The sequence below is a fragment of the Camellia sinensis genome, chromosome 5 (genome assembly GCF_055761805.1).
Source record: "Camellia sinensis isolate YWXY chromosome 5, ASM5576180v1, whole genome shotgun sequence".
Taxonomy (NCBI): Eukaryota; Viridiplantae; Streptophyta; class Magnoliopsida; order Ericales; family Theaceae; genus Camellia; species Camellia sinensis.
In genome coordinates, this window is record NC_138965.1 from 83,997,184 (window position 1) to 84,141,362 (window position 144,179).

The 144,179-nt window shown below is 37.9% G+C and overlaps 3 protein-coding genes, 1 long non-coding RNA gene and 1 pseudogene across 21 annotated transcripts; 1 reads left to right on the forward strand and 4 right to left on the reverse strand.

Moving 5' to 3' along the window:
- Window positions 1-15,809: 15,809 nt before the first annotated feature.
- LOC145791500 (protein FAR-RED IMPAIRED RESPONSE 1-like) lies at window positions 15,810-17,549 on the reverse strand. Its single transcript, XM_082871855.1, has 3 exons — window positions 17,469-17,549; window positions 17,095-17,172; window positions 15,810-16,682 (listed from the first exon to the last, which is right to left on the reverse strand). Exons 1-3 carry the CDS (start codon window positions 17,547-17,549, stop codon window positions 15,810-15,812), a joined length of 1,032 nt encoding a protein of 343 aa, XP_082727981.1.
- A 31,166-nt stretch (window positions 17,550-48,715) lies between these two features.
- Window positions 48,716-87,653, forward strand: CNX2 (cofactor of nitrate reductase and xanthine dehydrogenase 2). 5 transcript variants are annotated; one of them, XR_003629504.2, is made up of 8 exons: window positions 48,774-48,967; window positions 51,733-52,353; window positions 52,510-52,677; window positions 52,767-52,958; window positions 56,092-56,195; window positions 56,461-56,570; window positions 86,972-87,250; window positions 87,508-87,653. XR_003629504.2 is itself a non-coding variant. In XM_028203429.2 (7 exons), exons 1-6 carry the CDS (start codon window positions 48,908-48,910, stop codon window positions 56,542-56,544), a joined length of 1,194 nt encoding a protein of 397 aa, XP_028059230.2. In that variant the 5' UTR covers window positions 48,716-48,907; the 3' UTR covers window positions 56,545-56,570; window positions 87,508-87,653. The 5 variants fall into 5 exon arrangements, 2 of the variants coding, with proteins under 2 accessions (XP_028059230.2, XP_082725315.1); XR_003629503.2 differs by having other exon boundaries at window positions 56,092-56,160; XM_028203429.2 differs by lacking the exon at window positions 86,972-87,250 and having other exon boundaries at window positions 48,716-48,967; window positions 56,092-56,160.
- Window positions 87,654-88,975: 1,322 nt separating this feature from the next.
- LOC114262968 (uncharacterized) lies at window positions 88,976-98,051 on the reverse strand. The gene is made up of 5 exons (XR_003629502.2): window positions 97,521-98,051; window positions 96,622-96,664; window positions 96,382-96,458; window positions 89,605-89,647; window positions 88,976-89,198 (listed from the first exon to the last, which is right to left on the reverse strand). It is a non-coding gene; the product is annotated as an uncharacterized LOC114262968 (long non-coding RNA).
- Window positions 98,052-99,457: 1,406 nt separating this feature from the next.
- LOC114262974 (VQ motif-containing protein 25 pseudogene) lies at window positions 99,458-99,883 on the reverse strand (annotated as a pseudogene).
- Window positions 99,884-106,477: 6,594 nt separating this feature from the next.
- On the reverse strand, window positions 106,478-113,905 carry LOC114305248 (uncharacterized). Of its 14 annotated transcripts, none has more exons than XM_082869178.1 (14): window positions 113,373-113,905; window positions 111,184-111,356; window positions 110,963-111,091; window positions 110,213-110,877; window positions 109,937-110,057; window positions 109,742-109,847; window positions 109,538-109,613; window positions 109,407-109,440; window positions 109,022-109,072; window positions 108,679-108,808; window positions 108,311-108,511; window positions 107,729-107,896; window positions 106,848-107,041; window positions 106,478-106,750 (listed from the first exon to the last, which is right to left on the reverse strand). In XM_082869178.1, the coding sequence occupies exons 11-13, from the start codon at window positions 108,476-108,478 to the stop codon at window positions 106,937-106,939; spliced, it is 441 nt and encodes a 146-aa protein (XP_082725304.1). In that variant the 5' UTR covers window positions 108,479-108,511; window positions 108,679-108,808; window positions 109,022-109,072; window positions 109,407-109,440; window positions 109,538-109,613; window positions 109,742-109,847; window positions 109,937-110,057; window positions 110,213-110,877; window positions 110,963-111,091; window positions 111,184-111,356; window positions 113,373-113,905; the 3' UTR covers window positions 106,478-106,750; window positions 106,848-106,936. The 14 variants fall into 12 exon arrangements, with proteins under 14 accessions (XP_082725314.1, XP_082725304.1, XP_082725312.1 ...); XM_082869188.1 differs by having other exon boundaries at window positions 109,554-109,613; XM_082869179.1 differs by having other exon boundaries at window positions 109,554-109,613; window positions 109,742-110,057.
- Window positions 113,906-144,179: the final 30,274 nt, after the last annotated feature.

Genomic DNA, 144,179 nt, shown 5'->3' on the forward strand with positions numbered 1-144,179 from the left:
GGGTGGGTTCTGTAGGTACTCTTTGATCTGCTCAAAAGCTGCTTGACATCGGCCGTCCCATTGGAATTTCTTTCCTTTCTTCAGGAGACCAAAAAGTGGTTCACAAGTCAAGGTTAATTTAGAAATAAACCGTCTTATGAATTGCACTTTACCCAAAAAGCCTCGCACCTCCTTTTCAGTCCTTGGTGGTGGCATTTCTAAGATGGCCTTGATTTTAGAAGGGTCGACCTCGATGCCCCTTTGTGCGATCAGAAACCCTAGCATCTTCCCTGCTGTAACACCAAACGTGCATTTCTGGGGATTCAGTCGCAGCCGAAACTCTTTGATCCGTTGAAAGAATTTTTGTAAGGCGGTGTAGTGGCCCTCTCTGTCTTTGGACTTGACAATCATGTCGTCCACATACACCTCGACCTCCTTATGGATCATATCATGCAATATTGTAGTCGCTGCCCGTTGATACGTAGCTCCAGCATTTTTCAACCCGAATGGCATCACTCGATAACAATATGTCCCCCACGGGGTAGTGAACGCAGTCTTCTCCCGGTCTTCGGGTGCCATCACTATCTGATTATAGCCTGAGAAACCATCCATAAACGAAAGCAAGGCATGTCCTGCCGTGAAATCCACCAATTCGTCGATGTGCGGCAAGGGGAAGTCGTCCTTCGGACTGGCCCTGTTCAAATCTCTGAAGTCTACACAGACCCGAATTCTGCCGTCCTTCTTTGGCACCGGAACTATGTTGGCCAACCAAGTTGGATATTCAGATACCAGCAGGAACCCTGCGTCAATTTGCTTGGTGACCTCTTCCTTAATCTTGAGGGCCCAGTCCGGGCGAATCCTTCTGAGTTTCTGTTTGACAGGGCGGGCCTCTGGATCAAGAGGGATCCGGTGCTGTACAATCTCAGGATCGATTCCAGGCATGTCTTCATAGGACCACGCGAAAACATCTTTGAAATCTTTTAATAAAGCGACTAAGCGCTCGCGCTCCTCTGAAGACAACGTGGACCCGATCTGGACCAGCCGCGGGTCCTTCTCAGTACCAACATTCACAGTAGTGATTTCATCCATTAAAGGTTTAACAAATCTCTCCTGCTCTTGATCAATTAATCGTTGCAAAACTGGGGGAATTTCTTCCTCGCTGTTTTCATCAAAATTTTGAAAATCCTGATTTAAGCAATAAATCAAAGGCACAGAAAAATACTCGGAAACCACATCCACATCATTCTCATTAAATACTTCCAAGCCGTCAGATTCCTCTGTTACAACAGACTCAAAATAAAATGAAAAAGACGACCTAGACAGGACTGTGGTATCCGGGTTATCACCCCCAGGAATACCGGACTCAGACTCAGTCGAGCTGGAATCTGATTCCGACGCAGAAGATTCGGTAGAATCAGATTCCGGCTCACTACCTGACCCGGAACTGCTAGATAAAAAGCCTTCTTCATATTGCCAGATGAGAGAAGGTGCGATAGATGCATCCAAGATCGGCGCTGGAAAGCCCGCAGCTATTTCATCTCCAATCACAGAAACCGAAGAGTTATCCACCAAGCACTCTTGGCCGATCGGAGGATCTGATAGTAGACTCGCCAGTGCTACCCCCATTTCAAGCTCTGTGCTCTCAGGATCCACTGCTTCACATTGCTCAACCTCAGTTGGTGGGTCTGTCTGCGCTTCGGCAACGTCATCCCCAGATAATTGTATGTCGAAGAAGATTTCAAAACCAGGCACGCGCTCCCCCCTCGCGTTTAGCCATGGCTCCGGGAAGCCGTAGAATGGAAAATCTTCCCCCTCCCGGACGAAACGTCCGTTTAGGGTACCCCAGATGGGCCTGTGCATTAAATCAAATGGCTTCCCGGCCTTCTTTGCCCTGGCCCTTCCGGCCATTTCTTTTCCTTTCCTTACCCAATCCTCTTTGGTGGGCAGATAACCCAGTCCAAAGGCGTGGGGGTTGTGTGGCACTTCGGCCAATACTGAGACGCCCTTCCGGCCGCTTCTCCCTAATCCCATCCCGGGGATATGTTTTAGCTTGTTCATGAGGTATATAGATTGTGCACTAACATACATGCCCTCATTCACAGCCATGACATTCTGAACCACTTGAGCCTCGGCTAAAGTGAACCCCGACAAAAACACATCCTCCGTGCCGTGCTCAATCTCCAAGACAGGTGTAGACACTTCCGGCGGCGGATGGATTGATGAATTCCCGAAAACGATCGCTACCCCTTTCCCGTGAGGGTAATTTAGTATCTGATGTAGAGTGGAAGAGACTGCCTTGACCTGGTGCAACCACGGTCGCCCCAAAAGTAGGTTAAAGGTTGCGGGAACGTCCAAGATATGAAATTCAATGCTGTGTTGTCCTGGACCAACCTTGGTTTGAATTTTAACAGTCCCCATCACTTCTCTGCTGGTATTGTCATATGCTCTGATCACCTGGGTGGTTGGGACGAAGTCCACGGGTTTTAACCCGATTGCATATGCCGTTCTGGTCGGGCAGACATTGATTGCAGACCCGGTATCAACAAGTACCACCGGTATCCACTTATCTCTACATTCCACAGAGATATAGAGAGGTTTGTTATGACCTGTGCCCTCAGGCGGTAGCTCCTTGTCCGAAAAGGTTAATGCCGGGGAACCTCCTCCTGGAAAAACCAGCCCAACCAGCTGTTCAGGCGTGGTGTCTATGGAGAGTTTGGACTTGTCCATAGCAGATAGGACAGCTTCTCTGTGCACTCGTGATGCCATTAGCAGTCCCCAGATGGAGATGTCTGCCTGTATTTTCTTCAACTGTTTCAGCACAGCTTCATCTTCAATCTGCTTCTCCTTCTGTCTTTCTGCTTCTCTATCCTTCCCGGATGCCTCGGGTTGGTCAAGGTGTGGGGGCTTGAAGTACCGCCCACTTCTTGTCATATGGTCAACCTCATCGAGGTACCAAGTATCATCCGGCTGGTTATTCCCCCAGTCTTCATCGGTGTGGGCAAGACACAAATCGTCATCTTCCCACCACATTCCACTGGCAGCCAACAGACATCTGTCCGGCTCCGGTCTACTCGCACTCTCAGTGCTCTCTATCCATATGCTCGCAGCATTGTCTGTTTTTGTGCACACAGCACTTTCGGTCCCCTCAGGGCCCTTTGCCTTTCTGGCTCTCTCAGTAGCCTCAAATTTTTCTTGTTCTAACTGCGTCAGTACAGTTGTTTGCTCAACAGTTCCCATATCAATAATGCCCATGTCCCGAGCGGAATTCTCAACACCGGCGCTCTCCGGCGGTACAACTTGATTTTCGGCCGTTCCGGCCACAACTGATATTTCCGCCCCTGCCGGGCTCTGTTCTGGTTGGGTTTCCCCCACTGCATCCGGTTGATCTTCGAGCCATCCCGTGGCCTCCTCTGATTCCTCATAATCATACCAATTAATCGATGCATCCTCCAGTTCCTGGTCCTCGAGAAATTGCGAGTTAGCAAAGTCCTCCTCTACGGCTGTCAGCTCATCTGCCCATAGCCCAGATCCATCCCCCCGGATCATGCATAGTTCTCCTGTCTCTGGCAATTCTACACTTAGCCCAATTCGGCTCGTTGATAGGATGTACTTGCTTGGATCATAGGCTCTCTCAGCAAAACTCTGCCCAGTCCCAGATTCAACAAACTCAGTCTCTCCCAAAATCTGCCTTGCCCTGTCTTCGACGGTCACCACCATCGGTTCTGGTTGGGTTTTGGAGACGTCTACCATGCACAAGAAGTCAGTGCAATCGGGGAGGAACACCTCCGGCTTGGGTAAGTGGGTGGGCGTGATATAGATGCTAGGATCGTAAGATGCGACCCCAGTCTGGATAAAGTTAATTCTTTTGGGAGGAGGAGCTTGGTTATGTGGTGGGAGAGGGTTGGTTGTGACGTTGGGTTTATCAGGAGGCGCGATCACCTGTTTGTCAATAAGATCTTGAATCTCATGACGCAATCTGTAACAACGGTCGGTGTCATGACCGTGTTGTTGGTGATATGCGCAGTACCTTGACGGGTCGTATGAGGGGGGGGAGTGGATTTGGTAAGGGCTTCGGCTCCAGGGGTTTTAAATGATTCTTTCTGATCAGTATTCCCAGAACCTTGGTCAGAGGCATATATAGTGGAGTAAAGGTTCTTTGGCCTCGTGGTTGGAAACGGCTGTTTTGTGAGTTGCTTCCGGACGCGCCGGAGAATGGTGTGGCAGTCGTGGGCCTTGGAGGGGGAGGGGGAGTGGTGGTGACCATACTAACTTCCGAGGCTCTCGTATTTGCAGCGCCACTCGGGCCCGCATTGTTGTTGCGATTGAAGGTCCTCCTCGGTTGTTCTCTGTCCTGGTCAAACAGTCCTTGCCTCATAGCATCTTCTATTTGCACCCCCATATCATGTAAATCTGCGAAAGTAGGGAAGGGGACCACAATCATTCTTTGCATCAACTTCGGGTGGAGATTGCGCACAATCATTCGAATTTGATCTCTGTCAGTAGGCCTTAAAGTCATCGTTGACGCCTTTGCCCTCCATCGGATCACAAAGTCCGAGAAAGATTCCTTAGGCTCTTGCCTTGTCGTTTCAAGATCACGGGTTGTGATCTCGATTTGAGTGTTGTATGAATATTGTGTGACAAAGGCCTCAGCCATCTCATCCCAATTCTTCTTCACTTCATCTGATAATCTTGCGTACCAATGGGAGGCCACACCCGACAGGGTTCGGCCGAATAGTGAGAGCTTCTGTTGTCGTGTTAGGCCCATCGGCCGCAAGACATCTGCAAACAGTCGGATATGGACCATGGGGTCACCGGTCCCGTCAAAACGGTCGATTTGTGGCATTTTGAACCTATCAGGGAGCGTTACGGCCTCCTCGGTATATCCATCTCCGATATCCGGCATAGCCTTGGCCCCTTGGGATTTCTTGAAGAGCTTTTCCAGTTTGCTCAATTTCAGAGCTGTTTGATCAACCTCGACCTCGGATGGAGAGTCCGGGTGATTGGATATATGAACCTTGGACAGTTGTGGTGGAATCGGGGGCGGAGCTGGCCCCGTTGGAAGACTTGTGTCCTCTTGCAGATTTTGGATAGTCGGTACAGTAGTCTGGGTGTTTGGAGGGACGTCCTGGATAACAGGAGCCTTTTCAGGTAATGGGGCTCCTGTCGGAGGAGGGATTTGGTGCGAAGCAGATGCTGTACTTTGTTGTTGCAGTCGGGTGATAAGCTCAGCCTGTTGGGTCATAATCTCAGCTTGTTGCTTAGCAAGCTCATCCCGGCGGACAGCATCCTGCTGCATAGCCCGCATAGTTTCCTGCATTTGGCGCATCATTTCCTCAACTCCTGTCGGTGCCGTCATACTGTTTCGATTTGTCTGAACTACTGGCAGATCTGACTCAATGGGGATCTCAATCCAACTGTCCACTAATGGGGGATACCACTGTTCTGGTGCTCTCTGCTCAGATATACTGCGCTTTCTCTGCTTCCTTCTTGTAACAGGGGGTAGAGAACGGAACACTGGCTGTCCGTCGATTAGATCCTCAGATCGGTGGAGTCGACGACCTCGTGTCCAAGGTGCTTGGGGAATGCCTGTTGGGTCGGAAGCAATCGTGCTAAAACTGACCTAGCAGAAGATAAATAAAGCGAAAAGGAAATAAATAAACAGATAAACGGACAGCATAACAGCTTAAAATAAAATGCAAGACACACAGTCGGGCATAATCAACACACAGTCAATAAGCTAAAATACACACTGTCCTCAAACACTGATTATCATCCCTGTATCACTGTTCCCTAAAACAGAATCTGATATCCGCAGATAACTAATCCTCAAATACTGGCTGATGCCTGCAGGCTTGATACCCGTAATACCAAACTGATGCCCGCAGGCCTGATGTCGACAATACTGAACTGATGCCCGCAGGCCTGATACTGTCAATACTGAACCGTAGCCCGCAGGCTTGATACTCAAACTCATATACTGATCTGATGCCCGCAGGCCTGATACTGACAATTCTGAACTGAAGCCCGCAGGCCTGATGCCCAAACTCATATACTAATACATGCATTCCTGTAGAGACGCACTCTAAAGCACATAACAGATAAGTGAGAGCCAAAACACCCCTATGTTGGGGTAGGGTTTCCCTGTCCTATTTTGTCGGGAGCTAGGGTTTCACTACGCACGCAGTGGTTTCAAACAACCTATAAACGGGTAAGCAACCTGTCCTAATTTGGAATAGTCACTATGGATCCGAATATGCACTAGGCCGAATGGTCAAAGAGGGTGCCCCGGTAAAACCGGGGTTTGTGTTCCCATACTGGCAGAGCCCACAACCGGTCAGCCTTATGGTCATGCCTTGACAAGACAAGCCTCCGGCAAACCGTTCAGGAATAGCAGATGGCAAACACGGTGTCCTAGGCGCACCAATGCAAATGCAATGCAAAGAAACACACAAGTGTAGTCAAAAACAGATATCATGGGTTCGAGTCAAGTTCTCTAAGTCCCCAGCAGAGTCGCCAGAAACTGTAACAAGCCCACGGGGGGGGGGGGGACCTCGCTACAGCTCGGACTCGACTTTTCGTAGTCACGGTTCTAAGTCTGAACCAAAGAGTCCAAATCCGGCAAATCGTTTTGAGAAAACAGATTTTTGAAAGAAGTGCCAAACATGGACTGCTTTGCCAGATACAGAGTCGCCACCTAAATATTTTATTTTGGGAAATTTAGGAAACCCTGACTCGGTGCCAAAAGGCCACGTGTCCGTCATCACCAAAGTTGCCTCGGCTCGGGAACTTGGGTACGATTGGGGAAGGTCACTTCGTGAGCACCCCCGCTCGCCCGGTCATAGACCAGCCTCTACTAACCATGATATCAATTTTTGAAAACATTGCGAGTTCTTATTTCGGTTATTAGCCTAGGTTACTATGTGATGCGCACAGCATACAAATATAGACCGGGTCGCCTGAATTGGAACGAAACATTTCATGTTTGTTTTTGAAAATGGTTTGCTACCCGCAGATAGGCTTGAAATATTTGATGATTTATTCCAATTTAAGTAACCCACCCTTCACCCACAGGCATTCAGGCAGTTATATCACATAAGCACATAGCCTCATGGTAAGCATGCTATTCATGGCAACACTCACACGCATGCAAGGATGCTAAAGCATAAAACTCACCGAGTACTCCGAGCCAAAATAGAAACTATATTAGAAATCATGCATGATCCTAAGTATACAGAAATGCCTAATGTAACACATGCAAAAATGCAACTATAGTAGGCTCGGCTGTTCTAAGATGGTATATGAAATGCTACAACTAACATGTATTCAATTTGGAATTGAAAGTACGATGCAGTTAGTATGGTGCGCCGAGCCCGGTGCATGCAATACAGATGAATGATGCAAACATGCTGTCATACCGTATGCTAATTTAAATATGCCCTAATCTAACCATCATAAGCGGATAAATAAAAGGGAGAAAGACGTGGGGTTGGAAGACATACAACACACACACGCACACTTATTACAGTTGTGCCCTCACTCGGAGGGTCCGAATAAATATACAGTCCAAATATTACAGTCCCGAATAAAAGAATATTACAGTCCGAAATATTACAAAATCCTAATTAATTAAAGAATTAACTAAGAAAGCAAATAAAACTGGCGTGCAAGCCAAGGACTGCCTTGCTTCTGATGGATGATGCATGTCCGGGTTGTCTTGCGCGGAAATCCACCGGAATGCCCCAATTAGCCTCTGTTTACACCTGTTCTTGAAATGCGTACTAAGCCCCCAAAAGGTCGCTGATTCCTGATTTTGCTGCAACAGAGAGCAGGAAAGGGGCATAGCAATGTATTTGCACAGATATATGCATGTCTCGATCCTCGTGCCACCAATTACGCATGCCGAGGCATGATGGCCGAGGAGTCGAAATGCACAACTCAATATAGGATGAATGCACATGAAACTACGGCTAAAACCTAACTCCATCATGGATAATCCGGAGTGTCGGTGACTGGGGAATTGAGACACATTCCGTCACTCGAAGTATGAAATGTACCTCGTTTCCCGTGCCCGGGCTAACTCCTATTCCGGACATGATGCAATATGCATGAAATGCAACTAAGATGCAATCCTAACATACACAATGCTATGAAAATGAGATGCCTCGAAATGCGTGCACGCGGGCACGCAAACCAAGGCGATAATGTGTGTCTCGAAATACGTGCACGCGGGTACGCAAATCGAGGCGATGATATGTGTCTCGAAATACATGCACGCGGGCACGCAAACCGAGGCGATGATATGTGTCTCGAAATACGTGCACGTGGGCACGCAAACCGAGGCGATGATATGTGTCTCGAAATACGTGCACGCGGGCTAGCAAACCGAGGCAATGATATGTGTCTCGAAATACGTACACGCGGGCACACAAACCGAGGCGATGATATGTGTCTCGAAATACGTACACACGGGCACGCAAACCGAGGCGATGATAAAATGCGATGAAATGATATGGAAATGACAAATGGGCTTATACCAACATGAGTGAGCCTCAGCCACACTCACATCGGATGCCGGCGGATAAAAACGGAGTGTCTCGAAATGCGTGCACACGGGCACGCAAACCGAGGCAATGATAAAATGCGATGAAATGATATGGAAATGACAAATGGGCTTATACCAACATGAGTGAGCCTCAGCCACACTCACATCGGATGCCGGCGGATAAAAACGAAGTGCCTCGAAATGCGTGCACACGGGCACCCAAACCGAGGCAATGATAAAATGCGATGAAATGATATGGAAATGACAAATGGGCTTATACCAACATGAGTGAGCCTCAGCCACACTCACATCGGATGCCGGCGGATAAAAACGGAGTGCCTCGAAATGCGTGCACACGGGCACGCAAACCGAGGCAATGATAAAATGTGATGAAATATGGCAAAAATGGTATGCAAGCATACTAATGGAATTTCAGCACTAGAATATGAGGGAAAACAGTCCCGAAATGAGGCGAAATGACATGAAATGCAAGGAAATGTCCCGAAATGCAACATTAGGCGCCCGAAATGGCCTATAGCCATGCCAAACATGCACAATATGGACATGCAATGCAAAGACAGAAGCTAGACAGTCCCAAAAGATGCACTTTTACAGTTATAAACAAGGCCAAACAGTAAGCATAGGTAAGGGAAAAATAGCATACAAGAATAGGGGCCAAAAGAGGGGTAATGAAGCAAGTGGTATAAGCTAAATCCAAACTGAAAAATTTCCTTCTACAACACTGAAGATGGACCAAAAATATGGACATTTACAGTATATGGCAGCCTCAAAATCAGTATACAAACATGCTAAAAATATGATGCAAAATGAGGCTCAAAAGGTGCTAAAACATGAAGTATACAAAATAATCACCAAACAGAAAATAAGTGTGAATGAATCATGAAGTATAGGTCAAAATAAGACCACTTTCAGTTCGGACCAAGGTCCAAAAACAGAAGCAAAGAGGGCTATCAATTTATACAAAAATGAGGCCAAATAAGGGGTATAACTACAAGTGACACATGGAAACACCAAACAATGTTGAGCCCTTCTCCAATGTTGAAGAGGGGATCAAAATAAGCCTTATATCAGTTTACAACATGCTCGAAAATAAATTTCTCATGGGTCAAAAGTAGCATGCAAAAACATGACATACAAGGGGGTCAATGAAGCAAGTGTAATATGGAGGGCTCAAATAGGGTTGAGCCCTTAATGAGAAGTGAAGATGAGCTCAAAATATGGCCCTTTTCAGTTAGGGCCGGAGCTTGAAACCAAAAAGAAATGGGGCTTAGAAATAGATCAAGGAAAAGGGTCAAAAGGTTAAAAGAGTAACTTACCCTTGAAGATTCAAGCTTTTGTTGCTTCTTGGATGGATTTGCAGCTTCTTTTGCCTTCTAGAAACCTTCCTTGCTGCTGGAGGTGAGGTAGTGGTGGTAGAACTTGGTGGTGTAGAAGGAATGAAGGTTAGGGACTTAGGGTTTTTTGAAGAATTGAGAGGGAAGAAGATGGAGTTGGCTATGGAGCTTTGAAGGAGAGTTTTTCTAACCCCTATGAAGAAGGCCACCAGCTGGTTATAAAGATCAAAAATGGGGTGTAAAGGTGGGGGAGAAGGAGGGCAAAACTCCCCCACAAAATATCCCCCGGATACAGAAAATATCTGGGGGATATTGCCCCACAGCTGGAAAGGGTACAGTGCAAGGAAGCAGGCCGGCCTCATACTTTTGCTGGAGGTGGCCGGCCGGCCACACCCCCTAGCCGGCCGGCTAGGGGTCAAAAGGGTCAAGGAGCTTTTCTGGCCGGCCAGATATTGGAGAGGTACCCCTATGTGTGTACAACACAACCATGTGGTTAAAAGTCCAAGAAAGTGGGTCCAAGGGGTTCAACATTGGCTCGGAAAGAGTGGTTCAAAAGGGTCAAGTTGAATGACTGGCCGGCCATGAACTTTTAGTGGCCTCCCAGATGTGTAGATCACAGATATGTGGTTCAAAGTTCGAGAAAAAAGGTCCAAGGGGTTCAACATTAGCCCGGAAGAAAGGGGTCAAAAGGGTCAGGTGACCTTAATGGCCGGCCACCAACTTTTAGTGGCCTCCCAGATGTGTAGATCACAGATATGTGGTTGAAAGTTGGCAACGCTACCCCTAGGGTGTTCAACATTAGCCCGGAAGTCGGAAAAACGGGCGCCGGGAGGCCCCGGAGGAGAGATAACTGGTTGCTGCAACAATTGCTAGCCTCCCGCCCTTCAGTGACCTTCCCTGTGATAAAACAGAGGTACCTGCCAAAAATGAACGAAAACCGTTGCAAAACGAATGTTCCGGGGCCAAAACACGCAGTTCGGGGTCCCGAAAATGGGTTGTTAAGCACCGAAAATGGTATTCGACCTCGAAGTGGGTTTCTCAGCCCCCAGTGTCCCTCAAAAGGGATGAAATAAGATGTATGCCAAAAATCAAAGCAACAGGAGATGGTTAAGCGGTCCCGAACCGAGGCACACGGCCTGACGGCTCCGAAAACCGGGAACCGGACTCCGAAATGGGCAAAATGGCCTACGGTCACCAAATGTAGCCTACGGACATTGAGAGATGGTCTACGGGACCTCTCCCTCCCCTCAGGAAAAGAAACAAAGAAAACCGAGTCTGGTTCGCAAACCGAGACAAGGCACAGAAAAGGGTTCGGAAGTCCGGAGGCAGGGCTCACGACCGCGACTCTGAAACTTCTAAACGAGCACATTATGCAACATCACCAAGCGCTCAATTGGTGACGTCTGAGTCTTAAGGTCAGTCAAAAATGGGGTGTCTACAGCTATGATGGAAACTTCTTGAGATTGCCTAATAGCATCTAGGAGACGTAATGTTGTACTTTCTCAAAAAGCGGCTAAGAGACCTCGATGCACTCGTAAGACTAAGGATCAAGGTAGTGGAGTTAATGAACAGGACATGAATGACATAGGTGCTGCTCTAGCAAAAATGGTTGAGGTTGAAAACGATGGGGGCAGCCAATTGAATGTCAGTGACGTGGGTGATGAATTGGGTGATGAACCAATAAATATGGGTGATGATTCGAGTGATGAACCAACAGACATAAGTGATGATCCGGGTGATGAACCAACAAGCATGGGTGACTATGAAGACCAACCAGTAGATACAACTAAAAAAGTTAATGAAGATCTTATCAGACCTTTTCCTGGAGGGCCAGATGATCCTTTAATTTTGAAGAGTTTTCATTGTCATGTAGAAGCAAAAATTTGGCATAATGATGTAACTCATTGTCTTACATTAACTTCATGTTTTAAATTTTGTTTCAACTTTACTAATTCCTTGTTTTTTTTTTAAAAAAAAAAAAATTCTATGTTGCAGGAACGTGGAATACTTAAATGCTTAAATCCTGTTTTTAAAGTTGCTGAATGGTCATTCAACTTTGAAGAAAATGAACAATTCAAATTTCATGGTTTAATTATGGATTCGGGGTTGATTTCTTTACTGAGTTGCTCATATAAATTTGTAAACAAAGTTGTAGTTTCGACCTTTGTGGAAAGATGATAGTTAGAGACAAACAGGTTTCATCTACCATTTTGGTGAGATGTCACCAACCTTAGATGATGTTAGTGTAATTCTAGGGATTCAGTGATTGGTAAATCTGTCTCTTGCAAGAAGTTATCAAACGTTGACACTGCAAATCTGCTAGTTGAGGCTTTGAGAGTAACAGTAGATGAGACAAATGTAGTGTTGAAGGTAGCACAGGGCCAGTCTGTCAAGGTAGAATGGTTGAGACAATGGTTTGGGTCAGTGTTTGATGTGGACAATGATAATATCATTGAGTGTACAACTAGGGCATATTTGTTATATTTGTTAGGTTGTACCTTGTTTGCAGACAAGACTGGCACACGTGTTCCAGTAGTGTATTTGTCTTTTCTTATGGATTTGCGATCGGTTGCTTCTTATGCTTGGGGTGCAGCCGGATTGGCTTTTTTATACTGGCAATTGGGTACTTTCACAAGGTATGCCGCGAAACAGATAGAGGGATACATTACATTGCTAGAAGCTTGGATTTGCAAGCATTTTGTTGGTGCTAGACCGCCACCCCAATTTGGAATAAAATGAAGATCAGCCTCGTGTCTTTTGTTGGATTTCTCATACCTAATCTAGTTCATCAACGTCTATTTTACAAAGGTTGTGAGAGGACCTCGACCGATTAGAGGCCCATGACGTAAGTGTTAATCCTAACTCTGTGTATATACATATTACTTGCTATTATTCAACCTAATTCATAACTTACATATAAATTTTTGACTGTTATAGGTTGTTTGGGATCCATACCATGATAAGCACATTGAGCATCCTTTTTTTGATATTGCTTACTATAGTAGATGCTTAAAATGCATGCACATTGTTGAACCATACCATCTGGATGGGGTGCTGAGATAGTTTGGCAGGGTGCAAAGTATTCCCTCACCTCTGTTTGCTCCAATTTGAGCCTCTAGGGGATCCACTGCAAAATAGTACAGCATTGCCTATAAATACTTGGATGCGATTTGGGAGAGTCGGGAAAATTACTTATAGTCTGAGACGACGAGTAGTGTTCCAGTTTTGCATCCATGGGATTGTGTGCCAGGTTACTTGGATGGTTTACTTCCATTTCACACGTGCAAGTTCAAAACCCAACACATCATTCTAAGTATAACCCACGCACTGAAACATCAGCTGATTATCGTCAACTTCAATCCGTATGTCAACTTTTAACCTTTTCATTTTCATATATATTTTGTTTAAGGCAATTGTTAAGTTTTATTTTCTTATTTGCATCGCATTGATAGTGCCTTGAGCATTTCACATTCAATAATCGAAATCGAATACAGTGAAGCAGCTCCTACACGAGATATGTTACACAATGCTATGAAGAAGATGACACAAGTCTTTGAGGGCCAACAGTCCACTAAAGAACATACACCATCAGAGAACTTGGTATACACTCGTCACATGAAACGTGGAGAAACGTCTTAGACTTTAGTATTTGTTGGTTTCAAATGTTTTAAATGTGTTTTTTGAAATCTTAGTCTCAAACATATGTTAGACTTTATTATATGGCCCAATCACAAGTGTAACAAAGGCCAAGTAACACTTTAGTATATGTTAGTTTGTTTGAGAAATTTTTGGCATGCATTTTGATGGTAGTTTGTATATGAGACAAGTATGAGCCAGGCTTGTATATGACTTTACCATACCTTTTTGGGCACTCAATGAATTAGTTTGATGGTTTATCAATGATATTGAAGTCAATGAATTTGTTTGGAATTGGTTTGATGGTTTGAATTGGTTTGATAGTTTGTTTGTTTGAAATATTGTTTTGTTTATTGCTTTATGTTCATCATTGAATAAACAAATCTTGACTAATGAACAAACAGGAATTTTATGTTCATCATTGACTAACCGACAAATCCTCCCTGTTCAGTACTGTAAAACCGAATCAAAATGACTCATCCAACACTATAATGCCGAACAGATAGTCTTCGTTTAGCACTGTAATGCTGAACATATATGGTTTTTTTTTTTTTAGTACTATAGTGCCGAACATAAATGCTTGTTGGCCCAATCACAATTGCTGGCCTAATCATTTTAGTACTGTAAAACCTAATAAAAATAATTCGTTCAACACTGTATGTCCAAACAAATATTCTTTGTTTAGAATTGTTTTGTCGAACTTTAGTGATCTTGTCAGAACTGTATATCTGAACAAAATTTTTTCACCACTATGTAACTTGAATCCATTCCAATTCACTTTTTTCATAAACTTTAATTCAATATAACACAGAAAATAACATCCATTTCAATTTACTGTTTACCATTCCAATTCATTATAACAAAGAAAATAACATGACTAAAATCCATTCAAAATATATAACTTAAATCCATTCTAATTCTATCTTTTCCATTCTAATTTAGTATAACAAAAAAAAAAATAACATACCTGAAATTCATTCTAATTCTATTTCCTATCTCACTCGTGTGACATTAGTCCTCGTCTTGGTCTATTTTTTTGATTGTGGCTACGTCTAGACTGATGAGTGATTTGAAATGTTGTACTTTGGAACTGTATGCAACCTCCCACCCTACTACACAAGGGTTATGGTACTTCCGCTAGTTAGTTGTTATGGGTGGAATAGGATGACCAAGCTCCAAAATGAGCTACAATATATATATATGTATATATATATTAGAATGTACAAAAATGTTGTCGTTATTAAGAAATGTTGCCGTTAGAATGTACAAGAATGTACAAAAATATTAGAAACCAATACATTAACAAAATGGTTGCTGTTGACAAAGCCAATACATATCTCCTTGCGAGAGGCAACAAACATCAGTATTGACCTAAGAGGGAGGAATGTCAAACATTGTTGCATATGGACCAAAATGACTTGGTGGTAGAAACAAGATATAAGATGACCCATGTCCAGCATCGTCATCCACCCGTCCAACCCAGGGTTTGGTTCAAAATATGCCAAGATATTGGTAAGGTCATTGATTCTCTCTTATGATCCAAATAATTTCTTGTAGTGGTCATTATGTGTATGCAACTGCTGTAACATCAAAACAGTAAATCTTTTAAGTAAATCTTTTCTCACTTGTAACCATCCTTCTTCTCTCCAAAACACATCAAAGCAGTAATAGCTCGGAACCCACAATTGCTATCTACTGCAACATCCTTAACGTATTTAATATATTATCTCAATTTTGAAAGGAATACCTAAAAAGCAATTTGGATTCAATGATCGAAGCCAGTGAACTTATCACAGCCCAATGCCAATGTTAGACAATAAAGTAGACAACATGACACAATTACATACCTCACTGGTGAACCACGTATCTTTTCTGTCTTCTTTGTTTTCACCTTTTTAGTTGTTACACTCGCCTTGGCAATGACTCCGGGTGAATAACTATCTTATGCTGATTCAACTAGTTCAAACACAGTTGGCTCAATTAAAAATGTACAATCAAGATGCTCATTTGGACTCTGCCAATATGATCTCTAATGCAGTAATTGAGACATTACCACGAAGCTCCTTAAATTGCGCAGGTTTGAAATCATGTTGCACAACTATCTTACTTTTCTTGAATGATGATTTTATTTCACTATGTTGTAACTCAAGTAAATTGTGTATCCTTGTCCAATTCGACTCAAAATTTCCTTGACTTGATCCAAGATATCTTTTAAGTTTTTCATATGAACTCTCAACCTTATACATGAAAATGAACTATTATAAAAAACTAAACATAATAAATTTAAATGTTCGTATTTACTTATTTGTTGTAGAATTTCCAAAGTGCATAAATGTGTTAGTCCAAGCAACCACAAATTTCGACTTGTATGTATCCAACCAAGATGAGGTAATATAATGAAGTGCATCTTGATAAGTACTGAACTCACTAAGTAACAAAGATAGTTGTTGCATGTATACTTCTTCAGACGATGACATAACCAACATATTCCAACTCATTATAAACATTTCCCATTTATCCTTTGTTTCAAACATCTTGTTGCAATTAGTAAGTACATTTTTACCAATATGCCATCTATACAACAAATTTGTAGTTCCAGGAAACACTGTACATATGGCATTCATAAGGGCCAATTCTCTATCTGTGACAATAACAGAAGGAAGAGTATTTTCATCCATGACACTACGCATAATACCAAGTGCCCATGCATAGTTATCCTCTTTCTCATACTGGAGGTGTGCAAATGCAACTGAAAAGGTCATGTTTGTTGATGTCACACCTACAAGCTCCAGCAGGGGCAACCAATATTGATTGGTCTTATAAGTACAATCCATCAACAATATTTTTGGAAATGCACGTAACAAATTCAAACTAGTAGAATGTGCAAAGAACAAATCAGTTACTATCTCAGTATCTGCACAGCTTCTATGCCACTCAATGTATTTGTTCACCACTAACTGACCTAATAGTTGTTGCATTTGAGATCTCCCAACTTTCTCAGCAACTTTATACCTATGATGTGCATTGTAAATTGTCTTCATTATGGAAGCATTTGCATCATCACGTTGTTTCAATGTATCCAATATCTCATTTGGTCGTACCATACTCTTCGACATGTCTACCAACAATGAGGTTTCCTTATGTGACAACCTTCCAGCATAAGAATGACCCTGACCCTCAAGATATTCTACAGGATAATTATGCACACCACAAACAACCATCAAGATTCAATTATCATTTGTGGCTAATTTTTTTCCCTTTAATAAAAAAAGGCATTCACATTTTTTAGTACCAGTCAGTCTTTCTTTTTTTTTGTCTTAGACTTGCTATTTTTTTGAGTGTCCCTATAAGATCCACTACTCTCACAAGCTAGGCTAAGTCTTGGCTTCCTACCACGAATACCACCCCTATCTAATTTCTGCACGACAATAACGAATCCATTTCTTCTTCCAACTTGACGTGCCCATCTAATTAACTCATCTCGACTTTTGAATATTTGAAATAAATAAATTAAACTAACCAATTATTGCACATAAAAAGGACAAAGAAGGTACATTATTTGTAAAACAATCAAAGACTCACCTCATGAGTGACAAATTCATTGTTATAATCCATTACAAATTTTAAATCAACCTTACTGCCTCTAGTCGAAGCATCACCCTAAAAACACATGTGAATGTAATTTCAAAATTGAAAAAACCATGTTCGGCTGAACAGTCCTAAAACTAATGGTTTTGTTCAGTTCAACAGTGTTGAAAATAAAGATTATATTCGGTTTAATAATACTGACTCTCTGCATTAATGTTTGGAACCCACGTATTGAACTAAAGGATTATGTTCAGTACTGTATTACCGAACATAATCCTAACAGTTGACAAACCAGTACTGAACAGCTCGAACAAAAGAAGAACGACTGAAAACGATTGAGAATGTTAATGAAAGATAGATAAACTTACCAATGGAACACCAGTCTCATTAGAATTGTTGTCCTTGTCCTCTATTGCTCTACACGGTGAAATAAGTAATGAAGTATACATTATACTTCAAGCAAAACTTTCTGGTTCAATAGGGTTGATGATGGTGATGAAGATGACACATTTAGGGTTTAAGATGATTATGAAAAATAATAGAATTAGAGTTTATGTTGGTTAGTTATGAAGAGTAATAGGTTTAGGGTTTACAAACATGGAATACATATAGTTGGAGTTAGAGGTGGACGTGGACGAGGACGTGGACGTAAAGGTGGGCGTGGGTGTCCAATATTATAGAGCATAAGTTCTTATTTGATAGGTGGGTGTTCCATTAAATAATGTCTTTTAATGTCATTTTACTTTAGGGTATAATTGTAATAAAAAAAAATTATAAATTGGGGGGTCCAAAAAATTTTGGTAGGTGCTAATAGCAACACTTTAAATAAGAGATAGTTTAGGTACTGCTACAGTAGATGGCTCTTTTTTTTCCTTCCCATTTTACCCTTTTGTTTTTTGTCCTGTTATATATATATATATATATATTTGGTTAGGTTAAAAAATAATACTTTAGTTCCATTCTAATTTGATTTCATCATCAATTTGTGTCATACCTACCAATCTACATTTAGGTATAATCATTGCATGCAGATAATTTCAATGTATATAAAATCAAAAAGTCATTGAGGTGCTTTAGTCCCCATCGTGTAGTGTGAAAAAAGTGGTATTGCAGTGGAAAATTTGTGTAATGCCCCTAAATTATTATGATAACTCACCTTATAGTATTTTAGGAATAAAAGAAACTTATACAAAATTAACCCTTCTTTAATTCTGTTTTCTCATATAAAAGATGACGTATGCATGTATACATTTATAAATCCTAAATCCTGAATCATAACACATGACATGATGGTATAATGTGAAACAAAAGGAAGCACGTGTGACTTTATGTCTAATGGCTACATCTTTCCAAATCAATGCTTGGGTACAATAAAAGTGAGTTAAACTCAATACATAGAAAGCCCAAGGCTTGTACAAAAAGTAATTACACAAAAGAAATAAAAAGAAACTCTCTACTCTAAGTCTTCCTAAGTTACGTCCTTGGTGGAGGCATATCATCAGCACCTGAAAATTATTTTCTACATAGGGTGAGTTAAAACCCAGTAGACACTTTAACACAATATATGTTACGTAACAAAGTCATATGGTGATGCTTATGCATGTCTTTACTAAAATATTTAACTTCCTTCTTCTCAAATAATGCCATATTATGATCAGTTCATATAATAATATTTTTAAAACAAAAAACAGGGTAGTAGATACACAACACTGGGAATCTCTAGGTATGTGTCTACCAATAGGCTATACAAGCACTACCAATGACACGCCCTAAAAATAATACAATAATCCATCCACCAAGCATTATATGTTAACATCAATAATAAAGTTATCTTCCATTAATTCAATATGATGTACAAAAGGGAAGCATATGCATCATACATTCATAAAGCCTAAACCTGAATCTATAGCATATGTTTCCAAGTAAAAGGGAGGAAGAAAGATAAACAGATAAACATGCCCTACGGGCTTACGATTTCCAAGACGATGCTTGGTTACAACAAAAAGAGTCAGAGGCTCAATACAAATAAAGCCCTAGGCTTGTGCAAAAGGCAAATAAATACAAATAAACGAAAGTGAGCTCTCAACTCCACAATCCTCCCAAGCTAAGTCCTTGACGGAGGCATATCACTAGCACCTGAAAATATTTTTCCCTAGTAGGTGAGCCATAGCCCAACAGGAATAATCTAATACGGTATAAGAAGTTTAACAACGGTATAAGTGCAATGTGCTTTTACAATACCGAAAGTAAAATGATCACATTTTATATAGTCATAGAACACCAAGTTACATTTCATTTCATTTCCCTTCAATCCATCCCTATACATGAGTCGGTTTCATTATTTTTCCAATAACCCAAACTGAGGTTACAATTTAATGGTTTCCAAATCATATAATACATACACATAAACACTTCAAACTTCCATGTCATGGATATTTCATCCGCGAGCAGCTGTCAAACGGGACTCATGTAAATATAGGCTATACAAGCGCTACAATTCCTATTCTACAGATATTTCGTCCCTAGGTTAGGCACTCATGTATAATTTCAGGACTTTCACCCAGGATACTCCGGCCAACTTAATTATAATGGAGTCCATCCCCTTTCTCCTCCCAAACAATCATTCATACATATGCAATGTATATAAACACATAATCACACATGGAGTACATCCCTTTTCGCCTCCCAAATAATCATACATATACAATGTATATAAACATAGTCATATTCAATGACAATCAACAAAAGGTTAATTTCAAGTCATCTAGTCCACATGCAATTTCTATAATAATCATAGCTATCCTCCACCAATAGCCCCAAACAAATATTTCTAAGCAGTTATACAAACTTCACAATAGATAAACTATCCATATGTCCATTGATAAGAAACGACAATTTTCCAACTCCACCATTAACATACACATCTAACCAAATTCACCTTTATTGAACCAATTCCATGATTTATACAAAATAACCATTTGAAACATTTTAGGGTAACACCCCATTTCCTCCCAAATACAACCCGTTTGCCGAAATCAACAAGTTTGATACAACACAACCTCATATCCATACCCATAAACATTTCAACACCTTTACTTTGAAAACCCCTCTTTTGATTTTAAACCAAAACCCTAGGTTTGTCTAAAATCACCCAAATCCCAACCTTCATTTGCAGTATCATCAAATACCCAAGTTAAAAATCATACAAGAGTATAGAAAGTCCCTACCTCAAGCTTAGAAGAGGGAGAAGGAAGAAAAGCCCAAAAGTCGATGGAGGAGAAACGACGTTTTGCTCCGATCAAAATGAAGCCCTCGACAAGCTCTACAATTAGTCTCAAAGGAACAAGGTGAGGAGAGGTCTCCAAGTGAGTAGATCTAAGGATTTTTGAGTGAAAAAAGTGCTTTTTGAGAGAAAGAGAGAGTTTCACGGTTTAGAGGGAGAAACGAGAAGAAAAAGTAAAGAAAATATCAAGTGGTGGACTTATTTATAGTACTAGGTCAAAATAAAAATAAACTCCAAAGTCAACCCAAAAGATCTGGTCCAAAACCCCAAAAAGTAGGGCCCAAATTAACTAAAAAATCTGGAAAAAGTTCACAGGTGTTGACACCTTTAGCAGAGGTGTCGACCCTTATGAAGAAAAGCTGGAACACTTATGTTTGACAGCATGCTAGGTGCTGACCCTTCCTAGACTGGTGTCGACCCTTGAGGCTAACAACAAAAGGAAGGTGTTGACACCACCAAGACTGGTGTCGACCCCAGAACAAGATTTTTAGTTTCTCAAACAACTTTTCAACATAAACAAGCGTGAACGAGCAATTCCCAAAAAGTTTAAATCAATTTATACTCCTCAAAAACCAAGATACAACAACTTAAAGATTCCCAAAATAAAATAAAAGATTCAAATACACTTCCCAAAGTTTTGAAGGACACAAGTGCTACAACCAAAGCCATTTTACCAGTACTATCCGGAAGGAACAACATCTAACCGTGCCGATTTCTAGACTTTCACCATGGACACACAGGCCAAAATAATAAAACCACAACCACACTCCCTAACTAGATTCACTAAGGTATTCACTAATTTTTCTCAAAAAAACAATACATTTTCAAAATATGTATATACAACAATCTTCAATGCAATGTGTATGAGTAAATAGGTTTCAATTAACCTATTCCTGATGAAATTTCTACAACAATCAAAACTATCCTCCACCGATAGTCCAAAATAAATATTTCTAAACAAAAGATAAATTTTCCAACAACATGCAAAATCTCATAATTTCAATGTAGGAGTGATATTACATACTCAACTTCGTCCTCATCATCATGTATATATTCTCATTCTCATTTCAAATTCCAACCACTTTCCTTGTTCTTATTTTCCAAAATTCAATAATTTTCCAACCAAAGATTAATTCTTTTCAATAATGCATTTTAAGAAGAGATTTCAAAAATTTCGACACAAATTAACATTGTAACCATCTCCCAAACATTTCCCATGAATCATTTCGAAAACCCCTCTTTTATATTACTAAAAACAACCCAAATCAAAACCCTAGATTCAAACCCATAACCCCTAAATCACTAGACCTTTTTAAAGAACAAATAACTAAGTTAAGAATCATACAAAAGGTTAAAGAAATCCCTACCTCAAGTTTAGAAGAAGAGGAGAGTAAGAGTTCAAGTTTGACGGAGACGAAAACAAAATCTTCTCCGATTAAAACGAACCCCTCTACGAGCTCTACCCTTTTCTCTAAGGGACTATGGTGGAGAAATCAATGGATCTGGATATATGGAGGTGTTTAGATAAGAACTTGTAACGCTCGAAAATTTATACACCTTTATATAGCCAATTTTTATTAAATATTCACCAGTTTCCATCAAATAAATCCATCTCTCGTAAGATAATACTTTAAAAAAAATATTATCTCTCATTAAGTAAATCTTGTTCTCATTGAACTATATTAAACTATTACATCTTATGTTCACAATACAAGTTATAATTCACAAAATTAAAGAAATCAAAAGTAAAGATGCCCTAATGGTGTACAAGTTTCAAGGCAAACCCCTTGGTTACACAAAAGGGTGGGCATTTAGTCCTAACACACATTAGCTCTGGAGCTTCAACAAATAGCATCCAATGAGCCCACATGCTCCATTCAAAATCTTCACCGCATTGTCACTTGAGCGGAGTCACGCCATCAATACCTGAAATGTTGTTAGTTTGGGATGAGCTAATGCCTAGTAAGAAATACTATTAACAAGATATATAAATAATCAAGATGCTTATGATCATGCCATGCACTTGTTAGGAAAAAAAATCCATATTTTCTCTTTTAAAAATCAAAAATGTTCAATGCACAATTTCCATTCAAAGTCTCATTTACAATCATGGGGTGGTGAATACGCTATGATGTCCCAAACAAGAGTCGCAAAACCATACATACATGTATAGATTTATATATAGAAAATATTCCCATATTTGTCGACTCTAAAAATGGCAGGGTGATGGGCACTCAAAACCTTCCTCTTCTACATTTACTGACTCCTAAAATGGCGGGCTCGTGGACACCCAAAATCATGTTTTTCCACATTTTTCTAGCAATAAGCTCAAGACAGGACAATTGGGCACCTTGATTCTCTACACAGGTACCAAATACAACCCACAACCCATTACCACCCGACTGAACTACCTAGACTCATATGCTATTTACCCCTTTTGACATTTTCCAAACATCTACAAGATTGTAAAATCACATGAGAAAATTATAACGCACATGGTGCATGAGTTTTCAAATCCAATTTCCCAAAGGTTTGTTCAATTTACAACAACATTTAATAGTATCAACAATAAAGGGCTTCTAACCCCACTACTTTTCACAATTTTAATATTCATCTATTTTAATACATATATCCAAGAAAATTCAATAATCTCATATCTTAACACCATTTCCATAATCAATCACCAAATTTCAAGATTTATGAGTCAATTTGGCCAAACCCATTATTAAATCAAATTTAAAAACTAGGGTTTTTGGAAAAATTGGGGTTTTCCCCTTCTTTACATATAAAGAGTCAATATTCACCATTTCTAACAATAATCAAGAAGAATATGCATAAACTTTTTTCAAAACATGGAGTAAAACCCATTTTTATTCATAAACCCACTTTATATCACAAAATCTTTTCATACATTACTATAACTAAGAAAATATCACACACACACCCACACACACACACACACACACACACACACACACACATATATATATATATATATATCTCAAATCATAAACATATCAAGTTAAAAGTACCTCTATGTCAAGAATGGAGACAAGAAGATGAATATCCAAAGAGAACTTCAAAGGTAAAATGATTCAATCAATAGATATATTGGTTTTCGCTTCCTCTTTTCTTATCTTGCAAAATCTAGGATGAATCTTTGATAAAAGTAGAAGATATCAAGGTTAGAATGCTAGGGTTTTGGCTATGGAGGAGAAGGAGAGAAGAGAGAGAAAAAGTGACAAGATTTGGCCAAAAATAGGGATTTTAAAGTGCTAACTTCGAAAGAAAGCTCCCAAAATCTCTGTAACTCGCACCGACCACTCGAGCGGTAAAAAGTTTGCTTGAGCGGACTTGCTTCCAATACATATACTCAAATTTCAAATGGGCATAACTCCCTCTTCCGGACTCCGTTTTGGGTTGTTTCTGTGTCTAAATCGAAGCCCCAAAAATAAGCTTTCCAATGGTTCTAGTCTTACATCTAGATTCAAAGTGTGAAAAATGAAAAAGGTGAAAGAGTGAAGACTGCTCATAGGACAATTATTTGAATCAATATTTTTGGTTCAATCATATTTTACCATTATGATGTCACCTCAATCAATATTCTAAAATGAATCAAAGAGGCTCCAAGTACAATAATAAGAGTGTCAAAAGCAATCCCACTAGTTGAAGGAATACGAAGTATAACAGAACTAGAGAGAAAGAGTGAAGAAATTAGGGTTTGAAGTGTTTTAGAGAGAGAGAGAGATGAAAAAGTGAGCCAAAAAGGTAATTAAAAATTACTTTTTCCTGATCTGATGTACGCATAAACTGATTGAGCGACCAAACCATCGCTCGAGTGCACAATGACCCACTCCCAAATATTTTACAAACTACAAAAGACCACTTGAGTGACGGAAGGACTGCTCGAGCAACGATCACCCTACTTCCAAAAGTTTTGCAAACCTGCAAAAATACTAGGGGATCACAAAGAACAATCGAGCGACCAAAGCACCGCTCAAGTGAACAAGAAAGGAAAGTGACAATAACTCTTTTGAAAAACTAACTCCCTACCTGTTTCAACACAACCAGCAACTCCAAACAACCAAACTCAACTAACAATAAGATGAAAAGGGTATAAACAACAATCAAAGATATGGAATTCTAGATCTAAGAACATGAAAATGGTCGGGTTTGAACCGGAACCGTCATAATTTGCATTTGGAGTTCAAGAAGTTTGGTGTTGCAATGGAAAACTTTAGAGTTCAAGAAGTTTCATAAGAGTTCAATCAATGTTGTGACAATTTGTTTCAGGTGACCGCTCAAGCAGTGGAAAGACTGCTCGAGCAGAGATGAGATGCTCCTAACAGTTTGTTTTACAGGCCAAGGGACCGCTCAAGCGAACAAGTGGTCGCTCGAGCAAAGATGAGGGGTTCCCAGTATCTTCTTTTGCAGGCAGAAATACTGAGAGACCTCATTCACCGCTCGAGCGATTTACGTGATTTCAACAACTTAAAAAGTCACATTTTAGATCATTTCTTCACTTTTTTATTTTCTCTCTTCTTGTCTCTCTCTAGCTCCGAAAACCCTAGCCTTTTCTCTCTAGAAATCTTCCATTTCTACTTAGATTTACAAACCCATTGCTTACAAAAGTTGAAGTTTGGGTTAGGGCCAAGCTTTCCACCAATTGGATTGGGATTTCGCAAAGAGGTTGTTGATTATCTAGCTTTTAGTCTTAAAACTTGAGATAGGATTACTTTTAATCTTGTATCTTTTTATTTTGAGGATGTTTATGTAGTGCTATTATGACATTGATGCTATAATTTAATGGTTGAGTTTACAAAATTGGATTTTGCTTCAAAAATGAAAATTTCTCTACATTTTCTTAAGATTTCTATTAATGGCTTTGGATTTTGAAGATTTTAGTTAGGAAATAACATTTAGCATGATTTAGGGGTAAAAGCCCCAAATATATGAAAACCCTAGTTGTAAAATTTGGGAAAAATATGAAATTGATTTTTAATTCTTTAAAATTGATGAATATATTATGATATTTTGAATATGTATTGATAGAGACTTGTGAAATTGGAACCTCTTGAGATTTTTCTTGGATTATGAATATTGTTTCTCATTACTCTGTTAAATTACTTGAGTGGTGTACATTACCCTTTACTTAAAGAATTTATGAATACTTGGAAATCTTGGAAAGGTTGTTTAAGAAGGTGTTAAATAGCATGTGAGTTTGGGTAGGGAGTCACTTTTTGGAAAGAGTTATGTGTTGTTGGTACCCGGGCGGGGGAAAGTTTAGGTGCCCAATTGCCCTGTCTTGAGCATATTGCTGGACAAATGTGAGAAAGTGTTTTTGGGTGTCCACTAATCCTGTCATATTGTAGTTGATAAAAGTGGAAAAACAGATGATTTGGGGTGTCCATTCCCTGCCATATTAATAGCTAACAAATGTGGGGATATTTTGCGTATAAACCTAGGTATATGTCGATATTGGGACTCTCTTTAGGTACTTCATGGCGTATTTACCTTGGAATTGTGTAATTTGTTGAAATTGTGAATTCATATTTTCTCTTTTAGAATAATAATATGAGTGGAATTATGTGACAACCCTGTCACATACTATGTCATTAATTCTTTAATTCTACATGTGCTTATGTGCTAGGTGTGAATTTGAATGTTATTTATGTGATTGATGTGGCTTTTGACTTCACATTTGTTGATCGTAGAAATATCTGTTATGATTTCTGTTAAAATATGAAAATTAAAGGCCTTAATGGCAACAAAAACCGAAAGTGGTTAGTTTAATGTGACCGACATGATTTTTAAAGCCTATTAGAAAGTTTGATTAAAATTTGATTCAGTTTAAATTAATTAGATTAAATCAATTAGAATTAAGTGTAATTAGTTAAATTTAAACCTTAATTAATCTCCTAATCTAATCCATATGTATATATATGGTATAATTAGGAGTTTGGACTCCCTTAATTGTATTTGAACTCAAAATCTGAGGAGAGAGCTCTAGAGAAAGAGGGACTCAAGTTCTAGAGAGAGAAGAGGCTAGAAGACTTGGAATTTGACAAGGAAATTGGAGAATTGGGTAGAACAACTCAAGTTCTTGCTAGAATTGGTGTTCTTGAAGATTATAGTTAAGTGTTTATACCTTAATTCATGAGTTTAAACCATCAAATATGTGAATTCAAGAAGATTATGTGTTTAAATGTAAGAATTGAGCTAGAGATAATGAATTTAGAGGCAATTCATACATGCATGCATAGTTTTGTTGAGTTTCACCATTTGTGAGCATCTTTTTGTCATCCTTGTTGAATTTGGAAGATGAATTGTACATGCATGCATGAATTACATGGTTTTGAAAGTGAATTGCATGGTTTTGAAGCTTTGGAATAGAATTTGGAATTAAAATCAACATGAATGAAGATTTAGGTTTCATTTTGAAGAATTCTTGAAGTTTTGAGCTTTGATTTTTTCAAATTAGCTTTGTACTCATGTTTTTGGAAGAGTTTTAAGTGTTTAAGAAGTTGTTTACAAGCATGCAAGGGTTTGTTTTTGAAAATACAAGTTTTGAAGTTCAATTATGTTATAGAATTTCCAGAATTCTGTCTCACTGCTCAAGCGAACAATCTGTTACTCGAGCTCACATTTCATGCATCCAATATTTTTGCAGATAATTGCAGTTAGCTCAAGCAACCAAGCCACCGCTCGAGTGACCACCTTTTATTTTGCACCTTGGCTCAAGCGAACATCGAGCCTAGATTTGAACCATCCAGTACTTTTACAAACCAAGTGGTTCGCTCGAGATCACGTATGCATCCTCATTCCCTTCTGGGCATTCTTAGGCATAAAATGAACTTCCTAAAAGAATTAAAGAGTTAGAAAGAAGCCTAACAGAATTGAATAAGTTAAAGAACAATCTGGTTAAGCAATGTGATTCAATGTGTATGTGTTTATGAATTATGTAGGACTATCTGCGAGGACGTGTCAGCAACCGAATCACTATGACTAATATCTTAGTAAAAATATTTTCTTACTTACTCTATTTGCTAAATGTCCTAATGTGGTAAGCTTTTCCAAAACTATGATTTTGCAAAGTGTGAGTGAGTTTCTATCTATCTAATCAATATAATATATGTAAATGTGATTGATGTGACATGAATGTGTATGATGGACCAAGGTTGTTCTGTATATTTGAACTGGACCCAAGGTCATTCTGAACATCTAATAAGTCTGATTATTTATTATGAGTTGATCGAATAGTCGTTATACAACAATAAATGATTGGACTCAAGGTCGTTCTATTATGACATGACCAATTTTGTTCTGTACATCAGTTATACGTTAGACCCGAGGTCGTTTTGTTATCTGTTGGACCTAAGGTTGTTCCGTTATAAATTATTTATGATATAGAAATGTATATGTCATTTAATAGAACTCATTCACATAACCCCTTTACTATGATGTTATTCACTGGGCGTTAGCTCACACCGTCTATATATATGTATGTAGGTGAGTAACGGGATGTCCAGCCTTAACCTTAGTGAACCTGTGAAGGATACCGAGTTTTGTGATATCTGTCATGAGTGCCTCATGAGCGAGGCTTTTGTTTCTTTTGTCTTTTGAATTTCTATTTCCTTTTGTTGGTCATGCTCGACCACTTTTGTATATAAGTTTGGTGTTTGTATGTTAATGACATATGCATGATTTGGGACATATATTATCTTTTTTTGTTTGTATGGTGTGAGTTATTAATATATATATATATATATATATATAAAAGAAGTTTTTGTTCATGCCATTTATGCACAAGCTTATTGGACAAAATTTTATATTTTTGCTTCCGTTTCTGGTCCCATATAATTAAATATGATTTGATTTCTATCTGAACCTGTAAGTAATCTCATGATTACTAGCCAGTTATGATCCAAACTTCTAAGGGTGGGTTCGGGTCATGACAAATTAAATATGTTTTGGGTTATGATGATGCCATATGGATCTTTGAATAATTAGATACTCTGTTAAAAGTATTTCTACGAGGCATCTAGCTCATTCCTATCTAACAAATTTCAGGAATTGGTGATGTGCAACCACCTCAGTGACAAGGAAGGGAAAAGCTTTCTTTTGTTAATGGAGTATGATAGCTCTTGGATATAATGTGTGGAAGCTTCGAGCGTATATGTTTTGGGACCGTGAGTCTATTTTGTTATACAAGGCTATGCCTTGTTAAATTGTAAGCCATTGAGGCATTTATTATATATATATATATATATATATTGTTTATCCTCTGACTATTTGAACTTTGGAATGGTTTATGTATTTAATAGATAAACACATAACTTGTAATTTGAAACCTTAGAAGTTTGATCCCATACCCACATACTCACATAAACACATAATCATGTTAAGCAATTAACATCTTTCTTAGCATGGCAGACTCACTATAGCGTTAGCCATTTCCCACGAGCTCAAGATAGTCAAACCTGGTTAGCTCTGATACCAATTTGTAACGACCCCAAATAATTTAATTTGAATCATTACTTAATACATGGTTAAACCAAAATCTTATCATGATCATAACGACATTATCTAAAAAATTCCTCTTGGATCCACTGCACTCATTGAAGTTCTTTTGGAAAGGCACCTAATCAATGCTTTTTCCACTTGGAAGTCTTTGAGCACCATGGGACATATTGATATATTAGAAGAGTGGTTCGTATGTGCTCTATGTGACAAGGTGCTTATATAGTTTGCCTAATGTGATTTAAATGTATATGGTCTCATGCTAGTATGTGTGGGATAGGTAAGACTAAGTATAGAAATGCGAATCACAAATTTAATTTTATCTTTACTTCTTATAGAATGTCAAGACATGGAAGAGGCCATGGTAGACCTTGTTGGGATGGTCGGAATAATCCGACTTAGGCAGAGATCCCTCCTTAAGAAGGAGTGGGTCAAAACGACGTGGCCGCTCCACAGGCCCAGGATCCAATAAGGCTTTGGCCCGATAGATGGCAAGGGCTCTTAGAGAGCCCATGGACATATTGAGAGTTGAACAAGTTGGTAGAACCGTAGAAGGAGAGACTAGAACTACTTTTCTGAAGAAGGAATTCTTTCATTCAAACCCAGCTGAGTTTAGTAACGGGCCCAACCCTATGAAAGCAGATGATTGTTGTTAAATCTTTTGAGATCTTGGACATTTGTGAGAGTGAGCTTCAGGTGGCATTGGCAGCCTATGAACTAAAAGGAGAGGCTAGACTGTAACGCCCCAATTTCCATGCCCAAATGGTAATACAATAGTTATGGCTCTTCAAAGTAAAACTGATAATAAATCCTCATACTTGCATTACATGATGAAAATAGTCTTCATGCGATAATACAATTAATCTAACAACAATTAATTAAACCATAAATACCCTAAAGGGTTTACACGTTTTCAAGGCTTGAGCCTGGTTACACAAAATGGTTATTCAAACCCACACATATAAAGCCCATGGCTTGCAATTAGAATCACAGCAAATGAGCACGTTAGGCTCTCTACACACACTCTCACACCTTCAGTTAGGCGGAATCACATATTTTCCTACACAAAAATCCCGTAGGGTGAGCACAAAGCCCAGTAAAGAATTCATAACAAAGTATATACATTTTACACAAGTCTCAAGAGATGGAATGCTTATGCCATGCCATGCCCTTTTGAAAGTAAAACACAACTTCATCTTTTGAAAACCAACATGTTCAATGATGTCATGCCATTTCAACTGCTCAACATTTATCCAATTTTATTCGAGGGGCGGTAAATACAACTCTGGTAATCCCTAGGTCAATGTCTACAAGTAGACTATACAAGTATTGCCAATTTGTCATTTTTACTAGTATCAACTGGAGGGCTCGACACCCATACTTTGTCATTTTTACAAGTAACAACTAGAAGGCTCGATACCTATCATTTGTCATTTTTACTAGTAACAACTGGAAGGCTCGACACCTATCATTTACATTACCTGTTAAGACTTACCACCGTATTTACCCCAAAACCATTTCATGAAAACTCATTTCTTAACATTCTTTTCTCAATGCAAGTTTTCAAATTAACTTTCAAAGTTCAATGTAATCAAATGAATTTGATATGCCAATGCAACAATAATCAATACATTACAACAATTCTTCCATTTCCAATTCTTCCACACAATACTACCATTGTGATCAAAATTACCATTTCTCTTTTCAATGCAATTTCACAAGATGAATAAATACTTTTATTTCAATTCATCCAAGGAATAACATTGTTCCCACATTTCAAACATTTCCAATAACCTAGTCATTTCAAGACTAAATTAACATTTTAAATAAAAATTTTCAAAATAAACAACAATTCTCATAATCCACAAAATTAATAATTTATACAAATATAAATAAGATATTTTCTAAACATCATTTATTTTGGCACACAAAAATAAATATAACAATATTACTCATGGATTTTCAATCTCTTTTAAAATTCCCAATTTTTAGGTTTTCTCACCAAACTACACAGCTCAAATCTTTTGAAAGAAAACTCTCGAAAATCATCTTTTCTTCAATCAACAAAGATCAAAACCCATAAGATTATTTTAAAAGAACAAGAGACAAAACCCACTTTCAAAATCGTTCAACTTCTTAAATCAAAATAAATTTTCAGAAGCTATCAAAGGATGATTTCGAAAATCATCTAGATCTTGCAAAAATATATATAACTCAAACAAAATCCCTACCTCAAGTTTGAAGAAGAAATAAGTTGAAAACCCCAAAATTAACGTCGATGAAACTCAATCTCCACTGCACACGACGTAACTCTCGCCTAGATAACCAACTTTGATAAAGAACTTTGATCTAAATCCCAATGGATTTGGAGAAATCAAAGATCTAGTGAGGTTTTCGGTAGGAAATGTAGAGAGAAAGGAGAGGAAATGTTTTTTAGAGAGAGAGAGATATACAAAAAGTGACATTCAATCAGCCCAAAGAGAGAAGAAAAGGAAAAATTCCGCATCTACCTAACTTCTCGCACCTCCAGCCGCACCTGCCTTTTTAGCATTGTGCTTCAGCCCCTTGCCTTGTTTTCCGCACGTGCGGTCTCATCCTCTGCACGTGCAGCCTGAAATTCTCTCAGTTCAACTCCCGACACTAGACAAGCAACTTCAAATGCGTTTTGCATTTTTGTTTTAAGGGGCGCTGCCCCTCAACCCCGCCAAGGGGTGCTGCTTCCTGGACCACCGCGAGCTAGCCAGGCAGCTCGACCCCCGATCGGCCCAGTCGAAGTGGCAAACACATGAAAGAAGGATTGAAACCGGGATCACTACATGGACAATGGTGAAAGTATGCTAAGAACTAAATTAAGCATACTTGGGAGGCATTTACACACGCTTTTTAGGAGAAATTCCTCCCTCTCACTGCTAGGGAGTGGTTGAGGACGCAGTTTGAGGAGTTATTGCAGCTCAACACACCTGTGGCTGAGTTTGAAGCCGCTTTCACCAGTCTTTCCCGTTTTGCACCTAAACTTGTGCGACGGAAGAGCGCCGATGGTTAGAATTTGAGAAGAGATTGAGGCCAAAAATCTTAATAAAAGTGGTGGGTAACATGATTTGCGATTATGATCAGTTAGTGGAGGCTGCAGTACATGTGGAAATCATGGTAGAGGCAGATGAGGCAAGGCAGAAGTTGAAAAAAATGAGATACTTAGAATCCTAAGGTGATTCAGGATCCTTTAAGAAGTCTAGGGTTCATCATCATTTCAGTCACCACTGCAGCAAACCAAGTCTTCGGGTTCTATAATGGATGGAAGTTTAGGAAACACGGGTCAAATCCGTGGTGAGTGTTACCGATGTGGCCAGCTGGATCATAAAGCTTTAGAGTGTCGATAAAAGGGTGGGCCATAGTCTCAGTTTGCTCGTTCTCAAGGCCAACCTCATAATAGAGGTCAAGCTCTATCATGTTATCAGTGTGGTCAGCCAGGGTATTTGAAAAAGTTTTGTCCACAAAGAGCAGGGTCAGCCGGTGTGCCAGGATCTTGCCAGTCATAAGGTTTTCAGACGGGTCAGGGGCAGAAATAACCTCATCAACCAGCCTAGTCGGGTTAGGCATCCAGGGCAGTACACAGGGCCACATCTACATAATCTGTGTAGCAGGCTTATGTTCTGAGAGACAATCTGGGAGAACAAAGGCCACAGGGGAGGGTGTATGCTGTCACCACATTAGAGTAGTCTTTAGGACCATCCGTTATAAAAGGTACATATCTTATTTTCAATACTTGGGCCCGTGTGTTGATAGATACTGGAGCATCTCATTCATTCATAGCATTTGCATTTACATCCATGTTCGGTTTAGAAAGTGAGCAACTAGAGTCTCCGCTTGTGGTAGAGTCACTCGTTGGAGGGTAAGACTGTCTTGAATCGGGGATGTCGCGGGTGTGTAATTGAGGTCACTGATCGTAGACTTTCTTTCAGCTCTGTGTTGGTAGATATGTATAGATTTGATGTCATCTTCAGCATGGATTAGTTGTCCTCATACTGTGCCATCATAAACTGTTACCGTAGAAGAGTTACTGTGTGTACGTCAGGTGGTGATTGTTTCTCTTTCCTGGGGTTTAAAACTAACAAATTATTACCGCTATTGTATAACCCACATGGTCAAGGTGAACCTAGCTCTCTCGTGGCAACCTTCTTAGATGATGGGAGTGGTAAGGTTCGAGATGTGTTTCCTAGAGTGGTTTGCGAATACTTAGATGTCTTTCTTGAAGATCTCACCGAATTACTGCCTCACCAGGAGGTTGAGTTTTCCATAGACTTAGTATCAGGCATGACAGCTATCTCCATCTCTCCATATAGATTCACACTAGCTGAGTTGGTTGTCCTGAAGGAACAATTACAAGAGTTGCTAGATAAGGGTCTCATACGCCCTACCACTTCACTGTGGGGAGCTCTGTCTCTTTTTGCTAAAAACAAAGATGGCTCGTTGAGATTGTGTATAGATTATTGCAAGCTGAATCGAGTTACAGTTAAGAATAAGTATCCTTTGCCTAGAATAGGTGACCTTTTTGACCAACTCAAATGTTCACTTTGTTTTTTGAAGATAGATTTGAGGTCAGGTTACCATCAGCACGAGTCAGGGATGAGGATATTCTTAAGATGACCTTTCATACTAGATATGGTCATTATGAGTTCCTAGTCATGCCTCTTGGGCTGACCAATGCACCTGCTACATTTATGGACTTGATAAACAGAATCTTTTGAGAGTTTTTCGACATTTGTAGTTGTCTTTGTAAATGACATTCTTATCTAGTCGACTTTCGTGGAGTAGCATGAGGGGCACTTCCGCATTGTCCTTCAACTTCTTAGAGAACATCGTTTGTAAGCAAAGTTTGAAAAATGTGAGTTCTGGCTCTCAAAAGTGATGTTTTGGGGCCATGTAGTTTCTAGGGACAGGGTTACAATGGATTCTTAAAAAATTGAAGTTATACAGAATTAGGATCAACCTAAAAATGCCTTTGAAATCCATAATTTCCTGGGTTTAGCTGGTTACTACTGCTGCTTTGTAAGGAATTTTTAGATTGACTAGATTGACTCGTAAGGGAGTAAAATTCGTTTGGAGTGAAACTTGTGAGAAATCCTTTCGGGAACTAAAGCTTAGGTTGACTACTACACCTATTCTCATTATACCGGAACGTGGCTTGGGGTATACGGTGTATTGTGATGCCTCTAAGGAAGGGTTGGGGTGTGTTTTGATGCAAAAGGGCAGGGTACTAGCATATGGTTCTCGACAACTAAAGACTCATGAGAGAAATAACCCGACGCATGACCTAGAGCTTGCCACTGTCATATTTGCTTTGAAACTTTGGAGACATTATTTATATGGTGAGAATTTGAAGTATTCTCCGATCATAAAAGTCTTAAGTACCTATTTCTCAAAAAGATTTGAACTTGCATCAACGGAGATGGATGAAGTTTATGGAAGATAACGACTTTGAATTACACTATCATCCCAGAAAGACCAACTTAGTGGCTGATGCCTTGAGCAGAAAATCCATAAGTGCCATGGCTAGTCTCGTAGTGAGGGAATAAAAGATGATGAAGGATATTAGTGAGTTTGATTTGCAACTTCACGAGTCTTTTGAGCAGTCTACTTTGTTCACCACTGTCGCATAACTTACACTTGTTACACAAGTAGTGGAAGTATAACAGGGTGACTTGAAAGTGGAGACTATTCCAGAGAGAATCTCAAAGGGAAAAGAAGAGAAATGTCTAAATGTTTATGTCAATGCGGGTGTCCGTTATTTTGACCGGTTGTTTATGCCTGAGCCTATTAGAGATGAAGTTCTTTGGAAATTCCACCACTCTTGCCTTGCGATGCATCCGGAAGACACAAAAATGTACTATGACCTTAGCCGTCAATTTTGGTAGAGGGGTATGAAGAAGGATGTAGCCTCATTTGTGTCTAAGTGCCTAACCTATCAGCAAGTCAAGACCGAATATCAAAAATTCGCGGGATTATTGCAACCTCTACCAACTGTCGAGTGCAAATGGGAACAAGTCAACACGGACTTCGTTACGGGTCTTCATAGAATGCAAAGGGATAATGATGCGATATGGGTGATTATGGATCAGCTCACTAAGTTAGCCCAATTTCTTGCCATGAGTGTGGGGGATTCTGTTGAATATTTAGCCAAACTTTACATTCGTGAAATTATTTGACTTTATGGAGTTCCGTGAGCATAGTTTTGAATAGAAATCCTTGCTTCACTACCAGATTGTGGCAAAGTCTTTAGGGTGCCTTGGGTAGTCAACTGAATTTTAGTACCTGTACTACCTACCATTCTGAAACTGATGGACAATCCAAGCGTACCATACAAATTCTAGAAAACATGTTAAGAGTGTGTGTGTTAGACTCAAAGGATCTTGGAAGAAATACTTACCTTTAGTTGAGTTTGCTTACAACAATAGTTACTAGGTTAGCATTGAGATGGCACCTTTCGAAGCTCTTTATGGGCGTCCTTGCAGATCACCAATTTGTTAGACTGAGGTAGGGGATTCACCTATGCTTGGGCCCAAGTTGGTTCATAAGACCACCAAGAAGGTAGCTCCTATTCAGAAAAGATTAGTCATGGCTTAAAGTAGTCAGAAAAGTTATGCCGATCGAAGGCGAAGACCGTTGTCCTTTGAAGTAGGATACCCTGTATTTTTAAAGATCTCACCTAGGAAGGGATTGATGAGGTTTGGTAGAAGCGGAAAATTATCTCCTCAATTTATTGGCCCTTTTGACATAGAGTGGATACGAGAAGTTGCATATCGTCTTCCCTTACCACCATAACTCTCCAGAGTGCATAATGTGTTCCATGTGTCAATGCTTTGGTTGAGCGACGACTGGGGGTTTCACCAGTTGAAGTGTTTTGAGAAAAGAGTGAAGAATGAAATTTCCTATTGATTGTGATTTGGTTTTGTCGGAATTAAAATTTATTGTTGGGAATATGCCGAAGAGTAAAAGAGGACTAGTTGTGTAGAGATGTATCAAGCCATATGATATGTATAACCCTTATACATTTTGAATATATATATATATATATAAATAATAATAAAAAATAATTTTTTTAAATATATTTCTTCTATTAATGCTCGGTTTGAATCTAAACCCCTTTTTATAAAATTTTTACACAAAAGAAGAGATTCTTATAGTAAGGAATATTTTTGAAAGTGTTATTGACTCTTAAATATTTCAAAAAAAAAAAAAAAAAAAACTCAATCATGAAATATGTGGGCTTTAGTTGACAGCCAGATTGTAAGTGCCTTAGAGTGGTTTGGCGAGTGCGGAGTTGTAAAGCTTGTGTGGAACTTGCCTTGAGTTAGTGGAACACCAAGGGTTGGAGTAAAGTATTAGGAGCTCATTGTTTTGCGTGTGAATTTTGCCTTGTGTAGGTGATCATTGTGTTAACGACTATAATGGAACAGAATTTCAAGATGGTGAATCTTCTTGTACTTTTGTTGTGTTAGTAGTACGGTAGCTATTTATATTAATTGTTATTATAGAAATGTTGCATATATGTTTGTTATGACATCATGGTAAGAGTAATGGGTGTTGTTGGGTGACGACAGAGGTTCACTAATTGTTATGTTGAGCATAATTTGGAAAATGAATTTTCCAAGTGTTATGGCCTTGGATGACTTTGTTAAGTGGAAATGTTGTGAATATAATCTAAATTGTACTGAGGAATTTCACTAAATAGTTTTGTGCAACTTAATTGTGGATGATAATGTTGTCTGATTAACACTTTTATTTTCAGGAAATGTTTACAAAATTTTTGAGTTTTGCCTATCTTTGAGAAATGCTTTATATACGAGAAAATGATTTTCAAAGAATTGAGAAAATATGGAAATTTTCTTTTAACAAAGCTGCATTGTTTAGCCTGGTACCTTTCATGGGTGGGTTGTGTAGTAACTTTATTTGGATTACTAGTCATGGGCTTGTATGTTTGGTTTTGCGAGATGATTGGCATTGTTAGGGGACTTGTCATACCGGAGTGTAGTCTTTTGACCTTGTTTTGTTGTAAGTCCTTTTTCTTTGTGAGAGTTGATTGAGAATTCTATTGTGAGGGTTTTCCACCGTGTTCAAGTGCTGAGCACTCGATGGTGTTGTGGGTGTTGTTGGTGGTTGAGGCAGGGTTGACATCTTTGGGGGTACGTGCAATTAGTGGTTATTGATGTTATTCGTTCTCATAGACCTCAACAGGTTTTGTCGGTCAAGGAGGCATTTGTGACCTTTTCTTGAGTTTTTTTGTTCACGTGTTGTTCGGGCCTCGAGATATTAAATCGGGATCTAAGGATTTATCCAAGATATGGATCCAGTTTTAAGCTAGTGGTGACGTTTTTCAGTTGTGATTGAGTTGCCTTTTGTTTTAGCCTTTTCTTAATTTCGGGGATGAAATTTTCTAAGTAGAGGAGATTGTAACGATTCGGGTTGAAACCCAACCCTTATTCCCTTACGTATAATAGAGGTTGTATTAAGAAGGTTTGCTGTTAAAAATTTGACTTGACTTGAAAATTTTTAAGTGTGAAAATTAGGTTTTTCAAAACTTACAATTTTGAAAATAGTTTTTGGCAGTAATTGTTCCTTATATTTTAAATAGTCTAAATTGATTTTAAGGAATTTTTCTATGAAGTATTAACTCCTTTACTTCAACGTCAAACTTAGAAATTTCAGACGAAAAATTATTTTTGTACTAAAATAGAGGGAACCACTTTTGATTTAATTGGATTTTTATTTTTTTTGTATTTTTCTTTGAATCCAAATGGGGGGTATTTTCTTATTTACGTTTTAAAATTAAATGAATGAAATATAAATGTAAGAGGCTAAATGAAAATATTCACTTAAGTGGTTACATATGGAAATAAGGTTGATGTGCTGGGAGTGCCTTTGGAGCTAAGCTGTGTGACAATCTATGTCCAGGATGACCGCTCGAGTGGTCATGTGGTCGCTCGAGCGGAGATGCGAGGCTTCCATTATCTTCACTGTATACCTGCAAAACTTTTGAGAGATTGCATTCACCGCTCGAGCGGTGAAATGTTCACTCAAGCGGTCAAACTTAAAAGTTGACTTATACCTATTTTTCTTTCACTTTTTCATCTCTCTCTCTCTCTCTCTCTCTCTCTCTCTCTCTAACATCCATTTCTGAAACCCTAGTCCTAAAAACACTTGATTCCCTTTATTCCCACTAAGAATCCACCTTAGATCTTTCAAGAGAGTTGAAGAACAAGCCTTGATCAAGATTTCTACCGATTGATTCAAGATTTTGTTGGAACTTCAAGCTGGGTTTTCATCTTTCTGTCATCACTTTTGAGGTAAGAATACTTTTAACTTTGTATATCTATATTTTGATTGAATTATGTGGTAGTTTTCATAATATATGTATGGTATGAGATATATAATTTGATTTAATGAGTATTTATGAAAAAGAGAGGTCTTGCCTCAATAATTTTTGTAATATTTGAATATTCGTCAATAAAACCAACTTTGATTCTATGAAAAAAACCCTAAATTTTACAAAAACCCTAGCTATGGATTTTGGTGTTTAAGAGATAATTGAAAATAAATTGATGTTGTGTGAATGTGTTGAGACATTTTATGATGAGATAAATTTAGGGGTTTGTTGTATAGATGTGTTGTGTGAAGTGCTTGGTACCTGTGCTGGTTAATTGAGGTGTTCACGTGCCCAGTTGTGTAAGGATGACAAATGTGGGAATGTTTTGAGATGTCCACGTGCTTGGTCATGTGAGGACAGACAAATGTGGAAGAGTTGAGGTGCTCATTGGCCATCTGTGTGAGGACGAAAAAATGTGGAATTGGTTAATGCAAGTGCGATTGTTTGGAAAGGTTTCAAATTCTTATATATATATATATATATATGTAGTCTCATGTGGATTTGTTTTGGACAAAAGTCTTGGAGCAATAGATTTTGGGTTACACATGATTATATTAAATGTTTATATATCTTGTTAAACGTATTCTCTACTAGGCATTAGCTCGCTTTGATCATAACAAACATTTCAAGTTGTGATGATATACCTCCACTCAGCTAGGAATTGATTAAGATCTTGATGAAGCACATAAGCCTATTTTGGATGTTTTATGTGATTATAGCACCATGCTTAAGTGTTTGGGATAGAAATTCCATTCATGTGTGTAATCAAGGCCCTATCCTTGAAAGGAGTATGCCCTCTTTGGGCATTTTGTTGTATCTCTTTTAATTCTTGAGCTATAATGTATTAATATTTGAGATTGTTAAGGTTGTAAAATGAAATGTAACATCTAAGAGAAGAATAAACACTGGATTTGTGTAAGGGTTGTATTCTGAGTTATTTTCTATAATCTTTCTTTATATTTTGAAATTGATGATTGATAATGGATTGGTAATTATAAATGGGTTAAAAGAACATGGCGTTACAAATGTGACACGTAGCATAATACAAAGAGGTAGGCTCAGCCAATTAAAAGAAAGCATGTGGCAAGATAATAAAAGCAGATGCTGGGTCATGGAAGGTGCCTATGGTAATTCGAAGCTACAGTTACATTTGAAGTTAGAAGAGCAAAGCTAAAACCGTTTCAAGCAGTTATAAAGAAGTAGTTAAGGCTTTGAAATTCAAATTTAGAGTTGGAGGGAAAAACCTCACGAATTTGGCTATGTGGATGCAAGTCATGGAGTTAAGAGAGCAGTTGCTGGTGAATTCAAAGGGCACCTATAAATAGCCAACTGAAATATGAGCCCCGCAAACAAATCAAACACTTATCAATTACTTGTTTCTCTTTTCTTACTCTACGCTGACATTTTATAGGAATAGCTTTTAACGTATAATTTGTAACTAGTTTCTACCTTTGAAGTTGCCAAGACACTCAAGGTAACAACAAGTGTAATTAAATTATTCAATTAATTAATTACATAATTTTTGTTTCTCTCTCTCTCTCTCTCTCTCTCTCTCACACACACACACACACACACACACATTCTATTTCAAATTATTGTTATACTTGATTCTCTGTGTTCATTAATTGGTTTTCACTTAAACACAAACACTTACGTCCTCTTCATTGAGGCAAAAAGAACCTTTTACAATCGCCCAGTCTTGTTGGCATACACAAATTTACATTTTTGACCTTTAAACTACCAAAATGTCAACATTTACCTGGGGTATTAAAAATGGGTTCTTCAAAAATTGCTAGAAACAATGGATTTTGTCGGAGAAGAGATAAGAGGCTAGAGATTTGCCAATGATTAGATCAAATTCAAGATGACAATGTAAGAGATGATTACTAGGTGAAAAGTAAGGCAAGCATGAAGAGAAAGAAATTTGGTAGAGCATCGCTTCAAAATATCCTCAATCTCACTCCTTAATTCATATATAAATGGTAGATTTATGGATAAGCATTTATATATAAGCACCCAAGATTAGCTTGGAGACCAAGCAATAGATTTGGTGACGCCGCGTGGTTAAGGGACCACATAGGAAATATTCTCTTTCTAACTGCCTAGTTGAGACAAATACAACCTTCAAACCCCTCGTGTCATTCCCCTCCAGCGGTTTCAAGAGTAATGGGAAGTTCAAGAGGTTTACCAATATCTCAATGAAATCTTGCCTTTAACTAGCAATTTCTAGCATCCCAAGATAAGGGCAGTGTTGGTCCAAGAGAACTTCCTTGCCGCAAAGATGCCTCCAAGGGGACTCCCTAAATTTTTGCCACCTCAACTTTGGGTATAGACAAATTTGAATGATGAATAAATTTATCTCTGATTTCTCCATCTTCGATAGAGGGTCCATTTTCAGACTCGCCATATCATGGTTCTGATATGTCAATCTCGAAATGGTTTCAGGTCTACAATTGTTTTGGGACCCTTAATGGAGTGGCTTTTGGATTCATTAAACCTTTTCTATGCTAAGTACTCAGGTCTCTAGGTTCATGGTTCTTAACTTTTCCGAGTCCAAATGTTTGGCTCAAGGAATGGATTTCTCTTGAGGACTTCGACTTTACCGAGGATAATATGCCTTTGGCTAAGTTTAGACTCCTTTTGCCCATTAGGGCTTCATCAAACGAGTTTATTGCCTTTGGCCTTTGTGTAATGTTATTATAAAATGATTATGGGACTTTTAACATCTTCGAGCACTTTGCACTTATCTGAGAATTTTATACTTCTCAAGCTTCTTGGCCATCTTTGACTATTTGGCATGTGGATCAAGGTTTTATCTTGACTTCTTTGTCATTGGCTATTGAAATTATGCTTGCTTGCTTTGCATTTTGTTCCTTCAGAGCTTTCGAGGGAAATTCAATTCATTGATCATTTTGTAGTCTTGACTTTTAGAACTTTCTCGCTTTTGGAGTTTGAACAAGAATTTTGAATATCAAACTTCATCTTTTTACCTCTTACACATAGTTAGTTGTATAGTTAGGTAGTTTCGAAGTGGTGTTTCATGATTTCATTAGGGAGTTAGAGTTGTTAAATGAACCAAGCTACTCGAGTTCAGCTCGTTAAAAACTTGTTTGAGATCACTTGTTACGTAAACAAGCCAAGTTAAAAATTGTTAAGTTTGAAGTTGAGTTTGAATAACTTACTACTTAATTTATTAAACTTATATGCACTATAAAAATCAAATTATTCGAACTCAACTTATGTCCAATTTGTTAAAAACTTGATTGAAAAGTGTTGAATACAATGGTGACACCATCTTACGGGGATGTCATCGACCAATAAAAAGTCACAAAGGAATTAAATAGACAAGTCTTGTCTACTATTAACCTAACATTATTGTGGTTCTTATTACACATTAAGATTACTTATTGAATGATAATACAACTATGTGGTATCACTATTACAATATTTACTCCTACTACTCACTTCGTTTTCAGTTCGATTAATGCTACTGTTTGAGAAAACTCAACCCATATTTTTTTAGGTATTGTGATTGTATAGTGAAGATTAAATTGGTATTATATAGGTAAATTTGAGATACAAATTGATATTTATAAATAAAATTTAATATAAATTGTTTAAAATTATAGTATTACTATTTCAGGCGAACACGAGTCATTACCTCTTCTAATCCCTGGCAAGGCTGTCCGTGGAGTAATTTCATATTTGTCGGGAATTTCAAGTTAACAGTGTGCCTAATCAATAGTAAAGATTAAGAATTATATGACACTAAAATATACATGGAGCAGCGCGGGGTAAAGTTGGGAGGATGGAGACCAGTCTTCAAGAGGAGACATATTGGTAGCAGATCAAACTCAAGGGGTGAAGTCCATAATGTTTTTGTCGACAATTTACCGGACTCAATGCATCCAAAAGGGTTGTACGATATGTTCACGAATTTTGGGGTAGTCATAGATGTTTTCATACCCAGTAAGAAGAGGCATTCAACAGGAACCAAGTTCAATTTTGTTCGGTGTGACTGTTCAGTAGCAGTTGAAATGGCAATCCAAAAAGCCCATGATACCTGGTGTGATGACAGAGTGTTGAAGGTTAAGTGAGCTGATTTTACAAAGAATATAAGCAAAGTCAAGCCAAAAGCTGATTTTCATCATTTACCACTAGTGGAAATAGGAAAAAGGTAGATGAGAGTGGAAGCCCCCAGCGCAAAAGGGATGCCTTATGCAGAAGTTGTGATGGGGGGTAAAGTAACAAGTGGGAAAGTTATCTCAATGAATGCTATAGAGTATGGAAATGGATGGTTGTATGGTAGTGTGATAGTAAAACTTTGGTCATATTATCAATGCTCTGATCTAAAGAAGGAATTGCATAACAGAGGTATGTCTGATGTGCAAGTGAAGGATGGTGGTAAGTGAGTTGCATACTTAGTGTTTTCTTCACTAGAGGTTAGGAACAAAGGCATGAAGAATCTTAAGGATTGGATCCACGAATGGTGTGAATCAATGATGGAATGGAGGAAGGGACTAAAGATTGAGCAAGAAAGATACGTGGGTTTGAATTGTTATGGTTTGCCACCTAATCTTTAGAACTCAGCTAACTTTATCAAGATTGGGGAGATCTGGGGTAAGGTCATGAACATCAATGAGAGCACCCTCAAGATGTCATCCTTGGCATGTGATAAAATCAAGATCCTTACATCACATATGGAGATGATCAACAGTGTAGTAAACCTTGAATATAGAGGTCATATACACTCAATCAGAGTGAGTGAAGAGCTTGGTCCTAACTTGGCCTTTGTCCCAAGCCATAGCAACAAAGAAAGGGATGTTTCTATTAATGGCATCACCGGCAGTGATCAAATTTCAAATTGTCGCAGAAGAAGGGAGAAAAATGTGCATGACGTGATGCAACAAGGGGATCAGGTGGCCTATGAAAAGGATGTATCACACGCTGCAAATGGAAATAACAGATTGGTGGCAGAGTCTGCGGGCGGAGATAATAGTCTCTTTGCTGTGTCTTTAGTAAACGAGACCCGTAGCAGTATGGGACCTAGAGTAGAAGAGGGTCAGTGCACAAGGCTCAAGGGAAGCATACCTAATACCTCAGTTGAGTGTGTTGCTGGTAAAGGTCAAAATGATTAGGACAATATGGGCCAAGGTGGATTGTTGGAAGCAATCAAGAAGAACGAGCAGAGATCAGTAACAGAAAGTTGGAGAGTTGAAGGTGGATTGGGTTTTGATGGGCTTATGAGAAGTTTAAGTGGAAATGGACCTACAAAGCCAAGCATTAATCTAGAAGTAGTTTTTGATTAAGCCCATTTTGATGGTCTGTTGAATGACTTGAATAGGGGCATATCTAAATCAATTAGGCTGGGTCGTAGTTGTAGCAGATTTGCTGAGACCTTGGCCCCATCACATATTCAAGCCCAGGTGGAAAATGGAAAAAGTATGGCTGAGGTCAGTAATGAAGGAGATAGTCAAAGAAACCAGATAATGAACTCGGTAAGATAATAGAAGGCAAGGAGAGCAAAGGAAAAAGTAAGAAAAACCAGAGGAAAATAGTGATGAAAAGGGGGTTTCAAAGAGGGGCATCTTTAGAGCAGTTGCAGCTGCAATTTCTTATTCATTGTCCCATAACAGTAGATCCAGCAATTATGATATGTTATTAAAGGAGGCCCAAGATACTATTCGACTTGGGAAAAATTTGGGCATTGATTTCGAAGGCAAAGATGATGAAGTTACGAAGAAATTAATTGAAATGGAGGAGAATGACATAGAGCAGGCTGCTGTTAGGAGTGATGGGGGTTTAGTTCAGCATCAAGGGCGGCTCAAGAGTGAATAGTAAATGCTTATGAAGATTATTTCTTAGAATATTAGAGGGCTTGGTAGGCTTGAGAAGAGGAGGGGACTCAAAGCAGTTATCAAAGAAAGGAAAGTGGATATGGTGCTGTTGCAAGAAACAAAAAAGGAAAACATTTTAGATTAGTTTGTGAAGTTTATCTGGACCAATGACCTAGTTGATTCTATGAATGTGGATGTTGACGAAAGTGCTGGAGGCCTGTTATGTGTATGGAAGCCTGAAGTTTTTTCTCTAGCTGACTGTTGCTGTAACAGGAGTTTTATCATACTATCAGGTACCTTTTTTAATAGCTTTGACTGTGTGATTGTGAATGTGTATGCACCTAATGATGTGATTGCTAGGAGAAGCTTATGGGTCTCTTTGTTTAATCTTAAGGTTGTTTTTCCCAAACCGTGGTGCATAGAGGGGACTTTAATGAAATCAAATCAATAGATGAAATAAAGGGTTGTCTAACAAGGGATAGGGGAATGACAGATTTCTATAATTTCATAAGTAGTCTTGAACTGATTGACTTATCTATGTTGGGAAGAAAACTTACATGGTGTAATTCAACGGAATACGAGAGATAGAGCAAGCTAGACAGGTTCCTTGTTGGGCCAGAATGGTTGGAATGGTTTAGATACAAACTTTGGGGTCTCCTTAGATCCATCTTAGATCACTGTCCAATTATCCTAATGTAGGATATTAGAAATTGGGGCCCAAAGCCATTTAGATTCATCAATGCTTGGGCATCTCACCCCTCTTTTCTAAATGTAGTGAAGCAAGTGTGGACGGGTACTCAGGTGGAAGGTTGGGCACGGTACAAACTGAAAATTAAGTTGAAGGCACTTAAACAATCTTTAAAGTAGTGGAATTCTGAAGTGTTTGGGAATATGGACTCTAAACTGAAGCAAGTTGAAGAGAACCTACATGCCATAGATCTAATTGCTGAAAGTAGAGACCTGGATGAGGTTAAAGGTAGAAGGAGAAGAGAGGCAAGGGGTGAAGTGTGGAGGCTTAGAAAGATGATGGAAAGAATTTGGCTACAGAAGTCAAGGCTGAACTGGAATCTTAAGGGAGATAAAAATACAAATTTTTTCCACATCATAGCTACAAAAAGACAGAACGCCAATGCAATTGATTACATGTCAGTGAATGGGGAATTAGTAAAGGAACTTGTTGAGGTCAAACAAGCTGTGTATGATCACTTCAGGTTAAGTTTTTCTGAGCAATGGAAGTATAGACCCAAGCTTTTGGGCCCATTTAATGTAATTGCACAGAGCCAGCATCTCAGCTGTTTGGATGTGGAATTTTATGAACATGAAATTTGGGCAATAGTGGCAGACTATGATGGAAATAAGACACCTGGGTCGGATGGGTTTAACATGACTTGCTATAAAAAAGGATGGAAATTTATGAAAAATGATATCATCACTTTTATAATGGAATTTTTGGTTAACAGTAGCTTGGTTAGGGCCTTAAATAGCTCATTTATTACATTGGTTCCAAAAAAAGTCAATCCCATAGGAATTCAAGACTACAGGCCTATCAGTCTTATAAACTCCACTTACAAAATTCTTTCCAAGGTGCTTGCTAATAGATTGAAAGACGTGTTTCCTGTTGTTATAGATAATGCTCAATCTGCATTTCTAGGGGGTAGGAATATCCTAGAAGGTGTATTGATAGCCAATGAGGTGGTGGAATAGTGGAAAAAATCAAGAAGAAAGGGCTTGATATTAAAGTTGGATTTCCAAAAAGCATATGATACAGTCAATTGGAACTATCTCCTCCAAATGCTATCAAATTTTGGGTTTGGTGCTAAGTGGGTGAATTGGATTCGTACCTGTCTCTCCTCAGCAAAAATCTCTTTGTAGGTTAATGGTTCACCCACACCTGAATTTTGCCCTAAAAAAGGGCTTAGGCAAGATGATCCATTATCACCATTCCTATTTAATATGGTGGTAGAGGGTTTAAACCTACTTCTTGCAAGAGCAAAAGGGTTGAGCTTGATCAAAGGTGTAATCATTGGGTCAAATGCCATCAATATCTCCCATCTCCAATTCGCAGATGACACAATTATCTTCTGTGAACTTGAGTGGTCTGAAGTGTTAATTGTGAAGAGAATACTTAGATGCTTTGAGATAATCTCTAGGTTGAAGATCAACTTCCACAAGAGTGGTGTTTATGGAGTAGGGTTATCTGATGAGTGTGTGAAAAATTTTGCTTCTAAGTTGAACTGTACATATCAGAAACTCCCATTGAAGTATCTTGGATTGCGAGCCAACCCATCTAGGAGAGCAACATGGAAGCTTGTGGTGGTCAATTTTAAGAAGAAATTGTTAGGTTGGAAGATGAGGTTGCTGTCTTTTGCTGGAAGAGTAACATTAATCAAATTTGTCATTTCTTCACTACCTGTTTACTATATGTCTCTCTTTAGGCTGCCTAAAAGTGTGGCAAAAGAGTTGGACAAGATACAAACAACCTTTTTGTGGGGTGATTCAGATGTGAGAAGGAAAGTTCATTTAGTAAAATGGAAGGATTTAACCATGGATAAGAAGCAAGGTGGGCTGGGCATAAGAAACTTAAGAATATTGAATAATAGCCTTCTTGCTAAGTGGTGGTGGAGGTTTGGGAAGGAAGACAATTCATTATGAAAACAAGTTATCTACAGCAAGTATAAGTTAGAAGGAGGTAGATGGTTTCCATTTCATATGGAGGCAAATAATATCTCACGAGTATGGAGTGGCATCATTCTTTTTAGTGATTCTAATAGTAGCTTGTTCAATTATTATTTGGAAAATATTGAAATCAAGATTGGTAATGGTGAAAGAATTAGTTTCTGGGTTGATAATTAGATGGGAACCAGGTGCTTGAAGTCCTAATTTCCTAGACTTTACTACTTATCAGAGGATAGAGGCATCACTTTACAATTACAGTTGACTAGGGCTAGTCATCAAAACAATTGGGAACTTAGCTTTAGAAGGCCCTTATTGGCATGGAAGGAAGATGAACTGCAGAGATTAAGGGTTGTCTTAGGTGAGGGCCCTGCATTGAGATTGGAATCAATTAATATGTTATGGTGGAAATTTGATCTTTCAGGTATGTTTAGTGTCAAAAGTGCTGTTAAATGGTGTGAATCTTTGAATAGACCTACTTTGGAAATTCCTGATTTGATTTGGCACAATCCCTTTCCTCCTAAAGCCCAATTATTCTCTTGGTTGGCTTGGAAAGAGAGGATAAAGTCCTCTAACTACTTACATAGAATTGCATCCTTAGTGCAGCAGTTAGCTTTGACTGTGTGTTTTGTTAAGCTGAGATTGAATCACTTAATCATGTTCTGTTGCTATGCCCTTTTGCTTGGAAAGTTTGGTCCAACCTAATTAAGTGGTGGGGTTTGTATTGGGTTTCCCCTAGCTCAGTAGTCATGCTAATGCACTGGTGGTTGGGTTGGAAGTTTAGAAAAAAGGAAAAGTAATTTTGGAGATCAATCCTAATTGCTGGTTTATGGTCCCTCTAGAAATGCAGGAATGATTATCTGTTCAATGGGTTGTAACATACCTGTGAAGATCTCTGTGTGCTTATTAAAGTTAGAGTGGCCCTTTGGCTGAAAACTCACTCAATTGGGCAAGGGTACGCAGTGAACGAGTATGTGTTTAATATTCATCAAGTTAGAAGCTGTTTGTAGTGTGTCCCGTAAGGCCCTGTGGTGGAATTGCTGTTGCTCTGCTTCAGATTCTGTCTCGGCTTACTCTGCTTCAGATTCTGTTGCTTTGGCTCAGGTTGTGTGGAGCTGTTACTGCTTTGGCCCTGTTTCGGGCTCTATTTTTGTTGGTCTGCTCTACTCAACTGTGGACTGCTATGTTTTAAGTTCTTTTTGCTAGTCTACTTTGCTCAGTTGTAGTTTGCTATGCTGTTAGATTTAGGCTGCCATACTGTGTTATTGGTTTTGTGGTGGTTCCTCTGATTCTCTGGTTGGTTGTTCACCAACTTGAGAGTGTTTGCAAATGATAGGATGAATTTTTTGGTACCAATATAATTGGGATGATTTAACTCATCGTGATACTTTTGCACCTTTCCCTTTTTATGGTTGCTTTTGTTTTGTATCTTACACTTTACTCTTTTACCAATAAAATTTCTCTTTTTGTCGACCCAAAAAAAAAAAAAAAATACACTAAAATATAATCTCATTAAATAAACACATAACCACGATATTCAAATAATTTTTGGTCCCTCTGATATAACCGCAACCCCTTATCATCCCTATCCAAGATTCGTTAGCGTTGGTCGCGTTTTTAGTTTTTTTTTTGGATAAATTACATATACCTCCCTTGAGGTTTAGCTAAATTACAGATACCCTTGAGGTTTCAAAAATTACATCCCGCCCCCCGAAGTTTGTATTTTCATAACAATTTGCCCCCCGAAGTTTATATTTCATAACAAATTACCCCCTAATTTCTTATGCAAATATAGCATCATGAGAGTATTTGTAATTTCTCAACCCTCAGGGAGTATCTGTAATTTAGGCAAACTTCGAGGGGATATATGTAATTTCCCCCTTTTTTTTTTAACGACCGTCCTTTGACCTTTTAAATTGAAACTGTTACGATTCTCTATGTGACACTGAAAAAGGACAAAGCCAAATAAAAAACAGAAAGGATAGACATCTTCTCCTTCTTACGTGTTCCATTTCGTCTTCAACATCTCTCTCTAGGGCTTCTTCGACTTGCTCAAAATCCCCAATTCAAACCATGTGGCGCTATTTCTCCACTGTTTTTGAATGCCACATCGGTTTCCCAAGACTTACCCCGGTATATATATTTATATATATTCCTTCTCACATCTATATATACACATCTGTTGCATTTATACTTTGTTCCATATTATTTTTGTGATTTTGATTTTGATTTTGATTTTGATTTATGCCATGTACTGTGATGATTTAGATAGAAGTCCTGTTTTTCATCATTTATTCGCATATTTGTTATGGTTTCCCACAAATTTATTGCCAAAACTGTGTTTCAGCCTTTTATTATGAAAAAAAGAAGAAGATCAAATTCTATAAACTGTTATGTATATATGTGTGGTGTGTATTTACAACCTAGCAGCTCAACTTAAAGCGTAATTTTCACACACCGTAGAAAATCTTACTACATGTCATTTATGCTGTTTGGATATAAACTTCCGAATAAAAGTCAAATGGTCAGATATAAACTTCCAAACTAAAAGTAATTGTTTGTACGAAATGAAAATTTGAAGCATTCATTTTTTGTTCAAAATTTCATGTCCCAACATTTGACTTTTGTTCGGAAGTTATATCCGGACAATAATGGTGTGTAATAAGATTTTTTGTGGCGTGCAAATGGAGAATCCCTCCAACTTAAATTTCAAATTTGTGCCCAAAACAACTTGTATTGTATACCCTTTTCCCTAGCTGGGAAAAGAACACTATCTTCTATTTATAGCATTTTGTTGGTAACTTAGTAGTGCTAATACAAATCAATTGATGAAAGCTACTGCCTATTGGCCATGATTGGACATGCTTTGGGGTACAATTTGTGTTAATCATGTGATATAACACAACAAAATTCATTTCTGCGCCCATTGTTGAATTAAATACAACAATTTGTATCTTTTGGATTTTTCTTGTTGGTGTTGTCTTGGAAACACTTGTTTAGCTTACAACTTTGTTCTTTGTTATTCCTTTTTTTTTTTTTTTTTTTTTTTTGCCTTTTCGACATTTTGTGCTTATACAGAATACACTTATATGATGTTTGGCTTTCTAGAACAAACCTTCTTTTAATAATTTCCAGTAAGCATGAATACTATTTCAAGTCCTTGTTTTATATGCGGTTCTTTTCTTTCCTTATGTAGTTAATTAACTGGCTTGTTTAAAGAAGATAAATGGATTCTTTGTATTCCTATTGTAAGCTTTTAGTCTGCATCATTGAATATAAAAGAAACATGAGAAGTGGATGAATGTGCTGTCATATAAATGTAAACAAACTGACACTGTAGTGTAGTTGGGCTTAATTATGGTGTAGGTCTCATCATATTTGAAGGACAAAGCAGTGGATATTATGATTTTCTTCTCGCTCTGTGGATTAGAGGACCCTTGTGTATTGTAAATGTAAAGTAGCATAGACACATACATACGACAAGACCCACACTCACCGATATGGAGATTTAAGAAAAAAACAAGATATGATATGTCTGAGATACATTAAATTTTTTTTTAAAAAAAAAAATTTTATTTTATGTTAAATATATGGATAATTCATTCAAAGGTAATTAAAAAAAAAAAAACATAAAACTTTAAAAGTCCATATATTTGATAACTTAAACATTGAGACATCATTCATGTGACAATTACATTCTAAATAATGCAAAAAAAATTGTAGATTATTGAAATACACATGACGTATTCATCTTACAAATGTTTCAAAATATATAGAGTATACAATTTGCATAATGAAGAATGCAAAATGTTGTTTCTATGAAGAGATTCATTACATACGTGATGTTTGGAGGTTAGAAGAAGTGTCTCCGAACGAAGTGTCTATAGTGTCTGACACTGGTGTCCAACACGCTACACCTTCTCTATAGAAGTGTTTGTGCTTCTTAGTATAGATGTATTTGTCAAGAACTAGTTGAATTTTAATCCAATGTATATATATTTTTGTTGAATACTTGCATGAGCTTTTATAAAATTTTCTGATTCTATTAGATGCAATGAAGATATTCATCACATAGGTGATGTTTGGAGGTTTGAAGAAGTGTCTTTGAACGAATTGTCTATAATGCCCGACACCAGTGTCCGACACCTTATCTATAGAAGTGTCTGTGCTTCTTGGTATAGGATGTATTTGTTAAGAACCCAGTTGAATTTTAATCTAATGTATACAAATTTTTTTTTTGAATACTTGCGTGAGCTTTTATAAAATTTCCTGATTCTATTAGATGCTTAAACAGATATTCAAAAGATCATTTTTAAATTTTAATTTAATTTAATTTATTTTTATAATTGTAGAATAAATTACATAGATGCCAAGGAGCGTCACCTGTGTACATTAAAAGAAAAAATGCATCCCTAAATATCGAAGGAGCAAAAAACCAATCCAAGTATAAAGAACCCTAAAAATTTAGATACACTCCCCGAAATGCAACTATTGCATAAGTCTACCAACAAAAGGGAGGATCACAAAAATCCTCCTTCAGCCAAAAATTAATAGACTGAATCGAAGTTGGCTTTTATATATGAATAGCCATATGTAAATCTTCGAAGTTCTATTTCTCTTCCTCCCAAAGCACCACAATAAGCATACAGAGGAGCCACTCTCCAAGCCTTCTTAGCCTCTTTGCATGGCACTCAAGTTCATGTTGAGTGACTTAGTTTTGTTTTTGTTATTGGTCTTTTTTTGGAATGAAATTTGTGCCAATTTATGGAGCTTTTGTTGTTTACTCTTGGGCACAACATTCATGACAGTTGACATGTGAACTGCTAGTTAATTTACTGAAAGAGCTCTTTGAATCATTAAACTGCAAGTAGCTAACTGTATTCGTTTCTTATAACCAGGTCAATTGTAAAATCAAATCATATTCCCAAATGAGAAATAGTAATGGTCAAGGTTTATTAAATGGGCATCTAGTTGGATCCTTGACGAAGATGTATGAAACTTCATGTGAGAAGTTATCAGAAGATACACCAAAAGATAATTCTGTTTCTGATATGCTGGTTGACTCCTTCGGAAGGCTACACACTTACTTGAGAATTTCTTTGACAGAGCGTTGTAATTTACGGTGTCAGTACTGTATGCCAGCTGAGGGTTTAGAACTCACTCCTAGTCCTCAACTTCTCTCGCAAAGTGAAATTATCCGTCTGGCAAATCTCTTCATCAGCTCTGGGGTGGACAAAATTCGTTTGACTGGTGGGGAGCCAACCACTAGGAAGGATATTGAAGAAATATGCTTACAGCTGTCTAACTTGAAAGGGCTAAAGACCTTGGCCATGACTACAAATGGGATCACTCTAGCAAGGAAACTTCCAAAGTTAAAAGAATGCGGATTGAGTGCGTTGAATATTAGCTTAGACACATTGATCCCTGCAAAATTTGAATTTATGACCAGGCGAAAAGGGCATGCAAGGGTAATGGAGTCGATTAATGCTGCCATAGACCTTGGATACAATCCTGTTAAAGTATGTTAGCTCAAAGTTTTTATTAGTATGTTTCTTCTTTCTAATTTTTTGTTGCTTCAGTTGCATGCTATTTTGCCAATCTATTATGCTTATCTTTCTTTTGCAGTGATGGTATATTTGATACAAAAATTAGTTACATATAGTGTTGTATTTCAGGTGAATTGTGTTGTAATGCGTGGATTCAATGATGATGAAATTTGTGATTTTGTGGAGTTGACTCGTGAGAAATCAATTAATGTCCGGTTTATTGAGTTTATGCCTTTTGATGGAAATGTCTGGAATGTCAAGAAGCTTGTACCCTACTCAGAAATGTTGGATAGAGTGGTAAGGTAGAACTCTGATGAATGATAACATGTTCAGATTTGTGAAGGTTCTTTTGTACACACCCTAAATCATTCATCATTACTGAACAGGTTAAACAGTTTACAGGGCTAAAGAGAATCCAAGGCCATCCCACAGATACGGCCAAGAATTTCAGGATAGATGGGCATCAGGGCACTGTCTCTTTCATAACATCAATGACTGAACATTTTTGTGCTGGTTGCAATAGGTTGCGACTTTTAGCTGATGGGAACTTTAAAGTTTGCCTCTTTGGCCCCTCAGAGGTGAATTACCTTCTGACTTATCACCTATCTTACTTGAATGTAAAATGGTGTGTTTATATCACCAATTCACCACTTATTTTTGTCAATCTAAATTGTGAAAAACTTATTTTCTTATATGTCGTCTACATGTAACATTTGTTCGTCATTTCGATCGCCCGATGCTTGTTATGTTAGGCATGGAGCAGCATGCTCACTACTTCCTCTTAAAATTGAAGTTCGGAGCATAAAAGTAAACACATTTTTCCATTGGACGGTGGGATGTATGTAATCAGCATTCTTATGGGGTTCTGAACTGGTAGCAAGGAGAACCAAATGTAGGACTTCATATGACTCAAGTTAACTTGGTTACTTGGTAGAGCCTCACTGCGAGAACCTTCAGAACTTTGTCTCAAGTTTCTCTTTTGTCGAGAGCTATATTTTTCCAAAATACTAGGTCATCATATCTTGGCTCACAAAATTGATCAAACTTCTTTTGTTGTTTCAGTGCCTTGAACTTAAAACATTGTTTGTTCTTCTAGATGAAATCATTGCAGATTGTGAAATGAGTCCAACTAGCTTTCTCCTCATTCTATGTCTAACTTCCCATAAATGTACTTAATTTTTGTCATCATTTTTTATTTTTCCCTTAGCAACTCTAATGTGGTGAACTAATTATTTCTTGTAAATTGAACATTTTCTTTTCCAAAAGCTTGGCTAGCCTTAATAGCTATGCATTGGTTAAAATGTAAGCTTATATCACTTGTCCTTGTTATCCATCTTGTTTGAATTTATGTGTAACATCCTTGATAATCTCTCATCGCTATGCCAAGATTTTTACATAGTTGTCAAATTGTGAACCGAATCATGAACTGAAATTGCATTTTTTCGAATCGTTAATCAAATCGAATTGTGAATCGTAAAGATTCGGTCATAATTTTTAATTTATAAAAAAATATATCTATGCATTTTTATATTATTTTATATGAAAATTTAGACTTAAATCAATGAAAGTTGTTTTGAATGATAATCATGTGGTCAAATAGGCAAGACACTTGCTTTTATGACAAGAGATGTGGTCTAATAGGTAAGATGCTTCTATGGCAAGATATGTGGGTCCCAGCCTTGCCGTGATCTATGATCGTATATTACATAAGTGAATCAGAATGAAACTAGAATTCAAGATTCATCATAAAATAAGTAACACCGTACCTGGTCCCATGTAGGATCACCACTGTACTTCGCCCTTTTAGATTTTTCTTATTAACCTTTCTTAATAAAGAAGTAAATCAAACCCAAATTCTCAATTTCAAAGAAAAAATAACTCAATAATAAAGTTTTACAAATGAAGTAATAAGAAAGCTCATTTGAAAGAGGGGTTAAGTATCCAAATTTCCGATCTTTCTCAAAATCTCACTTGATGCCTTCAAAAAGTTTGTTTTTGTAAGTGCAAAATTTTGAAGTTGAATATGTAAGCTTATGTTACTATAGATAAAGTAAGTCTGTTTTTTCTAGGGTTTGAGTGTTTGACACTAAATGGGGAGAGAGAAAGACAAAGGATGAAACATAATAACTGTGAAGACCTTAAAAAGGTTGTTTGAACCCTTTCCAGTAAAAAAATAAAAATAAATAAAAAGCCAAAAATTGAATTCAGCAAATAGAAAGTGAATTGATCGATTCAAAATTCAGCAGTTTAGTTCTATGATTCACCACTTCATCTTCGATGCATGGTTATTTGCGATTGATGCAACATGTTCATTCAGTTCTAATAGTAGAGGTTATACCTATTAATTTGGTAGAATTAAAAGTTGGCCCCTCCAAGAGTTAGACTAAGCTTTTTTGTGAACTTGCAATCATTGGATTTCATGGCAGGGATATAATGTTAAAAAACTAAAATTCTATTTTTGATGTGGGAAACACTTAAGTATAAACAGATGCAAAGGAATGGAAACTAATTGCATTTTTGGGAAAAAGTCATATTTGGGGGGATCACTGCTCCTTATCTATATGATTAACCATAATCAGGTATTGGGCCATAGTGATACCTATAACCTAGACACAAGACTAGAACAAGTGGCAGTGGGGGTAGGATGGGGTGAGGGACGACAGAAAGAGAAATTGAAGAGATAAAATGATAAAGGTGTCTAAGGTTAAGGTGTTTGGGGAGGGGGGGGGGGGAGATTATTTGTGGCAGAGTATATGGTATATGTGACATGTAGGCAGGTCAAGTCGGTTGATTAGTGGGTAGAGAAGTTTTAAACTGCCATCTGCACCGTCTTGCAAAATGAATAGCTCACACCGCCCAATCTTACCCTCTCAACCTGCGTGAGTCGGGTGGGTTGGACGGTATTTTACATAGCCCTAGTACCAAAAAAGGGAAAGGGAATGCAAAACTGGAATGGACATTTCATTTTTCAAATATTGAACTGACCCTAAACATTTTTCAAATTTGAATGGGTCTGGTGACCTCATTAAAGTGTATGTAGCTCTGCCCACGTTTGTTTGAGTCAACCAAGGTTATTACAGTGGTTGGTATTTTATGTGATATAGGAATTGAAATGATTCCTATTCTTAAGATAAAAAAAACCATATTTCAAAGATAACTAATTCTGCTCTGCTTGTAGACAATGGACATAAACAGCATATATAGATAACTTGATTCCTAGCTTTCCCAGAGGGGATAAAATAAAACGAAAAGGAAAGAAGAAATGGTTCGAAAAGGAAAGAAATGGTTCTAGGTGAAGTTTTTAATTCAAAGATTACTAGACTCAAAATTCATCTATTCTAGTCATAATCAAATCCTTGGTAGTCACATATAGTGCATGTATAGACTCAAAAAATGTTTAGGATTATTACTTCTTCTTCTTCTTTCTCTCTCTCTCTCTCTCTCTCTCTCTCTCTCTCTTTCTTTTCTTTTTTTTTTTCCTTAATGCTTAAAATAACACTTCCGAAGGAAGATTTGAGTCCAGGCTTCATTGTGGTCTGCGTTTGGTTAGTTGGATGCTACTAGGTTCTACTGTTTAGTTGGGTTGGGTCGAATTGTGCTTTTGTTGTTTGTCATATGAGATTTATAACAATTCTTTGGCTTCTTATTATACAAGTTTGGACTTTGAGTAGCATAACCCAATTCTGTTCTTACTGGAATTCGTTCTTTCAGGTTAGCTTGAGGGATCCCCTTCGTCGTGGTGCTGATGATAATGAACTCAAGGAAATAATTGGGGCAGCGGTACACGTTCTTCTCGCGATGAAATTAATTATATAGTATGCACATATTCATCTATGTTGAACTTTTAGAGGCTTCTTCTCGATGTTCACATCCCATTCAAATCAAAGCTTTTATTTTTGGAGTTTGGACAGTCTTGTGAATGTTGCATATTGGCAAATAATTGATCATAAACTTTTCTCATATGCATGATATAAAATGTTCTTTCAACCTGGAGCTTAACTTGTACCCTTGTTTTTCCAATTTCGAAAAGATCCATGTATACAATATATGTATATATTAAAATTTTCTTGTTTGCTTCAGGTCAAGAGGAAGAAAGCTTCTCATGCTGGAATGTTCGACATTGCAAAGACACCCAATAGACCTATGATACACATTGGAGGCTAGGGCTTGGCATTCCTTTCCCAAATACTGTATGTTTTATATTTACCACCATCGACTTCAAGAAAATTTCTCAAGCCTGTTCTTATTCGTGCTGTAGAATCCAAGATTTTGGGGGTGTTTGGTGTGGCTTATTTTGGCCAATTTATAGATTTTAGCTTTGGAAAAGTTATTTTGGACTGTTTGGCTAAATTTATTTTGAACAACTTCTTATTCTAGCAACTTATTTTATTTCAAAAAAGTTGATTCTGAGAAGCTGTTCACCCCTTACTTCTGATTATCAGCTTTTGCTGTGGACATGTTAATTTAAGGTTATACTTTTAGATTTTTTTATTTTTTATTTTTTAAAAAATAGAAAAAGACTCAAATGGACTATGGATTATTATTATTATTATTATTAATATTATTATTATTATTATTATTATTTATGAAAAATTTAGACAAGTAGTGAATAACAAAAAATAAAAGTTAATTCAAAAAACTATTTCACAGCTTACTTAACAAACACTACTTAGCAACTTAAATCTATAATCCAACAGTTACACCAACCAGATTAACAGCTTCTGATTAAAGTCATAATCTATAATTTAGACAAGTCATAATCTTTCAGCCGTTCAATTAGATATGTGGACTTCCAATATTATCTGGTTGACTTGTGTCCTCATTGGTGATCATAGTGTAAGTTTCTAAATAAACTTGTATATTTAAATATGCTTGTTATTCAAGAATACATCTGATTATATAACAATCATAACCCTAAGACTAAAATTGAAAGAGCATATTTACATAATCTCTCACAAAAAGATATACTACCATCTATATAGATACACTAATATTCTTACATCCCCGCTCAAACTTAAGGTATTTTAGTAGAAAACACTGAAAGTTTGTCAAGAAGAAATCGAAATTGAGTAGTGGTGTGAGTCTTGGTAAAAAAGTCGCAAGTTGCAAAGCTGAAGAGACAGACTGTAGATGTTGACGGATGAAGTGACAATCAGTCTTAATGTGTTTCGTTCGTTCATGAAAGACAGTGTTATGAGCAATCTGAATAGCACTTTGGTTGTCACAGTACAGAGGTCAGAGAGGATTGAGGAACGCCTAAATCAGATAAAAGACAATGAAGCCAGACAGCCTTAGCAGTGGCATATGTCATAGCCCGATATTCAGCTTCAGTAGTAAAAGCAACAATAGTTTGTTTGTTGCTTTTCCAAGAGATCAAAGAATCACTAAGAAACATATAGAAACCAGAAGTAGACTTGTGATTATTGACATCAATAGCCCAATCAAAATCAGCATAAGCTACGAAGTCCAAAGAGGAAGTAGAAGATAAGCGCAAGCCTTGAGAGATAGTACTGCAAGTCCTGAGAGATAGTACTGTAGAGATAGTAAAGAATCCGAACCAAAGGAGCCTAATGTGTAGAACGAGAGGCAGAAACGAATTGGCTAATTAAAGAATCCGAACCAAAGGAGCCTAATGTGTAGAACGAGAGGCAGAAACGAATTGGCTAATTACATGAACAAAATAGGCAAGATCAGGCAAGTGACAATCAGACAAACTAAGCAACTTTTTGATATAAAGTAGGATCATCCAGAGGGACACCAGCAATAGTGTTAAGCTTCATATTAAGCTCAATCGTGCAATTAGAAAAGTTTAGTATCAGAAAGACCGGTATGGTGAACAACTTCATTTGCATACTTGGCTTGAGAGAGAAATTATCCCTGGGGAGAATAGGCAACCTCAATACTAAGAAAATACTGCAAATTGTTCATATTCTTCATTTTGAAGGTGTGAAAAAGATACTATTTGACTTCAGAGATAGCAGAAGAGTCAGAGTCAGTAATGATCATATCATCTACATAAAGTAACAGGACAATAAAACCAGCGGAGGGGTGGAGGAGAAACAAAGTAGAATCCTGAGTACAAGGATGAAACTCAAGCTGAGTAACAACTATTTGAAAGCGATCATTTCAAGCACAAAGAGATTGCTTCAAACCATAAAGACCACGCCGAAGACGACAAAACTGCCTAGAGGTATGTTAAAGGCTAGGGGGAGGACGAATGTAGACTTCGTCGGTGATATGACCATTAAGAAAAGTGTTCTCAATATCCATTTGATATAGAGGCCAATGGCGAACAACAGTCACAAAAGTCAAGGATGGATGTTAAGAATGCTTTTTTTAATGGCCATCCTCCATAGCTTGAACGCAATTATCTGTAAACAACAAAAATCAAGTATTCTCAAATAGTAGTTTTCTACAATGCAGACAACTCATCCTCCATCTATGAAGCACAGGTACGGGCACGAGTACTGGTACTGGTACGATACGGGTACGTCGATACGGTAAAATTCAAAAAAAATAAGGTACGGGTACGACTTGGTACGCTTGTAAAAAAATATTTATTTTTAATTTAGAGTAATGCAAAAAATTAATTAAATGGTTTAATTTGTTAACGTCCAATCTATAATTAACATTTAATGCCAAAAGGAAAAGTATAAATCAAAATTAAATGTCAATATATTAAATAACTTACAAACCATAGTTTAATTTTAAAATCATGCCAAGCATAAAACAAAAACTAAAAAAGAAATCTAGTGAAATGAGTTTTATCTTTGCAGTAGAAGAAAAATATTATTTTAACTGAGGTACGGTATTGCTTGGATATATACTACGTACGTTTGGGTACGTCAAAAATTAAGAAGAAAAAACTTGGGTACGTGTTTCGTATACCCAGTACGTATGCAGAAGTACCATACGAGGTACGGTATGCCGGTAAGTACCCGGTACGGATACGGCATGTTTTTCGAAGTACTCATGCTTCATAGTCCTCTATAGCTTGAACCCAATTAGGATCTTGATAGGCCTCCTTGTAAGACTAGGGTTCTAAAAAGGAATGAACAATAGACAAGAAGGTATAGTACGGAGGAGAAAACATGTATTAGAAAAACCCAATCTTACTGGGGGATGACATTCATTATTAGGATACTGGCGTACAATAGGATCATTGTTGTCGGAAGCAAGAAGAGTAGCAATAGGAGAGGAGACAACTCGTGGGGGAATAAAACCTTGCGATGAGAACAGACTAGTAATGAAGGAGACAGAACATGATGGGGAACATAAGGAGTAGATGGAACACGAGGGGAAACACGAGCAGGAGATGGTGAAGTGGGAAAATGTTTAGGAGGGACAGTAGAAACATACTCATCAAATGGAACCTTAGAAGGAATTGGATCAATGTGAACCAAATCTTCTCTAGAAACAGAGATAGTGGTGTGAGGAAACTGAAAATAAGCCAGGCATTCGAGGAAGTTAACATGGTGGGAGACATAAAGACGGCAGGATATGGGATTATAATAGCGATAGTCTTTTTTAATAAGATCACATCTAAAAAACACACAGAGAACAGACCGGGTACTAAGCATGGTTCTATCTTTTTGGGGAAGGACAAAACAGGCAGACCGAAAGACGCGAAGGAGGGAATAATTCGGAACTTGGGAAAACAAGGCCTGATAAGGGGAGCGATAAGAAAGAAGGGGGATAGGCATAAGATTGAGAAGAAAAGTAGTAGTAAGAATTGTCTCTCCCGAAAATGGGATAGGAATCGAAGGAGAGAGAAGAAGGGACCTAGCAATCTCTAGCAGATGACAGTGTTTAAGCTCAACCCTGCCATGAGGTTTGGTGAATGGTATTCAAATTGGCCAAATACTCACAAAACCCAGTTTTAAAATATTTTCTACCAAAGTCAGACCGCAAACTTTTAATAGTAGACTCAAACTGTGTAGTTGATCATAGATTGAAATGCATGGTATATGTGGTAGAAGTCAGACTTATGAGTCATAAGATAAACCCAAGTGTAATGGGTGCAATTATCAACAAATGATACATAGTACGTAGAACTCCTTTTAGTGAGAACAAGAGAAGGTCCCCAGACATCAATATGCACTAAAGAAAATGGTGTGTTAGAAATAGAAGTACTTTTCGTAAAAGATAAGGATGTCATTTTGGCAAGTTTACACTTCCAACATTCAGTAAGTTGATTAGGAGAAACTTTACCCAACAAATCTGATTGAATTAAAGATTGTAAGCAGTCAGTAGACAAATGGCCTAGCTAGAATGCCACAAATAAAAATGACTTGACAGAAAATTTAACTGAAAAGAGGAAAAAACAGTTAGAGAATTCATCAAAGGCAGATACAAGCTCTCTACCACATAGAGGTTCTAACTCTACGACCAATCCCAATCTAGCGCTTGGACAACCAATCTTGCACACAACAAATAGAAGAAGAAAAGATAACATCAAGACCGGAAGCATCGAGCTGACTGATAAATAACAAACTGACAGATAACTGTAGTACATAAAAGACAAAGGGAATAGTGACAACAGACATAGTAAAAGGTAGGGCAGACCTAACAGATAAAACAAACATACTAGATCCATTTGCGGTATTAACAGTGATAAGAAAGGGAAGGGGAATACAGTTGTGGAGTAAGGAGAGATGATGAGTCATATGATGAAAGGCATCAAAGTCAAAAATCCAAACAAAAGGAAAGACTGAAGAAGACCCACGCCAACCTAAATTACGGGAGGTAAGCGAAGGCAGATGAGGATGGTTGGAAAGTGGAGGACAACATATGCTGAAGTTGAGCAATCTGAGCACTCAAGGAAGCCAAGTTAGGATCATGAGCTAAAGTAGAGGCAATATAAGTAGTTGGAGGTCAAAAAGTACGTTGAGTAGGAACTCGGAAGTGTGGCTGAGATTGCGAAGTGGACGAATGTTTCTTCTTGAGACAATCGTACTTCCAATGGCCTCTTGATGGAAGAATGCACACTCATCTGATATCAGTGGCCCCTTTTTAGGCTTTGCAGGAGCTTGAAGCTGATGGGTATCTGGCATCATTAGTGTATTCATAAATAAGAACTATGAAAACACTCACAATATTGAAAGTCAAACGAACTCAATTGAAATTGGAGAGAAACTGTGGGCAAAACGTAATAAGTATAAAAGTTGCACAAATATTCTTACACGAGAATTACCAAGAGCAATTCAGATAGGGCACAACCCAAGCCGAAGCCGAAGCCGAAGCCGAAGCCGAAGCCGAAGCCGAAGCCGAAGCCGAAGCCCAAACCCAAATGGGTCAAATTGTAATAAACCAAAAACACAATACAAGACGGGTAACTTCATGTAACAGGGGAGAAGTGGGTCAATCGAACTTCGATGGAAGAGAGATTAGACCTCGTAAGAATTGGTAAGGTAGAGAAAGCTCAATCGTGAGAGAGAGGAACTTCGTGAAGCAGATCAAGGGAGAGAAAACAACCCTCGTTGATGAATTGCGACTTCAGACCAGAGAGAACTTAAGTGACAGAGAAACCATGAACCAGCAAGGACCAGAGACAACGACTCTCTTAGAGAGTCACGAGAGTCGATCGAACAAAGAACTAGACGAACCAAAGACCAGATGAAAACTAGATCGGTCAAATCTAGGACTGAAGCAGATGGGTTTCACGGCTCGTTGAGGTAGAGATGAATCGTGAGTTAAACCCAGATGGATCAAACAAACTGATGGATTGTGTGAATCAGATGAATAGTCGACCTAGGAAAACCAGCCACGATTGGTGGATTACGATTCAAACTTAGATGGGTTGTGACTTGATGGGTCATGACTCAAGCTCAGATGGGTCTCACAAATCCAAAAAGTTGAACTAGAGAACTCAAACGAACTAGAGAAGATTTGACAATGGCTGCTAGGGTTTCGAACCTAGCTCTAATACCGTGTAAGTTTTTGAATAAACTTCTATATTCGAATATGTTTGTAATATAAGAATACATCTAATTATATAACAATCATAAACCTAAGACTAAAAAGGAAAGAGAATATTTACACGATCTCTCAGAATATATACAAAATATATACTACCATATTGTGGGTGTTGATTTCCGACCACACAACCAAAGGGGGAACTCAGCTGGAGAGCACCGGCAGAATAGATTAAGCCCGAACAACCTGTAACAAGAAGGTGAGAATTCTCGTGGTGGTTCGTCCACCCGGGGGGCACTCCGACGCTTAAGTCAGTAATCAAATATCTCTAAAAAATAACCAATAGTGCTTAACTCACTAGACAGAACATAAAAAGAATACCTTAGACCCATGAGGGTGCCTCACTTTTATAGTGGTCAGTGTCCAACTTCCCCTAGAAGTCTTACTTCATTGGACTCTATCCTTTACAAGGATAACATCTATCACAACTCACACTATTCAAATTAAGATGAACTTTCTCAAGAGTCCCATCTCTATCCAAATAGGTAGTTTGATGTAAGCTAGGACTCTAGACCTCTATCCAAATATCTCAGATTGTGTTATTATTGCACCATATCTCGGCATCATGGTCCACCCACGTAGTACCTCGGCTAACAACCTCGGCCACGTGGATTACCCAAAAATATGTCCCCACAACTGCCCCCTAGGCTCTATTATCTCGGCAAACTGAGGTAATGGAACTGTAGACAAGCCCGCGGGGGACCTCGCTACAGCTCGGACTCGACTTTTGTCAGTCACGGTTCTAAGTCTGAACCAAAGAGTCCAAATCCGGCAAATCGTTTTGAGAAAACAGATTTTTGAAAGAAGTGCCAAACATGGACTGCTTTGCCAGATACAGAGTCGCCACCTAAATATTTTAATTTGGGAAATTTAGGAAACCCTGACTCGGTGCCAAAAGGCCACGTGTCCGTCATTACCAAAGTTGCCTCGGCTCGGGAACTTGGGTACGATTGGGGAAGGTCACTTCGTGAGCACCCCCGCTCGCCCGGTCATAGACCGGCCTCTACTAATCATGATATCAATTTTTGAAAACATTGTGAATTCTTATTCCGGTTTATTAGCCTAGGTTACTATGTGATGCGCACAGCATATAAATATAGACCAGGTCGCCTGGATTGGAATAAAACACTTCTTGTTTGTTTTTGAAAACGATTTGCTACCCGCAGGTAGGCTTGAAACATTTGATGATTTATTCCAATTCAGATAACCCAACCTTCACCCACAGGCATTCAGGCAGTTATATCAGATAAGCACATAGCCTCATGGTGAGCATGTTATTCATGGCGACACTCACACGCATGCAAGGATGCTAAAGCATAAAGCTTACCGAGTACTCCAAGCCAAAAACAGAAACTACATTAGAAATCATGCATGATCCTAAGTATACAAAAATGCCTAATGCAACACATGCAAAATGCAACTATAGTAGGCTCGGCTATTCTAAGATGGCATATGAAATGCTACAACTAACATGTATTCAACTTGGTATTGAAAGTACAATGCAGTTAGTATGATGCGCCGAGCCCGATGCATGCAATATAGATGAATGATGTAAACATGCTGTCATACTGTATGCTAATTAAAATATGCCCTAATCTAACCATCAAAAGCGGATAAATAAAAGGGAGAAAGACGTGGGGTTGGAAGACATACATCACACTCACCCACACTTATTACAGTTGTGCCCTCGCTCGGAGGGTCCGAATAAATATACAGTCCGAATATTACAGTCCCGAATAAAAGAATATTACAGAATTCTAATTAATGAATTAACTAGAAAGCAAATAAACTGGCGTGCAAGCCAGGGACTGCCTTGCTTCTGATGGATGATGCATGTCCGGATTGTCTTGCGCGGAAATCCACCGGAATGCCCCAATTAGCCTCTGTTTACACCCGTTCTTGAAATGCGCGCCAAGTCCCGAAAAGTTGTTGATTCCTGATTTTGCTGCAACAGAGAACAGGAAAGGGGCATAGCAATGTATTTGCACAGATATATGCATGTCTCGATCCTCGTGCCACCAATCGCACAAACCGAGGCATGATGGCCGAGTAATCGAAATGCACAACTCAATATAGGATAAATGCACATGAAACTACAGCTAAAACCTAACTCCATCATGGATAATCCGGAGTGTCGGTGACTGGGGAATTGAGACACATTCCGTCACTCGGAGTACGAAATGTACCTCGATTCCCGTGCCCGGACTAACTCCTATCCCGGACACGATGCAATATGCATGATATGCATGAAATGTAACTAAGATGTGATCCTAACATACACAGTGCTAAAAATGAGGTGCCTCGAAATGCATGCACACGGGCACGCAAACCGAGGCGATGGCAGATACAATGAAAATGAGATGCCTCGAAGTACGTGCATACGGGCACGCAAATCGAGGCGATGATAAATGCAATGAAAACGAGATGCCTCGAAGTACGTACACACGTGCACGCAAATCGAGGCGATGATAAATGCAATGAAAATGAGATGCCTCGAAGTACGTGCACACGGGCACGCAAATCGAGGCGATGATAAATGCAATGAAAATGAGATGCCTCGAAGTAAGTGCACACGGGCACGCAAATCGAGGCGATGCATACGCAATGCAAATGACATGGAAAATGACAAATGGGCTTATACCAACACAAGTGAGCCTCAGCCACACTCACATCGGATGCCGATGGCAGAAAATGAAGTGCCTCGAAATGCGTGCACACGGGCACGCAAACCGAGGCAATGCATACGCAATGCAAATGACATGGAAAATGACAAATGGGCTTATACCAACACAAGTGAGCCTCAGCCACACTCACATCGGATGCCGATGGCAGAAAATGAAGTGCCTCGAAATGCGTGCACACGGGCACGCAAACCGAGGCAATGCATACGCAATGCAAATGACATGGAAAATGACAAATGGGCTTATACCAACACAAGTGAGCCTCAGCCACACTCACATCGGATGCCGATGGCAGAAAATGAAGTGCCTCGAAATGCGTGCACACGGGCACGCAAACCGAGGCAATGCATACGCAATGCAAATGACATGGAAAATGACAAATGGGCTTATACCAACACAAGTGAGCCTCAGCCACACTCACATCGGATGCCGATGGCAGAAAATGAAGTGCCTCGAAATGCGTGCACACGGGCACGCAAACCGAGGCAATGCAAAAGCGATGCGAATGACATGGAAAATGATATGTAAGCATGCTAATGGAATTTCAGCAACAAAATATGGGGGAAAACAGTCCCGAAATGAAGTGAAATGACATGAAATGTAAGGAAATGACCCGAAATGCAACATTAGGCATCCGAAATGGCCTATAGCCATACTAAATATGCACAACATGGACATGCAATGCAAAGACAGAAGCTAGACAGTCCCAAAAGATGCACTTTCGCAGTTATGAACATGGCCAAACAGCAAGCATAGGTAAGGGAAGCATAGCATGCAAGAATGGGGGCCAAAAGAGGGGTAAAGAAGCAAGTGGTGTAAGCAAAACTCAAACTGAAAAATTTCCTTCTACAACACTGAAGATGGACCAAAAATATGAACATTTACAGTATATGGCAGCCTCAAAATCAGTATACAAACACGCTAAAAATATGATGCAAAATAAGGCTCAAAAGGTGCTAAAACATGAAGTGTATAAACTAATCACCAAACAGAAAAAAAGTGTGAATGAAACATGAAGTATAGGCCAAAATAAGACCTCTTTCAGTTCGGACCAAGGTCCAAAAACAGAAGCAAAGAGAGCTATTAATTTATGCAAAAATGGGGCTAAATAGGGGATATAACTACAAGTGACATATGGAAACACCAAACAATGTTGAGCCCTTCTCCAATGTTGAAGAGGGGCTCAAAATATGCCTCATATCAGTTTACAACATGCTCGAAAATAAATTGCTCATAGGTCAAAAAAGGCATACAAAATCATGACATACAACATGGTCAATGAAGCAAGTATATTATGGAGAGCTCAAACAAGGTTGAGCCCTTAATGAGAAGTGATGATGAGCTCAAAATATGGTCCTTTTCAGTTAGGACCGAAGCTTGAAACCAAAAAGAAATGAGGCTTAGAAATAGATCAAAGGAAAGGGTCAAAAGGATCAAAGTGGAACTTACCCTTGAAGATCTAGACTTTGGTTGCTTCTTGGATGGATTTGCTGCTCCTTTGGCCTTCAAGAACCCTTCCTAGCTGCTGGAAATGAGATAGTGGTGGTAGAGTTTGGTGGTATAGAAGGAATGGAGGTTAATGGACTTAGGGTTTTTGAAGAATTGAAGAAGATGAAGATGGAGTTGGCTATGGAGTTCTTAAGATCAAATTTTCTAACCCCCTAGAAGAAGGTCCTCAGCTGGTTATAAGGTCAAGAAAGGGGGTGTAAAAGGGGGGTCAAATGGAGAGGAAAACTCTCTCCCAAAATATCCCCCGGATACAGAAAATATCTGGGGGATATTGCCTCACAGCTGGAAGGGGCACAGTGAGGAGAGCACGGCCGGCCGCTCACTTTGGTCGGAGGTGGCCGGCCGGCCACACCCCCTAGCCGGCCGGCTAGGGGTCAAAAGGGTCAACCATCTTTTCTGGCCGGCCAGGTATTGGGGAGGTAGGCCTTTGTGTGTACAACACAACCATGTAATTGAAATTCCAAGAAAGTGGGCCCAAGGGGTTCAACAGTGGCTCGGAAAGAGGGGTTCAAAAGGGTCAAGTGACCTTAATGGCCGGCCATGAACTTTTAGGGGCCTCTCAGATGTGTAGATCACAGATATGTGGTTGAAAGTTCGAGAAAAAGGGTCCAAGGGGTTCAACATTAGCCCGGAAGAAAGGGGTCAAAAGGGTCAGGTGACCTTAATGGCCGGCCATGAACTTTTAGGGGCCTCTCAGATGTGTAGATCACAGATATGTGGTTGAAAGTTGGCAACACTACCCCTAAGGTATTCAACATTAGCCCGGAAGTGCGAAAAACGGGCGTCGGGAGGCTCCGGAGGAGAGATAACTGGTTGCTGCAACAATTACTAGCCTCCCACCCTTCAGTGACCTTCCTGGTGATAAAACAGAGGTACCTGCCAAAAATGAACGAAAACCGATGCAAAACGAATGTTCGGGGGCCAAAACACGCAGTTCGGGGCCCCGGAAACTGCCCGTTAAACACCGAAAGTGGCGTTCGGCCACGAAGTGGGTTTCTCAGACCCCAGTGTCCCTCAAAAGGGAGAAAATAAGATGTATGCCAGAAATCAGAGCAATAGGAGATGGTTAAGTGGTCCCGAACCGAGGCACTCGGCCTGACGGCTCCGAAAACCGAGAACCGGACTCCGAAATGGGCAAAATGGCCTATGGCCACAAAATGTAGCCTATGGACATTGAGAGATGGTCTACAGGACCTCTCCCTCCCCTTAGGAAAAGAAACAGAGAAAACCGAGTCTGGTTCGCAAACCGAGACAAGGCACAGAAAAGGGTTCGGAAGCCCGAAGGCAGGGCTCGCAGCCGCGACTCTGAAACTTCTGAACAAGCACATTATGCAACATCACCAAGCGCTCAATCGGTGACGTCTGAGTCTTAAGGTCGGTCAAAAATGGGGTGTCTACAGTTGCCCCTCTTTGACAGAACTCGGAAGTCACAAGTGACGGGAGTGAATGTCAAAGCCCAGAGACGACCCATTTTTGACAAGGCCGAAGACTTAGACAAACATACAAGATAAACAGAAAAGTGCCCGCAGGCATGCCCGCAGGCAGGGGGGGCAAGATGCAAAATGATATGCGAGAAGATTTTGAAGATTGGACTTATACGCTACACGAAGCCGGTTTTTGAAAGTTGGACTTATACGCTACGCGAAGCCGATTTGAAAGTTGGACTTATACGCTACGCGAAGCCGGTTTTTGAAAGTTGGACTTATACGCTACGCGAAGCCGGTTTTGAAAGTTGGACTTATACGCTACGCGAAGCCGGTTTTGAAAATTGAGGATTCATGCATGCAATGCACTGTGATGTAATAACTAAAATGCAATGTAATAGCTAAGAGGTAAAGGTACCTCACAGGGGCATTGACAATGACTTACCTCATGCTGCTGGGGATCTTTCGCTCCTTCTTGGTTGAACTGTAGGTATTACTTTTCTCCCTGACTATGGTCGCAGCTTTCCCTATTCTCCAACAGGGTGACAGACTAGGTTGGATCAGTATCCAGAATTGAGGCGCATACAGATGCTATCTCAATCTATGGGGCTGCCATACAGATTTCAAGCCGAGGATATACCCCTGGGTATTTAAACCAGACTTTAGTCTCGGAAATCCCGAACCTTTGCGTTCTAGGCATAAGCCATTCAAACTCTAGTTTTCACCGTCTCAGTTGGTCTCCTAGGAACTCACTGCAAACACAGGCAGGTGGCTATACCGGACCACCGGGAGTCGTTTGGGCACGACAAACACCAAAGGAATTACACCTTTAGAGGATTTAAGGTCTCCTAGACCGGGGAGTGCTCAAGACAGTGCGAATAAAGATGCAGGATTTAAGGTCTCCGCAGACCGGAGGATTTAAGGTCTCCTAGACCGGGGAGTGCACAAGACAGTGCGATGCAGAAGAATGCACAAAACAGTGCTAAACAGATGCACAAAATAGTGCGATGCTAAAGGTGTACAAAACAGTACGAGCAAGGTGAATACACAAAACAGTGCGATACCAATAAGGTGCGCAAGATAGCGCGATACAATGCACTAACAAGTACAGGTGAGATGCGCAAGATAGCGCGATGGAATGCATGCAAAATGCAAGTAAGGTGCACAAAATAGTGCAATGCGCAAGAAAGCGCGAGTGATTTGAAATGCACAGGACAGTGCGATACGCTAAACAGCGCGATTGAAAATGCACTAAACAGTGCGATGCGCTAAACAGCGCGATTGAAATGCACTTAACAGCGCGACACGCTAAACAGCGCGATTGATTTTGAAATGCACTAGACAGTGCGATACGCTAAACAGCGCGATTGAAATGCACTAAACAGTGCGATACGCTAAACAGCGCGATTGATTTTGAAATGCACAAGACAGTGCGATACGCTAAACAGCGCGATTGATTTTGAAATGCACAAGACAGTGCGATACGCTAAACAGCGCGATTGAAATGCACTAAACGGTGCGATACGCTAAACAGCGCGATTGATTTTGAAATGCACAAGACAGTGCGATACGCTAAACAGCGCGATTGAAATGAAATGCACTAGACAGTGCGATACGCTAAACAGCGCGATTGATTTGAAATGCACAAAACAGTGCGAGTGAATGCATGTTCTATGCAAACGAGGTGCATTTTCTATGCAAGTATGGAAGAGTGCATTTTCTATGCAAAAGATACGAGCATTTTCTATGCAAGAAACAGGAGCATATTCTATGCAATATTGAAAGCAAATTCTATGCAGAATCGAAAGCAAGCATATTCTATGCATGAAACAAGGAAAACATATTCTATGCGGAATCAAAAGCAAGCATATTCTATGCATGAAACAAGGAAAACATATTCTATACGGAATGGAAAGCAAGCATATTCTATGCATGAATCATAACGATGTGCGGCAGGCATGTCACAGAAGTGTATATGAAAGTGCACATTCTATGTAGTAGAGGAGGATCAAACATGTACCCTGGTGCCTCTGATTTATCTCTTAGAGGACTTTGCAACACACTCAGCTCAAAGGGGCACACCCTGTTCATATTGGCGAGAGGTAACATCTGCTGCTGTTGCTTTAATTGCCATTCTGACTTGAAGCATGCTTAAGCTTGGAGTAGAGGCACACTCATTTTTCAGGGCACTGGCAAGGCCTGAAGAGGTACATATGGAATGCAATCTCAGAATTTTCTGAAGGTGAAACACACTCAGATGCTCAAAATTTTCCCTATTTCTTTTGCTTCGCAGTCCAGAACTTATATAGCTTCAGATAGGTCCTTGTTTTGCTGCTCTGACAATGACCTGGGTTGAACCCTGCGGTTTTATGAAAGAATGAATCTTGTTTTGCACAGGTGTGGAGAACGGCACGGCACTCGGAGCGCAAAACGATTTTATTTTGAAATTGGTAAATGAGCTTTTGACCGGGTATCGAGCCTACGACTGAACACAGCAAGACAACTCAACATGGAAATAAAAGGCACACAACCTAGACACATCGAGTAACACTCGAAACGACTCAAAACAAGAATCGAGATAAAACAAAAAGACACGACACTCAAATGTGCACAGGGAGCCTGTTTCACCGGGTAGTGTTTCCCACCCTTTCTTATTTGTGGTTCTCACACCACTCGGCCCTCAAGCTCTGTTTTTTCTGAAAAAGCCCCTTTCTCATTTTTTCTCTCATCGTACATCTCTCTATTCTTCAATCTCTCGTTTTTCATCCCTCCCCTGGGTGGTTGATGGATGAACAGGAAGTTGCGGGCTCACGCCCAACATAATCAGCTCGCGGCTATTTCCTTCGGTGACATCTGTCGATGCGCCAGATGAGGGAATGGAGCATCTTGATCCATTCCAATTCGTGCTTCGCACTCGGCTTGATACGTCGTTGTTTGGAGGATGTGAGAGCTTTCTGCCCTTAGTTGTGCCCTTTCCTGGCAGGTAGAGTGCCCTTCTTGGCAAGTATGTTGACAATGGGAAAGACCGGAAGCCTGACTCAACTATGCCCCTATTTCATCATTTTGACCATTTTTTAGTTTTAGTTTTCTCCTAAAAAAAAAAAAAAAATTTTTGACCAAAATGAGAGTTAGATTAACGTGCTTGTTCAATTTTCTGATTTAAAATCATGCAAGTCAGGCCATGAGCACTGAAAATTTTCCCTCTTTTGGGTCCAAGAAATGGTCCAGTTTTAAAAATGGAATACTTTTCGAGAAGATTAGTCTCCATAAAAATTCTCAAAAACTATTTTTGCAAACGACCACTGCTCAACGAGTACGGAACCTACTCTTGAGATGCGCAACCTCGGATCCATGGCAATGGAAAATTGCCCCTTGCTGAAGGACACTGCATGGCAACGGAATGTTGCCCCTTGTTTGAATTGACACTGCGGCGTTCTGAATGGCAACGGAAAGTTGCCCCTTGTTTGGATAGCACCGCAGCGCATTGAATGGCAACGGAAAGTTGCCCCTGGTTTGAATGACACCGCGGTGCATTGAATGGCAACGGAAAGTTGCCCCTTGTCTGAATGGCACCGTAGTGTATTGTAGTCAGTCCTCAGAGCGACGAACGCAACCAGACTCTCAGATATAGAGAAGGCAAAGATTATCAGAACCATTACATGGACATGATTGAGTTTGAAGTGTTTTACGGCTGGACTTCAGAATGAAGTTGCCTACGTATCCCAAAGATGGGAATCAAGCCTCACGTAGTTCGGGGTTAAGGTACACTCGGGTATTAACCTCTCCTTTTTAGGCTCTAACTTTTGCCAAGGCGCCCTTTGCGGGTTTTCGACCTTGCGAGCTTTGTTCTTCTTTTCTTTTCAATTCTTTTTCCTTTTTTGATTTTTTTCGTTCTTTTCTTTGCATCTTTCTTTTTTGTTCTCTTTTTTTCTTTTTTGCATTTTTTTTTGCTTCTTCTTTTTTTTTGTATTTTTCTCTTGCTCTAACTTTTGCCTGGGTTGCCCTTCCGGGTTTTCGGCCCAGCGAGCCTCTCAAGGGTAAAAGTATAACAAGTCCATGCCAAATGGTTTTGAGATCCTGGAGTCATCTGAATCCAGGAGAATGGCTACTGCTTTGCTTTGTAAGCTTCTTCTGATGAGATCTGATCTTCTTGACCTGACTTTGGTGCCTCTTGTTCGAGGGCTGCTTCAAATCTAGCCACACAGGCCTCACATCGTAGTTGACCGTCGAACCTTCTGATTTCAAGTTCAAGGTTTGGAAGCGAAGGGGTTGAGTCTCGAGGCTGAGAGCGATCCTAGGCTGCACAATCTCAAGAGCGATTCCACACAGGTCTTCGCAAGACCGCGCAAAACATTTTGTTTTTGAAAGTTTTTAAGAAAGCGACAAATCGCTCGCGCTGAAGGTAGTGTGAAACCAGTCTGGATCAAGCCAGGGTCCTTCTCAGTACTCACGCTAACAAGCATGATTTCATTCATTAAGGGCTTAGCATGCCTCTCTTTCTCTCAAATGATCAAAGTTTTGCGAATCCCGAGGAATTCCTTCCTCTTCGTTTTCACCGCAGTGTTCAAAAAGTTTTGAAAAACTTAGGTTAAATGCAATGATTTTGGGGTGCAGAAGAGAGCAGGTGGAATGTACTGCCATTTCATTCAGATTCCGTCACAACTAGCACACGGCAGAAGTGAACATAGAAGTGCAAAAATTGCTGCTGTTTCATTCAAATCTGTTGGTACAACTGGCTCCCTGGCAGAAACAGACTCAAAACAAAACGAAAAAGACAAACACAAAACAAAATGGTGACGCCCGAGGTAACACCCCCCGGAATCACCCGACTCCTATACAACAGGACTGACTTGATACAACAAGACAGACCCAAAACAAAAAAAGAGACTGACTCAAAACAAAAGACAGACTCAAAAACAAAACAACAAGACTGACCCAATACCCGAGTCGGAAACCGGCATTCGCAAATGCTCAAAACAGTGCATGCCATCCACCATGTCTGGAGTAAATTGAGCGCCACCCGCAGCTGGTTCAACCTCTGATCAGCTCACATTATCCCCCAAGTTCACTGATCAAGTGCCAATAGACTTTGCAGGACTTAGTAGGGGGATGACCCCATTGAGGAACATTCCTGGTACAGCGGCCCTTCTCCCGGATTGCCCCTTGATTCAGACTAATCTCATGCTGAGTGGCGAAAGTGTTATCTACAATTTCTGCAACAACTGCGAGTACTTGCTGCTTGTTCAGCCCTTCGGCTTTCAAAGCCTCAATATCCCACCGAAGGTGTTCATGGGGACCAATGCCTGCCCCTACCTTGCTCTTACCAGTCGCTTCCACTTTGCCAAGGGATTGGCCTTCCTCAAACGCAGCTCGTCCCAACATCGGGGAGTCTTTTGACATGAAGTTCCCGGTATGTGGTGTGGTCGATGATGGAGCCAATGTCCCGGAGGCCAGATCTGTCACGATTTTTTGAAGATCTTTAATCATTCTCATCAACTCAGAAATAGTGGGTTCACGGGTTTGAGATGGTTGAGGTTCAGGTGCATCCATCATGCATAGGTCTATGCTTTCTGGGATAAACACCTCAGGCTTGGGTAGATGGGCCGGGGTAATGTATATGCTGGGGTCAAAGGTGGATGGCAGTATGTAGATGTGATTGAGGTAGGCAGGAGATGTTTGGTCATTGGGGTCCGAAGGTGGAACTATCGTCCGGTCGTCGATGAGATTTTGGATCTCATGACGAAGGCGGTAGCAACGGTCGGTGCCATGACCGCGCTGCTGATGGTACACACAGTACTTGGTGGGGTTATGCCTGGCTGGGAGTGGGTTGGGAAGAGGTTGAGGATCGAGGGGTTTGAGATGCCCTTTTTCCATCAAGGCTTTTAGTGTGCTAGTCAGGCTCATATAGAGGGGGGTGAAAGTTCTACCCTGAGCTCGGGCTGGGCCAGCCGTTTGTAGGCTTGGTTTGGCAAAAAGGTCGGCTGTGGCGACCGTATTGATTTCGGTGGGTTTGGGAATGCTACTACCAGCGTTGGTACTCCTTGAAATTACCTTCCTTGTCAGTTCCCTTGTCCTGGGAATGATCCCGCTGTTGAACGCATTCTCGACTTGAACCCCCAGTTCATGCAAATTTTTGAAAGTGAATAGTGGAGCGACTATCAACTTTTGCAACATATCATGCTCGAGGTTTCGCACCATCATCTGCACTTGATCCTTCTCAGAAGGGCGACGATCTGTCATTTGTGCTGCCTTTGCTCTCCACCTTACAACGAATTCCACAAAAGGCTCTGTTGGGTTCTGGCGGGTTGCTTCAAGCTTTTGGATGGTCACTTCAACTTGGGTATTGTAGGAATACTGATCGACAAAGGCCTCAGCCAGTTCTTCCCAGTTTTGCTTCACTGTATCCTCCAATTTGGTATACCAGGTGGCTGCTACACCCGACAGGGTTCTTCCATACAGAGAGAGTTTTTGTGGCTTAGTCAGACCCATCGGTTTTAGGACATCCAAGAAAAGTCGGATATGTACCATTGGATCTCCAGACCCGTCGAAACGGTCGATATATGGCATTTTGAATCTGTCTGGGAGCCGGATGGAAGCCTCGGTGTGCCCATCCTCAATGCCAGGAATGGAATTAAGGCCCTGTGCCCTTTTGAATTGCTTCTCAAGGTTTGCAATTTTCACTGCAGTCGGATTGAACTCATCAACATGAAAGGGTTGAGTTTTCTCATTAGGCTGCACCAGGGGTCTGAGCACCTGAGCTTGAGCCAAGCCTTCTCGAGGATTCAGACACTGCAAGTCTTCAACTGGCGGAATTGGATCAAAGTTCGGCTGGGGTCCCAAAGCTGGATGTGAGGTAGATGCCCCAGATGGGCGCTGCGTTTCAATACTGGTCTCAGCCTGCATGGTAGTTCCCTGATTTAGCGCTGCTGTCACGGCCGCAAATTCTTCCGAACCTTGTGCCATCACGGTCTGCTGAGTCCGAACAAAGATGATGTGACTGGCGACTGACGGATTAGATGAACATATGAGCCCTGACCAGCTTTTCTTTACCTTGCCTCAGCGAAAGAACACTGATTACCCTTGAACTGAATCTCTGACCTGACAAAGTCTATCAGCACAAGTTCGATGAACCTCGGGGGATATCGGAGCCTTCTGAAGCGACAGTTCCAAGACTACCTAGCAAAAGAGAAAACAGACAGCACCTCAGCCTGATTTCACCTGAACAGATACGAGCATAGTTGAATGAGTGTGCTCTCTACTGAATTCTGCCCCAAAATTCGGCCTCAAAAACTGAGTCTGATACCCACAGGTAAAGCTGACTCCCAAATACTGATAGTAATGCCCGCAGGCCTGATGCCCAAATTCGCAAACTGGTGCCCGCAGGCCTGATGCCCAAACTCATACACCGATACATGCATTCCTGTAGAGACGCACTCTAAAGCACATAACAGATAAGTGAGAGCCAAAACACCCCTACAAAGGGGTAGGGTTTCCCTGTCCTATTTTGTCAGGAGCTAGGGTTTCACTACGCACACAGCGGCTTCAAACAACCTACAATCGGGTAAGCAACCTGTCCTAGTTTGGAATGGTCACTATGGATCCGAATATGTACTAGGTTGAATGGTCAAAGAGGGTGCCCCGGTAAAACCGGGGTTTGTGTTCCCATACTGGCAGAGCCCACAACCGGTCAGCCTTATGGTCATGCCTTGACAAGACAAGCCTCCGGCAAACCGTTCAGGAATAGCAGATGGCAAACACGGTGTCCTAGGCGCACCAATGCAAATGCAAATGCAAAGAAACACACAAGTGTAGTCAAAAACAGATATCACGAGTTCGAGTCAAGTTCTCTAAATCCCCAGCAGAGTCGCCAGAAACTGTAGACAAGCCCGCGGGGGACCTCGCTACAGCTCGGACTCGACTTTTGTCAGTCACGGTTCTAAGTCTGAACCAAAGAGTCCAAATCCGGCAAATCGTTTTGAGAAAACAGATTTTTGAAAGAAGTGCCAAACATGGACTGCTTTGCCAGATACAGAGTCGCCACCTAAATATTTTAATTTGGGAAATTTAGGAAACCCTGACTCGGTGCCAAAAGGCCACGTGTCCGTCATTACCAAAGTTGCCTCGGCTCGGGAACTTGGGTACGATTGGGGAAGGTCACTTCGTGAGCACCCCCGCTCGCCCGGTCATAGACCGGCCTCTACTAATCATGATATCAATTTTTGAAAACATTGTGAATTCTTATTCCGGTTTATTAGCCTAGGTTACTATGTGATGCGCACAGCATATAAATATAGACCAGGTCGCCTGGATTGGAATAAAACACTTCTTGTTTGTTTTTGAAAACGATTTGCTACCCGCAGGTAGGCTTGAAACATTTGATGATTTATTCCAATTCAGATAACCCAACCTTCATCCACAGGCATTCAGGCAGTTATATCAGATAAGCACATAGCCTCATGGTGAGCATGCTATTCATGGCGACACTCACACGCATGCAAGGATGCTAAAGCATAAAGCTTACCGAGTACTCCAAGCCAAAAACAGAAACTACATTAGAAATCATGCATGATCCTAAGTATACAAAAATGCCTAATGCAACACATGCAAAATGCAACTATAGTAGGCTCGGCTATTCTAAGATGGCATATGAAATGCTACAACTAACATGTATTCAACTTGGTATTGAAAGTACAATGCAGTTAGTATGATGCGCCGAGCCCGATGCATGCAATATAGATGAATGATGTAAACATGCTGTCATACTGTATGCTAATTAAAATATGCCCTAATCTAACCATCAAAAGCGGATAAATAAAAGGGAGAAAGACGTGGGGTTGGAAGACATACATCACACTCACCCACACTTATTACAGTTGTGCCCTCGCTCGGAGGGTCCGAATAAATATACAGTCCGAATATTACAGTCCCGAATAAAAGAATATTACAGAATTCTAATTAATGAATTAACTAGAAAGCAAATAAACTGGCGTGCAAGCCAGGGACTGCCTTGCTTCTGATGGATGATGCATGTCCGGATTGTCTTGCGCGGAAATCCACCGGAATGCCCCAATTAGCCTCTGTTTACACCCGTTCTTGAAATGCGCGCCAAGTCCCGAAAAGTTGTTGATTCCTGATTTTGCTGCAACAGAGAACAGGAAAGGGGCATAGCAATGTATTTGCACAGATATATGCATGTCTCGATCCTCGTGCCACCAATCGCACAAACCGAGGCATGATGGCCGAGTAATCGAAATGCACAACTCAATATAGGATAAATGCACATGAAACTACAGCTAAAACCTAACTCCATCATGGATAATCCGGAGTGTCGGTGACTGGGGAATTGAGACACATTCCGTCACTCGGAGTACGAAATGTACCTCGATTCCCGTGCCCGGACTAACTCCTATCCCGGACACGATGCAATATGCATGATATGCATGAAATGTAACTAAGATGTGATCCTAACATACACAGTGCTAAAAATGAGGTGCCTCGAAATGCATGCACACGGGAACGCAAACCGAGGCGATGGCAGATACAATGAAAATGAGATGCCTCGAAGTACGTGCATACGGGCACGCAAATCGAGGCGATGATAAATGCAATGAAAACGAGATGCCTCGAAGTACGTACACACGTGCACGCAAATCGAGGCGATGATAAATGCAATGAAAATGAGATGCCTCGAAGTACGTGCACACGGGCACGCAAATCGAGGCGATGATAAATGCAATGAAAATGAGATGCCTCGAAGTAAGTGCACACGGGCACGCAAATCGAGGCGATGCATACGCAATGCAAATGACATGGAAAATGACAAATGGGCTTATACCAACACAAGTGAGCCTCAGCCACACTCACATCGGATGCCGATGGCAGAAAATGAAGTGCCTCGAAATGCGTGCACACGGGCACGCAAACCGAGGCAATGCATACGCAATGCAAATGACATGGAAAATGACAAATGGGCTTATACCAACACAAGTGAGCCTCAGCCACACTCACATCGGATGCCGATGGCAGAAAATGAAGTGCCTCGAAATGCGTGCACACGGGCACGCAAACCGAGGCAATGCATACGCAATGCAAATGACATGGAAAATGACAAATGGGCTTATACCAACACAAGTGAGCCTCAGCCACACTCACATCGGATGCCGATGGCAGAAAATGAAGTGCCTCGAAATGCGTGCACACGGGCACGCAAACCGAGGCAATGCATACGCAATGCAAATGACATGGAAAATGACAAATGGGCTTATACCAACACAAGTGAGCCTCAGCCACACTCACATCGGATGCCGATGGCAGAAAATGAAGTGCCTCGAAATGCGTGCACACGGGCACGCAAACCGAGGCAATGCAAAAGCGATGCGAATGACATGGAAAATGATATGTAAGCATGCTAATGGAATTTCAGCAACAAAATATGGGGGAAAACAGTCCCGAAATGAAGTGAAATGACATGAAATGTAAGGAAATGACCCGAAATGCAACATTAGGCATCCGAAATGGCCTATAGCCATACTAAATATGCACAACATGGACATGCAATGCAAAGACAGAAGCTAGACAGTCCCAAAAGATGCACTTTCGCAGTTATGAACATGGCCAAACAGCAAGCATAGGTAAGGGAAGCATAGCATGCAAGAATGGGGGCCAAAAGAGGGGTAAAGAAGCAAGTGGTGTAAGCAAAACTCAAACTGAAAAATTTCCTTCTACAACACTGAAGATGGACCAAAAATATGAACATTTACAGTATATGGCAGCCTCAAAATCAGTATACAAACACGCTAAAAATATGATGCAAAATAAGGCTCAAAAGGTGCTAAAACATGAAGTGTATAAACTAATCACCAAACAGAAAAAAAGTGTGAATGAAACATGAAGTATAGGCCAAAATAAGACCTCTTTCAGTTCGGACCAAGGTCCAAAAACAGAAGCAAAGAGAGCTATTAATTTATGCAAAAATGGGGCTAAATAGGGGATATAACTACAAGTGACATATGGAAACACCAAACAATGTTGAGCCCTTCTCCAATGTTGAAGAGGGGCTCAAAATATGCCTCATATCAGTTTACAACATGCTCGAAAATAAATTGCTCATAGGTCAAAAAAGGCATACAAAATCATGACATACAACATGGTCAATGAAGCAAGTATATTATGGAGAGCTCAAACAAGGTTGAGCCCTTAATGAGAAGTGATGATGAGCTCAAAATATGGTCCTTTTCAGTTAGGACCGAAGCTTGAAACCAAAAAGAAATGAGGCTTAGAAATAGATCAAAGGAAAGGGTCAAAAGGATCAAAGTGGAACTTACCCTTGAAGATCTAGACTTTGGTTGCTTCTTGGATGGATTTGCTGCTCCTTTGGCCTTCAAGAACCCTTCCTAGCTGCTGGAAATGAGATAGTGGTGGTAGAGTTTGGTGGTATAGAAGGAATGGAGGTTAATGGACTTAGGGTTTTTGAAGAATTGAAGAAGATGAAGATGGAGTTGGCTATGGAGTTCTTAAGATCAAATTTTCTAACCCCCTAGAAGAAGGTCCTCAGCTGGTTATAAGGTCAAGAAAGGGGGTGTAAAAGGGGGGTCAAATGGAGAGGAAAACTCTCTCCCAAAATATCCCCCGGATACAGAAAATATCTGGGGGATATTGCCTCACAGCTGGAAGGGGCACAGTGAGGAGAGCACGGCCGGCCGCTCACTTTGGCCGGAGGTGGCCGGCCGGCCACACCCCCTAGCCGGCCGGCTAGGGGTCAAAAGGGTCAACCATCTTTTCTGGCCGGCCAGGTATTGGGGAGGTAGGCCTTTGTGTGTACAACACAACCATGTAATTGAAATTCCAAGAAAGTGGGCCCAAGGGGTTCAACAGTGGCTCGGAAAGAGGGGTTCAAAAGGGTCAAGTGACCTTAATGGCCGGCCATGAACTTTTAGGGGCCTCTCAGATGTGTAGATCACAGATATGTGGTTGAAAGTTCGAGAAAAAGGGTCCAAGGGGTTCAACATTAGCCCGGAAGAAAGGGGTCAAAAGGGTCAGGTGACCTTAATGGCCGGCCATGAACTTTTAGGGGCCTCTCAGATGTGTAGATCACAGATATGTGGTTGAAAGTTGGCAACACTACCCCTAAGGTATTCAACATTAGCCCGGAAGTGCGAAAAACGGGCGTCGGGAGGCTCCGGAGGAGAGATAACTGGTTGCTGCAACAATTACTAGCCTCCCACCCTTCAGTGACCTTCCTGGTGATAAAACAGAGGTACCTGCCAAAAATGAACGAAAACCGATGCAAAACGAATGTTCGGGGGCCAAAACACGCAGTTCGGGGCCCCGGAAACTGCCCGTTAAACACCGAAAGTGGCGTTCGGCCACGAAGTGGGTTTCTCAGACCCCAGTGTCCCTCAAAAGGGAGAAAATAAGATGTATGCCAGAAATCAGAGCAATAGGAGATGGTTAAGTGGTCCCGAACCGAGGCACTCGGCCTGACGGCTCCGAAAACCGAGAACCGGACTCCGAAATGGGCAAAATGGCCTATGGCCACAAAATGTAGCCTATGGACATTGAGAGATGGTCTACAGGACCTCTCCCTCCCCTTAGGAAAAGAAACAGAGAAAACCGAGTCTGGTTCGCAAACCGAGACAAGGCACAGAAAAGGGTTCGGAAGCCCGAAGGCAGGGCTCGCAGCCGCGACTCTGAAACTTCTGAACAAGCACATTATGCAACATCACCAAGCGCTCAATCGGTGACGTCTGAGTCTTAAGGTCGGTCAAAAATGGGGTGTCTACAGGAACCTATACATGTACTCCTTCGGCCGAGATCGTGACTTGTCGGCGCCAAGAAATAAGGACTCATATGTCCACTCGTCAAGAATCAAGAATCAAGAATCAAGAATTAAGAACCAAGAACCAAGAACCATCATGTTCTATCTCATCCAGGTCCAACATCTCAACAGAGATTACGTTATTACCAGTGATCATGACTTGCTAGTTCAAGAACATCAAGATCCTAGTATCATCTCATCAAAAACAAAAAATAAACAAGTTCTGCCCTTATCCAATTTCAACATCTCAACCGAGATCAATATCTCAACTAAAATCGCACTTCTCAATCAAGATCATCATCATATTGGAGCATACCAATCACGTCCTTATTGTGTCGCATAAGTTCTGCCCCCCGCTGCTTAATGTCAGCGCGGGCACGTCGGGAATCGAAATCATAACTTTTTGCCATCTTTTTCCAATTCTAGCAAAACCTTTTCATTTTCTCATTTCGTGTCTACTTGTGCCTTTAGACTCTCTCTCTATTGGCCTCTGCAAACCATCATCGCTGTTCTTGAAGCATTCATTCCTATTACAACTCTGGTCACCACTTCTGGCGTGCACTCAGCAGTTCTGTTCCAATCATAACGTTGTTTGACTCCGACGAATCCCTTTCCGGCATTTACTTCCTCGGCTTCACTTTGTAAGTCCTTGATTTCTTTTATTTTAACTTCAGTTCTCCACTTTTTTTAAATATATTCCTTCTGTGGATTGTTACACATCACATACGGTATCTGTATCTGCATCTACATTGCCATCTTGTATTCATATTCGAATCCCATTGTTCTACATGCCTTCGCTTGCTTTGACTCATATTTTGTCCTTCATGTTCTTGAGCCCATCTTCACATTTTTTTCTGTATTTGACACATATCTTCTAGCACACTGTCATCAAATTCTATCAATTTTGTTCATTCCCTGAATCTATCAATGCTCTATTTTGCTCGTGTTCTTAAGCCTTTGATCACTGTTTTATGTTTTTGAGACTTGTTTCTTCTGTCTGTTCTTGCTTGTTAGTAGATTACTGCCTCTGAATCCTGTACATTTGCATAGACGTAGGTTTGGGATTTGCTAGAATTCACATTTATGAAAACTAAAACAAATTTTGCCCCCAAACCTTCCTCAGAACCCTAAAACTGATAACTCAGCAGTCCTTAGGGTTTCGCCGAGGTCTTTAACCCACATAGTCCAACTTTCCTTGCCAAATTCACCTTTGCTGAGGTCATGGGGATGTTCAAATGGAGGGTAAACTTCTCCAATAAACTAGAATACTTTCGTCAGGAATTCTTCATTCCAGCCGACGTTCATCTAAGGTTGGCTGGGGAGGAGGATTCTATGATGCCTGGAGAGACATATATGCCCTTCCCTGTAGTATCTATCATTTGAGGGTGGAGTCAGATTCCATCTTGATATCTTGTTTTGCTTTGGGCCGAGATGAATAAGTTGTCTTTTTGAATGCAAGTCCTTTTTTTGACTAAGTGTTCAATGCTTGTCTCTGTCTTTACTGTCTTGTATGATTCCGTACTTAGAACATTTTTGTACTTCTCCCAAGTATGCTTTAATTGTGTAATCACTTCGGGTTAGAACACATTTGACACGTACCACCTCGGATCCACTTCATCTCGGGTACACCCTTAGTTGGCCACCGACCAACTTACCTCGGAGTTCACCTTTTACTGTGATCTCGGCCAACGGGCATTTTATAAAAATTCTTTAAACAACATTCAACAAGTATTGTTTCTTTACTTGTACTTACTGCCGTCCAATATTTCCAGGTTTGACGAACTGGTTGGTAATCTCGGGTAACCAACAACTCGAGTGTCCCCTCATCTGGATACCTCGGCTGGCTCCAACTTGTAAAAAATTTCAACAGGTGTTAAGCCTATTCCTTATTCCTGTTCCCTGCCCCCTAATGTGAACCCAAGTGTCACTTATGTTCACGTTAAGCATGCATCTTCAATTTCGCCGAAGTCTGATTCAAACAAAGACTAGCCGAGGTGTTCAACCTTGGTTTCTCTAAAGCAAACTTAGTTCCATTCTGAGTTTAACTCTGCCGACATGGCAAATCTAGGTGAATTCAACTTAGTTCAACTCTATTATATGCAAGTATAATTCAACTGCCATATAAAAAGTCTAAGTTACTCGTCATGTTTCATTCAGAAACATTGCCAACTTAGTTCAACTCTATTATATGCAAGTATAATTCAACTCTGCCATATAATAAGTCTAAGTTTCTCGTCATGTTTCATTCAGAAACATCGCCAACTTAGTTCAACTCTATTATATGCAAGTATAATTCAACTCTATCATATAATAAATCTAAGTTTCTCGTTACCATATAACAAGTCTAAGTTACTTGTCATGTTTCATTCAGAAACATCTCAAACTTAGTTCAACTCTATTATATGCAAGTATAATTTAACTCTGCCATATAACAAGTCTAAGTTATTCGTCATGTTTCATTCAGAAATATCGCCAACTTATATGCAAGTATAATTCAACTCTTCCATATAATAAGTCTAAGTTGTTCATTATGTTTCATTCAGAAACATCGTTATAGGATTGGTCGGTCCTATCGCTCAGATTTCAAATTCACAAAAATCAAACTAGCACTTTATTATTACTTCAGCCGATATGCCCCATTGCCGGCAACCGAAATGATTCTATTTGGGCCAAGTTTGGCCTCCCTATGATCTTTCTTATTGCCGACAACCTTTCTCAGGATGAGGTCCCTAACCTTGAACTCTCTTGGGCTGACCACCTTGTTGTAAGCCCTAGCAAGTTGTTGCTGGTATGCCCCCAGCCGAATTGCTGTTCTCTCGCACGTTGCAGGTGGATTTCAACAACATTTTCACGTTTTTTTACATAGGCATCAGCTTTCTTTTGCATGTAAGGCCAAAAGAATCCCTGAGATATTGCTATATGGGCAAGGGATTTGCCCTCTGCATGGCTTCCACATACTCCTTTGTGGACCTTATATAAAAAGTCTTTAACCTGGGAAGGATGTACACATCATAATAGAGGTCCAGTTAAAACCCTTTTGTATAGATGACCTTCTGCTGACAGGCAGAACCTGGCCGCCTTCAGTCTGAATCTGCTTACTTAGGCTGAGCTCTTCTCTTCTCGGACTTAATCATCTAGGCCAAGATCTTGTCTTGTGGAATCTGGGATCTGCTCACTTTAGGCTGAGCTTTTCTCTTCTCGGACCTAATTATCTAGGCTGAGATCTTGCCTTCTAGAATCTTGGATCTGCTCACTCTGGCTGAGCTCTTCTCTTCTCGGACCTAATTATCTAGGCTGAGATCGTGTCTTCTGGAATCTTAGATCTGCTTACTCAGGCTGAGCTCTTCTCTTCTCAGACCTAATCATCTAAGCCGAAATCTTGTCTTCTAGGATCTGGGATCTGGAATCTGGGATCTGCTCACTTAGGCTGAGCTCGTCTTCTTGGACCTAATCATCTAGGCCAAGAAAATCTCTTCTGGGATCCGGGATCTAGAATCTGGGATCTGAGCTCGTCTTCTCGAACCTAATCATCTAGGCCGAGATTGTGTCTTCTAGGATCTGGGATCCGGAATCTGTTCACTTCGGCTAATCCTTCTATACTTGAAAGTCATCTCCTTGGGAGCGCTCATGCCCCCTGTCTTTACATCCCTTTTGAAAGGGTTTTCATTCTGTTGATGTCGACACATTCTCCATCTTCACTAAACTAGTCGTTGCCGATATGTTGATCTAGCACGATGATGGCCATCTATTCTAACTAAGTTCCCACAGAGGGCGCCAAATTGTGGGTGTTGATTTTCGACTACACAACCAAAGGGGGAACTCAGCTGGAGAGCACCGGTAGAATAGATTAAGCTCGAACAACCTGTAACTAGAAGGTGAGAATTATCGCGGTGGTTCGTCAACCCGGGGGCACTCCGACGCTTAAGTCAATAATCAAATATCTCTCAAAGATAACCAATAGTGCTTAACTCACTAGACAGAACATAAAAAGCATACCTTAGACCCATGAGACCCATGAGGGTGCCTCACTGTTATAGTGGTCAGTGTCCAACTTCTCCTAGAAGTCTTACTTCATGGGACTCTATCATTTACAAGGATAACATCTATCACAACTCACACTATTCAAATTAAGATGAACTTTCTCAAGAGTGCCATCTCTATCCAAATAGGTAGTTTGATGTCATCTAGGACTCTAGTCCTCTATCCAAATATCTGAGATTCTGTTATTATTGCACCATATTTCGGCATCATGGTCCACCCACGTAGTACCTCGGTTAACAATCTCGGCCACGTGGACTACCCAAAAATATGTCCTCACACATATATATAGATACACTAAGGTAGCGTTTGGTTTATTTTTCAAAATTCAACTCTGTTTTTAAATCATGATTTGGATATAACATGTTAACCAAACATATTTTTAAAATACAACTCAAAATTACTTTTAAAACTCATCTTATCTCTTATTATTATTATTATTATTATTATTATTAATCAATCAATCAATCATTTTTTCTCTCTCATCTCTTCTATCACATTCTCTTACATTCTATACATCAATCAATCAATCAAAAAATAAATAAATAAAAAAATTACAAATCATCCCAAAATTATTTTCAAAACTCATAATCAAACAAATTTTCTCTTTTTAAATCATAATTTAAAAACTAAAAACTCAAAATGCAACTCCGCACTCAAATCATAATTATAAAACTAAATCAAACATACCCTAATATTTTCACACATAGTTGTATCTGTATTCCGGAATAGTAAAATTCTCTGGTAGACTCTGTAAATTCATGATTTTAACATTTGTAGCTGTGAAGCTAGCTTAAAAATCTCAAACAAACTCATAAGAGACATAGATAGCACATTTTGACTTAACAAGTTTTCAAAAGGAACAAACTGATGTAGAATGAAACACGATAAGGGATCTATATGCACACAGAAAAAATAGAAGCAGAACAAAACTAAGCTCCTATCTAAATACTTATCGTCTATTAGATCTACAACTCAACTCCAATAAATTCAACAAGATTTGTCCTAATTTCTTTTGGTTATCCATTTGCTCCAATTGATTTTATTCAAGGTCATATCCTTAGTTAAGTTTACTGTATTTGTCATTTTTAATTGCCTCAACTCATGTTCTCCTTGGCCTTCCTCAAATATTTTTTTTACCTTCCACATGGATCATATCACTCATTATTGGATTACGATGCACATGGGCCATATGGGTACTACTTCTAACTTCTTCCTAATTGATTCATTTCTTATTCTATCTTTTCTTATAATACCACTCATCTATCTAAACATCAACTACACTCGTTTTCTTAATTGTCCAACATTCAATAACATACATCCTAACATGCCTTAAAAATCCTATGAAATTTTTTCATCAACTTGATTCCCACTCTAATTCTATTAGCCACATCCTCCTCAATTTCTTCATCTTTATGAATAATTGACCCACATTATCGAAAATGGCCTCTCTTAGGTATTTGTTGCCCATCTAGTTTTACTTTTTCATCCATATTTCAAGTTTTGCTAAAGTTACACTCCATCCATGTATTCTGTCTTAGTCCTACTTAACCTAAATCCTTTAGATTCTAAAGTCTCAGTTTCAAATCTAGCTTAAAATTTACTCTTCTTGTTTCATCAACTAAAACTGTATTGTCTGTAAACAACACTAACTTGGGGATATTGCCCTCTTGATTGTTCCTAGTACATTGCTAATCTTTGAGAGGTAGAACTGTTGATGTTCAACCCTTGGAATCAAAATTTCTTTATTCTCAGCCATACACCCGTTCATCTAGGTTAGGCCCACCCACCACATAACCCCCTTTTAACAACCAGTAAGCTCAAAACCCTGCCAAGCATGATCCAGAAAACTGAGGATTCCAAAGTATCTAAGCATCATGTACTGAATTAAGGTAATATTGATGATGTGCTTTTCTGCTTTATACCTCTTTTTACTTTCAAAATGTTATTATATCCTTGTGAAATAGAAATCTAAATAATTGGTGTTCCGATGGTTTGCTTTAAGGAAGGTAGAGTTCTGGTAGTGCAGAAGTTTGAGTTTTCCACCACTAGATGGATTTTCTCTAATATTGAAACAAATCCCCCAAAGTGTTATCAAAACTGCTTTTGTCACCGATGGTTCTTTTTTTTTTTTTTTTTGGTACAAGGGAGGTTGAAGCCAAAAACAAGAAGAAAGAAACTAAGTAATAGAGGAACCCACAGCCCCCACAAGCTGCTTCTCCTGCCATAGCTTTTGGCCTAAACTCGTCAGAGCACTTCACAGGACTTGGTTATGTGACTGTGAAGCTAAAGCCACCTTGGCCAAGCTATCGGCACAATCATTTGCTTCTCTAGGAATGGCGGCAATGTCACAACACCAATCCCTAGCGTAGCTTGTGGATGTTGTTCATCAAAATTGCGGATCACCGATGTTTTCCTACACATAGGTATTTCTTCCCTAAGGAATTTTGTGGAAGGTCTATTAAACTACACTTTGGATGATTCCAGTTCTGTTGAATGCCTTTTTAAGTTAACTACATAAATGTAATACTTTCACCTGTCATCTTATGTTATGCGTACTCAATTTAATTTCTAAGGTCCTAATCTGCCGTTGTCTCTGTCATTTTTCTCCTTTGTTGTTGTTGTGAGTTTTTATTTATTTATTTGTTTTATGCAAATTTGATTTAATTTTTTATTGTTTCAGAAAGTGCAATGATAATTTTTCATTTGGATCTCCTTTACGTGCTTGGAGGTCTAATTTGGTGGTGCAAAGAAGATCTGGAGCTATTCATTGTTGCAATCAGTTGATATCACCTGATAGATACACATAGAAAGAAAAACAATAATAAACAGAAGAAATGAATGACAGATGGATGGAAGGAAGAAAGAAATGTTGCTAGCAATGCTACTGCTTGTCTGTTATTAGTCAGAAACTCGTTAACAATGTCAGAATCCCATCCGTAATAACTTTAGATTTTGTTGTATTCCATGTAGTGTTGTCTTCAGTTTCTTTAGAGTAACTCTGAAAGATTTTGTTACTTGTCTATTTATATACAAAAAAAGGAAATGTGTGCTTATATTTTAGTAAAGAAAAAAGACTTCATGTCAGGGCCAGGCTCTGTTTGCTTTTACATTGATTCGTTGACCATGATCAATTATCCACTGTTTAGTTGCATAAATCACTCTCAAGTATACCTTGGAAAATGCCTACATTTAACAAATTAAGGTAAATGGATTTGACATCTATTAGTCAGCTTATTTATTTATTTATGTTGAAGTGAATCTGCTTGGATTATGGACACATACATCCTTTGCTTTCAAGGTATTCGCCAGACAGGTGGAGGTTTCTCATAATTCTATTTATGAAGAGAAAAGAAGGTTGTAATATTTGACTGTTGAAATAATGTCTTCTAACAAAATGTTAGATGAGTGGTCACGAACCAATCTAAATATTATCAGAAATTGTGGTTATGATGAAATAGTAGAATGCTCTATTCTTCAGGAGAAAAACAAGGATATATATATATATTTACTTTCTGGTGTTTTTGGTTGCTCATAGTCCACACACTTCAGACAAATAGAACACTTTCAGTTTATCTTCATTATGGCATTGGGATCCACTTTCTAGTATCATGTTAAATGAGGGGAAATAATAATCTGTACATCAGCGTGGTTGTCGCTTCTCTCACTAAATTTTACCTTTTAATTTGACTACTTTATTCAGTAGTGTCAGAATGTAAGTCTTACAGCCTATGGAAGGGATCCTTTATTGCTGTAGCTTTCTGCCGTCTAAGGACTCGTTTGGGAACATACTATTTTAGTAACTTTTTGATTTTTTATGAAAAGATGTGCAGAAAAGTAAAGAGAGTGATGTAACAATTTATAGTATTTTTTAGCTTTTTGACTAAGATTGTAAGTTGCCAAACGAGACCTAAATGTGTCTGATGGAGCTTTGATCTAGCTTTCCATGCATGTACGAGTATTTGTGTGTGTGTCTGTCACGACTCCATCCCACCCTAAACATGATAGCCTTTATGACTGGTCAGTAATGCCTGACTACCAAAGGCCTAGCAAGACAAGATAAGATTAGACTAAAAACGTTGAGGTTTATGCGGAATACATTGTCCATTAATTATCAAGAGTCCATTTAGAGCATGTGCACAAGTCCTATGTAAACAAAAACAAGCATACCTGTCATTTATTTATCTTTCACATTACAAGTCTACAACAAAAGGGAAGATACATTGTTTACAAACATCCACTTAAAAAAAAAAAAAAAAACCCTCATATACAATAACATCTCTATATCTGTAAGCTGGCGCTCCCAAAAGTATAAAACAAAAAGAAAAGACTTCTAGCTTGCTCTCTCTTCCTCAATTTGATCATCTCCATCTCCTACACACATATAGAGGAGAGGGGTGTGCCAAAGTCTAGTAAATAGCAATAAAGTAAAGTGGTATATGAATGAACACCAATAAATTTCATTAAAACCAAGCACAAACTCATTTTACACATAATATATTGTACATGATAAACAAAGCTTAATTTGCATGCATAAATATAGCAATGAACATTCCAAGGCTTTGTAAATAACTTGTCCACAACAGGTGGCAAAGAGCTCAGTTAACTTGAGGTCATTGGCTTGATTTCTAATAACAAACTTGTTTCAAGCAGTCATCTTAATACATGTATATGATGTTCATTCATAGCAAAACAATAATATAGCTTCCTTAAACATACCATATGTCTACATTTCAAATCATAATTTTAAGAAACATAATTTTACTACACTACTGCTCACAGTTGGCTCCGTGCACAAAGGTTTAACTCCTTCAAGGCTTGACCTACAAAAACAAGAACAAAGCATTGAACTTCGTAAGCATTAACATAACAATTCGGTTTCTAATCTTGGTTAAATGTTTTCCTTAAATTCTCTCTAGCATTCTAACATTATTTAAAGTCTAATTTAGTCATTATCTAAGTGTCAAATGAGTGTAAAAAGCGTTAAAGGTGAAAGAGGATTGCGAAACAAAAGTGTGCAAAACAGGGGATTTTCGCACGTGTGGGACCAAAACCTCACGTGTGGGAAGGCCGAGGCATGTGTGGGCTGCACGTGCATGTATTCCAGTGGCAAAATGGTTGCAGGGGAAAAACTTTTGCATGTGCGGGATGACCTGCCGCACATGCGGTTCGGGGTTTCTTTGGCTATTCGAAATTCTGCATTTCCCTAACCCTTGTTCTTCCAATTCCATGCATAGGGCTCAAGCTAAAACACTCAAAGACATACAAAATTTATGGAAAACATGAACATATAAATATTTTTCAAATCAAAACTTCACTTATTTCAAGAATCTTGAACCAAATCTTTGAAATTTTTCAAGAACTTCAAGAATTGAATCTTTTCCTAATCTTTTCAAAACTTTTTTTTTTTTTTCATTCAAAAGATGAATTTAATGATGAAAACTCTTGGAAATCACAAGAATATATGAAGGTAAAGATCTACATGTACCAAAAACACCAAAACTTCAACCAAAAGATGGAATTCCTAGAGTGGTTTCCTTCCTAGCTCAACTTCTTTTATTTTTCTTTGAATTTCTTCATTCCTATACCAAATTGATCCTAGTTTCTTTTCAATCTTAGACAATAGGAGGGTCTAGTACAAGAATTAGGGTTGAAATCTTACCTTGGAACACTTCTTTAATGGATTTTGTTGAAGTTCTTTGAATTCCTTTATTTTCTCCCATTTTCCCTCTTTTCTTCTCCTCTTTTCTTCCTTTCTCTCGTTGATTCTACAACTTGGATGAATTTCCCTCTCTTTTGTTTGGTTTGGGGCCTAAGGTTTTATTGTGTGTGGTGGTGCAAAAGATGGAAGATCATTAGTTTGCTAATCTTGCTTACTTAGTTTAGCTAATCTAGGTTAGAACTAATTAATCAAGTTTATACTTAATCCTACTTAAATTAATTAATCCTAATTAAGATTCACTAATCGTACTTAATTATCACTAATCCTAATTAGCAAAATATCAAATAGCACAAGATGTTCAAGTTCATTAGACTAAGGTCTTTATGCTTCTCACTTAAGGCATAGGCACATCCTACGATTTTCAAATCAAGTTCTAAGCTATCTCCTAACTCAAAACACATAACAAACAAGTCCTATTCATGAGTTTTCAAACTTCTCCTTCTTCTCATCCTATTGCTAGCAAGTCCTAATTCACACAAGTACACAACATATAGCATGAATGCATGAACAACAAAATATACATAATGCATGAATGGTTTGGTTGTCACATTCTCCCCTCCTTAAAATGTTTGGTTCTACAAACTTGTGTTACGTTGGCTTGGAAATAAACTGGGGTGTCTCATCCCTATTTCATCTTCTATCTCCTAAGTAGCATCTCTTCAGTAATGTTCGTTCCATACAACTTTCACCATATGTATTTCTTTATTCCTGAGTTGTTTCACTTAGCGATCAACGATTTGAATGTGTTGTTCTTCATATTCTAAGTCTTCATCAATAACCAAGCACTGATAATCATTCATGTGGAAAGGATCCCTAGCATAACCCCATAACATGAAAATGTGAAAAACATTATGAATCTGTTCCATCTCTGGCGGCAATGCTAACCAGTATGCTACTAGACTAATTTTCTCTAGGATTTCAAATGATCCTATATACTGCGGAGACAATTTTTCCTTTTTCCCAAATCGAGTCTGACCTTTCATTGAAGTAACTTCAGGAACACATGATATCCAACCTCGAACTCTATATCCCTTCTTCTCAAGTCTGCATAATTCTTTTGATGGCTTTGGGTGATTTTGAGTCGTTAAATAATTTTGATTTTCTCCGTGGTAACTTGAACGATCTCAGGTCCTAACATCGGTTTGTCTCCAACTTCTGTCCAACAAACTGGTGATCTACATTTCCTTCCATATAATGCTTCATATGGTGTTGTCCCAATGCTTTCTTGGAAACTATTGTTGTAAGCTAATTCTGCCAATGACTTGTGAGTTTCCCAACTTCCCTTGACATCCAATGCACACAAACGAAGCATATCTTCTAAAGTCTGAATTGTTCTTTCTAATTGACCATCGATATGCAGATGAAAGGCTGTACTAAATTTCAGTTATGTTACCAATGCTTTCTGCAAGCTCTGCCAAAATCTAGATACAAATTTGGAGTCTCTATCCGACATAATAGAAACAGGCACACCATGAAGTTGAAAAATCTCATCTATATACAAGGTAGCTAATTTGCTTGCATTGTAAAAAGACTTCACAGGTAAGAAATGAGCGAACTTGGTCAATCTATCTACAATCACCCAAATCGAATCCATACCTTTCAGTGTGTGAGGCAAGCCAACTACAAAATCCATTGTGATGTGCTTCCATTTCCATTCTGGATAGAAAGAGAGGTTGAAGTAGACCAGTTGGCTTTTGGTGTTCTGCTTTTACTTGTTGGCATTGAAGGCAACGAAAAACAAACTCTACTATGTCCCTTTTTATGTTTGGCCACCATATTTGCTTAAGATCTTGATGCATTTTAGTGCTTCCAGGGTAGACTGCAAACTTGGAGCGGTGTGCTTCCTCCATGACTTTCTTTTTCAGCTCCGATATATTTGGAACACATAATCTACCTTCAAACTACAACACTTGTTCTTTAATTGAGAATCCCAGTCTTGGCTTTGGATCACTTTCTTCAAAAAATTTCTTGAAGTAGGCATCCTCCATTTGTTGTTGCTTGATTTCTCTAATGATTAATGGTTGGGCAGAAATTGCCACTAAAATTCCTCATGTCTCATGTAGGACTAATTCTATCTCCATTCTAAGTAGATCTTGAAGTATGTCTCCTTGCTTGGTGAGTAGGCATGCCAAATTCTCCATTGATTTCTGGCTGAGGGTGTCTGTTACTGTATTTGCTTTGCTAAGATGATACTGGATTTGCAAGTCATAATCTTTCATCAACTCTGGCCACCTCTTTTGCCTCATATTAAGCTCCTTCTGGGTAAACAAATTCTTTAAACTTTTGTGGTCTGTGAACACCTTACATGTTGCCCCATACAAATAATGATGCCAAATTTATAATGCAAAAACAATGGCTGTCAATTCTAAGTTGTGTGTTGGGTAGTTTTTTCATGTGGCTTTAATTGGCGAGAAGCATAAGCAATGACCTTGTTGTTTTGCATCAAAACACACCCCAATCCTTTTTGCATCACTATAGATAACGAACCCTTTCGTACTTGATGGTAGTATAAGGACTGACACTGTGATCAACCTAGTTTTCAACTTTTGAAAAGCAAAATCTCTTTCTTCTGTCCATTCAAATGGCACTTCCTTTTGTGTTAGTTGGGTGAGTGGCACTGCTATCTTGGAGAAGTCTTTGACAAATCTCCTGTAATAACCTGCCAAGCCAAGGAAACTTCGAACCTCTGTTACATTGGTGGGTCTTGGCCAGTTTACTATTGTTTCAATCTTCTGGGGATTAACAGAAATACCTTCTTTATCATAAAATGTCACAAAAATGTCACACTAGTCAGCCAAAACTCACACGTCATCAACTTTGCATACAACTATTTATCTCTAAGAGTTTGAAGGATCAATCTCAAATACTGCTCATGGTCCTTCTCACTTTTAGAGTAAATCAAGATGTCATCTATAAAAACTAAAACAAATTCATCTAGATGGGCTTTAAAAATTCTATTCATTAGATCCTTGAATGCTACAGGTGCATTAGAAACCCAAATGGCATAACTAAAAACTCATAATGGATATACCCAGTTCTGAATACAGTTTTTTCAACATCTTCTGCCTTGACTTAGAGTTGATGGTAACCTAATCTAAGATCAATCTTTGAGAAGACTTGTGCCCCTTGTAGTTGATCAAACAAATCATCAATCCTTGGCAACGGGTATTTGTTTTTGACAGTCACCTTGTTTAATTCTCTGTATTCAATGCACAAACGAAGAGTTTCATCATTCTTTTTCACAAATAAAACTAGTGCAACCCAAGGTGAAGTGCTAGGTTGAATAAAGCCTTTGTCTAACAAATCTTGCAATTGAATTTTTAACTCCTTTAGCCCTGCCGGCGACATTTTGTAAGGAGTCTTAGAAATTGGTTGAGCGCAACATCAACTGTAAACTTAATTTCTCTATCAATCAAATTGCCTGGTAGATTATCAGGAATCACATCTGAAAATTCTATTGCTACTGGTATGTTGCTCAAACTATTATTAGATCCCTGTATAGTTAGGGCATTACACAAATATTCCCGATACCCTTTCTTGAGTAATTTACATGCCTTCATGGATGAAATGAGATAAAGTGTTGGTACTACGCATCTTCCTTGAAAAGAAAACTCCTAATGATTTGGTGGTTGGAATGAGACACATTTTGATGCACAATCTATTGTAGCATAATTAGTTGACAACCAATCCATTCCCAAAAATAGCATCAAAATGACTCATTTCTATAGGCAACAAATCAACAGTCAAACTAGCATTCCCAATTAATATTTTACAATCCTGATAGATAGATGGACATATCATGGATTCATCCAACGGTATAGATATTGACATTAGAAAATTCAAAGGTTCTGATGGTTTATTCAACTTATTCACAAACTGACTAGATAAAAATGAATGCATAGAACCCGAATCTATCAAAATATATGTATCATGAGAATAGATGGAGAATATACCTAATATAACAGGCTTCGAACTCTGAGCATCCCCTGGGACTAAGGCAAACACCCTTGCTTGTCTTACCGGTTCTTTCCTTGTGGAATTAGGCTTGGCGATTGATTTCTGAACTGATCCCGATGAACTACTTGCATCTTTCGAAGAATTCTGTCGAGCCTTTGGAAAATACTTTATTTGATGTCCCATTTGGCCATATTCAAAACAAGCCCCTGAAACTCGATGACAAACTCTATGATGATGTTTACTGAAATCTGGACAAACTGAAGCCATCTTACTCTATTGACTAGCACCACTAGTAGTTCCTACACTTGGCTTTTTGATAGGTAAATTTGTTGGCCCCTTTCTCGTGTCATACCTCTGTCTCTTGTTGAACCATTCTTTGGATTTCTGTTTATCCTTTGCATTCAACTCGGCCATAATCACCCTATCCAAAACTTCCGCATATGTAGGAAATTTGAAGATATTCACTTTATCTCGAAGTGGTCCTTGACGCCCTTTCTTAAATTTCTTAGCTTTATTGTACTCAATATTTATCATGTGTGGAGCAAATCTGGCTAGCTCCATGAACTTGGCATCATATTCTGCCACTGTACCCCCTTCTTGTTTCAGTGTTTGGAACTCTGATGCTTTTCTGTCCCTGATAGACTGTGGGAAGTACTTCTCATATAAGATCTCCGAAAAGTGGTTCCAGGTGACACCATCATGTTGATCCTTTACTAACATCCACCATCTACATGCCTCCTCTGCCAAGGTGAATGTAGCCAATGCAACCTTTTGTGTTTCTGTGCAATGGAAGACCTCAAAGAATTTCTCTGCTTCCAACACCCAAGCCTCTACTTCAAAGGATCAATTCCTCTTTCAAACTAGATGGGCTTCATCTTTTTGTATTCCCTAATAAATGCCAGTGTTGCCTGATTTGGAAAATCCATTTGCAGAGGTACTTGTTGCTATGGTAATTATTGCTGGTGCTGGTGCTGCGGTTGGGGTTGTTGCTATGGTTGCAGTTGTTCTTGATTCCTTTGTCTTAATCGCTCTACTGGCTCCACTACTCCCTCCAATAACCTTTCAAGTTGATCCATGCGGTTGGTAGAGGATTCAACTCTTTCTCTCACCATGATGCTATGTATGCAAAGCATAAGATAAGCATTTATAAAATATGCACATGATGTTCAAATATCAAATAACACATAAGATGCACATACCATTACAAGTATTCCATATGAATGCATTCCTAAGGTTCTTATAAAGAAATCCTATGCATTGATGGACAATGTGTATGTGTACAAACTTGAACTCTGATACTATTCTATCACGACCCCATCCCATCTCAAACAACATAGTAGTTATGACCGGCCAGTAGTGCTTGACTACCAAAGGCCTAACAAGACAAGACAAGATTGGACTAAAAACATTGGGGCCTATGCAGAATACATTGTCCATTAATTACCAAGAGTGCATTTAGAGTATGTGCATAAGTCATATGTAAACAAAAACAGGCATACCTGTCATTTATTTATCTTTGACAATACAAGTCTACAACAAAAGGAAAGATATATTGTTTACAAACATCCACTTAAACAAAAAAAAATAAAAAATAAATACACAAAACTCATATACAATAACAACATCTCTAAGCTGGCGCTCCCAAAAGTAAAAAAACAAAAAGAAAAGATTCTAGCTTGCTCTCTCTTCCTAAATCTAATCATCTCAATCACCTACACAACATACAGGGGAGAGGGGTGAGTCAAAGCCCAATGAAAAACAACATAGTAAAGTGATATATGAATGAACACCAATAAATTTCATTAAAACCAAGCACAAGCTCATTTCAAATATAATATAATTTATACATGATAACCAAAGCTTAACTTGTATGCTTACACATAGCGATGAACGTTCCGAGGCTTTGCAAATAACTTATCCACAACAAAGAGCTCAGTTAGCTTGAGGTCATTAGCCTAATTTCCAACAACAAACTTGTTTCAAGAAGTCATCTTAATACGTGATACAAGAATATATGATGTTCATTCATAGCAAAACAATAATATAGCTTCCTTAAACACATCATATGTTTACACTTTGAATTGTAATTTTAAGTAACTTTACTATATTACTACTCACAGTTGGCTCCATGCACAAAGGTTTAACTTCTTCAAGGCTTGACCTACAAAACAAGAATAAAGCATTGAACTTCCTAAGCATTAGCAAAACAATTCGGTTTCTAAACTTGGTTAAACATTTTCCTTAAATTCTCTCAAGTGTTCTAACATTATTCTAAGTGTAATTCAGTCCTTATCTAAGTTTCAAATGAGTGTAAAAAGTGTTCTAGGTGAAAGAGTATTGTGAAACAAAAGTGTGTGCAAAATAGGGGATTTCCGCACGTGTGGGACCAAAATCTCACGTGCAGGAAGGTCGAGGCATGTGCAGGCCACACATGCATTTATTCCAATAGCTAGCAAAATGGTTGCAGGGGAAAAACTTCCGTACGTGCGGGATGACCCGCTGCATGTGCGGTTCTCGGTTTCTTTAACTGTTCAAAATTATGCATTTCCTAACCCTTGTTCTTTCAATTCCATGCATAGGGCTCAAGCTAAAACACTCAAAGACATACAAAATTTATGAAAAACATGAACATATAAACATTTTTCAAATCAAAACTTTACTTATTTCAAGAATCTTGAACCAAATCTTTGCAATTTATCAAGAACTTCAAGATTTGAATCTTTTCCAAATCTTTTCAAAACTTTTCTTTTCTTTTTTTTCATTCAAAAAATGAATTTAATGATGAAAACTCTTGGAAATCACAAGAATATATGACGGGAAAGATCTACATGTACCAAAAACACCAAAACTTCAACCAAAAGATGGAATTCCTAAGCTTCCTAGCATGGTTTTCTTCGTAGCTCAACTTCTCTTCTTTTTCTTTGAATTTCTTCATTCCTATATCAAATTGATCCTAGTTTCTTTTCAATCCTAGACATTAGAAGGGTTTAGCACAAGAATTAGGGTTGGAATCTTACCTTGGAACACTTCTTTAATGGATTTTGTTGAAGTTGTTGAATTCCTTCATTTTCTCCCATTTTCGATCTTTTCTTCTCCTCTCTTCTTCCTTTCTCTCGTTGATTCTACCACTTGGCTGAATTTTCCTCTTTTTTGTTTGGTTTGGGGCCTAAGGTTTTATTGTGTGTGGTGGGCAAAAGATGGAAGATCATTAGTTAGCTAATCTTGCTGACTTAGTTTAGCTAATCTAGATTAGGACTAATTAATCAAGTTTATACTTAATCCTACTTGAGTTAATTAATCGTAATTAAGATTCACTAATCGTACTTAATTATCACTAATCCTAATTAGAAAAATATCAAATAGCACGAGATGGTCAAGTTCATTAGACTAAGCTCTTTAAGCTCCTCACTTAAGGCATAGGCACATCTTACGATTTTCAAATAAAGTTTTAAGCTATCCCCCAACTCACAACACATAACAAACAAGTCCGATTCATAAGTTTTCAAACTTCTTCTCATCCTATTGCTAGCAAGTCCTAATTCACACAAGTACACAAAATATAGCATGAATGCATGAATAATAAAATATACATGATGCATGAATGGTTTGGTTGTCACAGTGTTGCTCAAGGTAATACCCCATCTCTTTAGATTTAGTGAATAAATATAAAGATGTCAATAATATTGTGTGTAATTTGATTCAGTTTCTGGTTTTGTTCTTTGTTATTCTAAAAGAGTAGCATATTATTTTTGACCTATTGTGATTCTATTAGCTTGTGGATATATGGAATATGAAGCTGGTTTATAACAATGAATTGCAACGTGTAGAGAAGTTGGTGTGAACCATATTGACTAAAAAAAGATCATGCCAAATTTTAATCGAAATTCACTTGTATGAAGGTCAGTGCATTCTTTCTCATTCTATCTCTTGTTTTAACTCTTGTGCAAAATATTTTATCTTCCTCTTCCATGTTTGGTTGCTGCAAACATTGGGGAAATCTCAATGGCTTGATGATTTGCCTTCTTTATTTTTATTTTGTTTTTCTTTCTTTTGCACTTGCACAGTAGATAAAGGAAAAATAAAAGTGAATGTGTTGAAAAATTGACTTATGTTAGAAAATTGGCAGACCAAATTAATGGAGAAAACTATGCTGCAGGTAATATTTGATACTTCCGTTTGGAACTCGAAGTTAGAAACTTGTAGAAGAAATTATTTTAATAAGAAAAGACGATAGGACCTCAATAAGGTTTAGTAAGTATTCATCTTTGGGAGGGTCAAACATATAATGTTATGAGGGACTTTCCTTGTAGGCTTTGATGGTGATACTCTTACTCAACCTTGTTGATGTGTTGAGCCTTCAGAATCAAAACATCCAAGTGTGTTGAGCATCGCAGTGTACTAGTGAATAGGAAAAGCGAATTGTTTGCAGCAAGAGAAAGCAGAAATGATTCAAAGTAGCATTTTTGTATGTTGTTGAGCTAAATAAAAATTCAATACAGTTTGCTTCCACCTAAATATGAGCTCGAGTGTATCAATAGCTTGTATTTGTACACGTTTTCAATGGTTCATAGAACACTTTCCTACAATTAGAGTTAATCAAATTGCTGAGAGCCAAGGAAAAAACTCACATGAATATTGTGGTATGAGATATTAATTAAACAGAAAAATATTGTACAGAATAATTAAAAAGCAAAATCCAGGAGCTTTACAATGCAAATCCAGTTTAACAATATAAAGGGAAAAAAGGAAAAGAAAAGTTTGAACAATACGATATATTTATCTGTGCTTTGCAGTGGAGAAAAATTTCAATACATAAATAAAGAAAAGAAAAAAAGAAGAAGAAGATGATATTGTCTGCAAACCAATGCCAAAGTGAGAAAATCTTGAAACTGTCCAATCAAAAGGCAGTGTAAAAGAAAAAGAGAACAAAAAAGAAGAAAAAAAAAGATGGCCTTCACTGGAAAAGTGGCATCCCTCCGTATATGTTAAATTGAGAAGATTTTAGAGGAAGCAAAGGAATTTGAGTCAGGTCTTGAACTAAATCATCCATTTCTCCGAACCCACCTATGAAACCAATTGAATTCTCACTGCCACATATTTGCTCGCTTTCCTTCTTCATCCTGTCTCCTCCATTGTGCGAAATGTGCATGCAACTTTCTGATTCAGCACTTGTTGTCTCATTTTTACCTTTCCTGTCAGTAGGTTTTCCAGTCAGTTGCTGGACCAGCTCTCGAAAATTTTCTACATCTGTCTTTATGATTTCTGGTGCAAGTATGTGGATTATGCTTATCTTTGGCTTGAACTTTGATACTACATGTGAATCCTTGTGCATGGCTAGTTTAGAAGCTGCTGACATGGTACTACTCGGGTGTGGATTCATCTTCTCTTTTATGGTAACAGTGTGTGTGTGTGTGTGTGTGTGTGTGTGAGAGAGAGAGAGAGAGAGAGAGAGAGAGAGAGAGAGAGAGAGAGAGGAGTCTTTTTGTAGGCAGGAGACTTAAATAGATGGAAGATTACAATGAACTGTTTATTAAAAAGTGACAAAAAATTCCTTTTCAATGCGACAATTAGATGGTTCATCTCATCACTTGCACGTCACGGTGGATGACCATCCGTATCTGTAGGAACCCACATTTTATGTTCTCATCATGTTCATGAGCATCTGTATGATTATGACTTGTTAAGTTTGTATGTGTATGTTGTGATTTGTTTCGCTTGAGCTAATGTGATCCATGTCTTGTTTTGAAGCCTTGTGATTTGTCTAAGTGTAGTATGCTTGTCTTGTTCCTTCCTTGATGTGAAACTTAGGTCACGCCTCGCCTGAGTTATGTTAGCCGATGTTATTCCAAGCCTAGGTTATGTTACGCCTAGATCATTCCAAGCCGAGGTCATCCTCAGTCTAGAAGTATCTTGGAACCCCTTGTTGACCTCCGTCCTTGCCTTGACACGTTAGCCGAGATGTTACCTTGCACCCAAGTGATCTCGTCCTGGAGTGGTATGACCTAGGCCGAGGTGTGGCGCATCTAGGCCAAGATGTGGCACAGCTTAGTCAAGTGTTGTCCTTCCTAGCCGAGGTCATTGTCACCTTAGTTGCCGAAGTCCTTTGTTAGCCGATGTCACCCCTTTCCGGAGTGCCATTCCGTGTAGCTTGTTAGATACGCCTTGTTGTTAGCCGATGTCATTGCCCCGTCAGAGAGCCCATACCGCTTTACTTGTTGAACACCCTTCCACCATGCTTTGTCTGGTCTGTCAGCCACCTTTTCAGGAAGAACCCAACCAGTCGCAGCCACGTGTCTCAGTTGAGGGTTAACCCCAGAACCGGGTAAAGAAAACTATCATTTGGTATCATAACCTTGCCTTGTAGAGAGAGAAGCTCTAGGAGGAAGGAGGAGTTTTAGAGTGAGGAAGTAGATCTTCAAGCTTGATTCCTAGAGATCGAACCGTTAGATCCGTGTTCTAAGGTTAGATTCTTGATCTGCTCAAGATGTTCTCTATGTTCATGTTATTGCATTGCATGATCGGACTTGATTTGTAAGCCATGCATCGTTTTGAAGTTCGATTTTAGAAAAGAGAAAATGACATTCATGTGTTCTTCAAGAAAGTCCTGTTTTGATCCGAAAGCTTGCATAAAGAATCATGTTTTTGTGTTTATTTCCGCAAGAACTTCAAGTACGGGTACCCAGGTCCATGTTTTCAAACTCATAGCACGAAAATCCCAGATTATGATGACAGATTATGATTGAGCATTCATATTTTTCATGTTTTCACACTCATGTTCTTCATGTTCATCAGCAGAGGGAAACCCAGAGTTTCCCGACCTCTTTTCCTTGCATGTGGCCCTCGGGAACACACCTCGGCGAGGAGGTGTGGAACCTCGGCCTGGACCTGGTTGGTGCCCAGCATGTTTTCCGAAACCATTTGTGTACATACGAAACTTGTTGAAGGTGCATTCAATAGGCTTTGCCATGTGTTTGTAGGACTTGGGCTTGTCTCGACCCCGACGTTTGAAGAAACTAAGTGAGTGGTATTTTTAATAAAGTTATGTTACACTTGCTTTCATAAAACCTCGTCTTGCCTTGTTTTGAAAAGTACTTGATCTAGCATGAATGACTATCCCTACTTGTATATTAAACACTATCTTGTTTTGATGACATGTCTTGAAAGTCCTTAGCTGCAGGGGACTATAATGCAACTGCACTCTTGTCTTGAAAGTCCTTAGCTGCAGGGGACTATAATGCAACTGCACTCTTGTCTTGAAAGTTCTTAGCTGCAGGGGACTATAATGCAACTGCACTCTTGTCTTGAAAGTCCTTAGTTGCAGGGGACTATAATGCAACTGCACTCTTGTTTCGGAACTGTCATCACCCTCTTGTATTAAGTAGATGTAATAACATCCAAAGAACTTGAAAGGCCGGCAATGATCTTGATTTCCCCCTTGATTGTAAAGTATGCTATGTATTGTTTTGAAAGAAATCTTGGATATCAATCATGCAAAACCTTTATTTCTAATATCATTCACTGAGTATCCAAGCTCACCCTCTCTATATATATGTAGGTGATGAGCAAGAAGGCAATGAGGCCTAGACGTGTAGCCGATGTGTTTTTGGGTGCATTGCCGACGTGTTTTGGATTAGCATTTTTGTACCATCTTGAAGATCATGCTTCTTGGCTTATTTTTCATTTGTACTTGTATATGTCGGCTTGAGAAGCCTCTTGGTCAAGATGTGTTTTGTAACTCATTTCCTTATTGTATCTAAGTTGTAAGACCTTGTAAAAATGTATGTCATTTCATTGGACTTAAGCACGGCTCTCATGGACTATTTAGATTCTGTATATACATATATTACTTCCGCACTTGTAAGCCCCATATTTCATACTCTGATTGTGTGTGATTCTTGTAAGTCGGCCTTCGGTAATCTCGGATTACTGGCCATCACGGCACCAAACTACTAGGGGCGGTTTGGGGGCGTGACAGTATCCATGTCTAGATGTTCTACCTACATAATAAAATATAGCTTAAGTTTATGATAATCTATCATATGGAGCAATGAACTATTTGTTTTAGTACAATCCCTTTTATTCTTAGAAAAACATTCTCTCAGAACTGCTTAAGTGATTATAATTTTCTCTGATTCACCATCATATGGTTTTCAATGCCAGCATTCTTTTTCTTCTTTTTTCTCTGTGTTGTTTTGTTTTGTTTTTTTTTTTCTTCCTCTTGTTCCACAAACTAGTCTTAGGCAAATATTGTTAGTTATGTTTTGTGCCACGGTACTATTGTTTCATCCCCATATTAGTGCATTGGTGAATGAAATGTCATAGATAGAGTTGCTCTTGGCCCTTGGTAAATTCGTTGAATCCGGATCCTTTAGAATGATTTTTTGTAGAGTGATCTTAGAGTGATTTTTTGGTATGTAGGCATGTAGATGACTGCAGAGCTTAACTGAATTAATTTAATATTGACTTACATATATATATATATATATATATGTTGACTTGCTTTGGAGCTTCTCACCAAATGTAAGAAGTCAAATCTTTTGAAGGCAACAAGTTGGCAATCTTTTATGCTTTCATTTTCGTTCAGTTAGGATTGAGCTCTTGTCAACAAGTTGCTTATAGTTTAAATGATTGACTAATTCCTGTTTTGGTACTTAAGAAGTTGCTTATAGTTGAATGATTATTGAGCTTTCATAAACTCAAGACTACTGATTTTGGCTTAATTTGAGCAAAGTTATCTATATAGAGTAATATACAAATTATGCATTGTAGGAAAATTCCCTTTTCTTGATACATTAGAACAAACCACGGATCAATATTAATCCATTGTACTTGAATGAGGTAACAATAGATTAATAGTGATTCGAGTGGGAGAACAGAGCGGCTAATCGCAAGAATTATGGTTTTCTTTCATGCCATATTTGTAAGTAAGAGCAGTTTGAAGGATTTTGTTTTTGTTGGTATTTTGTAGTTGTTTGCTGCAAGCTTTTCTTGGTTGTAGTAGTTATAAATTAGCAAGTTAAATTTATTGGACAAATTATATTAAACCCCCCAAACTATCGGCTATCTACACTTTACCCTTTTTGTAACGCCCTCAAAATAAACCCATAATATCATACATTCAAGATATAGGAAAGAGATATTATATTACAATCATCAGAGTATTCTTACAAAATGTATTACATATTGACAATAAAAGTAATCGCCCTATGGGCTTACAACTTCCCAAGACAACGCTTGATTGCAAAAAGAGAGTGCAAACTCTATACAAAGAAAGCCCTTAGCTTGATATACATGTAATACAACAAAACAACAAAAGGTGGTCTAATAGCCTCAAGCCTTCCAAGCTACGTCCTTAGAAGTGGCATAACACCTGTACCTGAAAATGATGTCCCATATAGGGTGAGCTAACGCCCAGTAGAGATATGTTAAACATAGTATGAACAGTAACTAAAACGTTAGCAATTGATAAACGTTTAACTCTTACACAACAACTTATAACACATTACAATCCCATGACTAATATGACCATGTCCTATTCCAGTTTCCATTTCTTATCAAATTCTCAATTCATAACTATGACTCATAACTTGGCCAATCAATTTAAACGAGATCACATCTTCTACCAACCGTATTTCTATTTCAGGCGAGATAATAACTCATTTTAAACATTTCATACCTCATAATAGATACACATTTTAGTACTGTATCAATCTCAGACAAAAACACTTCTATACTTCACAAATGATACACATTTTAGTGCTGTATCAATATCAAACAAAAACACTTCTATACTTCACAAATGATACACATTTTAGTGCTGTATCAATATCAAACAAAAACACTTCTATACTTCACAAATGATACACATTTTAGTGTTGTATCAATATCAAACAAAAATTCGGTTTAGAGGTCCATCCCCCATCTTCCAATAAACCGTGGAGTACATCTCCCATCTCCTCCCACACAAAACAAGGTATATAAGCGATTTTCATGTACAAATTTGATCAATCAATACAAAATTTTGATGTATTATACCAACTGTCATATTCAATAGCATACTCAATTGATTAGTTTTAGTTTGCCTAATCCCTATGCATTGTCTACAACCCTCAAGACTATCTTCCACCGATAGCCTAAAACAGTTATTTCTAAACAGAGGATAAATGCCCCAAATGGATAAAATATCAACATTTTGTCTAGGTGAGCGATAAATTAATCCAACAACACCCTTTTAACCCCATACCTTTCTAATTTGAATATTTCCTATTCAATTTTTCATTTCCCTAAATTAATTATACAAATTAATTTATCATAACAATTAGGGTTTTTCCCCATATTCTCAACATCAACCCTAAGGCTCCAATATTACTAACAACATCAACAATCTCTATTTTAGACCCAAAACACGTATGGATGAGTCAAATAAACAAAACCCCTCTTTTCAAAATAGCACATTTCAAAACCCTAACTTCCCAAATCAAACCATTTAAACAAAAGCCCAACATCTAGGTTAAAGCTCATAAAGATGAGTAGAAATCCCTATCTCAAATGGAGAGACCAAATGGAGAAGATGAAGGATTTTGAAGGTGCTCCAAACCCAATAATTTTCGAATCAAAATGAAGAGCAAGCCAAATGGAGAGAGATATGGGAAGCACCATAGAAGTTGAGAGGTGAGTTCAATTTATAGGCAACCTTGATGTAACATACTAGTTGGAATTTGAAAGGACAAGTTTGAATATGAATGGACTATTCATAAAGATAGTAAATGAACTACTAATAAGGATATTAAATGAACAAGTTTGTAACCACTAATAAGGATATTAAATGAACCACTAATAAGGATATTAAATGAACAAGTTTGTAACCACTAATAAGGATATTAAACGAACCATTATGAAAATTTAATGGACACTAACCCTTGGTTTCCAAACACAACCAACCTGTTTTAAACCTACCAAACACGACCTAAGACTCATATACAAAGAGTAAAGGATGGAAACGGGAAAAAGACAACAACACATCCATGGAACCGAGTCTGAAATACAATTAAACAATGAAGGGAAAACCAGGATCGCTATACCTTTATTATTTTAAACCTAATAATTACCCCCCTCAAACTATTTAAATTTGAACATTAAGTCATTCTATTAGTCATTTGTTAGATATTTGAATGAAAAATTGTCAAGTGTTGTGCACATGATGATTATATTAAATTTTATGACTAAATTATCATATTTTATCTTTTGTAAAAATTTAATATAATTATCATGTGCACATCACTTGACAATTTTTCATCCAAATATTTATCAAATGACTAATAAAAGGACTTTTAATTAATGTTCAAATTCAAATCACTACAAGAATTAACACTTTTGGCAACAAAAAAATTAGTCGCTAAAAGTCTATTTTTGGTCGGCAAAAATTATCCGCGACCAATTTTTTTGGTCGCTACTTTGGTCGCCAATTGAGGGTCGGCAAAAGTAATTCGCGACCAAAATTGTAGTTGGTCGGCAAAAGTTAGATTTGCCGACTAAATTTTTGGTCGCTAAATATTTAATTACCGCAACTAATTTATTTTGTCGCCAAAACACTTTGGTCGCGAAAAGTGAAATTTTTCCGACCAAATTTCTTAGTCGCCAATTGTCACATTTCGCGACCAAAAAGTTTGGTCGCCAATTATTACATTTCGCGACCAAATTTTTTGATCGCCAATTATCACACTTCGCGACCAAAAAAATTGGTCGCCATTTGTTACTTTTCGTGACCAAAACTTTTGGTCGGCAAAAGTGAGTTTCTACGACCAAGAGCTGTTTTGGTCGGCAATAGATGTATTTTTTGCGACCAAAACTCTTGGTCGGCAATTGTCATTTTTTGCGAAAAAAATTATTTATTTGTCGCGACTAATAAATTGGTCGCCAAAGCAGGAAAACAATACACCTGTAATTCCTAATAATTCATTCAATCCATAATAAACTATAATTTTAAAGCATCATTCAAATTAACTGAATCATTAACATTCGACACTATACATAATTCATTAACATTCAACACAATACAACTATTCTAAGTTTTCATTCACAAGTCACATCCATCTAGCATAACAAATTGAAACAATACATAATTCAGATTTACAACATCAGGAAAATTGCTTAATCCACTAAGTTGCCTTGATAGCCAATCAAAAAGATCCTTGCGCCCTTCTGTGCCAAGTTTCGCATCCATCAAAGCAGTAGTGATGTAAGGCACCTAATAAAGAAACAGAATTGGAAAATTTATCAGAGAAACATGATAAATATATAAAATTAATTAATGCATAAACGAAATACAGAAATTGGAACCCAACCATTTTGTCGAGATGAACATTAGCAAGCCAAGCATCTAAAGTAGTCAGAGTGCTTTCTCTCATATGTTTTTTATTGTCACCAAGGCATTTCAAAACATCTGACAGTATACACTTATTGGTTTTTCCTGTATCCCCTCCACCTGACAGGTTGATTTCCTGTATCCCCTCCACCTGCTCTTTAAGTGAGACAATGGCTGCAACACAACTACTGGTCAAACTATGGTTTTGCTATATAAACTCAGCTGATCATCCTAATTGACAAAGTTGGAATTGATTCTATTAGTTGCATATGTCATTCCTTTCTCACACACTGACAGCAGGATGTTACCACTGTAGAGAAAGATTATTTCCAAGGGGCTCTGTGTATATGAGTAAATTGATGATAGTACTTAACCCGTAAGGTTTACTTTAAATACACAAAGGTTTCCCATGTGAGTTTGCAATGAACAAAGCAATCATTATAACAACTAGAGTGATCAACTGTTGCAAAAACATAAATGAATTATGTTGTTTCCATGGTTAAATGCGTTCACTAGTTCACTCAACCAGATAAGCATCGACTACATGAATATCAATCAAATGATCGAATGATAAACTAAAAGACTAGTTGACCATAAAAGTTCAGTCCAAGATTAAGCTGTGAGTTTGCTCCTCTGATACATAACCACACTTATGCCAAGTAAAACGAAGAAGATCACTGGTTGAATTTGCCATGTAAGAAGGCAAGTAAACCCTATGTCAAAACTTGATAGGCACTAAAGAAACAACCAAGCTAACACCAACTATTTAAGCAAGGATGAGAAAAATAGATAAATCATAGTATAAAATTTAAACTACGTTAAATAAGATTGTGCCCTTAGGGGCCCATGTCTCACACTTACAATAGAGAGCTGACTTCCAGATTCATCTTTCGATACAATACTAGCGGTCCAATCATTGAGCTTCTCCGAAAGAGAAGAAAACTTTTGTTCTGGGACATATAACCGTAGTCTCATTGGAGATATTTTTATAGGTAAGTGCTTTTGAAGCTCCCGAATAACATCTAGCGACTGTAAAAGACAAACAGTTAGCTGAAGTACATAATGTTTAAAGCAATCAGCTTCTACAAAAAATCATATGTCAGCAGTGTGTCAATTGGGAGATGACCATTCCTTTCAAGATACATGAAATCATCAATTTTACAAATAACAACAAGTCGCAGCAATAAAATTGCAACAGGAATGGAATGACAAATTGGAACTTGCTAAGAGAGCATTTGCTAGAGGAAAGTGAACTTCTTTTTCATTTTTTCTTTTTTATTTAAGCAAAGAATTAAACAAAATTTCAAATGTGAATAGCACAATTAATTGAATTTCCTAACAATTTGAGAGTACTTAACATAGATCAATGCAGAGCAGAAAATTCACTAAAACTCAGAAAACCATAAATCTCTTGTCAATCTACAACCAAACAAATGAACTCACCTGTTTTTTTGAGCTACTATGGGGATCAACCGCAAAATGGATTTCATGCATCAGACGCTCAATCATGCTAATAGTATAAGGGCGTTGAGTCTCTGGGTTAATAGTCTTCTGCATAACTATGGTAGCAATATCCCGAAATTGACTCGATAATTGAGAATCCCTTTCCATTCCAGCAACTTGTAGCTCTCCTTTGTCCAAAATCTGTTCCAAATTGAGGTACATCAGTTAACCACCACTTTTTTTCAACAAATAATAATAATAAATTTACTTAAAGAACTTGTCAAGTTAACCCACACAAGCCACTGCCACAGAATAGTCTATCACACAGTGACATATTCCAAATGTAAGTAACAAAGCTTAAAACTGACCTCCAAGCATATATTTGTCTGATCATCTGTGCCAAAAGCTGCTACTAAATCTTTTGACTTGGCAAGAACCCCCTTCGAAACATTTGAATAAACAGTTTGTGACTGCAATACTTCATCAAAGTCCTTCTCTCTATTTCAAAATTTTAAGATATTGGCATTTTAGTAATTATATATCCAGAAAGAATGAGAAAGAGAAGAGGAAGGGGAGATCAGGTCCTTGATTCCTTGAACACATCATAAAAGAACGTAGAAGACAGAGGCAAGCATCCAGGGAATTGGAGCTACAAAACCAGAAAAGAAATTAAACGACTTGAAGGGAAGTCATTCAAGAAACTTGAATCACCTGTGTGAAAAGCTCTTGGGCAATTATCACAACATAAAAGATCTCCTCCATCTGCACAGAATAGAATGCATTTTGAAATCATACATACTAAAAACAGACTTGACTAACTCATGCTCAACAACTAAGGTCTTTTTTCCTCAGGTTTTTTCCTCTTGTTAAGATAGGGCTAGTTGGAGTGACCTCAAGTACTTTTGGCCTGTTCATGAATATACCACTACTTTAAGATATCAATAGTATACTTTCTGAAATATGAGGGAACATGAATACATCTGGAATTATACATATATATATATATATATATCCATAGTACATATAGAGACAGAAATGAACGAATGAATTTGAACACATACGGGAATTAGCAAAAGAATTGAGGAATGTAGATGACCTGTGCAATTGCTCTGAGCTTCAATGCCAATTCGCTGTAGAGAAAAAAAAAACACATATAAATCTTAGGTCTTCAAGATTGAGAGATCAAGAGAGAGATTGAGAGACCGAGAGAGAGAACGAGAAACCTACACAGAGAGATCCATACTTGTGAACCATGATGACGAGCGTGAGAGAGAGGTAGGGCATACGAGAGCGAGAGAGAGAGCTGGAGCAATTGAATAAATTGGGGGAACAAATTTATATATATATATATATATATATATTAAGAAAAGGAAACAAATTGGGAAAAATAAATTAGAAATACAACTAAAACAAGTAGTTTTACATCATTACCTCATTCATATTCCCCACCAATAGCTAACAACAGAACATAAAGAATCTTCATGTTACTGGTGAAGTGACTCCAGTTTGCATGAAAAGTGCAATGCTATTGAAATAACTGAGGAACAACTAGCTACTAAGTGAACTCCATTTCAAATTTTATGCAACAGGCAACTAGAAAATGCTATGAAAGTTGATTAATCACACCTTTATCCAATTTTCCATTAATGAAAATATTAAATACATTCCCATTTGATAGCCAAAGAGGCTCCTTTTGGCTCAGGAGGATGCACCGCTTGCTGTTTCCTGCTGATCGACACACCTAGAACTGAAAGCCAACACAAACAAACGAAAATCAATAGAATCATTAACAAAACAGAATCAACAACCAACACAAACAAACGAAAATCAACAACCAAATCAGATTTACGATAGTCATATATATATATATATATATAGAGAGAGAAGGGGGTAGATCCGAACCTTTCTGCCTTCTCTCAATGCCTTGATCTCCGCATATGCAAAAAAATCTGTATTTACGATTGTCATATACAGAGAGAGAGAGAGATTTATGATAAAGATCTTTATTTAATTGTGACCTTTTGCCATATCCTTGTAGATGCAAAAAAATATTAATCCTAAGAACATATATGTCAAGAAAAAGGGATGATCAATGACAAGTATGATGCCAGTATGCAAATTGTATGCCTTCATTACTCCAATTTTATGCCATATTTCACAGGGGAAAAAAAATGATCTTACTATATAGTCAGTAACAAACAGGCATTGAACCCAAGAGCAGAACCAAGTCAATGCACAGAATCAAACACCATTTGCCGGGTTCCTTCTTAGTATATCATTCTAACCAAAGAAAGAAAAGTATAATCAAATAACATACATTCACTTCGAAACAATCTCTTATCTAAACATTTCTAAAGCATAAAAGGTTGACAAATAAGATCATACATGGGAGCCATATTGTGTTGATTTTGTGGAAACATATACAGCCGGATCCTGCTAGTCTTGAGAAAAAAATCTAAATAATACGAGAAGAAAAATGATACCATGCTTATGACAGCCAAGCTTCTGGTATAATTTGTCCTCCTGTCCAGCCCATTCTTAGAAGTGCGACTTTTTAACCAAAACACCTATCAAGAGGCAATGTAACTAACTTGAGAAAAGAATTCCCAAGAGAGAGCCAAAGGTGCAGCATATTTCTTGAAGAAAACATACCCTTGCCAGGTCATTTCTTTCACTATTTTGCAGAGCACACTCAAACACCTCCACTTTAGCTATAAGTGGCAAATGGTCATAATCTTTAGTAAAATTAAGCATATGTTTGTGCTCTAGATTTAAGGAGATCTATATTCCAGAAACATGTACAAAAAATTAGACGAAATGCACGCAGACACACACACACACACACACAAAGCATCAAATGAACCTTAGCAGACCTTTCTAGCATCTCTATACTCCGAATGAGATGGTGCAGGGTGTCACAATTTGGTACCCATCCTATTAATCCGCTGTTTGGAGACAATGGAATGACAACATATCTTTGAATAGAAAGATTCTTCTCTGCAGTGTTTTTGGAATTTTCCAGAAGTGTGTTCACCAAACCAAAGAGCTGGCCAACATGTAAAACAAAATGTCATTGATAGTAACAAAAATAATATAAAAACACCACGTACAATTCCAATTTTGTAAACATAACCATTATGTGCCTTAGAACCCAGCACCACTAGAAAGTGGATGCAGAAAACTAGAAGCCCACTTCTTAAATAATCCCACAACCAACAACTAGGTCCAAAGGCTATTTCTTCTTCAAGTGAGTGATATCTAATATAAAATTATAAGTGATGTTTAGATATGCAAAGTTAAAACCACAATTCAATAGATATATTTAGCAATGCAAACACAGCTCAGAGAAGCCACGAGAATTGTCAAATTTTTAAAAAAATTAAAAAAACTATAAAATATATTTAATAACTTTAAAATAAAACAAAAGAAAGCTATAATATCTATACATCAAGTCTGTAGAATGGAGCAAGGCAGGTGCAACCTCATGTTCCTTATCTATACTTCTCAACATTGAACATAAATTCAGACTAAAGCAAGCTTTGAGCAGAAGTTTAGAGTTTTGTACTCATAATTTGCTACTTTTAAGCATGATTCTTATCTAAATTCAATCTGAAAAGTGTGACTTTTAACCATTATTGTAGTAGTGACTCTATTGAAATGTTTTATACATATGGATATCCTATGCTATCTGTGTTTGGAAAAGTATATAAATGACATCCTTAGTTAGTCCCATGTACTAGGGGGCAACAAACTTACTAATACCTCATAAGAATGAGATCTTCTTTGCCTCTCGTGTGTGTAGTATTGGGTTGTCATGCCCATCATTTATTCAATCTCATAGTGATATAGTTGTATAGTAGAGTAGGTTATATACACAAAAACAGAGTTCTAGCCATGGTTACATCCTTTTGGAGTTGTATTAAAAAAAAAAAAAAAAATTAAGAATGAAATTCTATAGCCAACAACATTTTCATGAAAACCATGAAGAGTGTGACACCTCTCATGCCGCCTGACAACCAAACTAAACAATAATGGCTTGAAGCAACCCAATTAGAGGCATAACTACAACAAACAACCATGGTCTGAACCAACCCAAAGAGGCACAACCTCCACCAATGTGAAAAATGATTAGCAAATACACTATGGTGGTATCCTAAGATTTCATTTTCCTGATGTTCTCAATATTAGTATTGATACATATCTTTGCTAATATTAAAAAAAAAAAAATGGCAACTAAATTATTATATATACATGGAATTTAATTAAAAATAATCTCTCTTTATCTCATTTCTTTCTACTATCATTATACTATTTAGCTTCTAATGAATTCAGGCACATTCTTAATTTGAGAACAATTACAAGTAATCTAACTTTTTTTGAGTTAAATAAGCTAAAAAAAATCAAATAATCTAGAATCTAGAATTGCAATCAAACACCATCAATTGACCTTTTTTTAATCCAATAATCAAACTAAACCCAAAGATTTGTTTATATAAAAAAAACAAAAAACAAAAACAAAATTCAAACCCATTAAGAAATGAATTGAACAAATGCAAATTCTATTATATATTAAAATTAAGAATTCTATTAATACAAATTATTTTAATCAATTGGGCTCTACCAGCATGCGACAACACTTTATTAGCCCACGATTGAATCCTCTTAGTAATCCTAGCAACCAATTTATCAGAATCTATTTTACACAACTTAGTAGAGACAAGAGGAACCCCCAAATACCTCATAGGAAGCTTCCCCTCTTTAAAATCCATAATAGAAAGCAACTCAACTCTCAAGTGACAGTCCATATTCCAGCAAAGAACATATGACTCTTAAGATGAAAAATCTTATGGGACTCTATTTATGAAAAATCTTATTCATTCATATACAGTTTGTGCCAAATTCTACAAAATTGATATCTGTGTTGCAGATTTATTCATAATTATATACGCGCATGACTAAAAGGAAGATAGATATCTAGAGGAAGCTATAAAAGCTTTATTTTTGATACAATCTGAAATCTAATTCCAGTGAAATGCAAAAAATGTAGACCAACTAAACTAACCTGAGCTGATCAAGAAACAAATGATGCCATATTACTGTCATGGTCATCAAAAATCAACCAGCCCTTGGAATTGATCTTGAACACCATCAAATTAGGGCCTTCTAGATGACTATTTAAACCCTTCATCAATCATTATTTGTTTTAAAATTTTAGCTGATAAAGCAGATAACTCATTATCGGTTGTGAGAGTGGATTGCCATACATAAAACTCATCATCTGATCGCTATATATAGAACTCATCGAGGGTTTGAATTGGGGTTTCGGTTTATGAGGGTTTTAATTAGAGTTTGGGACGGTTTCAAAGGATAGATCGAGATGGAGAGAGATGGTGAGGCAGAGATTAAGAGCGAAGGTGAGGCAGAGATGGAGATAGAGATGGAGAGAGGGTGAGATAGAGATGGAGCACTCCAGCTGGGACTGATCTTTGCCGGATGTCGGAGGCAAGGGTTTGGCCAGAAAGAAGGTCGAGGTTAGAGAAGCAGGCGGTGGAGAATCTAGGGTTTGTAGTTGTAGTGATGGTCATTCTAGAGAAGAAACAAAGAAAAAATGATGGAGAGATATGGAGAGAGAGAGAGAGACATACGGAAAGACAGAGAGTTCTAATGCTAGGTAGTGTTCGACACTTTGAAATTTTTATTTTGGCGCTATTTTTTTTAGCCACATCTTTTAGAATAGCATTGTGTAATATGAAAAGTGTAATATTTTAAACGGTTAATTTTTTTTATGCATCGTAAAAAGTATAATTTTTAACGGTTATTTTTTTGTGCATTATGAAATATTTAATATTTTTATCAATTTGTATATGAGTGTTGTGTATAGTTGATGAATTAACGGCATGTCATATGCACATCATAATTTTTTTTATTATTTACGACTAACATTGCAAGTCGTAAAAAAATTATCATTATTAACATTTACAACCTACGCAATACACACGTTGTGATTGAGAAATTAATTATTTACGATATGCAAAAAAGCAAGTCGTAAAACTAAGAAACCACAACTTGCATTTACTGTATATCGTTGATATGAAGCTGTAAAAACCCAATTTTGTAGTAGTGGATAAGCATAAAAGGGATAAAAAAATTAAAACCCTTTTTTTTTTCATTGCCGCTTAATACATCAAAAATTTCCCACCAAAATTAGTGACAATATTATTTCCTCACCAAAAGATCTCAAAAATATTAAAAAAATTTGGTAACGAAAGCATATTCCTCATAAATAATTTTATAATTAGTGATCAATTTTTTTCTCACCAAAAGCATATTCCTAAATTCATTGATTCTTCAGAGTAAAACCGAAGAAATTTTAAAAATGTGAAACCCTAGGTTAATCAGAACAATAAACAAACAATATTAAACGCATCACCGAAATTCAGAAAACATTCTTCATTCTCACCAAAATGAAGCTAAGTCTGTTTGCTGAGACGCTTCCTGAGCTTCCACTACTTGTGCTTGTTCATCTTCCTCTTTCTCTTCTTCTTCACGCTATCAGCCCAGATCATCATCGGAGTGTCGCTAGCCACAAAAGGCACAAACCCAGCTGAAGAAATAGGGTTTAGAGAAAACCTAAATGGGAAGCTTGGAAAGATCGGGGTCGAAAGAGAAGAAACCGAAACCGAATCCGAATCCGAATCGAGATTTACATTGTGGTTGTGGGGATGGAGTGGTTTGGGTTCGGTGAGATAGGAAAGAGTGAAGAGAGAAGGTATGAGATTTGGGGGATGTAGTTTATTAAAAGTAGGGATAATATATTTGACAGATTGCTTTGTGAGTAGTTTCTGGACAAGAGAAGCCATTGAAGACTCGGGAAGAACTGAACAACAAGTTCATACACAAATTTGTACAAGATTGACAGAGAGAATACAGAGAGAGGGAGAGGGTGGATCAACATATAGAGAGACAGAGAGCGAGCTGGAGACAGAGAGGAGAGACGGGCCTTTTTATTTTATTTTTTTCTGTTTTCCTGGTACAAAACGACGTCGTTTTATAAATGGCGACCAATTTTTTTTTTTGTCGCAAAAAATTTTCATTCCCCCCTCCATGTTTCAAATTTCCCTCCCAAACTTTTGGCCACCAAAAAACAATATTAGTCACAGAAAAGGTACTTTCGGCGACAAATTTTTTTAGTCGCCAAATCTCAATCAACGGCGACTAAAATATTAGTCGCTAAAAATATAAATTGGCGACTAATTATTTTTTGTTGCTAAAAATAAGTTTTTGGCAACCAAATTTTTGGTCGCAAAAAAATATGTGACCTTCCGCGACTAAATTTGTAGTTGGTCGGCAAAAGCATACCACTTTCTGCGACCAACTTATTTTTTAGTCGCCAAAATATAACCTTCTGCGACCAAAAATATTTGGTCGCCAAAATTAATGATCATTCGCGACTAATTAATATTTGGTCGTCAAATGTCAAATTTTTGCGACCAAAATTTTTTTGGTCGGCAAAAGTGGTCGCAAAATATGTAAATTCTTGTAGTGAATAGTTTGAAGGGAGTAATTGTTAGGTTTAAAACATTAAGGAGGTAAGTGTAAATAGTCGATAGTTTGAGGGAAATTAATATAATTTGTGCAAATTTCTTTTTAATGCTCATGATGACATGCTATTAGTAGAAAAATTATATAGTGGTCTGGAGGTACTAGAAGGCCATAACTCAAATTATCATCGTTTTTAGTATTTTTGAATTACCTAACTCAAAATCATGGGCTCAACTTTCTTCACTAATCATAACTCACTTGGGGTACTATATGGTCGTGTCCCAGGACCACCAAATAACTTCTCCTATTAGTAACACCCCCCCCCCCTCCCAGAAGAAAAAAAATTGTCACTCTCTTTAACAAGGAAAAAGCGTCACCTGCTGGATAAAAATATCAAAAAAGAAAAAAGAAAAACCGTCTACACGTATTTAGTTAAAAAAAAAAAAAAACTTGGGGACTTGTAAACATGATCTCTAAATTGGGTAATGCTAAGGTTGTGTACAATATGTAAGTTGTAATATTTGTGAAGTTGATTATTATAAATGTTATAATTTAATCTTATGACTAAAAAAAAAAGAAGTTATAATCAAATACTACGTAAGGTATAATCAAAGAGTTTTTGAATCATAATCAAAATAATGTCATAACTAATATCACAATGAATCATAACTAATCAAAAATCACAAAGTTCATACCATATTCTAAATTTATCCATAATTATGTAAATTACTTCACATCAAATATTAATTAGTTTAAAAATAAACCACCTAAGACCCAACCCCGGCCACATCATTCACAATGAATTTAAGGGGATTATGTTTTATGAATTTCTAACATTTTATGTCTTTGAGTTAACCTCATATTTTCCATGAGGTTGTTTTCATATACAAAAGTGAATTTTGTCAAACCAAATAATTATTTTTTGAAAATGAAAATTAAAAATAATACTCGAAAGTTCAACACAACGTCAGTAAAAAAAAAAAAAAAACCTATATAATATAATGTAAGAACAATAAACAACTTGAAGAGTCCCCGATAGAAATGATGTAATCCATCTTTGCTTTTAGTTAAAAAATAACTCTACAGAACTGGACTAACTCAATTAATTTAATGTTGGAGTTTTAATGTTGAATTAACTGTTTACATCGTGAACCACAATATCACATTCTAGATAGAAAGTGAACTTTAGCTGTGTTTTTCCGAAGTTAAAACAAACAAATTGTACCCCAAAAAAAGAAGGTTCAAATCTAAAAAGTTTTTTTCATCACCTTGATCAAATTTACCTTCTCAATCAGTGGTGGATTTATAATTTTTATCCTATGGGATCATCTAAAAAAAATTCAACTCAATTTATTTATTATTTAGATTGAACTCAATGCAATTTTTTTTTTTAAATTTTTTTAAGATTGAACACAATGCAATTTTGTTTTCCCTAATTTCACAAAATCTCAATCCTAATAAGCAAACTTTGTACCCTAATTTTGTGATATCCATGAGAGCTGTAATTGTAAAGTTGGGTTGATGTGATTGGTTTTCTTTTAGAAAAATGTATCGTCCACACAATTTCTCTTCCACAAAATTCTCCAAATGATGTGGCAAGAAAAAGATAAATTAATGACCCACGCTCCTACACTTTTCTCTTCTCTGAAAACCTTCCTGCCAATCTTGCTATGAGATCTAGTCAGTTAAGACTTCACGAGAAAGTTAGCAAAGTAAAATGCAGAGGGGAAATGTGGCAACAAAAGTATCTTAACAATCTTAACAAGAGAAAGGGAATGACATTGCATTCAATGTCAATGTATTTCTTCTTTTGGCCTACTTCTACATTTCTTATTGGCCTCAGGTAAGTATTAGGTAGAAATTAGAATAAGGTATGGTGCTATCAAGTGTAGCTTAGAACTAGGAGTGTTTGGAAGCTGCAAGTTGGTGAAATACTACGAAGCGCGAACAATACATAAAAAAATAAAAGATATGGATATGACTAGAATACATTGCTAAAAAAAATTTCTACAATTTTTAGTATTGCATCATACATGAAAATAAAACCAAAAGGAAGAGTACATTCATATAGTTAATACATGAGGCAACAACATAGTGTTAATTGGTAAGTTGTTGTCATGACCCGAACCCGCCCCTGTGGGTTAAGGACATAACCGGCCACTAATCATGAGATTACCTACGGCCTCAAACCAAACCAAACGTATTTTAACAGAGTTAATGGGGGCCAAACGGAAGCAATTTAAAACTTTGTCCATAGAGCTGTGCTTACGTGGCACATCATAATAAACCATACATATGCATATTAATAACTCACAACAAAATATGTACTACATAAGGTTTTGTACATACATGATCATATAAGTTTAAGTCAACCCATCACGACTATATACAACAGAAGCAAAGTCTTCGTCAACATGACAGAATATAAATACATAACAAAAGTGCGAAGACGGGTCTCGTGCGTGAGGCACAAGGGCTGACTCTCCCAAAACCTTTGTTGTTCCACATAGACTTCACGGGGGCTGGGTTTGGACTTCCCTTGGCTCATCTACAAACACATGAATGAGCGTGAGCGAAAGCCCAGTGAATAATATCAATTAAAGAAGCTATACAGACGATATGTAGAACAACGTGCTTCAAACGGCCTTAGGCCCAATTCATATTTCTATTTAACATATATACACAATTTAGGTCAAATGACTGTGGTTCCAAACAAACTGGCCTTTGGCCCGTTCAAACTTTCATTTGTGTCAAAACGGTCTTTGGCCCATTTAGATGACAAAATGGCCTTTGGCCCATTTACTCGTTCATATCGAAATGGCCTCCTGCCCATTCATTCATGTCAAAACGGCCTCTGCCCATCCATTCATGTCAAAACGACCTCTGGCCCACTTATTTGGTATAGCAAACATTGTCCGCCAATCGAATCAATGAACTTATAAAACTTACATAGAAGTAAGCAATTGGAGAACAACATATTTCAGATATCTCTGTTAAGATATTACTCACAGTGATCCGTTGGTTGGTTTGCCCTGGAGCTCAACCCTACACATTCCATGAACACAAAATGGTCACAAATAATTCAATCCGTTCTAAATTCACATTTTCCTCTTTAGGCTTCATTCTTATCTCTTTAACTCAATTACAATGCTCAATGCATGCCTAAGAGTACTTAGAAGTGAAAGAGGACGGAAAACGAAACTCAAAATGCCTTTTCAAAATTTCAGAAAACAGGGTCCCCGCTCGAGCGTGGACTTCCCCGCTCGAGCAGACCCATGAGGTTTGCAAAAGTGCTGGATGCATCAAAATGACGCTCGAGCGTGAAGTCTGGCACTCGAGTTGAAGGCCTGTCTACATAGCTCCCCGCTCAAGCGTGAACTTCCCTGCTCGAGTGGACATTCAAGTCTGTAAAAATACTGGGAGCATGAAATTGACGCTCGAGCGGCGGTTTTCCCGCTCGAGCGGACATCAAATTTTCTGGGTTTTCCAGAACATATTCTTGAGCTCCAATTCGACATTCAATGGTTCTAGATGCATGCTTTTGGCACAAACTTCACATAATCATATACTAACATGGTAGCAACACCAAATTATAACACAATGGAGCTCAATTTCACGATTTAGTCACACGCATGTCCCAATTCTCATCAAATTCATTTCCAACATAAGAAACTCATACATTCAAACTCATATTCTTATAAATTGTACATGCATGTGAGATATGACTCTCATTACCAACTCAAATGGTGCAAATGGTGATCACAAGCATGAACTCTAACCGAAATCTTACATGGATCATACCTTTCATGCTTGATTACACAAATTCAAAGCAATTACACACATGCATGCATCCATTGATCTCCAAATCACCAAAACCAACTCAATTTCATTTTAATTCTTGCTCTTGATTACTCAACTAGCTTGAATACACAAAATTGCAGACTAGAATCCATGAAATACTCACCTAGGAGCTTTAATTCTCACAATCTATAACAAATTCTTGAGAAATCTTCAAGGTTTCCAAGCTTTTAAGATCAAACTTCAGTTGTGAGCTCTCTCTCTCTCTCTAAGCTGACCCTCTCTCCTTTTCTTAGAGTTAAATAAGCCAAATGAATACCAAGGAGGAGAATTGGGTGTATAATGCCCTTAATAAGAAGCTCCCTTAGTCATATTATTTTAAGATTAAATGATTTGAGCACTAAGCCATTATTTTAATCAATTTAATCTGGTCCGAATCAATTTTTCAATTAAATTTCACCGTAGGCTCTAAAAATTACGCTAATCACAATGGCGCAATCAATTTCGGGTTTCGTGGCCGATAAGGCCTTCAAATTAATTTCCAAAGCAGATAATCAAACAGATATTCCTACGGTGAACAGATAGAAATTCAAAACCACATATTTTCACATAATGTTACACAAAATCATATTAAACACATAATCACATTCATGTTAAGGACCAATTAACACATTACGGAATAGGGATATCACAGTCTTCCCCCTTTTAGGAAGTTTGGTTCTCCAAACTTATTTTACCTTCGTTGGGAAACAAATGTAGATAGCATAGTCGCATTTCCTCCTCTTTTTCCCACGTGGCATCCGTCCCATAGTGTTCTTTCCATTCAACTTTCACCATCGGGATGGACTTGTTTCTCAGTTGCTTCACTTGCCGGTCAACAATTCGTTCCGGCCATTCAGCGTACTCCATATTTTCATCCAAAGCTACCCAGTGCTAATCAATCACATGGAACGGGTCTCGGAGATAACCCCTCAACATCGACACATGAAACACATTATGGATTTGCTCGAATCCCGGTGGTGAAGCAACTCTATAGGGCATTGGGCCAAGCCTTTCTAGAATCTGAAACGGCCCGATCTAACGGGGCGACAATTTGTCCTTCTTTCCAAACCTGACTTGGCCTTTCATTGGGGACACATGAGAAAAACTACCCAACGCACGATTTGGAATTGGCCACAGTTGTTTTTGCTTTGCAAATCTGGCGGCATTATTTGTATAGAGCAAAGTGTGAAGTCTACACGGATCACAAAAGTCTGAAATACTTTTTCACGCAGAAGGAGTTGAATATGCGACAGAGGAGATGGCTAGAACTGATAAAGGATTATGATTTAGAGATTCAGTATCACCCTGGGAAAGCTAACACAGTTACTGATGCCTTGAGCAGAAAATCAACGGGGATTATGGCTTGTTTACTTACTGAACAGAAAGAGATCTTATAAGATTTTGAGAAGTCTGAAATTGAAGTAGTAATGTGTGAACAGGGCAGATTGATAGCCGCTATTACAGCCGAGCCGATAACCATTGATGAAATCAAGAAGAAATAGAAAGAGGATGGACTCCTCAAGAAAGTGATTGATGAATTTGAGACAAGTTCGAAAGCAGAGTTTGGCATTGAGAATGAAGTGTTGAGATTTCGGAACAGAATGTGTGTCCCAGATATTCTGGAACTAAAGAAGAGGGTTTTAGATGAAGCCCACAGATCCGTATTTGTTATGCATTCGGGTAATAATAAAATGTATCAGGATTTGAAACAAACCTATTGGTGGCCTAAAATGAAGAAAAAGATTGCAGAATATGTGTCCAAGTGTCTTCAATGTCAGCAAGTCAAAGCTGAACATCAGAAACTAGGTAGTCTACTTCAACCTCTCCCTATTCCTGAATGGAAGTGGGAGCATGTGACTATGGATTTTGTTGTTGGCCTACCTCGGACTTCTTGAGGTATGGATTCTATTTGGGTTGTAGTTGATAGACTGACTAAATCTGCATATTTTCTACCAGTTAGAACCACGTTTAATGCTTATAGACTGGCTACCATTTATGTTGATGAGATTGTTCGTTTACACGAAGTTTCGGTATCCATTGTGTCGGATAGAGATCCGAAATTTGTATCTAGATTGTGGAAAAGTTTGCAGGAAGCTATGGGGACAGAACTAAGATTCAGTACTGCATTCCACGCACAGACCGATGGGCAATCAGAACGAACAATATAAACTTTGGAAGATATGCTTCGGATGTGTGCTTTGGACTTTCAGGGGAGTTAGGAAGACTATTTGCCACTTAAAGAGTTTGCATACAATAACAGCTTCCACTCCAGCATTAGTATGGTACCATATGAGGCTTTGTATGGTAGAAGGTGTAGATCATCTATTTGTTGGACAGAAGTCGGGGATAGAGCCTTACTTGGGCCTGAAATTGTGCAAGACACTTCTGAGAAAATCAAGATTATTCGGCATAGTTCTCAAATGATGTTCATGTTCAAGTCTGTCTTTAGAATACATCAAAATGTCATCAATAAAAACCACAACAAATTCGTCAAGACAGGTTTTAAAAATTCGGTTCATTAAGTCCATAAATGCTGTCGGAGCATTAGTCACCCCAAATGGCATAACAAGAAATTCAAAATGACCATACCTCGTTCTGAATGCGGTTTTCTCAACATCTTTTGCCTTAACTTTCAACTGATGATACCCGGACCTCAAATCGATCTTAGAAAACACTTGTGATCCCTGCAACTGGTCAAACAGGTCGTCAATACAAGGTAAGGGATATTTATTCTTTATTGTTACCTTGTTCAGTTCTCGATAGTCAATACACAAATGTAGGGTTCCATCTTTCTTTTTCACAAATAATATCGGTGCACCCCAAGGCGAAGTGCTAGGTCGAATAAACCCCTTGACAAGCAGGCTTTGCAACTGTTCTTTCAATTGTTTCATTTCAGCAGTAGCCATTCTGTAGGGAGTTTTAGAAATGGGCTGGGTGCCTGGTACAGTTTCAATAGTGAACTCTATCTCCCTATCTACCAATTCCCCTGGTAATTCATTTGGAAAAACATATGGAAATTCTCTAATAATAGGGATACTATTCAATTCAACATTCACAGATTATTCAGACAACACATAGCACAAATAACCTTGACACCCTTTCCTGATCAGTTTGTATGCTTTCATTGCAGATATCAAATAAGGTGGAGGCACTACCCCATTACCCACAAACACAATCTCTTTATGTTCTGGTGGTTTAAACATAACCCGTTTTGTCACACAATCAATGGTGGCACAATATTTGGTTAGCCAATCCATGCCCAAAATTACATCAAAATATCTAAAATTCAAGGGCAACAAATCTACATATAGGATAGCGTCCTTAATACGCATGTCACAAAATCGGTATATGGATTCACATAATACAGATTCCCCAGATGGAGTAGATACACATAGCAGATATGGCAGTAATTCTAGAGGTCTACTCAGTCTAGATGCAAATGCACATGTCACAAAAGAGTGTGTGGATCTCGAGTCAATTAACACAAAAGCATCTTGATTACATATAGAAATAGTACCTGAGACAACTGCGTTGGCATTCCGTGTATCGCCCGGAACAAGCGCAAAAACTCTCCCTTGTCTCACGGTATCCCCGGTGATGACAGGTCTTATAGTATTTCCCAGCTTCAAGATTGATGCAGTTGAGCTAGCAGCTAGTTTCCCACTGTTCTGATTACAATCTCGGGCCATATGCCCTTGTTTCCCACATTTGAAACAAGCTCCTAACACACGATAACAAACTCCACGGTGATTTCTGCTACAAATATTGCACATGGGAGTGGTGTCTCGGGAAGAATTTAAAGTATTTGAGGAGCCCGTATTTTGCTTTTTAAAAAATTTCTTCTTTGAGAAGAAGCCTTGCCTTTTGTTACTTTTCCAGTCAGTTGTTGACTTAGTTTGTCTAGCTATGCTAGGCTCTGATATGATGGCCCTGTCTAGCACCCTAATGTAGGTCTCCAGCTTCAAGACATTCACTCTTTCTAAAATATCACTTCGGAGCCCACCTTCAAAATGTCTCGCCTTCTTATAGTCAGTGTTAATCACGTGTGGTGCAAACCTGGCCAATTCAGTGAATTTGGTCTCATACTCAGCTACAGTCATGCTGTTTTGTCTAAGTTCCACGAACTCTGCTACTTTCCTATCCTGAACACATTGTGGGAAGTACTTGTCGTAGAAGATCTCCAGAAATTTCACCCAGTCAACATCCTTATGATTTTCTCGCATTAACATCCACCATCTTCTTGCCTTGTCTTCTAGCATAAAAGTGGCTAGAAGCACCTTCTGTGTCTCCGAGCAAGGGAACACTTCAAATAGTTTCTCAATGCCAAGAACCCATGCTTCGGCTTTTAACGGGTCTAATCCACCATGGAACTGTGGTGGTTTCATTTTCTTGAATTCTTTGGTGAGAGCTATTATCCGATCATTATTCTGATTATCTGGCACAGGTGGTGCCGAAGGTGGAGGTGGCAGATGTGGTTGCTGCCACTGTTGCTGCCACTCCGGTTGCTGTCTCCAAGTTTCTGCCATTTCCTGTATTAGTCTTTCCATTCTGTCTATTCTGGCAGTAGAGGATTCCTCTATCTCATCACCTCTTGTTCTCACCATCTGATTAAACTTGCATTATACTTTATACAAAAGATACACAAGTATGCAGATACTAAGGAGCATACATATTCAAACGATTGTAATGCAAGCAATTCATAAACTTATAGCACATAATCGTTCATATCAAAACAGTTAGGCATATTCTCGATGCTTTCAAATTCATACTTTTCACATGAATGCATCCTAGATCTTTTCTAGACGCTTATTGCTCTTTTGGACAAGTGTGTGAGTTATTAACTCGTGCTCTGATACCACTCTGTCATGACCCGAACCCGCCCCCGTGGGTTAAGGACATAACCGGCCAGTAATCATGAGATTACTTACGGCCTTAAACCAAACCAAATGTATTTCAACGGAGTTAATGGGGGCCAAACGGAAGCAATTTAAAACTTTGTCCATAGAGCTGTGCTTACGTGGCACATCATAACAAACCATACATATGCATATTAATAACTCACAACAAAATATGTAATACATAAGGTTTTGTACATACATGATCATATAAGTCTAAGTCAACCCATTACGACTATATACAGTAGATGCAAAGTCTTCGCCAACATGACAGAATGTAAATACATAACAAAAGGGCGAAGACGGGTCCCGTGCGTGAGACACAAGGGCTGACTCTCCCAAAACCTTTGTTGTTCCACATAGACTTCACTGGGGCTAGGTTTGGACTTCCATTGGCTCACCTACAAACACATGAATGAGCGTGAGCGAAAGCCCAGTGAATAATATCAATTAAAGAAGCTATACAGACGATATGTAGAACAACGTGCTTCAAACGGCCTTAGGCCCAATTCATATTTCTATTTAATATATATACACAATTTAGGTCAAGTGACTGTGGTTCCAAACAAACTGGCCTTTGGCCCATTCAAACTTTCATTTGTGTCAAAACGGCCTTTGGCCCATTTACTTGTTCATGTCGAAACGGCCTCTGGCCCATTCATTCATGTCAAAACGGCCTTCGGCCCATTCATTCTTGTCAAAACGGCCTTTGGCCCATTCAGAGGACAAAATGGCCTTTGGCCCATTTACTCGTTCATGTCGAAATGGCCTCCGGCCCATTCATTCATGTCAAAACGGCCTCTGGCCCACTCATTTGGTATAGCAAACATTGTCCGCCAATCGAACCAATGAACTTATAAAACTTACATAGAAGTAAGCAATTGGACAACAACATATTTCAGATATCTCTGTTAAGATATTACTCACAGTGATCGGTTAGTTGGTTTGCCCTGGAGCTCAATCCTACACATTCTATGAACACAAAAGGGTCACAAACAATTCAATCTGTTCTAAATTCACATTTTCCTCTTTAGGCTTCATTCTTATCTCTTTAACTCAATTACAATGCTCAATGCATGCCTAAGAGTACTTAGAAGTGAAAGATGACGGAAAACGAAACTCAGAATGTCTTTTCAAAACTTCAAAAAACAGGGTCCCCGCTCGAGCGTGGACTTCCTTGCTCGAGCGGATCCATGAGGTCTGCAAAAGTGCTGGATGCATCAATATTACGCTCGAGCGTGAAGTCTGGCGCTCGAGCTGAAGGTCTATCTACATAGCTCCCCGCTCGAGCGTAAACTTCCCTGCTCGAGCGGACAACCAAGTCTGCAAAAATACTGGGAGCACGAAATTCATGCTAGAGCGGCAGTTTTCCCGCTCGAGCGGACATCAAATTTTCTGGGTTTTCCAGAACATATTCTTGAGCTCCAATTCGACATTCAATGGTTCTAGATGCATGCTTTTGGCACAAACTTCACATAATCATATACTAACATGGTAGCAACACCAAATTACAACACAATGGAGCTCAATTTCACGATTTAGTCACATGCATGTCCCAATTCTCATCAAATTCATTTCCAACATAAGAAACTCATACATTCAAACTCATATTCTTATAAATTGTACATGCATGTGAGATATGACTCTCATTACCAACTTAAATGGTGCAAATGGTGATCACAAGCATGAACTCTAACCGAAATCTTACATGGATCATACCTTTCATGCTTAACTACACAAATTCAAAGCAATTACATACATGCATGCATCCATTGATCTCCAAATCACCAAAACCAACTCAATTTCATTTTAATTCTTGCTCTTGATTACTCAACTAGCTTGAATACACAAAATTACAAACTAGAATCCATGAAATACTCACCTAGGAGCTTTAATTCTCACAATCTATAGCAAATTCTTGACAAATCTTCAAGGTTTCCAAGCTTTTAAGATCAAACTTCAATTGTGAGCTCTCTCTCTCTCTAAGCCGACCCTCTCTCCTTTTCTTAGAGTTAAATGAGCCAAATGAATACCAAGGAGGAGAATTGGGTGTATAAAGCCCTTAATAAGAAGCTCCCTTAGTCATATTATTTTAAGATTAAATGATTTGAGCACTAAGTCATTATTTTAATCAATTTAATCTGGTCCGAATCAATTTTTCGATTAAATTTCACCGTAGACTCTAAAAATTACGCTAATCACAATGGCGCAATCAATTTCGGGTTTCGTGGCCGATAAGGCCTTCAAATTAATTTCCAAAGCAGATAATCAAACAGATATTTCTACGGTGAACAGATAGAAATTCAAAACCACATATTTTCACATAATGACATACAAAATCATATTAAACACATAATCACATTCATGTGAAGGACCAATTAACACATTACGGAATAGGGATATCACAGTTGTGATGTAGTTTTTTTCCCTAAAGGGGAAGAGGCGGCTTAGCTTGGGTCACATTGTAGAAAAGAATTTCACATTGCTTGGTAAATGGTTATGGGGATTCTTGTGGTTATCAGAAGCAATAATGAGTTACAGGATAATGGTTGGGATTCTTATGTAGTTGATTGGGAGAATTATTGCTCTCCATGGGAGTTTATTTCTCAAGGCCTCTTGTGTTTTTCCCAGTGCACTTGTCTTATTGTGGATAATGGGGAGAACATTCGCTTTTGGGAGGATGCTTGGAGGGGGAATGGTTCCACTAGCTCGTTTGTTTCCACATCTGTATATTTTATTTAGAGCTCACAATTTCTCGATCATATCTATGATCTCCTCTTTTTTAATGTGATTTCTTAGAATTTTTAGTTTTTTAGAAATATAAATGATCATGAGGCCAATTAATTTGCTTTGTTGGTATCTCTCATTATCCAATGCATTATTGATTAAAGGGTACAGACTCAGTGACATTTTTCTTCCAAGTAATTTTTTGAAAAAATTATTGATGATTTTGTCTCTCACAAGTTGATGTGAAGTGCGTGGGTCTCCTCTTCCTTAAGGTTAAAGTGTTTGTATGGACCATGGCTCACTAGAAACTTAGTACCAATGACATGGTTTAGAAAAGAAAGCTGAATTACTTGTTACACCCATGGTGTGTCAGGTGTAAATGGAGCCGAGGAGAGTATTGATCATTTGTTCATGCATTGTCCCATAGTTTTATAATTATGGTGGAGGGTGATTTGTTTGGCGAAGTGGGGTTGGGTTACACCTTCTTCTTGTGTTCATATGTATTGATTGGAGAGGCTTTGGTTCAAGTGATAAAGTGCGGGCTCATTGGAAATGCGTAGCGTGTGCCCTTCTACTTTTATTGTATTATTTTCTACTTTTCCTGTAGTTATTAATAAATTTCTCTTGTTTGTCAATCCAAAAAAATGTTGGTTAATTATGTAATTTAAGCTATATAAGTTTGAGGAATACTATTATTCAGATAACAAAAACTTTCAGTGGCTTAATGTTATTTTTTTGAGATTTATTTAATGCTTATTATTTATTGTCTTTTCATGTTCATTCACTTCATGATATATGTAACCCTTTTGATGGTTATCTTTGTAATTATTTGGCATGCAGAGTATATCCCCTAAGCTTTGAACTCTATGCTACTTTGAAGTTGGCAAGATTTCTCTGCAGGTAGGCTTGTTTAACATATCTTCTATGGTGATGACTACAACATACTATCGTACTTGAATGAGTTTAGCCTGTAGAAGTGGGATGATATCCCAGAATCTCTTGATGGAAATGTTCAATCAATATATAGGTATAAATTAATGAGGCTATATTATTTATTCAATGCTGCCTGCATCATTTTATTCTACATTTTATCAAGGTACGAATTGTACAGATGTTAATTTTTTTGTAAAAAAGATAGAAAAAAGACATTACATTTTAATACTTCTACCTACCATCATATTTTAATGCTTGTAAATTTAGTTAATATTTTAAGATCTATGTAAATTAAGTGAATTCTGGACCCAAATTCTGGATTGGATTTTTGTCAAACTTTGGATCACATTTTGGTAAATAAGGTCATTTCAATATTTTAATAATTTTAGCTAAAAGTTTGGACTAATTATTTTAAACTTCAGCTAAAATTCGGTGAAGCTCAAATGATCACATTGACATTTAAAAAAATTTGAGAGTTAAAGATGACTAGCAATATGGAAAGTTTGGATTTAAATTGGACCTTGGATTTAAAGTTTGGAAAGTTTGGACAGAATATTTGATTGCAATTGCAAGAGATCAATAATGGCATAAAGTTAGCTTGATTGATTGAAAGTTGCTGAGATGATTTTTTGGAACACTTCCTTAATTGTTGCTAGGAGAAATTTAAGCACTTTCCCTTCTTGTTTTATTAGAAATGTTCTAGCAGAATTTTAGGCAGATTTGATTTTGATTTTCTTTGTATTTTTATAAATATTCTTGTAAGCCATTAGGCTTAGACAACTTTTCTTTGGGACATCAATAATATTCTTCTTAGTATATTTTTTCTGGTGGATTCTAGTTCTAGTCCCATGGATTCAGGTATATCAACCTCGCTTTCGTGTTGTGTCACTCTCTCTCTCTCTCTCTTTCTTTCCATGAAGCTCTCAAATTCAAACTCATCACACAAACCCACAAATGGCTCTGTTTTATCTATGTCCCAACCTCAATTTTTGGACCTAGCAAGGCATAATCACTAGAGGTTCAGGACATTGTTGATGCGGAAGCTCAAGAGGTACTTGACATGTTACAAACCGATAGAGCCAGGAACCAAAGAAAAATACAAGGGGAAGATGAGAATGGATTCGTGTAATTTATCGGAGAAGAAAACTAGTCGCGGTGATGGTGGTAAGTTGCCGAAGAAGAACTATGACTATTATAGCGAAATGAATGAAGATGAAAGGCATGAGAAGCTGACCTTTGCAATTAGCTACTGCAAGGTTAGTGAACATCAGTCTCGTTGGTGTGTTAATGTTGAAAAAAATATTTTGGCACTGTTTGGTTGGAATTTCTAAAATACTTTTGGACCAGCCAAAGAAAAATGAAGCAATTTATCTTCTGTTTAGGTTTATTTTCTTTTTGATTATTCTATTAACCAAAAATAAAAAGCATACCATCCTAATTCTTGTTTGGCGGTTTTTTTTATTTCATCTTCCTATATAACTTAATCGCTACAAACTCTGAATATGGTTCTATATGAAAGAGTTGCTAGCGAAATAGACTACATAAATTGCATTCTTAGTTAACAGCAATGAAGCAATACTTAACTCATATGGTTTCTCTTTATTATTTGATGTTATTGTAGGGTGACCCAAAAACAAATGAGACTTCTATTGAAGAGCCGGAGATTGAAGCCAAGGTTCTCGATATACCAAGCCCATGCTCCACGGATATTGATTCTCAAACTAATAATCAGTTACCACAAGTGATCAATAAGTGCACCCATTGTTTCTTTAAGTTTGGTTATGGTAAATCAAGAACATTGTTTGGCAACTCTCAGTTATTAAAACCACTTGTATATTGGATTACATCGTGCTTTGTTGTTATTTCATTGCATACTGATGGACCGTTGATCTTTAACATGTCAAAATAGCCAGGGCTTGTTTAGGTAGTTAATATGATATGAGTTGTTCTTGTGCGGCTGCAGAAGAAATTTCAGCTGCTACCAGTGATGATAAACCTGATCACTTGGAAATTGCTCGGCTTTATAATGAGGTAAAATTCATATGTTGTGCTATTTAATCATAGATCATGCTAATGGCAACCCTATGGACTGTCAATAAGGTAGAGAAAATGCCAAAATATTTAGAATTTCATTGCTCCTTTCACATATTCCCAGAGACCTTCATATACTTTCTTACACAATGTAGTGCAGTTTTTACACATATATTAAGTCAAATGAATATGCAAGAACTAACAATTGTTTCTTTTGCAGGATATTAAGTAGTGCCCCATACATAACATACGGACTTATATGTATCAGGATTTTAAACTTTCGATATATTTACTGATATTGTCCGACACCAACTAATATATAACTGTATTGTCAATATCAATACATATTTTGTTACTTGTGAGTTTGAAAATTGTAATATAACCTTTATTCAAAACTATTTTTTTGCAAAAATTAGATGTCAATGAACCTACTTGCAAGCAAACAGAACCTAGCACCACTAATCATTGGGAAGAAAAGGAGCTAGTCAGCAGCGATGGCCAAGCAAAGATAAAAGCTATTGTCTTCTTTGCTTCCTTCAACCAACGCAGGGACAAAGCTGCCGGAGAAAGCGCATGTGCAGCACTGGTTGCAGTCATTGCCAATTGGCTTCAATCCAATGAAGACAACACACCAACGAGGGCCCAATTTGACAGGCTCATAGCCGAAGGCTCCTCTGAATGGAGAAAGCTATGTGACAATCAGGACTTGATAAACCAATTCCCCGACAAGCATTTTGACATCGAGACCGTCTTGCAAGCCGAACTCTTCCCAATATCGGTCTTGCATGAGAAGTCCTTCATCGGATTCTTCAGCCCAAAAGAGTTTGGGACATTGAAAGGAGTTATGTCTTTTGATCATATATGGGATGAGATCAAGAAGAACGCAGAGGGTGACAATGACATGCCTAGGATTTACATAGTAAGCTGGAATGATCATTTCTTTGTGTTGAAGGTCGATGTCAATGCTTACTACATCATCGACACATTCGATGAGCGGCTCTTTGAGGGTTGAAACCAAGCATACATTTTGAGGTTTGATAACTCGGCTTTGATGCGCAGGAAGGTAGAGAAAGAAGGGTCAGTTCTGATCAGGCAAGTGAGTTTGCAGTGGCAAAGAGTGTTGCCGAGAGTTCATGAAGAGATTTCTAGATGCAATACCACTTAGGGAACTTGAATCGGAAGAGAAGAAGGAATCGGTTTCTTACTTCGCTCTCCACAAGCGATTATAGATAGAATTTAATTTCACCATTTCATCATCATTATCATCGTCTTCATCAGCTTCATCTACCAATTCAAATTCTTCTCTCTTCTAAAATGAGAGTACAAACAGAATGGAATATATGACTATAGACTTCGGAAAAAAAAAATTGGAAGAGTTTACTTTGGAGAGAGAGAGAGAGAGAGCACCAAAAATAACAGAGTGAAACTGAAAACTCCTCTTTCTCTTCTCTCTTTTTTTGTTTTGTTTTGTTTTTGTTTTTGTTTCTTTCTCTCTCTATGAATGAGAAAAAATATGGAATAATACTAACTTTGAAAGCTATATAAAGTTAAATATTGGACAAATTACGCTTTATCCCTCACTTATGGGCAATTATTATTTTTGCTATTAATTTTTTTGATTTATTTCAATCCAACCCCTATTGTTGACATTCTATTAACAGAATAGAAAAGGAACATGTGAGCTACTAATTTTATGATTACAATGCTCAATTAGGAGCTAATTTATTTTACATATATATAGGAGATATATACATATTTTTCATATCTTATGAAACATATGTGAGACGAAAGATATTTATGTGTGTAAAATTCATGTGTTATTTCTTTTTCTTTTTTTTCATAATAGAATGTTAATAGATAGCTGAGATTAAAATAAATTAAAAATTATGAAAAAAAAATATAATACTTGTTAGTAAAGGGATAAAGTGCAATTTATTTATTAATCGAGTATATGTACCCACTCACCCAAAAATTAAAAATAAAATAAAAAGAAGGAAATACTTTTTTTTTTGGAGTGAGAAGGAAGAGACCAGTGTTGTTCTCAATGGGTGTTTGAGAAGTTGCTATTTCAGTAGGTTATTTTAGTAGGTTAACATTTTTATATTTGGGAAGATGATTGGATTTTTTTATAGTTGGATGTGATATTTGTGAGGAAAAAAGTAAAATAATTATAAATTTGCCGTGACATTTTGTCTTATTAATTATTTTAACCAATTTTATCTTTTTTTAAACTTTAGCCTAAATTAAACTAAAATCTCACTTCCCAGCCCCAAGTTGGCTTTACGCGTTGTGTTTTTTATTTTTATTTATTTTTAAAACTTTTGTTTGTTATCTATTTTCCCAATCTCCATGCTGAAATCAATATATATTCTGATTTATTCAATCAACGGCAATGACAAACATATAAGACAACTTAAAAGAGTTGTTACAAGTTCATGTATGTAATTATCATAGCAAACATTCATCTATGAGTGAATATTTATTTTTTTATCAATGAATTTATATATTTTGATTTTTCTCAATTATAAAAATGTAACACTTTTACTGTTGTAAACCCCTTCCATACTATCTCAAAAAGAGATGTATTTGTATGATTTTCGTAGTTGAGATGGTTAATATGTATAGTGCATAAATGAATAACTAAAGTAATATTCGCTAATAATTAAGGATCTTAGTATAATTAATTGTAAAATAAAATAAATGTTTTTGCATAATCATTATTAATATACATAAATAGACATGCCCTTTAAGTAGAATACAAAAATAAAAAGTGGTGTAAGAAAAATTGGTGGAACGAAGTGGACTGTCCAAGAACAATCAAAATTTCAATTTTTAACCAATCTTTTATCAGTATGGTTTATTTCAATTCTAAAATATTTTATATGAAGCAAATTAAACCAAACGAAATATTATATTTAAACATGTAACTTTTTCTTGATTTATAAAGTACTCCAAATTAAAAAATCAGTCTAATTGATATACTTATTGATATATTTATTAATGTTCTTAATCTTATTACTAGCATGAAGCAATTTGAAATTGAAGGTTATCAATTGAGATCTCTATTATTGGGATAATAATAACGTTACATTCATCACTTTTTTATATTATCTATTATTATGTATCATCTCATTTGTCATTGATATAATTTATCAACATAATCATTACCAACACTAAGCAATTTGTAATTGAAGGATGTCAATGGAGATCTATATTATTGGGATAATAGTAACGTTACATTCATCACTTTTTTATACTATCCGTTGTTATGTATCATCTCATATGTCATTGATATAATTTATCAACATTCTTAGGCCTTGTTTGGAAACTCATTGTTTTAGCTTTAAAGTCAAAAAATCACTAAAAAAACTAACAAACCAACAACCTACACCAAAAAACTTAAGATTTCATTTTCTCAGTATTTTTTGCACATTCTTTCGTAAAAAAAAAAAAAAAGTCATTCCAAACATACTAATTTTTTTACCTCATATTTTAACCAAAAAACCAAAAAGTTACCAAAATAATTTGTTCCCAAACGAGACCATAATATCATTGCTAGCATTAAGCAATTTGCAATTGAAGGGTGTCAATGGAGACCTCTATTATTGGGATTGTTAAATATAGTAATTATATATTATGCCTATCATACATACCATATTATTTATTACCATACTTAGGTTTCTCTCCTCCTTTATAAAGGAGTCTTGTATATATTGTTACATAATTATTCAACACAATATTTAATATACACATAACATAATATTCTCTCTCTCTCTCTCTCTCTCTCTCTCTCTCTCTCTCACAGATATTGTACCAGGAATAATAATAACGTTACATTCATCACTTTTTTGTATTATCTATTATTATGTATCATCTCATATGTCATTTTATCATTGATATAATTTATCAACATTCTTAATAGCATTACTAGCATTGAGCAATTTGCAATTGAAGGGTGTCAATGGAGATCTCTAATAATAACGTTACATTCATCACTTTTTCATACTATCTATTGTTATGTTTCATCTCATAGGTTGTTCTATCATTGATATAATTTATCAACATTCTTAATATTATTACTAGCATTAAGGAATTTGCCATTGAAGGATGTCAATGGAGATCTCTATTATTGGGAGAATAATAATGTTACATTCATCACTTTTTATACTAGGATAAATGACAAATATACCCCCTGAGGTTTGTTTGAAGTACAAACTGTTCCTTGTGGTTTGAACAATTATAAATACCCCATTGTTAGAATTTTTTATTTAATAGAATTAATTAAAAAGTGAAATTCATGATTTCTCTCCTATACAATAATAAAATTACCTACATTATTTATTAAAATAAAAATAGTTAATTGACTTGATGATTTATTAATAAAATGGGCAATTTGTTATGAAATTAGAAATCTCAGTGGGTGGAGTGTAATTTTTAGAATCACGGGGGACAATTCATATTTTAATCTAATCTTAGGGAGTGTATTTGTAATTTACCCTTTATACTATCTATTGCTACGTATCATGTCATATGTCATTTTTTTCTTGTTCTTTTTTATTCGAAGAAAATTTCATTCAAGAAAGCTAAACGCCACTTACAAGAGTCCATCCAACTCAAAACTTACACCAAACAAGTGAAAATAAAGCGAGAAGCACGAAGGAGAGAAAACTATGAAAATATTCAAACGCACATTTTGCGTTCGTGCTCGTACTGCAAAGTAGAGCTGATCATAAAAGTTCGACAATAGAGAATGTCCGAGATAAATCATAGATCCCAATAACAGAAAGGGTAAGCTTAACAATCCCACACTGATGGACTCTAAATAATCAGAGCCAAGTTTATATTTATGCATATTATAAATATATTATAATCAAATTATATATATATATATATATATATATGGTCACAATGCAACCAATGGCAGAAGAAGAGTCAACTATTACAACAGTAGCAAATACAGTAGCTTCTACATCAGAAACAACAAAACTAGTCACCTACCAGGATGTTAAAGAAGCCTTGGATAAATAGACAATTCCAAAGGTCAAACTAGAAACCATTTATAAAATTGGAACCATTGATTTTACCAGCAGAAAATTAATTAAAACTTTTGAACATGAAGTTCCTTTACAGAATGATGACGAAGTAATTCAACTACTTTACATACAGGATTTAGTACTTTTTTCTAAAAAAATACAAGTATGTATGCATTGGACTCGTCCAGACAGATTTTAAGCCTTTAACTTTGCTAGGGCAAAATGCTAGTCTTACCTGTATTCTCAGGGATGGTAGATGCCTAGATTGGAAAGCTTCTCTAATGGGAGCTATTGAAACCAGTTTATCTCATGGACCAGTATATTTCAATATTTATCCGAATTTGAGTATAGCACTCATCGACCCTAAGCTGTCTAAAGTTCTTGAACTTCGAATTTTGACAAATGGTTATCAGAACTTACTAGGATCACCACCTTTATCTACAATTTTTTGTATCCATCTCAAGGTCTTAAGTACTCGTAATCCTTATATCAGGAAACATAGTGAATTAGGGAAAACTGTCCTAATTGATACTAACCTTTTTAGTAACCAGGTAGTTGTTCCTAAAATGATTCTAGGGAACAATATTACATTTCCAAAAAAATAGAAAATTAAGAATGTTGTACCAGTCCGACTAATCATCAGACAAACCCTAGATGATGTTATTTAGACACAAGGAGGTAATGTTTGTCTTAAATTTCAACGACCTCTAAGCCGAAGCTTGTCCAGTATGAGTCATCACTTATTTACTTTGCCTTATCGAGTAGATTTACCCGAATCATCTAGACATTCTATGTCTGAACCTATAGAATCTGTAAACGAAGAGATGCCTTCCAGGCATCCTAGCCAGTTTTCTCCTTTTCCTAACCCCCTTCCTGGAACTCTAATTCAAGGCATTCACATATCAAAAAACCGAATTCCTCATGAAGTCTATGAAACCAGAACGCCCGAAAGCCCAGTGATATGAATTTTGAAATTTAAATGGATTTTACACCAGGAAGTGAAATTAGACAACAATAAAACCAAGATTTTATGCAAGATAAATATCAGGAATTTATATCATGGAATTTTCATAACCATACTAAACAACAGCTTCAACAGCTAAAAAAAATAGTATTACTATCATTTAGAAAAGTATCAAGTTCTTAGACCTTTTCCCGAATGGTATTATCAACTTAGTACAGTTATTGACATAGTTCCTGTGCAACAGATCAATGTCTTGGAGAAAATCCAAAGAAAACGGACAACAGTAAGTGGTCAAAATATAGTTTCTGTCCATCTTCCACCACAGTCTTTAGAGTCAGCCCCTAGTGATGTTTCACAACAGCATTTGATTATCATTGCATATATGGAAACAACTTCCTGAATGGCTCAAAAAGAGTCACTACAGTTGAAAGATATAGTACCACTTATTAACAGAATAATTATACTAATTTATGTTTTCAAACTGTAGGAAAATAATTAACCAAAATTGTGGAAACCATTGATACATTTAAAAATTTTTAAATCTAGGAAAATCAGCACCAGGTACCAGTTCTATAAACATGTTGTCTACATATCATACAACAAAATTCAATCAGGGCGATGAAGAACTTACACCATTATTAATCCATGAAATCCAGAATAATTTTCAGGATATGCAATCTATTAATAGAACCGTTTTCCCAAAACAAACTGGCAGGACAGCCTTACAAGGCCCTAGTAGATATTATTATCATAGACCCACACCACAGGATCTTCTTTATGAAGAAGATTTCTTCCGTGGCTAGAACTCTTATCATGGAAAAACCATTTATGAATGGAATATAGATGGTTATTCTGAATACCAGATATTTGAGTGTATACATCAAATTATTATGTATGCCACTATTTGTAAACAAAATAATAATTCTAACCATCAGATAGTTAGATTCATTGTCAATGGTCTTACAGGTATCCTCAAAGGATGGTGGGATAATGTTCTCACTCCCACTCAACAGAATGAAGTCTTAAATGCTACTAAAATTGAAACCGATCCAGTTAGTAATACGATTACTCGAAGAGAGGATTCAGTTTATACTTTAGTCCAGACAATTCTTTACCATTTTGTTGGATCCGGCACAGTTAGTGCTGACCGAAGCCGCGAATTACTTCAGAACCTTAGATGTCTATCTTTAACCCATTTTTGTTGGTATAAAGATGTGTTCTTATTAAAAGTTATGCAAAGATCTGATGCTAACAGTGAATATTGGAAACCCAAATTTATTGATGGCCTTTCTACTATTTTTGTAGAAAATGTTCGGAAAAAACTTCCGAATCGCCATGATCGCATGGCCATTTCTTATGATCAGTACACTTATGGCCAACTTGTAGGCCTAATTATAGAAGAAGGTCTTTCTTTGTGCAATGATCTTAAACTTCAACACTAGATGAAAAAACAGAATCTTGCAGGGAAAAAAGAACTAGGTGAATTTTGTGATCAATTTGCCTATGACACCAAAATCCAATATCCTTCAAAAACCAGAAAATCCTATCACAAAAAACCTTCTAAACAGTATTACAAATACTATAAAAAACCCAAAAGTGGTCTTTCAACTTCTTACCAGAAAATGTTTTCTCCTCAAGCCAGAAAATCCAGAGCTAAAAAGGGAGCTTCTAAAAAAGATATTAAATGTTATAAGTGTAGAGCAACTGGTCATTATGCTAATAGATGTCGATCTAAATTAAAAAAGAAAATTAATGCAATGTCTTTAGATCCCCTTGTCACTTAACAATTGCTTCAGACATTATCCGAAAAAAAAAACTAACACTAGCTCTGAGTCAGATGGACTCGCTGAGCTTTATTCTCCATCCACCATGAGTGAGGAATTGGAAATATCTGAACCCAATTCTTCTTGTAATCTGGATCAAATTTCTGAAATCAATTAGTTGAAATCTGTAGTTGAAATGAATGGATTAGAGCTAAGTGGTCCTAGTATTCATGTTTTAACTGATGATCAGAAATCTATGTTGGATCACGCCGACCAAATTAAAGATCAAGAAATGAAACTAAAATTTTTGGAAATTTGTTATCAACAACAGCAAGCCAGTACTGAACCTCCTCTGATTCCACTTCAATCATATAGTAAGAAGGATGTTTTGAATAGAATATAGTCTTCACCTATTATTGAAAAACCAGTCACCATTCAAGACTTAAAAATGGAAATTAGTGCCATAAAAATAGAGATTCGTCATCTCCAGAATGCAAATCAAGCTATTATGGTTGCTATTCATCAACTAAAAATAGCTAATCAGAAAGATAAAGTAATTGTTACAGAAACTTCTAAACAGAAAGACAACCAATATTTAATGCTTGTAAATCAGGTTACATTTCAAAAATGGTATATTTGTATTACTTTATTATTCAACCTGATTTTATTATTAAAGATGTAGTGGTCCTCGTTGACAGTGGTGCCAACATGAATTGTATGCAGAAAGGATTAATTCCAACAAAATACTTCCAGAAAACTACCCAGTCACTTACCAGTGCTAGTGGTAATTCTATGCAAATCAGGTACAAAATAGCAGAAGCACTTATCTGTAACCAGGGTATTTGTCTACCCACGTCTTTTGTCCTAATCCGCAACATGTCCCAATCAATTATTCTATGGACACCTTTTTTTATGTACGCTTATGCCTATTTCTAAAGTTGATTCTATAGGCATACATACAACCGTCAGTAATCAGCCAATTATTTTTGAATTTATAACAGAACCCTACACTAAAGAATTGGATCACATTCGTGATCTTGTTATTTTTAAAGAAAAACAAATTAATTTTCTTCAAACAAAAATTCATTTTCTTACACCTGAACAAAGGTTACAACAACCTTCTTTATAGAATAAAATTAAAATCATTGAAAGGGAATTTCAAACAGAAATTTGAAGTGATCTTCCGAATGCCTTTTGGGAAAGAAAATGACACATTGTTTCTCTTCCTTACGAACCCGATTTTGATGAAAAATTCATCTGAGCCCAAGCTCGACCTAGTCAAATGAAAAAAGACTATCTTGAACTTTGCAAAACATAAATTTATTCTCTCCTTCAGAAAAAATTAATCAGAATTAGCCATTCACCTTGGAGTTGTACAACATTTTATGTTAATAAAAATGCCAAAATAGAAATAGGTGCGCCAAGATTGGTAATTAATTATAAACCTCTTAACGATGCTCTAAAATGGACCTGATATTCATTCCAAATAAAAAAGATCTTTTACATTGATTACAGGATGGTGTTATATTTTCTAAATTTGATGTCAAATCAGGATATTAGCCAGTCCAAATTGCCGAACATGATAGGTATAAAACTGCTTTTACAATACCTTTTGGGCATTTTGAATGGAATGTTGTGCCATTTGGTCTAAAAAATGCTCCATTAGAATTTCAGCATATCATGAATGATATCTTTACATCTTATACGGAATTTGCTATCTGTTATATAGTTGATGTTCTTATTTTTTCATCTTCTATAGACCAGCATGTTAAACATCTTAATATTTTTAAGCATGTCATTATCAGAAATGGTTTGGTTATTTCTGCACTAAAAATGGAACTTTTTTAGACAACAATAAGATTTTTGGGTCATAATATTCATAATGGTAGTATTATACCTATTGACAGAAGTATAGAATTTGCATCTAAATTTCCTGATGAAATTAAAGATAAAACTCAATTACAGAGATTCTTGGTAGTCTAAACTACATTCGTGATTACTATCATCAGTTATCCCAGGATGCCTCTATCCTTTATACTAGACTACAGAAAAATCCTCCTCCATGGTCAGTAGAACATACCATAGCTGTCCAGCAAATTAAGCCTAAAGTTAAACAGCTTCCTTGTCTTCATCTTCCCAATCCAGCATGGAAAAAAATTGTTGAAACAGATGCTTCCAATTAGGGATATGGTGGGATTTTAAAACAATTGAAGCCTACTACCTCAACCAAAGAACTTTACGGTTTACCTCTAGATGTTGGAAAGACCCTGCCCTAAACTATCCAACTATTAAACAGGAATGTTTAGCAATTGTTAAATGTGTTTTAAAAATTTGAGGATGATCTCCTTAATCAACATTTCCTTATTCACGTGGATTGTTCTGCCACTAAACAGATTTTTAAAAAAGATGTTTTAAATTTATCATCTAAACAGATATTCGCCACTTGGCAAAGTATTCTATCAGTATTTGACTTTGATATTGAATATATCAAAGGTGAACAGATTTTTTTACCAGATTTCCTAACCCGTGAATACTTCCAGGGCCTAGGAACCTCATGACCAGCAGAGGCTGGGGTAGCCGAGGCCGTAGTACGGGCTCTAACCCCTATCAAACATCATATCAAACATAATTTCCACGGCTACAAGCCTCTACCAGTAAAACTGAATCCAGTCAAACGGTTAAGGATATTCTCCTTACACCTGAAGAACAATACACCGCAAACAGTATTATTGAGGAAACAGACCTTTATATTGAACCCGTAGATGAACAATGGATGTCCGATCCAAGGGAAATCAAGCGTCGGTATCTTATTACGCAAAAATTTCCTCCTCATTTTGACCAGTGTCGATATGTTTATGAGCAGATACTTATTGAGATTGCTGCTGCTGGGATCAAGCATACTTTGCATGATCCCTCTAAAACTACCAGCCCTATCCAGTATAGTAAAATCACTATCTGTAACATTATGCCCATTACCACATAGGGCATTCATCCGCATACTACTTAATAACTTGACATTCGTAACAGGGAAACTTGGTATAGATATTGGAACTATATCGATGCTTTTACTCAGACATTTTACTATTAGAATCCCATTAATAACCATTCATGGTTTATCCGTATTTGCCTTGATGTCTTAAAAATGATGTCCCTTCATGGTTCCTCGTTTGGTGGGATAAATTTGGGTTACAGTTAGAAGTTTTACCAGTACCAATCAGGGAAGCTTATAATGAATGGCATACTGCATATTCTCATTTACCCGTCAATAAGGATATTTCTATTACCAAATCCTTAATCCATTTCACAATCTGTTTTGGTATTCCGTGGATTTGGAAATGGGACTTTCAATGTGATTATCAAAAGAAGATATTACATCTCAAAAGAGTTTTCTTTGTGAGATGGGGGGATAAGGGCATGAACCCCACTTTACCAGAAACTGTTCAGAAAATCAAGACTTATTCACAAGCATGTTGGGATGCTATTCCAAAAACCATTCCCAGTCAACTAGTTACCCATAATCCGTTTTTACAAATCCAAACAGAATTAAGACAGAAATATCCCAATCTGTCAAAAACATAATTAATTGTTAAAAGTATGGATTTTATGAAGGAAGAGTTTCTCCAAACAATTTCTAGAGATAATACCTCCATAAAATCTGTTACCAGTAGTCAAGACTAGTGTGGAAATGAATTTGTTATTTTAGCCGGAGAGTCACACGTACTGAAAATGATGAACCCAACTTTGGTGATGTAACGCCCTCAAAATAAACTCATAAATCATCCAACAATAGCATGCTTAAACATAAGTGAATAAAGCATAAATATATTTCATCAGAGTAGTCTTTACAAAATGTATTACATGTTGACATCAAAAGTAAATGCCCTATGGGCTTACAACTTTCCAAGTCAACACTTGGTTACAAAAAAGAGAGTACTAGCTCTATACACAGAAAGCCCTTGGCTTGATATACATGTAATACAATCAAAAACACAAAACAGCCCAACAGTCTCAAGCCTTCCAAGCTATGTCCTTGGAGGTGGCATGCTACTTGTACTTGAAAATGATGTCCCATATAGGGTGAGCCACAGCCCAGTAGAAATATACTAAACCAACTATAAACAATGACTAAAATAACAGCATTCGATAGATGGTCCACACTTATATTTCCACTTATAACACGTTACAGTTTCATGACATTTAAGTTTATGTTACATTTCGTTTCTCATTTCTTTCTCAACCTTGAGTTTGAAAACAAGGCTTAGAACCTAGCCAAATAACTTAATGAGATTAAGACTCATCTTTAAAACACTTTCGAAATTCATGAAGGATACATATTTTGGTGCTGTATTCACAATTGATAACGATATACATTTTAGTGCTATATCAAATCAATTCAAACACTTCCATAATCCACACTTGATACACATTGTAGTGCTGTATCAATGTCACACAAAATCCGGTTTAGAGGTCCATCTCCTATCTTCCCCTAAACCGTGGAGGACATCCCCTATCTCCTCCCCCACACAATGTATATAAACATAGATCATATACATAATCAGTCAATACATAAAGTTAATGTATTATTCCAGCCGCTATACTTGATGGCATACTCAATCGATTAGTTTTAGTTTGCCTAATCATCATGCATTGTCTACAACAATCAAGACCATCCTCCACCGATAGCCCAAAGCAGTTATTTCTAAACAGAAAATAAATGCACCAAATGGATAAAATATCAACATTTTAACTAGGTGAGTGACAAATGATCCAACTACACCTTTTAATCCCATACGTTCCCAATTTCAACATTCTCAATTCAACTTCTCATTTCACAAAATTAATTTCACAAATTAATTCATCAATGTAATTAGGGCATTTCTCATAATTAACAAAACAGCCCTAAGGTTCCATTTCTATCAATAACCCAACATTTATCTCATTTCTCCATGCTAAACATGCATATAGGCTTATATAAATAAAACCCCATCTTTTGTAAAATTACACAAAGACCCAAACTTTCTCAAAATTACGCAACAATCCCCAACATATCAAAATGCTAAAATTTGAAGACAAAGCTCATAAGGAGGAGTACGATATCCCTACCTCGAAGTTAGAGCTCAACTGGAGAAGAAGACCAAAACCAAAGTGCTCCAAACTCCAAACCTTTCGGATCAAAACGAAGCCCTTGACGATCAACACGCTTTTTACAAAGGCCGAAGGATAGGAGAACACTCTAACTACATCAAACCCTAGAGAGAAGGAAAATCCTAGAGAGAGAGGCTCTGAAAAGTGTTTTTAGAAAGTAAGAGAGAGAGTGAATGTAAAAAGTGATTAAAAAATGCCCAGCTGCCCACTGATATATGACACTCCTGCTCGAGCAGAGAATAGAACGCTCGAGCGTCAAGCACAAAAATCTGGACACGCTCCAGCACAAGAAGGCCAGCTCGAGCTCCAAGACACAAGAATAAAATACATCCGCTCGAGCGCGAAAACCAGTCCGCTCGAGTGTGGATTTCCTCCTCCCAGAACTTTCACAGACAAAGCACTACCCGCTCGAGCACCAAGATACCCGCTCGAGCGTGACCCGCTTGGGCGCAAGGAAACCTGCTCGAGTGCGAAAAACACACCTGCAAAAGTTTTGCAGGGACACGAAATACAGGGAGTGTGTAAACCCCGCTCGAGCGTAACACCAAAAACCTGGGCAACTACAATAGAGACCAAAACTCAACCTACTATTCGAAACACGCCCAACATATCCAAAAACTCAAACATACGCAATTAAAGGATGACAACAAGGTACACAACCACCAACTCCACAGGACCAAAGTCCAGAATACAACAAATACAGAAAGGGAAAATCGGAATCGCTATAACCTTCCTCCCTTAAAGAATTTCGTCCCCGAAATTAAATACAAGTTTTTCAAAAAACAAGATTTTCTCAATTCCCAACATTATTACAATGTGAAATTTAACAACTCGACCTATTACCGGTCATCTCATCTCTTTTCAAGAGGCAATTTACAACATTTTCCACAACATGCATTATAGATATGCATTCCGTGAAATTTCACAAATTTCAATTCCACACTCCACAATTCTATATCATATTCAATATTCATGATATATTCCGATTTCTACAAT

Bases quoted from the DNA above. Each gene is read 5' to 3' on its own strand.
- LOC145791500 (XM_082871855.1), bottom strand. From the start codon at position 17,549: ATGTATACTTCATTACTTATTTCACCGTGTAGAGCAATAGAGGACAAG. The intron at 17,173-17,468 runs GTAAGTTTATCT...ATGTGTTTTTAG, and splicing joins ATGAGACTGGTGTTCCATTG to GGTGATGCTTCGACTAGAGG. The intron at 16,683-17,094 runs GTGAGTCTTTGA...CTTGAGGGTCAG, and splicing joins ATGAATTTGTCACTCATGAG to GGTCATTCTTATGCTGGAAG.
- CNX2 (XM_028203429.2), top strand. From the start codon at position 48,908: ATGTGGCGCTATTTCTCCACTGTTTTTGAATGCCACATCGGTTTCCCA. The intron at 52,354-52,509 runs GTATGTTAGCTC...GTTGTATTTCAG, and splicing joins TTGGATACAATCCTGTTAAA to GTGAATTGTGTTGTAATGCG. The intron at 56,161-56,460 runs GTACACGTTCTT...TGTTTGCTTCAG, and splicing joins AGGAAATAATTGGGGCAGCG to GTCAAGAGGAAGAAAGCTTC.
- LOC114305248 (XM_082869181.1), bottom strand. From the start codon at position 108,478: ATGGAAAGGGATTCTCAATTATCGAGTCAATTTCGGGATATTGCTACC. The intron at 107,897-108,310 runs GTGAGTTCATTT...TGTCTTTTACAG, and splicing joins ATAGTAGCTCAAAAAAACAG to TCGCTAGATGTTATTCGGGA. The intron at 107,042-107,728 runs GTAAGTGTGAGA...GTTGTGTTGCAG, and splicing joins CTGGAAGTCAGCTCTCTATT to CCATTGTCTCACTTAAAGAG.